The sequence below is a fragment of the Staurois parvus genome, unplaced genomic scaffold (assembly GCF_062004578.1).
Source record: "Staurois parvus isolate SC_StPar_1 unplaced genomic scaffold, SC_StPar_1.0 ptg000610l, whole genome shotgun sequence".
NCBI classification, from domain to species: Eukaryota; Metazoa; Chordata; class Amphibia; order Anura; family Ranidae; genus Staurois; species Staurois parvus.
Genome location: NW_028318406.1, coordinates 468,932 through 610,111, shown reverse-complemented (window position 1 = coordinate 610,111; position 141,180 = coordinate 468,932). Strand labels below are relative to the sequence as shown.

General features: G+C 42.6%; 3 protein-coding genes across 7 annotated transcripts; 1 reads left to right on the top strand and 2 right to left on the bottom strand.

The window, feature by feature from the left end:
- Positions 1-34,205: 34,205 nt before the first annotated feature.
- On the bottom strand, positions 34,206-85,041 carry ZFYVE19 (zinc finger FYVE-type containing 19). Of its 3 annotated transcripts, none has more exons than XM_089693023.1 (12): positions 84,898-85,041; positions 81,224-81,282; positions 78,164-78,285; positions 71,885-71,941; positions 68,491-68,651; positions 59,895-60,040; positions 55,902-56,016; positions 48,250-48,468; positions 47,560-47,636; positions 46,902-47,021; positions 35,168-35,315; positions 34,206-34,516 (listed from the first exon to the last, which is right to left on the bottom strand). In XM_089693023.1, exons 2-12 carry the CDS (start codon positions 81,275-81,277, stop codon positions 34,254-34,256), a joined length of 1,482 nt encoding a protein of 493 aa, XP_089549149.1. In that variant the 5' UTR covers positions 81,278-81,282; positions 84,898-85,041; the 3' UTR covers positions 34,206-34,253. The 3 variants fall into 3 exon arrangements, with proteins under 3 accessions (XP_089549149.1, XP_089549151.1, XP_089549150.1); XM_089693025.1 differs by having other exon boundaries at positions 35,152-35,315; positions 84,898-85,040; XM_089693024.1 differs by lacking the exon at positions 71,885-71,941.
- A 97-nt stretch (positions 85,042-85,138) lies between these two features.
- DNAJC17 (DnaJ heat shock protein family (Hsp40) member C17) lies at positions 85,139-111,473 on the top strand. The gene is made up of 11 exons (XM_089693026.1): positions 85,139-85,295; positions 86,558-86,627; positions 89,491-89,549; positions 93,127-93,214; positions 96,495-96,577; positions 97,183-97,279; positions 97,661-97,710; positions 100,886-100,963; positions 102,601-102,681; positions 107,809-107,943; positions 111,291-111,473. The coding sequence occupies exons 1-11, from the start codon at positions 85,203-85,205 to the stop codon at positions 111,408-111,410; spliced, it is 954 nt and encodes a 317-aa protein (XP_089549152.1). The 5' UTR covers positions 85,139-85,202; the 3' UTR covers positions 111,411-111,473.
- A 15,881-nt stretch (positions 111,474-127,354) lies between these two features.
- GCHFR (GTP cyclohydrolase I feedback regulator) lies at positions 127,355-140,364 on the bottom strand. 3 transcript variants are annotated; one of them, XM_089693020.1, is made up of 3 exons: positions 140,234-140,364; positions 128,630-128,724; positions 127,355-128,457 (listed from the first exon to the last, which is right to left on the bottom strand). In XM_089693020.1, exons 1-3 carry the CDS (start codon positions 140,267-140,269, stop codon positions 128,334-128,336), a joined length of 255 nt encoding a protein of 84 aa, XP_089549146.1. In that variant the 5' UTR covers positions 140,270-140,364; the 3' UTR covers positions 127,355-128,333. The 3 variants fall into 3 exon arrangements, with proteins under 3 accessions (XP_089549146.1, XP_089549147.1, XP_089549148.1); XM_089693021.1 differs by having other exon boundaries at positions 128,630-128,721; positions 140,234-140,359; XM_089693022.1 differs by lacking the exon at positions 140,234-140,364 and adding an exon at positions 136,910-136,930.
- Positions 140,365-141,180: the final 816 nt, after the last annotated feature.

Here is a 141,180-nt window from a genome sequence, read left to right as displayed (position 1 = left end):
GCTGACCATAAGGCATGGTACTAGAATTATTCCCCTCACTTCAACATCCATGGCAACACCTCACAAAAAATACTTACACACAAATACGCGACCTATTCGTGGGTTTGCACATTTCCAGCGGACAATTTCGTCCCCAAATGATGACAGGTTCTTTTTATGGAGACATCACCTGCATGATGTCATTTTGCCCTCCACTGCAACTAGTCAAGCACAGATTGTGCTTGGTTAGCTACTTACCTTGCCATAGTAGCCAGCGATGACACTTCTGAACCTGGTAATGACAAAATGCTGGTTACTTTCGGGGTTATTTATTGTAGATGAGTTCAGAAAATTGATAATCCTGAAGTAGTTTACTGCTACCCAGGGAGAATAGGAGAGCCAAGGAATCAGGGAAAGCAGCGACAGCAGGGAGGGGTAGTACATTTATGTTGAGAGCCGCCCATATCACTTTTTTGAAAAAGCCAAGAGTCAGCTGAAAACAAAAGCTCATAACTGTAGCTACAGCTGTGGGTTTGTTTCAACCACTTGCAGTCTAATGATATGTATATACTGTATATATGTAAGCCACTAGGTGACTCTGTTCCAATACAGTGTAACTGGGTGTTCGGTCTCCTTTAGACAAAGCCTTCCTGTAGTGATGTCATGGGTCTAGTCAGTACCCATATAAAAGCTAGGAGGAGAGGAGCCACACAGTCAGTCAGGGTATGGGGGGCCAGATACCCCACCAGCATGCAGATATAGCCAGCTATGCAGAGGCCCTGGACAGGGCAGAATGTCAGGGTGAGATATTTCTACACCCAGAAGAGCCGGCTGTAGTCTTCCTGTATCTTTACAGTTGGTTGAGGCTAAGAGAGGGTTGCAAAAGGCCTTTTAGGCCACGCCGAGCATTCTCTGTCATGAGTTCTATTCCCCTGGAGATCCTGAAAGAAGTGTATAGAAGCTACAGGAACAGCTGCAGCAGTCCTGTTTCTAGAACAAAATGCAGGGAGTCGAGAGCTGGATGCATAGAGTCTAATGGCTAGTTAGAGCCCTCTGAGTGAATACTAATGACCTTGGGAAGAAGGACTGTGTAAAGGGAAGATGGCTCAATAGTGAGGGTGCTGCTTTCATATAATGACTTCCATGGTATGTACACTATATGTGATTGCCAAAGGGACCCCAGATAGTATGTCCATGTGATGTGATGTGAACTGTCACTGGAATCTTTAACCACTTGCCTGATCACTTTCCTCTGAAAGATGAAACAAACATAATCCCAGCTGCTGTAGCATGTCGGTGGCAGCAAAAGAGTTAATAGTACTTTAACCACTAGCCTACAGGGCACTTATACCCCCCTCATGCCCAGGCCAATTTTTAGCTTTCAGCGCTGTCGCACTTTGAATGACAATTGCACAGTCATGCAACATTGTACACATATGACATTTTTATAATTTTTTTCACACAAATATAGCTTTCTTTTGGTGGTATTTAATCACCACTGGGTCAATACACAATCGGTGTTGTGAATAGTGCCAGTAAGCGTATCCTTTTTATGTGGTGCTCCATGCAAATGATAAAATTATGCGCATAACGGAAGCGCATAGATTATGCGCATTGATTAATCAGAGTAGTAAGGTATGCATCTGGGACATCCGTCTCCAATTGGGCAGCTCTGCAGTAAGTGGGTGATGTCTGCTCCAGAGGTTTCCTTAGGGATCAGCTGGGTCAGCCACCTGATTACAGGAATTCCCCCTCTCTGGATATTGAAGAACATCCCAGGTTTTGCATACTTAAAGGCTCCGTATAGGAGTCATAAGAAAAGTGCTCATAGCGTAATATTGCCAGGAAATTGAATTTATTAATGCAGCAACTTTCACAATAAAAAGTAATAAAAAGGTACACTGACCAGTAATGAGTAGCCACCGGACCAGTGTATGGCTCCAGCGGTTTAAAATCACAGCGTGTTGACTCCTTAGGCCAGGGGTCTGCAACTTTTAAGACATAAAGAGCCACTTGGACCCGTTTTCGAAGGGAAAAAAAAGACTGGGAGCCGCAAAACCATTGCAACATTTAAAACAAATCCGACACTGCATATATTGTTTCTTACCTTAATGCTATATACAGGATCGTGCAGTTAGCTGTCAATCTGAAGAAAAAAAGAACTTTTTCACTTAACAATGTAAAATATATTTTTGCACATTAATAGCTAATTAAAATATTTAATTTATCTGGTTAATGGGATTTTTTCTCCTGAACCTCAGTGCACAGTGTCTGCACATCAGGGCTGTAAGACGTCACCTTCATTTTCACACAGGCTTGCAAGCTGTCATCTGTGAGGCGTGATCGATGTTTGTTTTTAATATAGTTCATGTTGGAGAAGACCTGCTCACATACATATGTGGAGCCGAAGATCGACAGCACTCCAAATGCATACTTTTTATTTTGAGAGCCACATTTTTAAAACTGAAAATACATCCCCCATATAGTAATTCATCCCCCATAGTAATTCATCCCCCATAGTAATTCATCCCCCATATAGTAATTCATCCCCCATAGTAATTCATCCCCCATATAGTAATTCATCCCCCATAGTAATTCATCCCCCATATAGTAATTCATCCCCCATATAGTAATTCATCCCCCATATAGTAATTCATCCTCCATAGTAATTCATCCCCCATATAGTAATTCATCCCCCATAGTAATTCATCCCCCCCATAGTAATTCATCCCCCATATAGTAATTCATCCCCCATAGTAATTCATCCCCCATATAGTAATTCATCCCCCATATAGTAATTCATCCCCCATAGTAATTCATCCCCCATATAGTAATTCATCCCCCATATAGTAATTCATCCCCCATATAGTAATTCATCCCCCATAGTAATTCATCCCCCATATAGTAATTCATCCCCCATAGTAATTAATCCCCCATAGTAATTCATCCCCCATAGTAATTCATCCCCCATATAGTAATTCATCCCCCATAGTAATTCATCCCCCATATAGTAATTCATCCCCCTAGTAATTCATCCCCCATATAGTAATTCATCCCCCCTATAGTAATTCATCCCCCATATAGTAATTCATCCCCCATATAGCAATTCATCCCCCCTATAGTAATTCATCCCCCCTATAGTAATTCATTCCCCATATTGTGTCAATTCACTTACCTTTGCTCCGCGCGTTCCTCTCGCCGTGTTCCCGCGCCGTTCCGGTCTTCAGGGCGGACTGTGAGAGGAGAGGAGTTCGTCACTCTGCCCCGCCTACATTGGCTGTCAGCCAATGTTTGCCACGCTGAAACCCTATTGCCTGTCACCTGGTGGGCAGTGTGCTCCGGAGCCGCAGCAAAGGTGAAAAAGAGCTGCATGCGGCTCTGGAGCCGCGGGTTGCCGACACCCGCCTTAGGCCTTTCCTGCATCTGCACGTCTTCAGAGGAATGTCAACACTGCTCTGTATGCATTGCCTGTGTTTAAATAAGCCAGGGCGCTTGTATTTTCGCGCCGCTGCCATTTTGTCGGAGATTTGGTACTGCGCATGTGCGCGCGCATTGGCGCCATTTTGCCGGTGACCGTGGATCTTGACATACGTAAATGTACCCAGCTGTAAGGAGATTAATGCTACCTGTCCAGGGATCAGCTACCAATGAAAGAATGATTAAATAATAGTACTATATTGACATTTATGCACTGAGTATGGATTTTTTATATAAATAAGTGGTAATTATTCTTGGTGCATGATGGTTCAGGGCTAGTATCTTCAAATTAAGTTGTACTCCGTTGTATGGGTGCTTTTGGTTATAGGTAAATAAATACTATAAAAAAATATATAAAATAATAGAACCTGCTTATTCAAACAGGAGTAAAAGACCCATGTAAAATAGACGCCAATCTCAAAAACACTAAAGGATATTAAATCAACTAAAAATCACAATAATAAAATAATAATATAATAAAGATAATCGTAATAATGGTTCTATCTTATCCAGCTGGACCAGAATAGACATGAATATAGCAGATAAAACATAAAATTATAAACAGTAAGTATAGTCCTTATCAGGAACAAATAAAACACCCATAAATCATAAAATATTTCATATGAACCACATAAAATATAGTAGAATAGCATACATATGAAAATATAAAATCATAGTAAAAAGTCATAAAAATGCATAAAAATACCTATGAATAAGATCAGAATAGGAACTATAAAAGAATGTAAGCATAATAACAGGGTAAAACTTAACTACTGTCAATAAAACAATTGCGATCAACCTCTATATTGTGACCCATGGGATATAAAGTGCCCAGTTCATAAACCCACTTGGTCTCCAGTTGGGAGACTGCTCGTTTCTTGTGGGTCCCTCTCCAATGCGGGGTCACTATATCAATCCCTACAAATCTAAGTAACATGGGGTCCCTATTGTGATGAAGTCTGAAGTGCTTAGATAGAAAATGCTCCTTAAACCCCCGTTTAACATTGTAAACATGTTCGCGGAGACGATCTCTCAGTCTCCTTGTTGTCCTGCCGACATATTGTTTATTACATGGGCACGTAAGCATGTAAACAACGTACCTGCTATTGCAGGAGATAAAGTTTTTGATCTTATAAGATTTACCCGTACTGTTTGAGGTAAAGGATTCTACTTTCCTTTTCCTGCTTGTGTTACATGTACAGATCATACACCTATTGCAAGGTTGGAAGCCACTTAAATTAGAGAATAATGACACCATTTTAGGTGGATCTACGATATTGGGCGCCAGGTGATGTCTTATGGCCGTCGCCTTCCGGAATATGATCTCCGGTTTGTCAGGCAGGATATTAGTGAGTACTGGGTCTGTTTTGAGAATATCCCAATTTTTCTTGATAATACCACTTATAGTTCTGCGTTGTATGGAGTATGTAGTGATAATTGGGCAGACATGGGATGATGTTTTTTCCCATTATCCATTAGCATTAGGTCCCTATCCAGACCCGCCACATCATTCAAAGTGCTATCCAAAGTTACCTCACTGTATCCTTTTTCAATAAATCTTTTTTTCAAAATCTTAGCTGTAGATGGTAATCATTGATATCCATACAGTTTCTACGAAGCCTGGTGAACTGTCCCTTCGGGATATTAGCTAGCCACAGAGGATGGTCGCAGCTATCCGTGGGGATGTAGCTATTTCGATCTGTTAATTTAAAAAATGATTTCGTGGTAATCCTTCCATTGGAGTTCATCAGGGTAAGGTCTAGAAAGTTGATCTCTGTTTTGCTAAAGGTATATGTCAAACTGATATTACGATCATTATTATTCAAGGTACCAAAGAAGTTGCACAAGGACTGCTCATCCCAGTTCCATATTAGGAAAATGTCGTCTATATATATTTTGTATAATGATAATTCTGGCCACTCCCTCGCATAAATCAGGTCTTCTTCCCAATAGGCCATGAATAGGTTAGCCAAGCTGGGTGGAAACTTAGCTCCCATGGCCACCCCCTTAATCTGTAAATAATACTCCTTATTAAACCAAAAGTAGTTTTTTTCCATTGCAAACGCCAGTAAGTTTAGAATAAATTCTTTTTGTATCAAAGGTAAAGTGCTGAAGTGCGTGAGAAAGAAGTCTGTAGCTTCCATCCCGTCTTTATGGCTAATAAGGGATGCTACGTCTGCTGTAACCAAATAGGAATTTTGTGAAATACTGATATCTTTAATTATATTCAAAACTTGTTTTGTATCCCGAAGATAGGAGGGTGTTTGGGTGACCAGTGGCTGGAGGTAATAATCTATATATTCTCCAATTTTACAAGATAGAGACCCTATTCCGCTTACAATCGGTCTCCCTGGTGGGTGCAACGGGTCTTTGTGAATTTTTGGTAAGATATAAAACACGGGTAGTCTTGGTGCCATTGGGCATAAAAAAGCTTTTTCCTTCTTATTTAAAATCTTATTTTCAAAACCCCCTTTGATAATTTGTTTCAGGGAACGTTTAAAAGCTGTAACGGGGTCTTTAGGGAGAATGGAGTAAGTGGTTCTGTCATTTATTTATTTATTTATTTATTTATCGAGTTTATATAGCGCCAAAGGGTAAAATATTATAAACTTCTGAGACATAATCTCTTTTGTTTAGAATTACCAATCCCCCACTTTTGTCGGCAGGCCTGATGACTAGGTCTTTTTTCTCTAGTAGAGATCTCATGGCTATATTAGTACTCGTACTTGTCAGGGCAGGAGCGGTGGAATGGGCAGGCAGGCCTAATGGTAGGGTCACGCAGCGACTGACAACAGCCGCCACTCACAGGCCAGAGTCCCTCAGGGCACGGAGTCTAAGCCCCAGGCTGCCCTTCTCCAGGGCCCCTGATGGTGGGGATGGACTTGACGCAGCCTGAGACCAGGTCGCGGCCCCCGAGTAACCCCAGCTGCGGTAACGACTGCCGCCAATGGCGTACAGCTGGTGGGAGCCAGATGGAAAACGTATAGCGTGGTCGGACAGGACGGGTCGATAACTACAGAGCAAACAGTACAAGACGGTAAACAAGAATACTCAGGTCACGGGCTGGGTTCAGCAACGGGAGGTCAGGTAATGGGATAAAGCAGAGAATAGTCTTGTCCAAGCCGAGTCGGTTACCAGGAGAGCAACGAGAACAGAACAAGAGCTTGCTGCAAAGGAACATACAGGACACGAATGCAAAGAGCAACTGCAGACAGCAGGCTTAAATGTGATCAGCCACACCCTTCTGGAGGAGGAGCCACAGAGGCCTAAAAGCATAAAGGCTCCCACCATGCTTTGCAGGAACTTAAGATGGATGCCAGCACATGGAGCAACACAATCTCTGAGAAAAGGTAGGACCTTGACAGTACTGTCATAGGGTCTTCTGACAGGGATAGTTGCCAGATCTTTCAGAATCTTTTCTTTAAAAAGGTTAATGTAACAGTGTGATTGCGGAGGGGGGTTATAAGTGGACGCATTTCGGAGCCTAGAATGAACAAATTGACTAGCAGTAGTATTTAACGGTATAAGATTATTCATGAAATGTCTTTCAAGTGACAATTGTCTAGTGAATTTATGCACATCTATGTATGCCTGGAATTTGTTGAGTTTGGTAGCTGGGGTGTATTTCAGGCCCTTATCTAACAATTTTAATTCCTCCTTAGTAAATTTGGTGTTACTTAAGTTGAAAATCCCCTTGCCTGCTATGTTCTCCGTTTCTTTGTTATGTCCATTGCATCGTCTCCCGCCTCTCTTTTCTCTATAGTATTGCTTCTCTTCCGGCCTCCTCCTTCCCCTAAAAAAATGCTGTTGTGTATGAACATTATAGTTGTACTGTGTATTGTTTCTTGGGGTAGAGGGAGGTGGTCCCTGGTTTGGGCGTTGAGGTCCATTCAGTGGTCCTCTCCTTTGCTGTCCGTAGTGTGGTTGTGGTACCCTTCGTCTTAAACTGGGGGAAGGTTGATATTGGGTACGAGAAGGTTGGTATGATGGGGATTCGGTGTATGTATTATGATAATAGGGTTTATTATTCTGATAACCTGGTTCCAGATTTCTGTTGTGGTTCATGGTATTTCTACCCGGGTGCCAACGGTAGTCTCTCGAACCAATATTATCATCCGAGAAGTCGCATAGTGGTTCAAATCTATTAGAGACAGGAATTCCAAACTTGTGTTTGTTTCCCATGTTCTTGTTGGGTCTATTGGGTGTCCTGTAATGGCCATTAGGGTTATGGAAATGGTTATAAGAGGGATGGAAATCGCTTTTGCGGTTAGGAGGTACTGGGGTTAGTATCTGAGGAGCCATGGGAGGTTCTGCTGATTTTTGCCATCTAAAAACCTCCTGTTCCTGATAGTCCTTTATGTCTCTATTGTACGTTTTCCTCTTTTTAAACTTTTGTTCCCTCTCAACACTTTCCATATGTTGTTTCAGTTTATCTGACTCTTTATTATAGTCTTCTTTCCCCTTACAAGGTGTTAATTTGTCTCTGACCAGGTTAATTTCCTTATCCAGGTGCATAAGTTTCTTTTTCTTCCTTATAATAGGAACTTAAGAAGCTCCACCCCGGCGTTATAAAAAAATTTGTACCATTCTGTATCGCTATTTATGTCATCAGAATCAGGGGGGACGTCCCATCTCAGAGATCTAGGGATCATCTGTTCTTTAACATATTTTTCTAAGAACGAGATGTCCCATAGTGTTTTTATCTTGGTTGCGGTGAGGTTTTTAAGATTTAAAAATAGACCCTTTAGGTCATTAGTATCATTGTCTATTGTGTAAATGTCACCTGGGATGACTGTTCTGGATGACCTTAGGTCAAAAATGTCCCCCATATTATAGTACAACCGAGATAAAAACACTATGGGACATAGCACTTTATTATTACTTATTTTATACTGAAGGTTTTATGTGGTTACCTGAGTGTATCAGCTGCTATCGGAGAGCGCTCACTATTGCTACATTTTACTCAAGTAATTTTTCTCCTTCACTGATGTGCTTTGATGAGGCTGCACTGATAGGCTGCACTGATGGCCACTGATAGGTGGAACTGATGGGCGGCACTGACAGGTGGTGCTGACTGATGGCACTGACTGACAGCCCTGACTGGCAGCACTTACTGATGGCTCATTGGACACAGCTGATCACTGGGTAAAAAGCCGGGGTGATTGACATATGACGCCCTCCCACAACTGGATAACCATGCTGTAGCCGTCATTCGGCTAAAGCGTGGTTACCAAGTGGTTAAAGAACATAATTAAAAGGAACGTTCTTTTCTTCTGAATATAAACGCTAATGGCCGGGGATGTCATGGGAAGGTCTCTGGCAAGGAGCTGGGCACAATATGGCAAAGGTTAACAACTACCAGCAGGTGGGTCCATGTCTTATCTGGGAATTGGGGCGGGAGCTTGTGTGTTTTGCCCCAACTGTCAGCCAATCACAAGTGTCCTTACATTTATGTAATGTGAACGGCAAGTGGTAATTGGTTATTTTTAAAATGCATGAAAAGGTAAAAGGTTTTCAGGAAATAAAGTGAACCAGTATTACCATTATGTTGTGGCAAAGGTGCATTCAGTAAAAAAATCCATCTAGCTAAGCCAATGGAAAAACAAAAAAGAACAATTAGAAAATTGCTTTAGTGAGCTGGCCAGAGCTAGTTCTTGAGGGAGTCTATTCCACATTTTTACAGCCCTTGCTTTGAAGAAGCCCTTCCATATGTGAAGGTTAAATCTCTTTTCCTCCAGATGTAAAGAGAGCCCCCTTGTCCTCTGTAATAAGCTGAACGTGAAAAAACTCTACACCGAGTTCACTATGTGAACCCCTGATGTATTTATACATGTTGATCATATCCAACCCTAATCTCCTTTTCTCAAGATAGAATAAATTAAGTTCCTCTAATTTTTCCTCATAGCTGAGCTCCTACATGCCTCTTATGAATTTAGTTACTCTTCTGTGCACTTTCTCTAGTTCTTCGATATTGTCTATACCTCTCTTAACCCTTTTGCTTCCAGGCCCTGTGCTCAACTTTTCAACTCAGCTGGCCGGACCATTTCTGCAAATTTTTCATTGCTTATTCATTTTTCCTTTACAGCTTTCAGAGTTTGTAAAAGACCCTCCAAACCATATATTTTCTAAAAGCACAATAAAAAGAAGGTGCTACTGATGTTTAAGGCCCAATGATATTTGCGCAAATATTTATCAAAGCAATATTTTCGCTGAAAATACACTAAAATCATTATTGGCAGAAAAAAATACAGCAAATTTTACAAAATTCCTGCTAAATATAAAGCTTAACCTGTACTGAGTTAATGCCAGTGATGCCAGTCAGTGCCATCTATCAGTGCTGTCTATCAGTGCCACCTATCAGTGCTGCCTATCCGTGACACCTCATTAGTGCTGCCTATCAGTGCCGCTTATCCATGCCACCTCATTAGTGCTGCTTATCAGTGCCGCCTATCACTGCTGCCTATCAATATAATTTCTACCAAAAACAGTGATTGATCAGGTTAGTGATGTCTGACTGCTATTATTTTGAACACAACTGTATACATATATATATATACACACTTTTATATGTGGGCACTTGTCACGTGTTGGTTGCACGTTTATGTGGAAGGATTTTTTATAGTCCTTTAATATTGTCTTTAGTCAGGTAATTTATCCTGACCGTCTTATTGTTCAGTTTAAAAAGACTTGACTAGTGCCATTTGTCAGTCATCGTTTCACTGCACTTTTTGGGCATCCATTTATGCCAAGTGTTTATCACGTGTGGTTCAGTGATATTTGTTATTTCACCCTGTATAGGGACACAAATGTGTTTGTGTATTGTGTGTGTTTTTTTTTTTTTTCACTATTTTATTTCCATTTTTTCACATTTATTGATCATTTATCATTTATGGTGTATTTTTGTATATGATTGCACGGTATTATTAAGCATTTATTTTTCATCATCTTACACAGTAGATTATATAAGGGGATCACTATCAATCCTATTTTGGAGTATGCAGTATATATAAGCATAGTGTGGGAATGCAGCACCACTTTGTTTGTTGTACCAGTACTCTATCCAGGTGTATAGTTAGGTGATAGCAGCAACCCAACCCTAGGCCATTAGCATATTGAGGGTAGCGCAGGTGGTTCTTTATTTGTTTTTGACACTGAGTATATAGATACTAAACATAACACGCTTTAAAATTGCGCATGCCTGTGCAATGGTGCCAAACAACATAAATTTTACTATCCATAGCCGATGCTTTAAAAGCCGTTACAGGTTACCACTTTAGATTTACAGAGGAGGTCTGGTTCTAGAATTACTGCCCATGATCTGACGTTTGCGGTGATACCTCACATGTGTGGGTTGATAACTGTTACCAGATGTACACATTCACCTTTGAGCACGAGCACAAGAGGATGGGGGCGCTTTATTTATTTATTTTTTAATCACTGTTTTTGCTGTCACAAGGAATGTAACAGCCTTGTGACAGCAATACGCATGTGACAGGTAGTCTTTAGGGAGAGATCTGTGATCTATAATACCCCTGATCCCTCCTTACACTTAAAAGCATTCCAAAACAGCAAGATTGGTGTTTTCTATTTTTACAATTTTTGTAATTTTTCTTTTTATATTTTTGTGGGGGGAGGGGGCTTTGGAGAGACATCAGGGGTCTAAACAGTCCCTAATGTAAAAAAAACAAAAGCGCTAGTAAATTTTAAACAATAGTGAATTGCATACGTTGAATAAAAATAGAGTCCCTTATTCTCCAAAAAGTGCCAAGAGCAACAATACACCACGGTGTGAAAAAAGTCCCTAATGTCTCTTTTTAGATACAGAGAAAGGAACTGAATGGGGTAGGAGTCTGTATAGAGTCTCCATCCTATTCATTCACAAGCTGACACATATTAAATACAGATTACAATGTGCCAGGGATGAATGAACATAGTGATCACTACTGATCACTTTGTTCATTCAGCAAAGAAAAGGGACTGGTAAACACGTGATCAGGCTGATGCTGGGGGGGGGGGGAGAATTCTGGGGGGATTGGTGCTAAAGGCAGTAAATGGGTCAGCCAGGGGAGTGCAGGAGGGGAAGAGGCAGAGGGTGACAGGTGGAGTGGCAGCGGCGTTGGTATCAGCAGTGGTGGCGGGGGTCATTTTAGGTGAATAGCTCTGATCAACTGATCGTTAGCTGCAAATCAGAGCTATTGTTTTGTTCAGCAGAGTCATTTCTGAACATTTCTGCTATAAGTTCATGGTTACTGAAGTGACCATGAGCATATAGCAGAGGAGGAATGTAAGTCTGTACGGCATACGGACCTGGCCTGCTGGAAGCAGTGCTGTAGGTTTGTACACCGTACGGACCTAGCAGTGAAACGGTTAATACAAGAAAGTATTTTACTAGCTATAGAAACTGCAGCTTGGCATTGTGTGCTATTATTACATATTTGATCTACCAGAACCCCCAGATCCTTCTCCACCATTGATTCCCCCAGTTGTACCCCCCCTAGTATGTATGATGCATGCATATTCTTAGCCCCCAAGTGCAGAACCTTACATTTTTCAACATTAAACCTCATTTGCCACATAGTTGCCCAATTACACAGAGCATTGAGGTTGGCTTGTAAATTGGAGACATCTTGTAAGGACATTATTCCACTGCACAGCTTGGTGTCATCTGCAGAGACTGAAATGGGATTTTTAATCCCAGACCCTATATTGTTTATAAATATATTAAAAAGTAAGGGTCCCAACACTGAACCTTGGGGTACACCACTGACTACCCTAGACCATTCAGAGTATGAATCATTAACCACTACTCTTTGAATACGATCTTTTAGCCAGTTTTCTATCCATTTACATACAGATTTTTCCAAGCCCGTAGATTTTACCTTACACATTAGCCGTGTGTGGGGAACTGTGTCAAATGCTTTTGCAAAATCCAAGTATACCATGTCCACCACCACCCCTCTGTCCAAGTATACCACGTCCTCCGCCACCTCTCTGTCCAAGGTTTTGCACACCCCCTCATAAAAAGAAATCAGATTTGTTTGACAACTTCTGTCTTTCATGAATCCATGCTGTTTCTTAAAATATTTTTTTCCAGCAAGAACTCATCTATGTGGTCTTTTATTAAACTCTCTGGTATCTTCCCAACTATAGAAGTTAAACTTACAGGTCTGTAGTTACTTTGTAAAGACTTTGATCCTTTTTTAAATATAGGCACCAATCTAGCTGTAAATATCCCTTTGACTACAGGGTCACTTGTTAACCCCTTTATAGCTGGGAGGCAGCTTAGCTTGGCACTCACAGTGTTCACATGATCAGGATCCCATCCTCATGTCTCCTGATCAGAAGTTATATTCCTCTGTCAGTGTGGAGGGAGCATGCAGTGAGCGCACTTTTAGCACACAACCTCGGGCCACTGTGGACACATGTGTAGCAGTTGGGTATTAGGGCCCACTTGATCTGCCCAGCATATATTTGTTTTGCAGTCAGAAAGGTAGGCCTGTAGCAAAAGAAAAGTAAGCGCAGGGTTGACATGACTAGGGGAATAGAGGGACAACAAAGGGTTAAATTATGGTGAGGAAGTTTTGGGGATTAATGCTTACCTTATTGAATGGGGGATGTTGGGGAGGGTCTCCCAGAGAGGAAAAATCTGTCCTCAGGAAGTCCAGTGGGGGAAGTTTGGAAGAAATTCATGCTGGTTTGGATTGTCTTTGGGGGAGGAAAGAATTCTGTATGGAGACAGATTCGGGACCCATCAGTGGTATGGGGATGTCAGTACATTCCGGTTAACAAGGGGTTAACTTGGAATAGGTAAAATGGTGGTCACTGCGGATAAGTAGGGTTATCCCCGAGCCAGTGTGTTGCGGCTGGGGATAAGTAGGATTAGTTGAAGGAATGTTTTCTGCAAAAGTGAAGTTGGGTTTTTGGCCCTCAAATGACCACCACGTTTTCCTCTGTTTATAATTTGGAATGTTATGTTATTTATGTTGAAATTATTTATTGGTTAATAAAAGGCTGCTATGGCCATTTTGACTCCAAAAACTTGGTTTGTGTATTTTGTATAGCTGGGATGGTGGAGGGTTGGCCTAGCAGGCTTGGTTAGGTTGGAAGGCATATATTCTACCCTTGTCAAGAGGATGTGGCCTGCTCCTGGGGCCTGGGATATTCACATCACATACTCCAGGAGGCATCATACAGCACTGAAGGATGGACCTAGCTGCTGCATGAACCCAGGAGGGACAGCAGGCTCCGGATGACATAAGGAAATAAGATAGCAGCACTGGACCAGGCATGTGGCTGCTGAAGATCGTAGGACAACAAAGCTGGAATTGCTGAGTGATTACATATCTTTGTGTGGACATCCCACTGAAACAAGTGAAAGAGAATTAAAATGGAAAACACATGGGTGGGTGAATTTACACTTTAAGCTCCAGACATATTACTTATCAGTCTGCTGTAGGCAGGAGGAAGCATTGCCCCAGTCTCCATTACCTCCGGAATCACTCAAACTGTACATTGTAACTTTAGTAGCAGGTCAGGAGGTGAAAACAGGAAAAATATGCTAACCCTGGATTAAAGAAACAGAGGGTTTTAGCATTCTGGAAAGAAATGCAAATACGTAGTATGTACTGTCAAAAGGATTGCCGTGATTTCTGTTTAAGGTGATACTTATCTTTAAATGTTATTCTCACATATTGCGTATGCATCTAACATGAAAAAAAATATTATGCTAGATCTATTTTAGCATCTAAAACTGTCCCATTGTAATGTTACTATCGGATTGCTACAAAGGAAAAAGACCTCAACCCCTATTTACCAAAGTGCTCTCTGCCAGGTGCACGCCTGCAGCCGACAATGTTGCTATCAAGGGGCCTTTCAGCACTGATCACTGCAAGTGCTTGTAGGTTGTAACAGAGTCAGCGCATAGTCAAATGGAGACAAAAAGACTACAACTTAGTTACACCTAGTAAAAGCAATTACAAGGTCACACTCCTTTACATACATTGAAGTTATTGAAGCAAACCTGAAAGTAACACAAAAAAAGTTTTTTTTTAAAGTCTTAATTACGGATTAACCTTTTTGTAATAATAATTCACTGCTTGCCATATATATATATATATTTCATTTTTTTTTTTGCTTTTAAAGCATCCACATGAAACATATTTTATGGTTTTGTTCACTCATTTTGTGTTAGAAATTAGTCCTCATGCACACTGGACATTTTTACATAGTTGCATAGTTAGTGTGGCTGAAAAAAGACAAAATTCCATCCAGTTCAATCATTAAGAAAAAAAAGTTATAATCCTATACCCACAGTTGATCCAGAGAAAGGCAAAAAACCCAGCAAAACATGGTCCAATTTGCTCCTGCAGGGAAAAAAATTCCTTCCTGATCCTCCGAGAGGCAATCGGATGTTTCCTGGATCAACTTTACCTATAATTGTTAGTATCCAGTTATATTCTCTGTATCCAAGTAAGAATCCAAGCATTTTTTTAAAGCAATCCACTGAGCTGGCCAGAACCAACTCCTGGGGGAGTCTATTCCACATCTTCACAGCTCTCACTGTGAAGAAACCTTTCCGTGTTTGGAGATTAAATTTCTTTTCCTCCAGACGTAAAGAGTGCCCCCTTGTCCTCTGTGATGACCTCAGGGTGAATAACTCTACACCGAGTTCACTATATGAACCACTTAAGTATTTATACATGTTGATCAGGGGTGGACTGACAATTCATGGGGCCCCCGGGCAATAGGGGATCATGGGGCCCCTGTGTCCTTGCCCAAACTCAAAAAAGCCTATGAAAAAGGTACCAGGGGCATCTCATGAGGCCCCATACTGACCCCGGGAGTTTCCAAATGGTCAGTCCACCCCTGCACTGATATATTTATACATGTTGATCATATCCCCCCTTAATCTCCTCTTCTCAAGAGAGAATAAATTCAGTTCCTCTAATCTTTCCTCATAGCTGAGCTCCTTCATGCCTCTTATCAGTTTAGTTGCCCTTCTCTGTATTCTCTCCAGTTCCCCAATGTTCTTTTTGTGAATTGGTGCCCAAAACTGAACTGCATATTCCAGATGAGGTGTTACTAATGATTTGCACAGGACTAATATGATATCTCTCTTTCTGGATTTACAGTGGCTGTTTTTGGCTTTTGAAGTTTTTTTCTACAGCCAGTAAACTCCCCAGCATGTTATCCTATGTGTCCATGCACACACAGACTGTAATTAATGTTTTTTGGCAGGGGCGTTTATTGGCTGGAAAAAAAACAAGAACTAGTGGGTTTCTAGAGGAGTTTTAGCTGTAAAAATCCTCTAATGCTGAAAAATGCAGCAAAACACGGTAAATCGCGGTAAACCAGTGTTTTTGGATTTGTTTGGACCAAAAAATGTATTTTTTGGTAAAAAAAACCTCTAAAAAATGCTAAAAACCGCAAACGCGAAAAAACGCGGCAAAATGGCACTAAACGCTAATACAAAAACACTAAAAAATGCTGAAAAACTCACGTTTGTAATGTGACTTTACACAGATAATGTTACCAGTGTAATTAAAACGCCCAGTGTGCATGGAGCCTAAGAAAAAAGCCCCATTTTCAAAAATGTGTAAATTTAAATATATTTGTACATAACTTTGCTGCAATTCATGTACAAAACCTTGTCTTATAGTGGCACATTGACATGCCCACTGGTCAAATATGCATAATCTGTTTCTTCATTTACTTTAATCTTTATTCTTGGAAGACAGTGCTGTGTTACCAGAAAAAGGCCTTACAGTGGGGGGGGAGTTGATGGACCATGCATGGTTTGGTATCGGGAGGCACTGTCTCTTTGTCCTGAATAGGCAGGTGATGAGGTTTCTTTAGAACTGGTTAACACCAGATGCAGTCCAGTGTGTTTTTTCTGCATCAAAAATGCATGCACAGAGTTTTCCATGTATTTCAATGGCCATAGTTCACACCAGTGCAGTTAGTTCCAGTCAGTTTCCAGTGCTGAAAAAAATAAAGTAGAACTTGTTGCATTTTTTTCTGCACAGAACTGTACTGGAACACAGCAAAATGCATCAAAAATGTACCAGAGTGTGGTGAGAACAGTAAGCAAAACGCATCTGGAACACATCTGAAGTGTGTTTTTGTGGTGTGAACTAGCCCTTAACCGCCTCCCGCCCGCCATATAGTCCAATGACGGATGCAAGGCGGTTCTCTCATTCTGGGAGGACATCATATGACATCCTCCCATTCTCAGCGCACATGCGCGGCTCCAGGAGCGCGCAGCACGGTGATCGGCGGTGCGCTGTGTCCCTCGGACACAGCGGATCACCGATCCACGGAAAGAGCCGAAGATGTCGGCTCAGTCATGTGATCAGCTGTGTCCAATCACAGCTGATCGCATGTAAACAGGGAAATGCCGGTTATCGGCATTTCTCTCCTCTCGAGCTGTCACGCTGACAACTCGAGAGGAGAGGAAAGCTGGTAATCGGCATTCCTTGGAGGGGACATGTGCACTGATCATCAGGGCACTGATGATCATTGTGCCCTGATGATCAGTGTAGCCCCAGAAGTGCCACCTGTCAGTGTCCATCAGTGCCAGCTCTCAGTGCTCATCCATGCCACCTGCCAGTGCCCATCAGTGCCACATCAATGCCACATATCAGTGCCTACCACTGCACATCAGTGCCCATCTAAGCTGTTTTTCAGTGTCACCCATCAGTGCCAGTCAGTGCCACCTATCAATGCCAATCAGTGCCACCTAACAGTGCCAGTCAGTGCCACCTAACAGTGCCAGTCAGTGCCACCCATCAGTGCCATATATCAGTGCTGCCGTTCAGTGCCTATCAGTGATGCCTGTCAATGCCCATCAGTGCCACCTAACAGTGCCTCCTCATCAGTGACCATCAGTACCGCCTATCAGTGTCCATCAGTGCAGCCTATCAGTGCCCAACACTGCAGCCTCATTAGCGCACATCAGTGAAGGAGAAAAATCACTTATTTACAAAATTTTATAACAAAAACTAAGAAATTTTTTTTTTTTCAAAATTTTCAGTGGTTTTTGGTTTGTTTAAGAAAAAATAAAAAACCCAGAGTTGATTAAATATCACCAAATAAAGCTCTATCTGTCACAAAAAAATGCTAAAAATTTCATATGGGTACAGTGTTGCATGACCGCACAATTGTCATTCAAAGTGTGACAACACTGAAAGCTGGAAATTGGCCTGGGCAGGAAAGGGGTATCAGTGCCCTGTAGGCTAGTGGTGACAGTAGTATTAACTCTTTTGCTGCCACAGACATGCTACAACAGCTGGAATTTTGTTTGTTTCATCTTTCAGAGGAAAGTGATGAGGCAGCTCTACAGACCCGATATCTCAATAAAGAGAACCTGTCACAACGTTTTATCACATATGGGATATCTGAGCCTATCCTGCTCCCATGTACACGCACATAAAAATTCACTTTGGCGATGTCTACGTATAAAAACTTTGCTTGTGCTTGGGACAAACATAGATCTATACTCTATATCTAGATCTATATAAAAAATGTATAAATAAAAAAATGGGGCAGATTCGATGGACCACTTAGTCTTTTTTCTGCCATCAGTCTTCTATTTTTCTATGTTGAGCTCTCTCACATTAAGAGATTTTGTGTATCGTATGGTTAGTCAGATTGGATGGTTTGTGAGAAGAAGAGTTGTAATATTACTGTTTAGCTGTGTGTAATGAAAAGCTTTACTGTACCAGCCTTCAATGTAGTACTGGTACGTGAAAAATGTATTGGGATTCTTGGCATTCAAAGAGATACAGTGGGAGAGAGCAGGCAAGCAGGGGGAAGGTGAGATGGAATCAGAAAAGAAGGAGGATAAAAGGGAATATTAACCATATATAAAAAGCAGAACATACCTTGAACAGTACTGATAAATATTGGAGTTGCTTCTCTCAAAAATGTGAAATAGGAGGATTCTATTCGGTGATTAGAGAATATAACTATTGTGTGGAGGGGTGAGTGTCATACAATGTCCTCTGTATATTTAGCCTGCCCGAGGGTGTAATTTGCTGTAACTATCTCGAGGGGGGGCAAGGTAGGGGCACATGTGTGTCATGGTTTGAATCAGGACAAGATTTGTACATTCTTGGTAGTTTATTTATGAAAAGTAGGAGTCATGGACCAGGACTCAAAGAATTAGCCGTAGGTATAGTGTGAGTAGGGTACTCATTTGAGGAAAGCTGTGGTTGTTGAAGAATCACAGAATGCAAATTTGAAATGTCTGAAGTGTATGGAATGGATTGACCATGTTGATGACAAATTAAGGTACCAGTTTGCATCCTGACTTGAGGTCAGTTAGATGTTAGTAATAGATAAGATCTTGGTTACAACTCATCACAATTATTGATAACTAGAGTAAAACTAATTAAAACATTTATCTAATAGACAGGTTGCTGGTAAGGACCTTTTTTTTGTTAGTAGTAGATGTACCCGTTTTTAGACAGAGATGCAAATAGGCAGTAATGAACATTCAGTATACTGTACATTTTATTACATAAACAATTGTTGGTAACTTATTTTTTTACAAAGTAACAGGTCCCCTAAACTAGCATTGTAGACAGACTTCTAAACCAGAAGGGAGGCTGACAGAAGACATGAGGTTTTATTTTCTCAAAAGAAGTAAACATCTTCTGATCTTGAAAGGGAGGGTGGTTCTGAAGAAAGGTTCTATGGCTGAGTGGGATGGGAGACGAGTGAGCATACTTATGGAGAAAGGCAAAGTGTTTTTTATAGTAGAGCGGAGGGATAGTTAGCCATGCCAGGAGTTTAGTTTTTAAGTGTGTAAGTCCATGGAGGTACAAGTGGGTTCCAGACAGGACTTAAAGGATAAGTTCCCCTTTTAAACATAAGTAATACATGCACATTTTTTAGCAGGTAAAAAAAAAATGTGAATTTACTATTTATTTTTTAGGAGCTTGGAAAGCATTGCACCAGTGATCAGCAGATTGTTGGTGCCATGCAGGACTCCTGCAGACTGTCAGTGTAAGCTGTATGCCCCTACATCATACAGGCAGGCAGTTTCACACTGACAGGAAAAATTAATGAAATACCAGAGCACTCAACATTGAGAACTGCAATCCGACTGCCACAAAGGATGTCAGTACTGAAGTTGATTAATTCACTTAAAATAAAAAGTGACAGCTGGTATGGGGATCTTCTTCCCGTACTGCTGTCACAGGGAGAGGGGGGATCAGCGAGTGGCTGCAGTAGTGGGAACATGTTACATGTTTCACCCTAAAAACAGGTGGAACTTGTAACATGTTCTCAAAGATAAACTTATCCTTTAAATGGTGGTCCATCATGAATTCCTTCAAAAGCATCTAGCAAAATTGGATTCTCAGGAACACTTGAGTTTAGGGGTCCTTTTTGGGACAAAAGCTAGACGATGCTCAGAAAAGCCTAGAATTTACAAGTGATACTAAACACACACTGCTTAATGTACACGATCCATTCTCTTTCTGTATGTGAATGATGGCACTGTAATTATTTTAATTGAAAGAAAAAAAAATCTACTTACCTTTTTCCAGCTGTCATATGACCCAGCCTGTCTGCGGGGAAACATAAGCAGGAGGAGCTTCTAGTCCTCTGTTACTGGTCAAAAAAAAAAAAACAGCCTTTGGGATACAGCATAAAAAATAAATAATAATTATTTATAAACTGTTATAAATTGCCATACAAATATATACAGTATTTGAAATCAAATCTTTATTATTTCTTGGTAATACTCAGATGTGATAGGGAGGAAATGCTCACAAGAGAATCTCACTGAAAACTGAGCATGTGCCCTAGCTGCTACCACTGCTCTGCAAAATCCCCAACTGAACTGGGGACATGATCAAAAGGAAGAGATAGAGAACAGAAGGAAGCAAGATCAGTCAGGATTTTTGCAGAATACAGAAAACAATTCCCATAGTGATTATGAACAGGATGTAATACATAATTTATTGATAGTTTTTAATTATGTGAGTTTAGTGACACTTACAGGCCTTTGGGTAAGGAGTAAGGAGATACTGTGGAACTGCCAGGTCTGTGGGCGTCACCATATGGATAGTTGTGTCAGAAAGCAACCCTGTAGATGGCTATGGGTGAAAATGCTAGGATAGGGTTGAAGACCTGTGTTAAAGCAGTGGGCTCACTAGATTTGGCCAATAAAGAGAGCTGCTTGGAAGTTAGGACTGAGGTAAGAGTGTTCGGCCTTTTGTACTGGCAAGGTAGGTGGAACATACTCAGTAACTATCTTTGTGATGGTTGAGAGTATGCAGAAGTCAAGGAAAGGCTGCCAATCTTGGTCTGATCCTCAGGTCTGCTCCATAACTGTGGTGGGATGCTGGATTGGTGGCTTATGATCTGAGCAGGACAAGTTGTGAGCTGATGCCATCTTGGTAGGGCCTTTGCCTGCAGCATCAAAGAAGGTCTTGATGTTTGAGTGAGCTGCTGGCAGTGGGTGAGATTGTGTAGGGGGTTATATGACCTTTGTTTTTCCCCATTTTATGCAGGATAGCTGCTGATGTGCCAGTAAAACTGCAGGCGTACAAAGGTCTGACAAGATGTGTGTGCTTTCTGCTACATCAGGACACCCCTCTTCCCAACCCAGAAATATTCAGGGCTCATTAGATTTTATATAATTTACAAACCAAATAATCCATAATCTGACTTCTACTGGTGATTTTACAATAATGTTTTTTGTTTTGGAACCATGCCGTGTCCTCTTCATCAGGCACACTGCATGATGAAGGGAGCCCAATGTGGCCATGAAACATTGAACATTTCTTCTACTTTACAATAAAATCAGATTAAAATACATTTTGGCATGCTCGTGATATGCAATCTATTGTTTAACATTTATAGCTCCACCCATGTATATCACCCTCACTACTCATTTTAGGTCATTAGTATGGTTTGTTGTTCAATTGGGACAATCGTTATTCACATTCACATTCAGGACCCATTAACACTTTGCATACTGCATAAAATGAATTTCAGTTTCAAATCCCATTGAGTACTAGGTGACTATCTCACATCCTCAATTGAAATCAATTAAAACACATGGCAACGCTAGCTGTAGTGTGCATATTCTGCACATCCCTAAATGTTGTTGGTTTTGCCAATACAAGTAACGTTTTCTGTACTTGTTTATATGGGTTAGTATGGTGGCATCTGTTTTCCTATGGAATTGCATTGTCTCTGTTGTCATTCATCCACCATCTTAACTCAGGCAAGTGAGATGTTGGCAAGATGGACTTTACCTTCATCACACATCAAGGCATGTCATGCAGCACCCCGATGCATGTTGAAACATCAAGGAAATGCATTGCAATGCACATCAATGTGTTTTGGCAAACATTTTTGTTTCTGTTGCTTTCAACAGGATGGGAAACACATCAGGCAAAAACATACGTTTGAATAGGTGCTGCATGTTTCCTCGTCACTCATTGTATATAAACCAATAAATAGTTAATTTAAAACACATTACAGGCAGTTTTAAATATACATTTAAAATAAACCAGCCACAAAGGAGTTTCTACATGAAACTAATTTTTATACAGTACAATGCATGTGTTTTACTGCAGGTAAATGAAAGAACAAGTACAAATAGACCTACAGTATACTGTATATCTGTAAGCTGTCTCATCTGATAAAGCATTAGTGGCTTCAAACTGCTATAGGTACCCATCTTATATTACCATTACAGCTATTGTATTTATTAATGGCATACAAAGCAATATCTACCTCCACAAGTCACTCAACTCTTTAAAGAGACCTTGGCCCGGAACCTGTTATGCTGATCTTACTTGCCGCTCCTTCCACCATTGCAGCTGACACTGAAATCACCAATGACTAGGGGGAGCAGTGGCATCAATCACTCAGGCATGTGACTGACAGGAAAGCAAGTTACATGCTCTTCCATCCCCAAAAGGGCCTGGTAGTGTCATGGGCTGAGACAAAGAAGGAGCAATGGGTGATTGCTGGCAAGGCAAGTCTATATATACAGTATATATATATATATATATATATATATATATATATATATATATATACAGTGGGGCAAAAAGGTATTTAGTCAGCCACCAATTGTGCAAGTTCTCCCACTTAAAAAGATGAGAGAGGCCTGTAATTGGCATCATAGGTAGACCTCAACTATGAAAGACAAAATGAGAAAAAAAATCACATTGGCTGATTTGGAAAGAATTTATTTGCAAATTATGGTGGAAAATAAGTATTTGGTCACCTACAAACAAGCAAGATTTCTGGCTCTCACAGACCTGTACCTTCTTCTTTAAGAGGCTCCTCTGTCCTGCACTCATTACCTGTATCAATGGCACCTGTTTGAACTTGTTATCAGTATAAAAGACACCTGTCCACAACCTCAAACAGTCACACTCCAAACTCCACTATGGTGAAGACTAAAGAGCTGTCGAAGGACACCAGAAACAAAATTGTAGACCTGCACCAGACTGGGAAGACTGAATCTGCAATAGGCAAGCAGCTTGGTGTGAACAAATCAACTGTGGGAGCAATAATTAGAAAATGGAAGACATACAAGACCACTGATAATCTCCTTCGATCTGGGGCTCCACGCAAGATCTCACCCCGTGGGGTCAAAATGATCACAAGAACGGTGAGCAAAAATCCCAGGACCACACGGGGGACCTAGTGAATGACCTGCAGAGAGCTGGGACCAAGGTAACAAAGGCTACCATCAGTAACACACTACGCCACCAGGGACTCAGATCCTGCAGTGCCAGACATGTCCCCCTGCTTAAGCCAGTATATGTCTGGGCCCGTCTGAAGTTTGCTAGAGAGCATTTGGATGATCCAGAAGAGGATTGGGAGAATGTCACATGGTCAGATGAAACCAAAATAGAACTGTTTGGTAGAAACACAACTCGTCGTGTTTGGAGGAGAGAGAATACTGAGTTGCATCCAAAGAACACCATACCTACTGTGAAGCATGGGGGTGGCAACATCATGCTTTGGGGCTGTTTCTCCACAAAGGGACCAGGACGACTGATCCATGTACAGGACAGAATGAATGGGGCCATGTATTGTGAGAGTTTGAGTGCAAACCTCCTTCCATCAGCAAGGGCATTGAAGATGAAATGTGGCTGGGTCTTCCAACATGACAATGATCCCAAACATACCACTCGGGCAACAAAGGAGTGGCTTCGTAAGAAACATTTCAAGGTCCTGGAGTGGCCTAGCCAGTCTCCAGATCTCAACCCCATAGAAAACCTTTGGAGGGAGTTGAAAGTCCATGTTGCCCAGCGACAGCCCCAAAACATCACTGCTCTAGAGGAGATCTGCATGGAGGAATGGGCCAACATACCAGCAACAGTGTGTGCCAACCTTGTGAAGACTTACAGGAAACGTTTGACCTCTGTCATTGCCAACAAAGGATATATAACAAAGTATTGAGATGAACTTTTGATATTGACCAAATACTTATTTTCCACCATAATTTGGAAATAAATTCTTTCCAAATCAGCCAATGTGATTGTCTGGATTTTTTTTCTCATTTTGTCTCTCATAGTTGAGGTCTACATATTATGCCAATTACAGGCCTCTCTCATCTTTTTAAGTGGGAGAACTTGCACAATTGGTGGCTGACTAAATACTTTTCTGCCCCAATGTGTATATATATATATATATATATGGGCCGGTTGGGGCCTTTGCCGAGACACTGTCACTTTGCCCTCCATGGACAAGGTGACTTAATTGTTTCTTTAACCACGTCCCGTCCAGCCCATGTACATAAATGGCTGGATGGGAGCATTGCAGGAGTGGGTGGCCATTTATAAATGTCCTCCCCCCTTTCCTGCCAGAGGACACAGCGGAAAATACCGATCGCTATACAGGACCTCTGTGTGATTGGCCAATCAGTGATCACGTGACTAGTAGTAAACAAGATGTCACTTTCTGACATCATTGCTTACTACTAGTGAAATCTGTGAATGATCACAGAGGTCACATGGTACAAGGCTATTCACAACAGACTTGTACCATGTGACAAGCTGTGACCAATCACAACTCTCACAGTATTTCTCAGTGGTTGCAAGAATGCAGCCAGAGGGAGAAGGAGAAATGATTGCTTTTACAGCCTTTATGGGTGTAAAAGCAATCAGTGTAAAAAAAAAAAAATCTTCATCACCCCCCACAAGTTGCACAGTGTCAATATGGTGACACTGTACTGCTAGAGTGACAGTATGTTAAAAAAAAAAACAAAAAAAAAAAAAAACAAATAATGTAAAAAAAATAAAATACAAATGTAGAAAATTTTTTGGAAAAATTATAATTTTTGGTTATAAACTAATTTGGGTTATTTTTTTTTTTTTACTAAAAAGATAGATGAATACATTTTGGCCAGGATTTATGAAGAAAGAGTATTTATTTGCAACATTTTATAAGAAAAACACTTTTTTTTTCAAAATGTTTGGACTTTTTCATTTATATAGCAAAAAAGATTAAGTTCCAGTGGTGAATAAATACCACCAAAATAAAGTTTTATCTGTCTCAAAAAAATGCTAAAAAAATTCATATGGATACAGTGTTGCATGAACGCGCAATTGTCATTCAAAGTGTGATAGTGATGAAAGCTGGCCTGGACAGGAAGTGGGTGAAAGTGCCCGGCCTGGAAGTGGTTAAGGAGCACATGGCTGTTAGACTGACCCTCATTATTTAAATCTCTGACCTGAAACAAGTATACAATTAAGGACTTCAGTCTTTTCAGAAGGAAGTCAGCTGGGTCAGGCCCTGCATTTGTTTCACAAACGTTTTATACTTTAGTATGCTAATATGAGGTTTGATTCATAGGTTCTCTGTACTTTCCATTTTATATATGTATTCCTTCTTCCCACATTACACTACAATACTTGCAGAGATGGACATGTTCTCGGAGTTTTATGGTGCCTTCCTTATCCACCCTTCTCAGTTAGTTTTATGGCTGATATTAAATAAAACTGGGTGGGGGCAATATACATTCTTTCATTCAAGTCTTTCATGTCATTGTGTGCTTTTTACAATTGTCTGTTGTTCAGAAATAATTGCAGCAATTGTTGTATTCATTAACATTTAATGCATAGTTGAAAATTCAGAGCTCTTAGTGGTTCTGTTAATAATATACGGCTAAAATGCTGAGCGGCTTGTAATGCCGCTATGCATGAAGACCTGTAAATACACACTAGGATCTGAACTGTAAAAAGCGTTACATACTAAAGAAAACAATCAGTATAAGCCATCATTATTTCCCGTCTTGTATATTAATGTTTAAGTTATTATTATTACAGGTACTTATATAGCGCCATCAATTGACGCAGCGCTTTACATGTAAATATATATTGTACATTTACATCAGTAACCCTCAAGAAGCGTACAATCTAAGGTATTAATACAGTTATTATGATTTATAATACGACTAGTGCTTTACAAAATAAGGTGACAGAGTACAGCTACAATTCCATTCACGACAAGTAGTGTAGAGTGTCCTGCTTGTGAGAGCTTGCCATCTAAAGCATTGTAGGATAGAAAATGGGCAATACAAATTTCTTATACCTGTATTCCATTTTAGAGAGATTTCAGAAAAGCTTTCCGAAATGAGGTAAACCCCCTCTTGGCCAGCTGTTCACCAAAACAGGTGTCTTCATTGGAAGAAAACTCCACCTGTTCCTGTTCTGGTGACAACTCAGAAAATTAGATTTCAGTCCTGTTGACAGTGGTCATCAACAGAAGGAGAGTTACCAGCCAGACTGGGGCACAGACAGAATTCAAGGCTTGGCAGAGGTCTTAGGGCTCATGTACACTGCAGCTGATAAACTCACGTTTAGGAGCTGTTCAGCGTTTTTTTTTCAGCAGCCCTTGAACTCACCCTAATGCTTTCCTATGTGTCCATGTACACATCTTAGTTTACAGTTGTTTACAGGCATTTGAGTTTACAATCGTTTTTTTTAATGTAGAAAACTTGCGTTCAGCAGGCGATTTTATCAGCTTTTCAAACGCAAAACGCTTGTAAACACGTCTAAACGCTGCAGATTGTGTTTATAAGCGTTTGCGTCTGAACATTTTTTTTTAACTCTTCCAGTTCCCAATGCTGTCCAGAGCCTTTTTTCATCATGAAAAGTGCATGCAAAGCATTTTCAAGGTACTTGACTGGACAAAACACTGAACACAGGATGTTCCTACCAAGCTTGTCACACATTGTAATGACCGATTCACACCTCAGACCTCTCCCACACTTGGAAACAAAAGATATGTTAATGACCATTCACACATCAACTTCCTCATGAAGACCCCCTGCCAAGTGACCTTAATGACTCACTCCACCAGACACCTATCCCACCCTTGGAAACAAAAGAAATGTTAATGAGCAACTCACACCTAATTATCTCAACACTACTACAATGTCTGCATCTGCTCTCTGTATTTCTCTGAAACGGTCAGAAATAGTTAATAATTTACCACTTTTCAGTGCATTCTAGGCATTTGGGAGGTTCTTCTGTGCTTATCTTTAAAAAATGCTTCTAAACACAAACGCTCATAAACGCGTTATGCAAACGCAGCTAAACAGACTTTTTTAACCTATGTTTTCCAGCAGTTTCCATTGTTCAGAAGTGTTCGTGTACATGGAGCCTTAAACACTCACTGCTCTATCCAGAAAAAAAAGGTTTTTGCTTTAGGTGCCAAGTTCAAAACTAAAAAAAATGTATATATTGGAGCTTACCAATCATTAGATGTGGTGACTGCATCAGTTTTCTTTTCTCTGGCTTTTTCCCCTCTGTTTTCACCTGGTGATCTGGCCAGTAACATAGCTCCAGTATTAGTGAGACACAACTCTGTATGATGGAGCACAGGTCCCGGCTGACAGAAGCATTTGTCAGTGGGGGAAGGGCAGTGTTATCTATACTATCATATTTAAATACACTAACACATTGAAGCTAAACTCCAGCCCACACTTTAAAATCAGTCACAGCAAACAGTTTGTTTTCCCTTTTGGGAAAAAGATTGTACATGAATAAATAAAATGTGATCATTTTATACACCCCTGCAAGTGTTAAATGATTTGCCTAATCCACGTAAACTACATTCTGCTGGAAAGCTTGTGCTTTTGCAGCACAACAGACTTGCTGGCTGGTTAATCAGATGAAAATAGAAGAAAGCCTAAAAAAGAAAACAAATGCAGCCACCACATCGAAGAATTGGTAAGCTGCAAAATACTAAAATGTTTGATTTTAGGTTTAATACCGCTTGAAAGCCTCTGTTCCACATGTTCCTATCCCATATTAATAAGTTCTCCCAAAAAGTTTTAGGATTTCTCTAACGTTCAGATACATGCCTGGGAACAAGTCATTCCTATTGTCATTCCTTGACAATATTTTCACCTTGTGTGATGAGAAAACATGCTTGTCTATCCATTTGCAATTTTCAGTCTCTGTGATGATCAGGCTAAAACAGTACGTATTGCCAAAGCTTTAATTTTTATTTTTGGATAGAGTCAGAAACAGGTAAAATGTAATGTTGAGGAATTTCTTCTCTACTGGGAGATGCTACAGGAAAATCTCTTACAAATAAAGGACCTTCAGCTCTTAGACATTTGTCGCCAGAACAGGTCTTTTATAACTCCAAAATGTATATTTTCCATCACATTCTGTCCCAGTGGTAATGGTCGCCAGCATACAATACAGTAATTAAAAAAACTTGTCAGAGATTCTAATCCTTCCCTCCTCTATCCTAAATGAAAACATTTTTATCTACATTTTATTCACGTGGCACATTCCTGCTTATAGCTCATCATTATCCATAAAACACTGAAAATCCTCCAATTACAACAAAATGTTAATGAAACTTTGCTCTCTCTCTATAGTTGAAAATAATTGAGTCACTTGAATATTCGGAGTGTAATTACAGACTAAGTCAGCTAATTCTGGAGTACGGCTTATCCCTCAGCTGTGGCCCAGGCCAGCTTGGCTAGTTGTTGGTATGCTCCAATTTACTGCTGTCCGTCCTCCAAGATGTCACACAGTACAGCTATGTCAAGAATTCATGCTGATTTTAAGCAGCACATTTACTATGTGGAAGAGTTTTCATCTTTTTCAAGAGGCAATGGAAGGAAGCAAGTGAAAACCTTTTAGGCCTCCTGCACACAGGCCTTATGTGTTTATGCAGGACAAATCGATATGGGAATTATGAACATACTTTACACTTCCCTGATCCATTTCCCTTGTATCTACCAGTGTTTAGCTGCATAAAATCTAGACTAAATAGTCCCAGGACACACAAAATTCTTGTTTGTGTAAAAGCAGGAAGACTGAATACCGTTAGATGTGAATTCAGCCATAGCAAAGCATTAAAGTGATTCTAAAGGCTAATTTTTTAAATAACAAACCTGTCTATACTTACCTGTTGTGTGCAGTGGTTTTGCACAGAGCAGACCGGATCCTCCTCTTTTCAGGTTCTCCATCTCTCCTGGCCCCTCCCTCCTGTTGGGTGCCCCCACAGCAAACAGCTTGCTATGGGGGCACCTGTTGCTCCATGTGTCCATTCACACACGGAGCTGCGGCTTGGCCCCTCCCCCTCTCTGTTCTCACTGGCTGTGATTGACAGCAGTGGGAGCCAATGGCTCCTGCTTCTGTCTCAGCCAATGAGGACAGGGAGTCCTGCGATAGCCAAAACTCCAGTGCACATCGCTGGATCAAGAGGGGGCTTAGGTAAGTATTAGGGGGGCTGCTGCACAGAGGTTTTTTACCTTCCTGCCAGGGGCGGACTGACAACTCATGGGGCCCCCAGGCAATAGGGGATCATGGGGCCCCTGTGTCCTTGCCCAAACTCAAAAAAGCCTATGAAAAAGGTACCAGGGGCATCTCATGGGGCCCCCTACTGACCCCGGGTCTTCAGGCAGTGCCCAAGTTTCCAAATGGTCAGTCCGCCCCTGCTTCCTGCATAGAATGCAGAAAGGTAACAAAACTTGAACCTTTAGAGCCACTGCTTCCAGATGCCTTTAGAAACAAGCTCCCAACACATCTGGACACATGAATTTCGATGCCCATGTGAATGTGGTCTTAGAATCAAGAGTCAGGTTTGTAAACATACTGTACACATACAGTTCCGCTCAAACATTTGCATTCCCTGGCAGAAATTGTTAAATTTTGGCATTGATATTGCAAACATGACTGATCATGCCCAAAAATTGTCTTTTTTAAGGATAGTGATCATTTGCAGCCATTTATTATCACATAGTTCTTTTTAAATCATAATGATAACAGAAATCACCCAAATGACCCTGTTCAAAAGTTTAAACACCCTGGAATGTTTTGCCTTGGTACAGACACAAGGTGACACACACACAAGTTAAAATGGCAATTAAAGGTTCATTTCCCATATCTGTGGCTTTTTAAATTGCAGTTAGTGTCTGTGTGTAGTCAATAGTCAGGCTAGATACTGAGCCATGGGAAGCAGAAAAGAACTGTGAAAAGACCTGCGTAACAAGGTCATGGAATGTTATAAGGATGGAAAAGGATATGAAAAGATATTCAAAGCCTTGACTATGCCAGTTAGTACTGTTCAATCACGTAAGAAGTGGAAAATTTGGGGATCTCTTGATACCAGGCCAAGGTCAGGCAGACCAAGAAAGACTGCAGCCACCACTGCCAGAAGAATTGTTTGCGTGGTTGTTTCAAGGAGTACAAACTGTCAATACTTACACACAAATTGCTGCATGGTTGAGTTGTCAGAAAGAAGCCTTTATTGTTCCAATGCCACATAAAAAGGCAGATTTTATTATGCCCAACAACATTTTGACATGCCTCACAGCTTCTGGCACACTGTAATCTGGAGTGACGAGATCAAAATAGAGCTTTATAGACACAACCATAAGCGCCATGTTTGAAGAAGGTCAACAAGGCTTATAACGACAAGAATACCATCCCCACTGTGAAGCATGGTGGTGGCCCACTGATGTTTTGGGGGGTGTGAGTTCTAAGGGCACAAGGAATCTTGTGAAAATTTATGGCAAGATGCAGCATGTTATCAGAAAATACTGGCAGACAATTTGCATTCTTCTGCAGGAAAGCTGGGCATGGGATGCTCTTGGACTTTCCAGCACAACAATGACCCTAAGCACAAGGTTAAGTTGATCCTCTAGTGGTTGAAGCAAAAAAAGGTGAAGGTTCTGGAGTGGCCATCACAAACTCCTGACATGCATATCATCAAGCCACTCTGGGGAGATCTCAAACGGGCAGTTCATGCAAGACAGCCAAAGACACTGAATGACCTGGAGGAATTTTGCCAACATAATTGGGCAACTATACCATCTGCAAGAATTTGGGGCCTCATAGGCAACTATCACAAAAGACTGCACGCTGTCATTGGTCCTAAAGGGGGTAATACACAGTATTAGGAACTAAGGGTATACAGACTTTTGAACAGAGGTTATTTTATTTGTTGCCATGTTTTGTTTTTTGATTGTGCCATTCTGTATGACCTACAGTTGAATATGAATCCCATAAGAAATAAAAGAAAGGTGTTTTGTCTGCTCACTCATGTTTTCTTTAAAAATGGTACATACTAGTACCAATTCTCCAAAGGTATGCAAACTTTTGAGAACTTTATATGGATACTGGTTTACAGGTTCACAGTTAAATTGCTTGCTGATGGAGGAGATGCAAGTGAGAGAAACGGACACTTGGGACAAATTTACCACTTTGTGGTACATATGGATGCATTATTCTACCTTCCATAAATTAAAAAAACCTGCTTCTTCATTGATTTTCTCAGAGTCTGCTCTTGTTGGGAGCTCCTCCCTCAATGTTCTTGGGACTTAGACACCATCCTTTGGACATCTGTTCTGCTGACCCTGATGGCCTGCAATATTTAGCTCACATCCTTGGCAGGATAGTTTTTCTTTGTCACTTTACATAAGTTTATTCATAGCTCATAATTTGTCAGTCCGGATCCATTTCCCCTCTTTCCACCCCTCTTCTCTTTCTTCCCCTCCCTCATTTTTGTTTGGTCCTAATCCCCCTCTACTTCTCACTTGGTTCCCTGGTGGGCCCATAGCTTGTTTTTAATTGATGTACATGCCTGGCATGATTTTCTATCAAGGCCCCTGGGGACTCAGTTACACCCCAAGATGACTCTTCCAGATATCACCTTTGTTTGCCTACATTTACACACTTATACTGTGATATACTTCTCTATTGTAGAGTTGCTGTTCATTATCTACTCCCCCCCCCTTTTCTTTTTGTACTGTTCAGAAACTCAAATATATATTCAATGTAATTGCTGAGATCTAAAGACCAACTTTAAGATTAATCTGCTTTCTTACTGAATCATTACTATATATTTCCCCATAAAAAACGCTGCATGCATTTTGTGATTGGACACACTACTTTCCAAGATATGTAATCCTTTCCTGTGATATCATCACTATGTGCACATAATTTATCATCCTCTGGCACTGATGGGAGGATTCAACGCTGAAGCGCATGTCACTTGCTAGCTTCTCTTCCTCATACAATGAAAACTTAATTTCCTATGAGTACACAAAATATGACTGACTTAGAGGGTGAATTTATGGGTGTTCCTTGGGCAGTTCCCCATCATGTTATGGAATGCCCACCTGCCTACTGCAGAGAGGTAGTGATGAAGGAGGAAAGAGGGGCACACTGTATCACACACTACTGTGGTTACACAAACAGCTGATGAACTACAGAGGGGTGGTGAGGGGACCAGATGATTACAACACACAACTCTGACAAAGGTTCACTAATTACTGACAAAAATTGACTTTTTGCATGGAACTGGGCTTTAAAAATGTACGTGGTTAGACTATAATCACTAAGAATTTATTCTGAAACAGTAACTAACATTATCTAAGGTAATCAAGTTTACATATTAGTGTGTTGACAGACTATGGAGACTGTTGCTGCTTACCTGCTTCTAAAAATGCTAATAGCCGGGTTGCCATTCTAATTCTCTGCTTGAATACCTTATAAGTTATAGAAAAAAAAATTGTGAGCAGAAAGTTTTGGGTTTTTTTTACTTCAAAAGAGACATACTGGGGTTTATTTACTAAAGCTGGAGAGTCCAAAATCAGACTCCCTTCTGCATAGAAACCAATCAGCTTCCAGGTTTCATTGCCAAAGCTTCATTGAACAAGCTGAGGTTAGAAGCCGATTGGTTTCTATGCAGAAGGGAGTCTGATTTTGGACTCTCCAGCTTTAGTAAATAAACCCCACTATGTCTGTTCTGAAATAAAATCTTCTGGCCTGCAAACTTCTTTAGAATGTACACTAAGATGCCCATTACTGTACATTCTCAGCATGCTGAGATCAATTAACTCCTTTGCGCATGTGCAGAAGTTACATCACCATAGGCCGGCCAATCAAGATTGCGAAAGGTGCTGAGGCTGGAAGAAGACTAGGGAAAGATTTCACATGACAGCTCACAAATGTTGCATCGGCGGGAAGGGGGGTAAGTATGTGTATTAATCTTTGGCATTCTCCTTCTAAGCCAACAGGTGGAGCTTTATGCAACTTTTCCAGACACTCAGATTGCTTGTTGTTTACAGACCCCAATAGCTGATGCTGAATTTGATACACACACACAAATCATCAGAACAATTACTCTTCACAGTGACTTGTCCCTTTCAGAAAGCCTAATTCAAAAGTTTCAGTAAGGCAAAACAAAAGCACGAAGCATCTGCCATGCTTTAGCCGACTAGCAGACTCATAATGCTCTGGGAATCCTTTGTCATGTTTTAAATTTATGAATTGTATTTATAAAATGGATTAAAATATATAAACAACTAAAATACAGCTGACCCAAAACCATTATTGGTCCCTTACAGCTACAAAAAAAAGAGAGATCACTGACTAACAATGGCAATCCTCTAACATAAGGCAAGTTTGAGGCATGACATCCAGATGCTTATTTTCAGAAGGAAAAAAAAAAGCAATGGAAGCCACTGTATTTCTCTCAGCACATATTATTTACTACAATATAAGCATAGAGCTCCTAGTCCTCCCATCTTGAAATCAATCTAGGTTGATCCCAGTTACTAGGCCCCATACTTATACAGTATACCTAGCCTTGGCATAATTCTGAAACAGCAGAGAAGTGTTCAGTAAGTAATCCTGATACACACATTATCAATTTTAACCAAATTGACCCATACTAAAGTGTTCATATCTCCAGATTTTGAATTAATTTTCAAGCCTTTCTTTATGCCACAATACTTTAACTTGAGTGTCTTTTTATAGAGACCATCAATTTCAACAAAACGTTTGACACAAGACTATATGTGCATTTGACATACAGTATCTCATGCATATTACTTACCTGTAAAAGCCCCCTTATGTAAACCTTATAACTGACCGAAGACTAATGCAGAGCTCTACCATCCTGGATGTGATGCGAGCAACCACAACAGATTCCGAGCTGTAACTCAATTGACACTATATAGTATTCCCCTTCACTCCTCGCCCAGCAGCTAAATCAAAAATTATGTAGAGAAGTGAAGAGAGCAACAAAGTAGCTGGGTCAGCATAGAGAGCAATTAGACACTCCCGGAAAAGAAAATGGCTGAGACATGCAAAGAGGGACAAGGCTGTTCTAGAGAATACACCTTCCTAGAGTAGTCAAATTTTCTAGCAAGTTCAAAGGCACTTTGCAAACGAATAAAAAATAATTTATGGAAAGGAAAAATGCTGCAGGTAAGCATTTGAAATATATGATTTTTGTGTGCTTTTACCAACAATTTTTAATTTGACAACAGGATTTGTTTAAAGGATGGGAATTATTCCAAAAAAGAAAGAAAAGTTACAATGAAACAAGAAATAAATACATATGTGAACATTTTGCAGGCTACAGACACGCAGAACAATATAAGGAACAGAAGGCACATGCTGTACATCTGTAGAAAACCTCTCAGAAAGCACAGGTGAAGTCCTGGAAACATAAATAATACTATCTCCCTTTTTTCTTCTGTGGTGGGCGATATATGGATGTCTGATGCTCCTTCTTGTCAAACTTGTCATGTCCCTCCCTAAAACAGCAGTAAAATGAATAATGAAGGTTACTTGCCTGATAAAAATTTAAAACATTATCAACACTAATATGGAATAAAAAAAAAACTATTAAGGGCTCATTCACATGGACACACTGATCAGTACAACCATGCAGAGGGCCATGTTTAATCAGCCAGGAGGCACAGGTGGTCTATGCAGCAAGCCTGTTAAAATCATTGACAGGCTGACAGTTGCTCAGATATTCACTGAACTTCAAGCACATTCCTAAGTGTGCATCCATGGAGGACCAATGTACAACTCTGAACACAGGCAGACTGTGCTGAGAGTCGTGCATTGGTCCAACACTGATGTACACTCAGAAGTGCCTGAAGATCAGTGAAGATCTGAGCGAATGTCAGCCTGTGACAACAGGCTGGTTGCATGCAACTGTATAGACCATCTGTCCCTCCTAGGTCGATAAACATGCCCCTCTACAAGGCTGTACTGATGAAGACACCTGTGTTAATGAGTCCTAATCGTGAAGAAGGGAATAGTGGCTTCAGTAGCCAAGGCCATAAATCAGAATTTGACATTTTCTTTTTAACAATAGCATTACAGAATGTGGCATTTCCAGTAAACAAAACTTGAATGGTGATAGTGGATAGAAGAGTACCTGAAACATCTCTTACAATAGAGATCATCATCACAACCGTGGCAGCGCAGGACGGCATCCTCATTACAGATACAGCACCAGGGCAGCTCTTCCTCATCGCTATCTGCTACTTGTGCTTTTACAACTGTGGGTCTAGCAGGTTGATTCTGTGCAGGTCGTTTAGGCTGAAAAATGATTATGAAAAATGAATAACACAAAACACACATCTAAAATGGTGCAAAGGTCTACAAAATGATGACAAATGAAACAGACTGAACCAATAAGCACAAACGTCTCCCAGGACCACACACCAATGTAGTGAAATCACAAAACATAAAAGGCCTCTATGATTAAGCCCCTATATGGATGAAATGTATTAGAGGGGGTTTCCTGATGGGTGGAGAGCCAGCTGAAGCCATTTTGTGTTCATTTGTTTTGTGATTAATTTTATTTGGTGTGTGGTCTTGTGAAACAATTGTGGCTATATGAAGGGGCTTGATGTGTTCTTATCAGTGACCCAGCACTCAGCTGAATCAGCTGCTGTATCTGATTGGTACATGTGAATAGTCCCGTCATTTATTCTGTTTCTGTGAGGCTGTGCCAATAACTACAAAACAGAAAGGGACCGTCTGCACACCAAAATCTCTAGAGTGATAAAACTTTATTGTTCAGGACATATACAAAGCAATGCCCCTGCCTGGGACCTCCCTCTCTTATGGATTTCACCCAAAATTCACCTTAAAACAAACATTTAATTATATTGCAGCATACCAATTCTTAAATGTGATGACTGTGTTAGTTTTCTTTTTAGGCTTTCTTTCCTTTATCTTCATCTGGTTATCTAGTCAGTAAATCTGTTGTTTTTCAACAGAACAAGCTGTCCTGCAGATTTAGCAGTTTATGATGTTAAGACAAACCCTGTAACACTGACAGGGGTGCTGAGCTATTTATTAATGTAAAACCTTTATTCCCTCCCCCCCCCCCAAAAAAAAAAAAAAACAACTGGTACTGTAACTGCAGTGTTGGCTAGAGTTTGGCTTCAATTTGTAACTGTATCTAAATCTGCTAGTACATCTAACACGCCTCTCCCCAGATTAACAATGCTGCTACTCAAATGTGTCTCTGATCCTTCATCAACCAGAGTGTAGGCACACTAAGTCAGGAAATGTTTAAAGCCGGCCACAGACGGAGCGTTTTTCTTTCCTGCAACGACTGGAAAAACCGCTTGATTCCCCCTTCAACACGAATAGTGTTGATGGGGGAATCCCTCCCGTGGAGCCATTGTGTTCTCCTGGTGGGGGTGGGGTGGGGGCGGAGCCATCCCTGCCGGAAGAACACACTGATTACTGCTAGTGGCTATGATAGCTGCTAGCAATAATTGCATGTAAAATCAGACAGGATGGCTGTACCCAAATTGATTGATCGATCATTCAGCCTGCCCATACATGGATCAAACTGTCTATGACTGGCTTTAGTGACCAGATCACCAGGTGAAAACAGCAGGAAAAAAGGCCTAAAAAAAGAAAAATAATAAATTGCAATATATCACATTTTTGGTTTTGGCTTTAATATCGCTTTCATCATACTAATAGCCAACTCTAGTCTTCTGGAAAGAAAAAAACAACTGCCACTGTATCAGATTATCAGCTTGAATTGTCTGTTGCTCATAATAACTAAGCCAAATCTTAGCTAGATTTTCCAGTGCAGACAGGAAAGTGAAACTAGATAGTCAATAAAAGCAGTATGAAACGCAAAACCAAAAATGTAATATATTACAGTTTACTAATACTTAGAAGTGGTGGCTGCATTGGTTTTCTTTTTTTAGGCTTTTTGTATTTCAATGGTTTTTATTAATTTTAAACAGTATAAAACAGAGGCAACAGAGGCAACAAAACACGCCCACGCAGGGGCTATCAATTGCACCGATAGAAAATGCATAATAGAGCAGACAACGCTCTAATTCCAATAAGGCAAAACGTATGCCCGCGCAGGGGCTATCAATGGCACATAGGTTACAATAACATCAGTGAAACTCAGATTATCGCACCTAAAGACAGCTGTCCACTGTCACATCAAAACAAACAGAAAAGGAAAGAAGAAAAGCAGAGAAGAAAGAAAGAGAAAAAAGAAAAAAAAACAAAAAAAAAAAACAAAACAAAAAAAAACACACACCAAAGAGCAAGGGTCCATGAGCGCCAATACAAAACTCCTTCACCTCCCTACACTGGCAGGGGGGAGCGTGGGAAAGGCATATTGCAACCACGGCTCCCATATTGTCAAAAATTTATGTTGAGAGTCGTTGCATATACTCGACATCTGTTCATTGAGCATCATAGTAGTCATACGATCCCGCACCCCCTGAAAAAGTACAAACGGACTCTTCCAGGCCTGGGCAATTGTCCTAGTGGCCGATAAAAACAAATAGGAAGCCAACCGCTGCTGACGAGCCAAGAGGCCCGGTATGGGGCAATGAAGCAAAGCATACCGAGCATCACGGCGTATGGAGAGATGAAACAAAGTGAAAAGGAGGCCAAACACACGAGACCAAAAACGAACCAACCTCGGGCATGACCACCAGATATGCAGTACATCGCCACGATGGCCACAACCCCGAAAACATCGATCACTACAGGCAGGGTTAGCCTGGGCCAAACGAGCCGGCACCCAATACCAACGAAACAATACCTTATAGGCTGCTTCCAGCGTGGTCGTATTAAACGAACATTTAGCTATGAGTGACCAGGCTTTATGCCAGTCCTCCGGATCCACAGCCACTCCCAGGTCGCGTTCCCACTGAACTACATATGAAAGAGAAGTGTGCGACGAGCATCTGTTCAAGGCTGCGTAAAGAAGGGAGATAAGGCCCGGGGCGCCCGGACGCTGTTGGCAAAGCCGTTCAAAGGCAGATTTCTGATATGGGAAAGCAGAAGTGGCCCTCAGCGAGAGCAGCCAGTGCCGCAATTGAAGGTACCGAAAAAATTCCGCTGGGGGAACATCCCGAGACTCCCGGAGGACATTCCAGGTGGGAAAGGACCGAAAAATCAAAAAGTGTTGCACCTGTGAGAAACCATGAGCCACCCACCAAGAAAATGCCCTCGGGTGATCTAGACCCGGCGGGAAAAGAGGATTATTAACGATTGGAAGCAAGGGCAAGAAAGGCGACATCAGACCACTGGAGTAACGTACCGAGTCCCAGACTCGTAGGCCATGGAGCAACATCGGACTCAGCACCGTAGGGCGCAGGGCAGGGGGAAGCCATAGAAGTGTCGATAGTGCGATAGGGGCACAATTAGGTAGTTCCAGCAGGACCCAGAGAGGAACGTCGGAGGAAGCGTGCAACATAGACAGCGGGGCAATTTGGCTCGCCTGATAATACTTAGTTACATTGGGTACCCCAAGACCACCTTGGAGTCTATGAGCAAAGAGCGTATTTCTAGAAACTCTGGGATGCTTATTGGCCCAGATAAAACGCATAAACTTCGCCTGAAGCAACCGAAGAAAATGAGGGGGAACCCGCACTGGGAGGGTGCGAAAATAATATAACAATTTCGGCAAGATGGTCATTTTCACTGAGTGAACCCGTCCTATCCAAGACAGGTGCGGAAATTGCCAGGAATGCATAAGAGAAGATAAGGAGCTAAGCAAAGGATAATAATTTGCAGCAAAAAGGGAGTCATAGGTGGGGGTCAAGCGAATGCCCAAGTATTCAAGAGAAGAGGAAGCCCACCGGTAAGGGAAATGGGATTGTAGGCGTGAAACCAAATCTGAAGCCAAAGTAATATTGAGAGCAACGGTTTTATCCAAATTAATACGTAGACCCGAGATCAAGGAAAAGCGCTCAAGAACCCGTTGCAAATTAGGAAGCGTCGTCAGAGGATTAGTAAGGGTCAAGAGGGCATCGTCCGCAAAGAGGCTCAGCTTAAACTCCTGTCCCGCGTATGGAACCCCCGATACATTGCAGTCGGTCCGGAGCGCTAAAGCCAGTGGCTCAAGCGCCAGGACAAAGAGTGCCGGGGACAGTGGGCAGCCCTGCCTCGTCCCTCGCCCAACAGGAAAGGGATCCGAGAAATATCCAGCGTATTTAACGGAAGCCGAAGGAAAGGAATACAAGGCTTGAATCCATGAGAGAATAGAATCCCCAAAACCCCAGCGAGACAGCACAAACCGCAGATATTCCCAGGATAGAGAATCAAAAGCTTTATATATGTCCAAGGACAGTAAGAATCCTGGGATTTTCCGTTGTTGCAGAAAATGTATAAGATGGACCACCTTACGGACGTTATCACCCGCCTGCCTCCCGGGGACGAACCCTACTTGGTCCCTGTGGACCAGGCTACACAAATATTTATTGATGCGAAAACTAAGGATCTTGCCCAATATTTTCAAGTCTTCATTAAGAAGAGAGATGGGCCGGAAGGCTTGCGGTTCCTGGACATCATCGGTCGTCTTAGGAATCATAGAGATATGTGCCCTAAGTGCGTCCGGAGAGGGCAAGGAGCCCTGTCGTAACTCATTAAAGTAGGCAGCTAAAAAGGGTGCCAAAAGGGCTGAGAATTTTTTATAATAGAGACCGGAGAAGCCGTCTGGACCTGGGGCCGTGGTGGACCGTAAAGATTTGATTGCTTGTAGCACTTCCGGTACGGTGACACCTGCGTTGAGGGCCGCCTGTGCTGCCTCGGTTAATCCAGGAAGATGGAGGTCCTGAAAGAATGCCTCTGCCTGGGCCACAGGGAAGGGATCTGGGGCAGCATAGAGGCGCGAAAGGAAGTCCGAGAATCGGGAAACAATCTGCTGGGGATTAGAAGTACAGCCACCCGTGGAAAGTCGAAGCCGAATCGGTTTATGGGGTTTCCCCACAGAATTTAGTTTCCTGGCTAGCATGGGACCGGGCTTATTAGCACACGAATAGAATTTATGTTTGGTCCAACGCAAGGCCCGTTCCGCCTCCGAAGAGGCAAGGAGGTCCAATTCTGTCGCCAGAGCGTCCCGAGCGCGTTTATGGGCCACGGATGGAGATGACTTCCAACGCGCATCCGCAGAGGCCAGGAGAGAATGAAGCTCCGAGAGTCGACGTTCCCGCTCCCGCTTCCGGATCGCAGCCAGCTGTATAACATGACCCCGCACCGTGGCCTTATGCGCTTCCCATAGGGGCACTGCTGAAGAGACCGATCCCGAGTTTTCCGTAAAGTATGTCCGTAAGAAGAATTCTATTTCTTGGCAGGTAGCCTGAGTGGTCAGTAAAGAGTCATTGATGCGCCAATGAAAAGGGCGTCGTTCTGACCCAGAAAGAGCAAGGAGGAGTACCAAAGGATCATGGTCTGACCAGGGTGAGGAGGGAATAGTTATCCGCCGGACCGAGGGGAGTTGCTGGACCTGCATGAATATATGATCAATTCTACAAAAACTGTCATGAGGGTTAGAATAGAACGTAAAGTCGCGTTCAGTTGGATGAAGTTCCCTCCAGACGTCCGCTAACCCCGCTGTCCGCAAAAGAGAGCGCATACGTGCCTCCAGCACCAAGTCATGAGAGGGGGTCGCTCCTTGTGCGTAGCGCCTATCCAGTGTGGAATCCAAGGTAACATTCGAATCCCCCATAACAAGAAGAAGACCCTTAGAGTGTCGAGAAATAATGGTGCAAAGATGTGAAAAGAATTTATGCTGGAAACGGTTAGGCGCGTAGTAAGAGACAAAGGTAACCTCCTGGTCCCAGAGGGTGCCTTGCAGAAGCAAATACCTGCCCGTGGGGTCCGCTATATTCCGAGCACAGACAAAGGGGAGATTGCGTTTAAAAGCTATCAGAACACCCCGACGCTTCTCAGGAGCCGAGGCCGTGTAAAAGATGGGATAGTGAGGTGAAAGATAACGCGGAGCGGAGGACTGAGAAAACCTGGTCTCCTGTAGACATACCACATCAATTTGTTGTGACTTGAGATGATGAAAAACTTTAGCCCGCTTCTGAGGCGAATTGAAGCCTTGAACATTATGTGAATATATTTTCAAAAGGGGTGAGGCCATGGCGGTATCAACGCAACACGCTCAGCAGAAAAAAGCCCAAAGCAGCCAGCAATTTCCACTCCCAATGGCGATCGGACCATGGCGTCCCGGAACCCTGCAGAAAACAAAAACAAAAAAAAACAGAGAAAAAGAGAAGAACAAAGAAAGAAAAAAGGAAAAAGACACAAAAAGTATACACAACAGTGCAATCGTGTCACACCAATGGTGACGTGCATCCTACACATGAAGGATACAGTTAGGGGTAACTCTACCACCGGACAAATGGCTGCAAATGGAAACATCAAAACAGAAGCCATCAGGGGGCAAAAAGGCAATGTACATAATAGAATATAGTAAATCTTAATAAACTAAAAGTCCCAGGAGCAGGAACCTCCGCGACAACCTCCCCATAGAAACCCGGAGAACCACAGGGGCCAACCCCCCTCCACCCAACCAGGCCCACCGGGTCAACCTCCCACCCCGGAGCCCAAGGGAACCATCACCCAATGCCACAAACGTAGACCCAAGCACCATCACATGGACCCAAAACAGGCTGCGGCAGCAAAAAGTCCCGATTCCTAAGTCCAGGCAGAGACCCCCCCCAACCCGGGATGAAACCCAAAAGGGCAAGCCGGAGCAGTCTCAACCTAGAATGTTGACAAACCGGGGAGGCCCTAAGGGCCAAACTCACGATCTCGTCAGGGTAGTCCCTCGGTGAGACAATATGTGGGAGTTCCAAGGCGCATCTTCAGCCTGGAGAAGAACAGGAAGGACTTGATCGCGAAGGGGTCTGAGGGAGAGCCCCCCTCCTGGTGGACGACCGCTCCCAGATGCGGCCCAGAGCGGGCGGCCTTGCCGAGGATCCAGATGAATGAGCCGGGCTCCGATCAGCAGCTTCCGGCGAGAGAAGATGTAGAGATTCCAAGAGAGAATGGGCCTCCTCCGGCGTAGCCACAGAATGACTGCGGCCCTGGTAGGTGAAGGTGAGGCGGAACGGAAAGCCCCAAGCATATTTAATTCTGTGTTTCACCAGGACCGAAGTGAAGGGCTTCAACTGGCGTCGCTTCTGGAGAGTGGTCTGAGAGAGGTCTGCGAAAAGCTGGTAGCGGTGCCCCTGGAAGCTAAGATCAGGGTTATTTCTGGCCGCCAAGAGGATAGTTTCCTTAGTGCGGTAATAAGTAAACTTGATGATAATGTCCCTCGGGGGCCCATCCGGTCGTCTGGGGCCCAAAGAACGATGTATGCGGTCAAATTCGAGCCGGTCAATGGGAATAGCGGGTGTCAGCTCCTGAAACAGAGCAGTAGCAGTGGAGGTAAGATCCGTGACCATTTCCGGAATACCCCTTAACCGCAAATTGCCACGGCGGGAACGGTTTTCGAAATCCTCAAGCCGCAGTAGTGCGTCCGCCAATTCCTTCTTAAGGTCGCACAGGTCCTGTTCGTGATTTTCAATGACCGTGGCAGCAGCGTCCATTTTATCTTCGAGATCATTCGTCCGATTGCCCAAATCCCGAATTTCCCGCGAAAGACGGTCGGCCAGCTTGGAGGTAGCGGAGGACAATTCTGATTGCAACATAGTTTTAAAGCGGCGCAGGAGCTCGGCATCCCGCAGGGATGGAATGTGCGACTGCCGGGATGGCTCGGGATCCAGGTCCTCCCCACTGCCAGGATCCATCTCACCTGCAGGTAGTGATGGCAGGGGACCCAAACTTGCAGCCAGGGCTTCAGCTGTTGTCCCGGGCGAAAACCGCAAATCCGCGGCCGGGGTCCTGGAAGCCTCCGGCGGCCGGCCCAAAATCGAGGCCGCGGCTTCACCCGCGATCTCCGGCGGGTAGGCCGCAACCTCCCGAACGGTCCGTCGGACACTGGAGGTGCGGGCAGCCGGGGTTTTTTTCCCCATCAGGGTGCTAGAAGGACAGGGGGACAGGTAGGAAGCGGAGGGACCCCCCCTGAGGGTCAGAAATCGGCCGATTTGTCCGGTGGCCGAGACAGTGAATTAATAGGCAGCCATCCTGGCTGCTGCTCACGAGCGCCCCCCTTTTTAGGCTTTTTTACCTCGGTTTTCAACTTGTGATCTGGCCATTAACACACCTCCTGTGTTAGAGTGCCCCCATTCTGGATGAAGGGGCACAGCAGACAGCAGCATTGTTAATCTGATAAAGAAGGGGGGGTTGTTATATGGACTAGAAGATTTAGATACACTAACAAACTGAAGCCAAACTCACACTGCAGTTACAAAAGCAGTTACAGCAACAGTTTTTTTTTCCTTTTGGGATGAAGGTTTTACATGAATAAATAAAAGCTGATCATTGATTGCACCGCTGTCAGTAGTAAATGGTTTGTCAAAACCAAACACTCTAACTGCTACATTTGCAAGAGAGCTTGTTCTTTTGAAAAACAGACTAAGTGACCAGATCACTAGATGAAAATAAAGGAAAAAAGCCTAAGGAAAAAAGCTGCAATATAATGAATGTTTGTTTTTGAGTTTAATACTGCTTTAATTGTTATGTATAAGGGAAACACAGGCGGTTCTATCTTTAGGCACTAGAATCATTTTTAGTTATAGATCTCTGACATGCCTTCTGGATCCTTGTATAATGGAGGGGAATGCAGGTCGGTGGTGGAGGTGGAGGTTGGGTGTGTGTGCGTAGCTAGAGTGTAAATGAGGAATTTAGGAGTGTGTCTATAAATGTGTCCATCATTCAGGTTATAGCACATCATGTGCCAGTAAACCAAACTCAACTAGATTATTGTTGAAAACATTTCACTGCTTTTGCAAGTGTCTTGGAGGAAATTTTCCCTTATGGGTAGTCTAATCTCCATACTTTATTTAATATTATGTCATGCACATGAGCCTGTTGTTACCCAGAATGACATAACCTGCTCCCATTCACATCCAAACTCCTCGAGCGCCTAGTCTACACCCGCCAAAGCTCTCACCTCAACGACAACAACCTCCTCGATCCCCTACAGTCCAGCTTCCGTCCCCTACACTCCACCGAAACTTCCTTACTCAAACTCTCCAACGACCTGCTAACCGCCAAAGCTAATGGCCACTATTCAGTGCTCCTACTCCTTGACCTCTCCGCGGCCTTCGACACAGTCGACCACCCCCTCCTCCTCAAAAAACTAGACTCCCTCAGCCTCAGAGATTCTGCTCTCTCCTGGCTCTCATCCTACCTGTCACAACGCTCTTTCAGCATTACCTATAATGCTACCACCTCCCCCTCACTCCCCCTCTCTGTTGGGGTCCCTCAAGGCTCCGTCCTCGGGCCCCTTCTCTTCTCCATCTACACCTCCTCCCTTGGCCAATTCATACACTCTCACGGCTTCAACTGCCACCTATATGCCGACGACACACAAATCTATCTCTCAACCCCCCACCTCACCCCCTCAGTCTCCGCCCGAATCACACACCTACTGAGTGACATATCAGACTGGATGTCGCTCCACTTCCTTAAACTGAACCTCTCCAAAACCGAGTTTCTTGTCTTCCCCCCAGCCCGGACCCCACCCCCCATTAACTTCTCTATCATGTCCAATCAACGCCACCATCAAACCCGCCCCGCAGGCTAGAGTACTTGGTGTCATTCTGGACTCCAACCTATCCTTCCAGCCCCAAGTCCAATCTTTAACAAACTCATGCTGACTCCACCTCCGCAACATCGCCAAAATCTGCACGTTCCTAACCCCAGAAAACACTAAACAGCTCATCCACTCCCTCATCATATCACGACTCGACTACTGCAACTCCCTCCTCACTGGCCTGCCTCGCCGCTGGCTATCCCCGCTTCAGTCGATCCTGAATACGGCTGCCAGACTCATTCACCTTTCCAACCGCTCCATCTCCGCCACCCCCCTCTGCCAATCCCTCCACTGGCTTCCGATTGTGTAACGGATCAAATTCAAAATCCTAACACTGACATACAAAGCTGTCCACCATACTGCTCCGAACTACATCACCGACCTAATATCCAAGTACCACCCAGCACGCACACTCCGCTCCTCACAAGACCTTCTTCTCTCTAGTTCTCTGGTCTCCTCCTCCCATGCCCGTCTCCAGGACTTCTCCAGGGTGTCACCCATCCTCTGGAACTCCCTGCCCCAACCCATCAGATTATCACCTACTCTCTTCTCCTTTAGGCGCACCCTGAAAACCCATCTCTTCAGGGAAGCCTACCCCACCCCCTGCTAACTTGCCGATGACCTTCACTCTTCCTACCACTCCATCCCCCACAGCTTTCTCCTCCTGTGCCACCATCCCCTCCCTCCTAGATTGTAAGCTCAAAAGAGGAGGGCCCTCAATCCCCTCATGTTTTGCATATTGTTACTGTTCTGTCCCCCTTTGTAATGTACAGCGCTGAGCGAACTATTGGCGATTTATAAATACTGTATAATAATAATAACCGAGGTGTGAAACAATTTAGGAGATTTTATTTCTGCTAGAGATTACACAAAATGATGAATAGCACTTGTATATGAAGCAAAAATATAATCCACCAATACTATAAATTAAAAATATGAAAACCAGAGGACATTTGTAACATTGTGTGCTATTTATAACAAAGGTGCCTGCATTTAAGGCAATGGGGCTAATTTACTAAAACTGGAGAGTGCATCATCTGGTGCAGCATGGTATCCAATCAGCTTCTAACTCCAGCTTGTTCAATGAAAGCTGACCCAGATTTTGCACTCTCCAGGTTTAGTAAATAAACCCCAATGTCTATTGATAATGAGAAACCACTGCATAGGACACTCCCTGCAGCCACTTCTGTTACAGATCGCCATCCAGTGGCCAAAAGTAATATTGCACCAATGAAAGGAAACCTATACTGAAAGAAACGAAGTCTGCCATCACTGACCTCTTTCTGAATTACCTGACTTTCCCATGTTTCATTACTTTTTCAATCACTGAAGCAAAGGACCTAGCACTTCAGAAAGAGAGCAATGGCAGCCTTTATACTGTATTTCTCTCATGCCAGACTTGATGAAAACAGAACATATTCTAAGCAGAGGGAAGCTAGAAAGACAAAACTACAAAGCTTCAGGGTATTATTGAAGAATAAAGTGTAACTACAGCAAAAAAACAAAAAAAAACAAAAATACATATGCTTTACGTATCAATTCCCTATTGTTTCATTAAACTTCTGTGTAAATTTGGTCCCCATAAATACCTTAGAATTGTTCCAGAGATCCTCATCTGCATTTATTTGCTTTCTGCCTGTGTCTACAAATCATTCTGCTCTCCCACCCATTTAGATGCACTGAGAGCAGAGACTACAAGTGTAAGTTATGATCAAGGATGAGCTCGGGCACATTCGGATAATAGTCCAAACCCATGTGAGACAGCCTGCCAGGAGGCTGTCATTGTACTGGTTGCACTGAGCCAATCATAAGCGGCCAAAGTGTTCCCCACCGCCATATGCATACACTCCCTTTATATGTATCTCAAATCATCAAAACAAAGAAAAGAGGGCCAGACCAAATCAGGGCAAGATAATCTTTTTTGTTCTTCTAAAAGGTCTAAGAAATAGCCCCTGTTGGAGAGCAAGTTTTGAAACTTCGGGCTTTGAGCTCATTTGGTTCTAGGCTGTTAACAGCTTTAAAATGAACCCCTGGGTTGGGGGCAAACACAGCCCATGATGACAGGTATGCACACTATATACATTTTTCTTATCGGCAAAATGCTGATAGGGCTATTTTTGGCTGATATGTTTCAGAGCCCGAAATTTCAGTGCATCCTTAGTAGTCGTGACTTTAGTACATTTAAAACATACCATTTGGGATGAAGGAAGTTTCTTTGCTACTGGAACACTTCTCTTGGTATCTTCCATTCTACCATGTTCAGGGGGAATATTGTAGCCACTTGCCTCATCCAGAGCAGTTTCTTCAGCCAGCTGTAAACATGCAAATAAAAAAAGTATCACGGACAGTACTCAATTGTTTCTGCCACAAGCAATGAAAGACTGTACAGAGAAAGTATGAAGAATGCAGCACATATCTATATAGCATTTGCAACACATCCCACCATTCACAGCCAAATGTCAACTAGAGAAAAAAAAGTTTAAATCTGATTGATTACTGTGATGCAATACAGATGGTTTTATTAAACAAAACGTGAGCAAATAAGGCCCCCTGTGATCAGTTTTTGCTGAGTAGTTCTTCCTTTACAGCCTGTATAGAAGTGTATGTCAGCACTAATGACTTTCAAGGGTGGACACACAGATAGGAAAAGAAGTGATGACATCAAAAAATGAGAAACACCAGAGAACTGCACATTGACATGGTTATCTCATTTAACTGTGAGCATTCAGCGATTTCTCCCTTCGGTTACCATGTACTTTCCAATACAGTGTCAGGATTGTACCCAGTATTATCCAGAGGACAGTATTGCCTAGGATTACTCAGGAGCTGAGAGAGTTCACAGAGTCTCACCTGCTTCAGGATTCTCTGAACACCTTCTTCCTCTGTTTCTTCATCACTGTCAGGAAGTTTGATGTTGTCCACAGTTACTGTAAAGTAAAAAAACCAACTGAAACTGACAAATGAGTGACATTTTGACTGAGATTGTGTAACTAAAAGGAAACTCTCAACAGACTTAAAAACACCATTTGATTCAATTATGTATTCATTTAAAAATAGTACATTTAATTTTGTATAGGAATAATAGAACAAGTAATAGGAACAAATAGGGTCCTTGGCGCTGCCATTTTAGATTTGGGAGCCGGCTGTAGCTTTATAAGAAATCAGCTGCCTCCCCACTTGTGTGAGATCATGTGGTGCAGAGAGGCTGGTCCTGCAGCCTCCTGGTATATGTCCAAGGAGGCTGGTGGTAGAGTGAATGAGGTAATTCTTACCTAAGTGAAAAATAAAAAAATGGGAATAGGTACCTGTCAAAAAAGTTAAAAGTTACCCACTCAAAATAAAAAAAAAAAACATTCAAACGTGTTAGAAGTACAAGTGCTACTTATCTTGCTCCCTAAGTGAAGGTACACTTTAATGGTTATTTACAGCTAGTAAATATTTCTTCAAACACCTTTTATGAATGCTTAAAAAGCAAATAGCCTAAATCAACTATACAAAAAATATTTTGAACAGAACAATTGGCTTTTTAGGATTTGTTACCTTTGTCAGGATCTTTGCCTTGTAGCGCTGCAAGTCTTTTTGCAATTTCCAGCATTTTCTCTTGTCTGGTATTCTCATCTTGCAGTTCTGCTGCAGCTTCTCTTAAAATCCGTTCCTTCTCCCTCTCTAAATATTCTGCATCTAGTTCATGACTAATGCCAGTTTGGCTGTCTACTTGATCATCTTTATTCAGATTGTTAACAGATGGTACACTGAAGTCTGTATTACAAAAATACATTAACAAACATTAGTAAAATATTAAAAAGCACATATCAAGTGTTCTCTACCAAATACATAGTATGCTTTATACAAATGGAATACTTTATTAAAATATGCAAGGTCAGCATAAAGTAAATCTGTAACAATTTTGGGCAATAGAGACTTGACAAATGATGAAAACTGCAAATCTGGGGTCTGGGCTCAGTTCAAATCCTAGCCAGGACACTATCTGCCAATGGTTCCCGCTGCTATCAATCTGTCCAGGGAGGAGATGGCGAGAGCACATCACTGGATTGTATTGGCTCAGGTAAGAATAAGGGGGGGGTGGGGGTCAGGGGGATTATGCTGCACAAAAGGTTTTTCATCTTAATGCAAGGCTTTATTTATTTATTTCAGGTACTTATATAGTGCTGTCAATTTACGCAGCGCTTTACATATATGTATATATATATTGTACATTCACATCAGTCCCCAACCCTCAAGGGGTATACAATCTAGGGTCCCTCACTTATATTCATGCATACACATACTAGGGCCAATTTAGACAGTAGCCAGTTAACCTACCAGCATGTCTTTGGAGTGTGGGAGGAAGGACACCCATGCAAACTCCAGGCAGGTGGTGCCATGGTTGGTATTTGAACCAGTGACCCTAGTACTGCCAGGCGGAAATGCTAACCATGTAGCCACTGTGCTGCCCACTAGAACCACTTTAAAGCCTGGTTCACACTTATGTGATTTGGGATGCATTCCTGAAAGCAAAGATTTGCACAACAAGTGAAATAATGTGTTTCTATGGCGGCCGTTGACATGTGCGGAGCAAATGTGATGCAATTTGAAGAGGTGTCCAGTGCATTTTTGATGCAATGCAGTGCGGTTCTGAACTCCTTGTAGTTGAATGATAACTACATTGAAGAGAGAGAAGAGAGAAGATTGTGTGATGGTACCATCTTGTCTATACTGTATGTCTATATGAGCGGCTGCAGCTCAGTGAACTACAGACAGTAGCTAGAATGGATAATGGGGAGATTTTAAGTACCCTTTTAACTCAAAACACACTGGTTAAAATCTGATCATATCTGAATTGAGCTGTCAGAGCTGTAAAACAAGCGGTGGATATAAAAGTTAAAGCTGCACTCCAGACAGATACAATAGACACAAAGTAATACAGTCCTATAATCATTATTCATCATTAAATGTATTTTGCTAATGTATCAACATCCTGGTACAGCACAGCTCTGAAAGTAGGAGAAAGAAGCAGCACAAGGACCCAACCAGGTGTGCTGCAGTGCAGGAAGCATGCTAACTGGATGAGAGAGCAGAGTGACAGAGAGAGAAGCTCTTCATTATGCTGCTTCTCCTTTCACTTTCCAGTCACAGGGTGGTGTTAAGAAGTACTGTAAGTATTGAAGTGCACAACGTTTTAATGTCAGATATTTCTGAATTGTTACTGTCCAGTTATTGCTTCTTTGAGAACTGTGTATACTATTATAGTTGTTATTATTATTCATAGCATCACTATTATTTTAACAGAACTCTAACAGAATACCAAAGTATAAGAACAGACAGGATATATTTATACATTTTTGGTAGGAAAAAAACATAACCTATATATTTTAGTAAGTGAAAGTAAAAATATAAAAGAGAAAGATCAGGTCCCCTCCCCTGCCAGGCAGGACTGCCTTGTGGGACAGAGCTGTGTAAATCTCTGCATGCATTTTACCTGTGTATTTAGCTTTTGTCTGGAGTTCAGCTTTAATGTCTGGGCCAAATGTAAGTTACAGATTTACTGCTGTCTTAGAAAACAAGTCCCTTATCTAGAAGCTAAAAGAACAATGGCATAAGGATATTCCAGATATTTTGGATTCAAAATTGCCACAAATTCTTCATTTCATATTTTTGATAACACTATATCTGCCAGAGGTAAACTCGTCCAATTACAATATCTCCATAGAATCTATTACACACCACTCTGATTATTTCAAATGTATAAAAAGGTATACACCCATTTGCCACAAATATCAAAAAGATAATGGTGGCTTATTACATATGATCTGGTTCTGTGACAACGTTAGACCTTTCTGGTCCCACATTACTGTTTTTATCCCCATCCACTTTGATATCCCTAACATTTAGAAACCCGAAGTTGTGCCTTTTAGAGTATATTTAGGACTTGGTAATTAATTCTTCAAAAAATAAATTAATTATTTAATTGATACATTTTAAAACTCTTAACTCCAAAGACATGCTGTTAGGTTAATTGGCTCCTGTTTAAATTGGCCCTAATATGTAGATGTATGAATGTGAGTTAGGGACCTTAGATTGTACGCCCCTTGAGAGACTGATGTGAATGTACACTATATATGTAAAGCGCTGTGTAAATTGACGGCACTATATAAGTACCTGAAATAAATAAAAATCAGATATTATTTCTGTTCTATGCAAGAAAAACAGTGCTTTCCCAATGGATATATACTGACCTCTTTAGCCTTAACTTACGGGGGAAAAAAAGTATTCAAAACACTTCATACAGCTTGACATATGAAGCAAGAGTTTGCAACCAAAAATGTGAAACAATTTGGAATGAATTGATAACTGGAATAACTGTGCTTTGTAGCTTCCCGGAGTCACTGAACCACTCGCACCTCTACTCACTATAAATCTGGTGGGACAGGAAAGCATACAATAGAACAGTTTATTTCATTATGACTTCCAGTAACGTGTTGCTACATGACGATTGCTATTTCTTTCTTTTCCCTTTCTTTTTTCTTCCTGCTCCTTGTTTCACAATAGTTGAATGGTAGTTACCTGTTATGAAAGTCACTAATACAACAAAAATATTCTATCTGATGAAGGTATTGACATCTGTACTATATACAGTATACATCTAAAGTAAATTATGATGACTTTGATCTATCGTCATTCCAGTATACTTGCACTGATGTACACAATTCCTTGAAATAAAAGAAGTATGAAAAAAGATTTACTGCTCAGTAGAGGGGACTAGGGATGCTTTATTTCAGAAAGCACCAGCAGCTTTTTTTTAACATTGCACAAAACAGAGTGCCAGAGTTCTCTGAGGATTACTTGAAGTGGCAGCACATGGCAATGATGATTTAAAAGTGGTAATAACTTGGTACCTACTACAGTATACAAATTAACCACTTTAATACTGCGCTATAGTTGGAAGACGGCTACAGCATGGTTCTCATTCTGTGGCTGCTGTGTCCTTTGGAGGTGGCGGGAATAAAAGCAACATCAGACCGATGCTGCATCCACCTAGGCTAACAGAGTTAACAAGAGAGATATTTGGCGCACTAAGAGGAAAAAGACCACATGTATTATGTGATGGCTAGTAAATGAACTACACAAGTAAAGTGCTTAAAGTCCAAATGTGGTTAAGAAATAATCCAACAATGCTTGACTCAATAGCAGCCGATTCAAACAGAGACTCTGTGTGGACCATGAAAAGGAGAGAAGCAGCGCCATCTAAGTGCAGCAATTAAAACAAAAAATTTATTTCCACTAAAATGGCAACTCACAATAGTAGTAGTCAAATGAGCGTTTGTCACAGTGGTGTCAACTGCTGTGCAACTCATGTCCGGTTCTGCTGCAGGCAGGTCTCCAATGCACTGTCCTTGGCTGTGCTGATGGCTCTCAGCACTTCCTGGTCGCTGTGGATGTCACTTTCAGGTACAGCAGCAGCAGGCGTGGCAAGCATTCGAAGCATGCATGCTCCTTCATCAGGCCAAAGAAGGGGCATATATTGGCAAATGATAGTGGCGGACTATAGCGCCACCACATGGGGAGGCCCAAGTGTCATCATAGGTTAGTACAAGAAACATATCAAGCCTTCCTCTCTTAACCTAATGAAACTAAGTGCTCTTAAAGTCCAATAAAATAAATAAAACACAATAAACATGTAAGTACATAGAGCACCAAAGGTATCAAGTGAGCGATCCTCCGATTACACCCACTCACTTGATCCCTCTAGTGCTTTAGCTTATACATACTTCATCCATTTTCTAATATCTCCAGTAGCTGGCCATCCTTCCACAATTCTAATAATTTTTCTATTCTTTATTTTCTCTTGCTCCACATTATTTTCAATTTCCAAAATGGCATAGATAGCATTATTATTATTATCATTATCATCATCATCTAAAATGTTTGTATACGCATTTTTAATAATATGGAATCACCGGTTTATGTATTAGCAATATTATTTTTACATATCTATTTATTTATTCATACAGGACCCTTATGGTCTGTTATAGTGCATAGTATGATACATGCCTAAGTTGCATCATTTTGCCTTAATATCCTCCTTATATGTTTATTGTATTTTATTTATTGTATTTTGCGAACAGGAGTTGCACAGCGGTTGACAGTAGTTTGACAAGCACTCATTTGACTACAACTATTGTGAGTTGCCAATTTTGTGGAAATAAATTATTTGTTTTTATTGCTGCACTTAGATGGTGCTCGCTCTCTCCTTTTTATAGTTCTAACAGAGTTAACAGGGTTCTTTCATTGTATAAACTTACCCACCTTAGCAGGAATTGGCCAAAAAAAGTTTGACAAAATATGGTCTAATCCGATTAATCCACAAGACCTAACTGTCTAATTTAGCCTGAGTCTCCCCCTATATCCTTGCCTCTCCCCCCACCCCTCCCAAGAAACTGTGTTACACAATGCTATTCTACTACTATATCACGACGATTAGTTTCACTATTGTTTAGATAAAGTACTGCATATACTCTTGACTGATTATCTATGCATGGAATGTACCCAGTGTATATATATGCCAACCTATGTACCATACTGTGACGAAACACCTGGAACCCTGCCTGGGTGCTTTAGTCAGAGAACTGTTTCCCCACCGCTGGGACACTGGAACAAGGTATTATACCTGGCATTGCACCCACAAACTGTACAACACTAGCTTAGGTGCAAACTGGAACTCCTTTTATTGAAAATTTGCCCAGAATTTATACCACATAAAATCAAATAAAAGCTTGATCACATGATCATAAACAATGCAACTTTAACCGGTAATATCATCAGTACATCTAATGAACATCTATAAACAGGTGAAAATATGCAGCGCTAGGATAGCAATGATGAGCAAAATAGATATATATATATGAAAGTAGGCAAAAGACAATAGTATTGGAACTGGCATTAAACAATGCTAGAAGATATGAAGACCAGTTAGAGGTATATTCTCACAGGAGTAAATAATGACAATAATACTCTGGTCCTTAAATATGCACATAGAAGCGAGTAAACAAAAATGCAGTAATAATCAGAAAGTGGCGTTTAACAACGCTACGAGGTAAAAAAGACCAGTCTAAGATAAATCTCATAGGTGCAAATGGTGACAATGGTGCTCTAGTCCATATAGAAGTTGAAGCTAATAACCGTGATTACTGTGGCTGTGAGAATAGGTGTATATTGCACTAACCAGATAGCACAAATGATTGTGCATTGGAGTATATAAGACCTACTCCTTGGTACTCTGGGAATGGAACCCTTCACACGGATGAGGTCATCAAGGCAGGAATCAACCACCAGGGGTCATCCATCCAGGGCAGGTTAACATATACCGTATTTTTCGCTCCATAAGACGCACTTTTTTCCCCCCAAAAAAGGGGGGTAAATGTCAGTGCGTCTTATGGAGCGAATATAAAGCGCCGGTCCGGTATTTGTGCGGCCACCATGTCAGAATACCGGGCCGGCCGCTCAGCTGTTGTCTCCTGCAGGGCCTTACCTGTTCCTCGCTCCAGCGCTGCACAGTCTTCCCGCGCTGGCTTCTGTGACAGCCGGGTGCCCACTGCGCATGTGCTGCGCTTTGTGAATGATCCGGTGTCTTCTGGGACACATGAAAGGTCCCAGAAGGCGCCGGGCCATTCACAAAGTGCAGCGCTTCTCGCACATGCGCAGTGGGCACCCGGCTGTCATAGAAGCCGGCCCGGGAAGAAGAGGGAAGGACAACTCCGCGGAAGTGGGAGCGGGTACCTGTCAAATTCAGGTACCCGCTCCCCCTCCCTCCCCAAAGGTCAGCAGTCTCTGGTCATTCCCTTCACTGTCTGCAGTCTCTGGTCATTCCCTTCACTGTCTGCAGTCTCTAGTCATTCCCTGCACTGTCTGCAGTCTCTGGTCATTCCCTGCAATGTCTGCAGTCTCTGGTCATTCCCTGCACTGTCTGCAGTCTCTGGTCATTCCCTGCACTGTCCGCAGTCTATGGTCATTGGTCATTCCCTGTACTGTCCACAGTCTCTGGTCATCTCCTGTACTATGTCCGCAGTCTCTGGTCATCTCCTGTACTATGTCCGCAGTCTCTGGTCATCTCCTGTACTGTGTCCGCAGTCTCTGGTCATCTCCTGTACTGTGTCCGCAGTCTCTGGTCATCTCCTGTACTGTGTCCGCAGTCTCTGGTCATCTCCTGTACTGTGTCCGCAGTCTCTGGTCATCTCCTGTACTGTGTCCGCAGTCTCTGGTCATCCCCTGTACTGTGTCCGCAGTCTCTGGTCATCCCCTGTACTGTGTCTGCAGTCCATTGGTTCAGAATATTTTTTTTTTCTTGTTTTTCACCTCTAAAACCTAGGTGCGTCTTATGGTCAGGTGCGTCTTATAGAGCGAAAAATACGGTATATATATTTTGCTCATCATTACTATCCTAGCGCTGCATATTTTCACCTGTTTATAGATTTTTATTGGAGGAATTTTGAGGTTTCCCTCTTTATGCTGGCAGCTCGTCACTCATACTGCAACCCAGCACTCATATAGCTCGTGTTTTATACATCTAATGAACAGCCAACATCTAACAGTGATGTAATCAAACAGTAATCTATTTAACAGCTAACAGTTATCTAATTAACAGTAAACGTTGTCTATCATTAGAGGATGATCTGCCCTCTCCATGGGATCAGAGGCTGAACTGAGCTCTTTTCCATGCTCTGACTGGGAGAAGCAGACAAAATCCCCAGTCTCCTTCATGGGCCATAATCAGTGAGTAGAAGGCTAGCCGCTAGTCCCCTCCAAAAGCCCCTGCCCAGGTTGGGCATATCATATTTTGTATGGTCATGCCATGCAAACTCAATAAACATTTGTTTTAAAAAAAAAAGTGATAATAACAGATCGGATTTCACTGGATTAGGTCATTCCAAAGAGTACAAGATGAGTGCCGATGAGTTCTTATAATTACTTCACATTGCAGTAACTGCACTGAACTTTATTAAATGAACCTGATACCTTGACTGAACACTGTTTCTGTGTCAATTAATTGATGCACATTTTTAAATTACAAAAAAGGAGAGGAAAAGATTGCTGCTTATTCAGATCCAGTACTGAAAATTCTGATTTATTGCTCATTACATTTTTCCACTACAGACATATGAAAACACTGCTATAAAGGCACATCGTTATTTTACCTTGAGACTGAGCATCTGGATTCCACTGCCGATCAATAGCGGCCTCATCTCTCAGCTGAGTTAGTAGATCATTCACTTTTTCAGTCTGGGTTCTCTTGTCGGGGGGTTGATGAAGCTAGAAAATGGTGTATATGAGATTGTAATGAAATACCTCACAAATTAGGAGAGTTACACCTCGTTCACACTGCCACTCCTGTGATTAGCTTTTCTAAATACAGACATGACAACCTTTTCTGTTTCTCGGGTTACTTTTTCCTACATTTAAATGTTCTTGCTTTAAAGCAGGTGTAGCTGTGTTTCTGCATGAGTTTAGCCAAGGTGTGGTGCAATAAGCTGCGGTAATATGCAAACATGCAGCATTTTACCGCAGTGCATAGGTAGGCACCGCATGACACTGCACAGTAGTGCAACGAATGAAAGAGCCATGAATGAAATGTCATTCATGGAAACAGGAAACTGTAAAATGTGCTGAAACACACATCACAACACCCGCTCACTGCAGCCGAAACAGGCAGATGCCCACAAGCTAAAACAGATTGTTTAGCATGCTGGCATTGTGAACAGGGCCCTAAAATTTCCAATCAGATCCAGGTCCTACATCATTTTATTTTCTTTAAACGCAGCTAAACTGACAGCACCTATATGCAAGTAAATGCTCAGTTTGAATTACATCATTAAAAAGTCATTACATGCATTTATATGCTTTTAGAAATGTCCTATAAATGCATATAAACACCAACAGTTCCAAGTGCTAACATGAATGAAGCCTTAATGTTTCTAATGTTACTGTACAATTACGTATTACATCTATGATTGCAAATGTTGTTATCTTGCAATGTCAAACACAATACTGTTTTCAGGTTTCAGGGGAGGGGGTGTTTCTAATCTGGGCACATATTTATATACACACAGGTTGGACAAAAATAGGGAAACACTACAAGATTTGCTTCCGCTGTGTGACGAGACACCTAGCTAACAGGTGGGAAGCCTCACTTTCGTCATTCACTGTGTGTGGTGCTAGTAATACGGAGTCATGTCCGAGCTTATTGAGCTTTAAAGAGGGCAAATTGTTGGTGGCGGCTTAGCTGGTGCCTCTGTAATTGAAGTTGCCAATTTATTTGCTGTGTTGCGAGGTACAGTATCAAAGGTTATGACAGCGTATACAGTTTCCGGGAAAACGCCGTACGATAACCATAAGTCAACATGATCAACTGACCGAAAGAGACAAAAGGACATTGTGCAGGATGGTGACGCAGAAGACAACTGCTGAAAAAGGGACTGCAGAGCTCAATCTCAGTCTTTCAAAGCCCGTGTCTACAAAAACTTTGCACAGGGAACTCCATAAAAAAAAAACATTCAGGAGAGCAGCAATTGCCAAACCACTGGTGACCGATATTAAAGTGGAGTTCCACTTGATTTTAAAGTTTTTCCCCATCTCTTTCTTCCTGCTGCCCCATCATAGTTTGGCACCTTTTTTTTACGGTTTCATAACTTTATTTGGGCTGAAGTGTTTTACTTCCTATGTACCTCGCTGTTGCTAGGTACGTCATATCTGTCTGCCCATTGGTTCCTGGGATATATGTGTCAATCCCAGGACTCAATGGGCAGCATGGAAGGCTGGCTTGCTTCCATTCCAGGTTGTTGGACTGATTGATCGTTGTCATAGCAATGGGACGGGAACTTTTACCGGCGCTGCCATTGCTATGGCAACCTTCGATACAAGGAAGACACCGCACCTTCTTCACACTGCACGGGCGCAAGATCGGGAGGTGCATGCCGGGTAGCCAGCAGCATCATTTCCCAGAAGAATGTCCGAGTGGGCTTTAGATGCCCACACTGAAGATGGAACCTTGCAGAATCAGAGGGTCCAGTGAGTAACTTTTTTTTTAATAGGAACACAAACGATTACAGGTACAGCTTATGCCAAACTGCAAGGCATAAGCTACCACTATCACAGGGGTGCTTTAAAAAAAGAAACAAAAACAACAACTGCAACTCCGCTTTAATGCTCAGAAGCACCCATACATTGTGGACTATTAATCAGTGGAAGGCTAGAATACGGTCTGATGAATCGAGCTTCATGTTGTTCCCAACCGCCGTACGTGTTTGTGTGGCACACACTGTCCTAAGCTTATGACCAGGACTGTCTTGTGCCACTGGTAAAGCATGGTGTCAGCACAATCATGGTTTGGGCAGCCTTATCTTGGTATTCTGCAGGACCCATCATTACCTTGAAAAGTAAAGTCATGCCCAGGGGCGGACTGACAACTCATGGGGCCCCCGGGCAATAGGGGATCATGGGGCCCCTGTGTCCTTGCCCAAACTCAAAAAAGCCTATGAAAAAAGGTACCAGGGGCATCTCATGGGGCCCCCTACTGACCCCGGGCCCTCGGGCAGTGCCCGAGTTTCCAAATGGTCAGTTCGCCCCTGGTCATGCCAGGGACTATGTACAAATTTTGGCTGACCATGTGCACCCCATGGTGCAGGCATTGCTTCCCGAAGAAAGTACCATTTACCAAGAAGACAATGCTCTGATTCACACAGCTGGTGTTGTCAAATCATGGTTTGATGAGCACGAAGACAAAGTCTCGTACCTTCCCTGGGTGCTGCAGTCACTGGACCTCAATATTATAGAGCCACTATGGTCAATTTTAGAGAACAAGGTTCGGGCTCATTTTTCGCCTCCCGCATCCATGCGAGAAGTGGAACGATTTCTGCATGAAGAGTGGCATCATATTAGGGAAGAATTTGGTTCTTTTACCTGGTGTTTCCATTCTGTCCAACCCCTTGTATATAAACACACACACACACTGTATATGAGAGTTAAAAGTTAATGTGTCAGTGGATATCTAATCTGCCATACTGTATACACACTAGAATCAAGTACTTCAGAATGGATCTAAATGATTTTGTTGCTTTAGCGTCATGAGTCTCACCGAGGCATTTTACACGTAGAGAGAAGGTAGACAGAAGACAGTAGAATTTTACAGATGCCATTTACCATCAAAGGTATAGTATGTTCAGCTACACAATGCAATTTAGTTTTTACCTAGGTTGCAGAATTAAATATAGTTACGCAGTTAAAGTGGTAGTAAACTTGTTAAAAAAAAGGTTTTCCCTGCAAGGTGATATCATAATGTGTTAGTATTTGTAAATTCTGTATAAAATTGGATTCTATTTTGCATGCTTTGCCTACGTATTGTACACACTGCACTAATAATGTTTTGATTACATTTGCATTTCTTCAAGTTCTGATTAGAAATGAGCTTGTCTATGTTACGCCCCTTGTTACCATAAAAGTACAATTGTAATATTAATGTGATACCTATGTAATCAGGTGTATAAAAAAAACTTCAAATGCGCCAAATAAATAGAACAGTGATATGGAAAGATGCCAAGTGTAACTTTTTGTGTCCGTTTCCTACTGCATTAGCTATTATTAATTTGGAACCACTAATCAATATGAGGATAGGAGTTGCCTATCTATAAAACGTTCAGTATTAATGTCCATAATAGTATGCATCGCATAATAGCACATTATGTGAAACTTACCTACAAACGAAGGCCTCCAGCGATGCTGGAGGGCTTCCATCTTCACCTGTTTTTCTTTCCAGGTTCCCGGGCTGTGGCTGTTTGAATGGCTGAGCTGCTGATGACATCCACAGCCACGGCACATAGTTCTGAAGGAATGGCACGGTTATGTCGTTCCTTCAGAGTGCATGCGCCGGTTATGTCACCGGCTACTGCTCTGTAGAATATCTCCTAAGCGGTGCATGATTCGGAGATATTCATTTTACCTACAGATAAGCTATTTTACAAGCGTACCTGTAGATAAAAAAAGAAATAAGAGATTACTACTACTTCAAGAAGTTTAAAAAAAAAAAAAGGATGTCCACCAGATTTAACCTCTCACCGTATTACCTTGAGGGTTTTTAAATTCTGCAAGACTGGTGTTTTAATTGACTGCATTAAAGGAAGCAATACAATTAATACCGGTTTGGTTGTTCTAGATGGAGTAGTCCTCCCTTGCAGTACTGCAAGCCGGTCTTCCATTTCTTGTAGAGATGGAACACGGCCTTGTGTGTCTTTCTGTAGAGCTTGCACTCTGGATTCTATTTCTGCCGTTGAGGCAACAGTTTCTGTGTTATAATACAAGAAAAAAAAAACATACAATAAGCAATTGGGTCACACAAACAAAAATACTTAATGCTCTGATTAGCCTTTCAGTCACTCCGAAAATTGCTTCAAGCTGCTTCTGAGCTGCATCTAGCTGTAGTTGGAGTTCCTTAAAGATATTTTTGAGCTATTTCAGTATTCACATTGGTTCTTAAAATGTAGCAAAGCACAAACAAAATTCCATTTACATGAGCCCATATAGAGGATGTATGCTGTATATGTAGGTATAAAGGTGGTCACAGACGGTTCAATAATAGGAAACTTTCATTGCTATTATTGGGGTGTATATGACTGTAATTAACGAGTGCTACATGCACTTGGGAGTGCTTGTTATAGCATGGGGAGATTTCCTAACTTGCCTTCAAGAAAGGATGGACAGATATCTCCCATACACTTTGTTCCCATGAAGGTATAAGCTCAGCTCTGGTTATTCTAGAGCCAATTATAAATCACCAGATGTCCCAGTAAGCACAATGGGCAATGAGATACTTGCCTATCCTACGCAGATTATGTGTTCTGCCATTTCCTGCCTCTGACTCAGCTGATGGGTGAATGCAAACATACATTATTATTATTATTATTATACAGTATTTATAAAGCGCCAATAGTTCACTCAGCGCTGTACATTACAAAGGGGGACAGAACATGTGACAGAACAATACCAATACAATGCAAAACATGAGGGGATCGAGGGCCCTGCTCTTTCGAGCTTACAATCTAGAAGGGATGGGATAGTGGTACAGGAGGAGATAACTGTGGGGGATGGAGTGGTAGGAAGAGTGGAGGAGGTCAGCAAGTTAGCAGGGGGTGAGGTAGGCTTCCCTGAAGAGATGGGTTTTCAGGGTGCGCCTAAAGGAGAGGAGAGTAGGTGATAATCTGATGGGTTGGGGAAGGGAGTTCCAGAGGATGGGCGACACCCTGGAGAAGTCCTGGAGGCGGGCATGGGAGGAGGAGACAAGGGAACTAGAGAGAAGGAGGTCTTGTGAGGAGCGGAGTATGCGTGCTGGGCGGTACTTGGATATTAGGTCAGTGATGTAGTTCGGGGCAGTATGGTGGACAGCTTTGTACGTCAGCGTTAGGATTTTAAATTTGATCCGTTGCGCAATCGGAAGCCAGTGGAGGGATTGGCAGAGGGGGGTGGCGGAAATGGAGCGGTTGGAAAGGTGAATGAGTCTGGCAGCCGTATTCAGGATCGACTGAAGCGGGGATAGCCAGCGGCGAGGCAGGCCAGTGAGGAGGGAGTTGCAGTAGTCGAGTCGTGATATGATGAGGGAGTGGATGAGCTGTTTAGTGGTTTCTGGGGTTAGGAACGTGCGGATTTTGGCGATGTTGCGGAGGTGGAGTCTGCACGAGTTTGTTAAAGATTGGACTTGGGGCTGGAAGGATAGGTTGGAGTCCAGAATGACACCAAGTACTCTGGCCTGCAGAGCGGGTTTGATATTGGCGTTGTTGGATGTGATGTAGAAGTCAATGGGGGGTGGGGTTCGGGCTGGGGGGAAGACAAGGAGCTCGGTTTTGGAGAGATTCAGTTTAAGGAAGTGGAGCGACATCCAATCTGATATGTCGCTCAGTAGGTGTGTGATTTGGGCAGAGACCGAGGGGGTGAGGTGGGGGGTTGAGAGATAGATTTGTGTGTCGTCGGCATAGAGGTGGTAGTTGAAGCCGTGAGAGTGTATGAGTTGGCCAAGGGAGGAGGTGTAGATGGAGAAGAGAAGGGGCCCAAGGACAGAGCCTTGAGGGACCCCAACAGAGAGGGGGAGTGAGGGGGAGGTGGTAGCATTATAGGTAACGCTGAAAGAGCGTTGTGACAGGTAGGATGAGAGCCAGGAGAGAGCAGAATCTCTGAGGCCGAGGGAGTGTAGTATTTTGAGGAGGAGGGGGTGGTCAACTGTGTCGAAGGCCGCAGAGAGGTCAAGGAGTAGGAGCACTGAATAGTGGCCATTAGCTTTGGCGGTTAGAAGATCGTTGGAGAGTTTGAGTAAGGCGGTTTCGGTGGAGTGTAGGGGGCGGAAGCCAGACTGTAGGGGATCGAGGAGGTTGTTGTCGTTGAGGTGAGAGCATAGGCGGGTGTAGTCGAGGCGCTCGAGGAGTTTAGATGTAAGTGGGAGCAGGGAGATGGGTCTGAGGTTGTTCGGGTCATTGGGGTCCAGGGAGGGCTTTTTAAGTATGGGGGTGATGTGTGCATGCTTCAGTGGGGAGGGGAAAGTGCCGGAGGAGAGGGAGAGATTAAAGATGTGGGTGAGGGAGCGTAGGATGGAGGGGGAGGGAGGTCGTAGGAATTGTGAGGGGATAGGGTCGAAGGGGCAGGTGGTGAGGCGGGCATCAGAGAGGATCTTGGAGACTTCCTCGATGGTAGTAAGGTCAAAGGTGTGGAGTGTTGGGGGAGCTTCAGTATGAGGAATGTAGGGTGGGGTGGGAGTGGAGGTCAGAGCAGTGGTGGGGCCGTGGGAGAGGGGTGATGAGGGGGTAGCTGAGTGAGGGGGAACGGGGTTGGAGGGAGTTTGAGCAGTGACGAAGTCCCTGCGGGTAATGTCGAGGGGGAGGGGGGATGAGGGGGTAGCTGTGTGAGAGGGGACGGGTTGAGAGGGCGTGTGAGTTGCGGCAATGTCCTTGCGAATTGTGTCAATCTTGTTTTTGAAGTGATTGGCAATCTCAAGGGCGGTGAGTGAGGTGCTGGGTGGAGGTGGGGGTGGAGAGAGTAGAGAGTTGAAGGTGGAGAAGAGTCGGCGAGGATTGGAGCAGAGGGTCTTGATGAGGGTCAGGAAGTAGGCTTGTTTGGCTGCGTGGAGGGAGGAGGTGTAGGTGCGGAAGGCAGATTTGTAGCAGGTGAAAGCTTGTTGGGATTTTGTTTTGCGCCATAGTCGCTCCAGGGCACGACTGCGTCGTTTGAGGGTTTTGGTGTGATCAGTCTGCCAGGGCTGGAGCGGTCGGAGTCTGATGTTGCGTGTGGTTAAAGGCGCTAGTGAGTCAAGGGCTGCTGACAGCGCGTTGTTGTAGGCAGTCATAGCCAAGTCGGGGCAGGACAGGGGGAGGATGCGGTCGTGGAGTTGATCAGCTGCAGAGTGGAGGGGGGCAGGGTTAAGGTTGCGGAGGTTACGGCTGGTAGTAGTGTGACATTTGGAGGGGTAGGCGTTGGAGGACGAGGAGATAGAGAAGGTGATCAGGTTGTGGTCAGAGAGAGGGAAGGGGGTGTTAGTGAGGTTGTGGGGAGCGCAGCGGTTGGAGAAGACAAGATCAAGGATATTACCGTCAGAGTGGGTGGTGGATTGTATGCACTGTGCAAGTGCAAAGGAGGAGGTTAAGTGGAGGAGACGGGCTGTGTCTGGGTTGTCAAGGTTGACAGGGATGTTGAAATCCCCAAGAATGATGGTGGGTAGCTCAGAGGAGAGGAAGAAGGGTAGCCAGGAGGAGAAGTCTTCCAGGAAGCGGGGTATGGATCCAGGAGGCCGGTATATCACAGCAATCTTCAGGGGGGTTGGGGAGAATAGTCTGACGCAGTGGGCCTCGAAGGAGGAGAAGGATAGGGAGGGGGGGTTTGGGAGGACTCGGAAGGTGCTCTGCGGTGACAGGAGCAGACCAACCCCACCACCTTTGCGACCGTTAGGTCTGGGTGAGTGGGTCCAGGTGAGACCTCCATAGGAGAGTGCAGCAGGGGAGGTAGAGTCAGTGGGCTGGATCCAGGTTTCCGTGATCGCCAGGAGGTTGAGGGAGCGGGAAACAAAGAGGTCATGGATGGCGGTAAGCTTGTTGCACACCGATCGGGCGTTCAGGAGTGCACATGAAAACGGGGGGGGAGATTTTAGGGAGCAGGGGGACAGATACTAGGTTGCGGGGGTTGCGGTAGGACATGGAGGCGGGAGGGTGTTGTGCGGGTGAGGGAGGTGGTGGAGGGCCAGGATTCGGGGAGATGTCTCCCGCGGCTAGGAGGAGGAGAAGGGTGAGAAAGGTGGCATGGGAGCGGGATGTGCAGGAGCGTGAGAAACTCCTAGTGGAGGTGTTCGGGTCAGTGAGAGAGTGGAGTAATAGGAGGAGGTGGTGGGTGCCATAGAGGGGCGAAGGAAGCAGTGAAGACACAATATACAAATGTTTAGGAGGAGCAGAGGGATATAGTGAATGGATTTTGGGAATGGAGGAGAGGAAAATGAGAAGGAGTAGAAGAGGCATTTTGGGGGGTGATGAGAGCAGTAGTAGGGAGATGATAGCAGTGAGGGGGAGATGTGCAAGTTTTGGGGTGGAGCAGAGGGGTAAAGAAATGAGATTTGGGAACAGAGGATAGTAGTATGAAGAGGAGTGTATTATATAAAGGTACACAGAGTGGGACTCAGGCATGTAGGAGATGTTTCCCAGGGTGTTTGCTTGCAGTCTGTCCAGCAGTAGAGTTTCTTGCTGTTGTTGTGTCTTTCTACTGCTTAGGTTCTCCTGCTTTAGTTCAACTGCTGTGTTTAACTGCTTCGCACTCTTTCGAAGCCGCACTCCGTCAGAAGCAGCACCCCCATCAGAGACTGTGCCCCCCATCAGAGATCTCCCCCCATGAGCTGATCTGAATTTATAGGGAGATGCTCAAATGAGCATTCAACTCCACCCCAATTAGAAGCTGATAAGGCTCACATGAATAGTGGGGGATGTCTCATAGGAACCAGGCTACAGTCGTAAACTGGGTGCAACTGGAGGTGAGGACTGCTCAACATACACACAAATATAAATACACCATTTGTTCTGAATATAACAGGAGTGAAAGCGATTTTGAGTTAGGAGTGGAGGTAGGAGAGATGCATTTACCCAAAAGGAAAACAGCAGGAGTCAATGCGTTTGAGTTAGGAGTTCATTCAATAATACACCAGCTTGCGCAGAAACTTTTTACAACGCTGGATAATCTCTACACGATACAATAAATGCTTAATGGTAACCTGAAGGAGATGAAATATGGGAGCTGCCATTGGTGAATTCCTTTAAAGCTGAACTCTAGTCTTACCTTTAGTTTCACAGTTGTACAGGTTCCTCTCCTTTACTGAAATGGATAATTCCAATTTCACTGCACAAGATGAGCTTCTCACAGGCTCTCACGCTGCACTGCGCCATTCACAGAGCACCTTGTACTTTTTTTTAAATGAATGCACAGTGTTCCCTGATAGGACCAGGTAAAGAAGAGGGGCAGTGACATCATGATGTTCACCTCGTCTAAAAGAAGAAGTCACTTGGCACATGGCTCAATGATCGTGGTGAACACTGTAGCAGCACAGCACTACAAAAGTGATTGGCAGCTTGCCTAGCGGTCAGGTGGATCCCTTTGAGAACGTGCGTGTACACGAAATGCGTGAGAAGCCTACATGCTGACGTCACGCCGCCGCATCCATGTGGTGGTCCAGCAGCCATCTTTGTAAGTGCTTTTTATCCATTGATGATTTTATGCTCCATGTGGCTGCTATCTTTTTAATAAAACATACACTATATGATACTGTCTCTGGGCTCAGTCTATGAGCTTGCCCTCCAAGAGGAATCCCTTTCCTTGGTTCACCGTGGGCTGGAGATGGAGACTTGGCTACTCTACTTTTGATTATTCAATTGGTGTATCACTGGCTTCTGGAGAGATCCCACCTGCAACCGGGTCACCGGCAGGAACACCCCTTAGTATCATTCTGCTCTGGGCTTGCTTGCTACTTACTTCTGGTGAGTGCATTATGGTGGAGGTGCAGTGCAGAAGTCACAGAAGTCACTACATTTGGCCGATTTGATCACATCACTATTTTTGGGACTATTATGATATTTAGAGGACGTATATATTTTCATTTATTTGTTATACCACCCATTTTGTTTCTTCATTGGAGTATTCACTATTCTCTATTTCTTTTTTATGATGTTTCCTTTCTCTTTTACAACCGCACTGGTCATCATTGATTATAAAACACACATTTTTATTAGCGCTACAAATTGATATTATAGTGCTTTGTTTTGGTGGAGACAGAGGGTTTGCCACGTTGTGTTAGCTACTTTACTTTTTCCTGTTTTGTCTTGCGCTCACCATTTATTCTTTGATTTTACTGTGCTCAGTATGGTCATCCTATCTCACATGTGGTACACCCCTACTCATATTTTTCTTCCAGCCAGAGTAAACTTACTTTCTGGGTAAGGCTCTCCTTTTTTGGCCTTGTGTTGTTGAAATATTTAGTGTATAAAGGATCAGCTTAAGCTGAAGCAGTAAACTCCAGGTCTTAGTGAAGTTTAAATAGTTTGTTTGCACCAAGGTGGTCCAAACAAACTATTTACTTCACTAAGAGTTGCAGGGACTGTGTGCACTGTATGCAGCATCAGCTGCATACAGTATACAGTGCTGTATCCTGGAAAACAAAATCGAGCTGAACTAGGTGCTTCTCAGCCATTCACAGACAGCTTTGTATTCTATGAATATAAACAAAGCTTCCTCTGATTGGTTGAGTCGAAGATCATGATGCTAATCGCCTGCCTCTGAGCCTCAGTCAATCAGATGAAGCTTTGTATGCATTGATAGAATATGCTGCGAATGAATCAGCAGTGCTCATCCCAACCTGATTTTATTCCAGGAGTGGGACAGGCGGTTCCTATTCCTCTACTGGAACACAGCACTGTATAAAGGGTATGTAATTAGGGCTACATATAGTTTGTACAGAGCTGACAGCCACTGCATGTGTTAAAACATGGAGATAAGCCTCGGATTCACAGCTCCTAACACTGCATGTATGATCAAAGGGTGATGAATTTGTATTTGGTTCTGTAAACTAACCTCTAAATGGCAAATAAAACTGTAGATTACATACAGCACCTTGAAAAAGTATTCATACCCCTTGAAATGTTCCACATTTTGTCATGTTACAACTAAAAACGTAAATGTATTTTATTGGGATTTTATATGATAGACCAACACAAAGTGGCACATAATTGTGAAGTGAAATGAAAATGATTTTCATAATGTTTTACAAATAAATATCTGAAAAGTGCATTTGTATTTAGCCCCCTTTACTCTGATACCCCTAACTAAAATCTAGTGGAACCAATTGCCTTAAGAGCCTTAAGAAATCACCTAATGAGTAAATAAGAGTCCACCTGTGTGTAAATTAATCTCAGTATAAATACAGTTGTTCTGTGATGACCTCAGAGGTTTGTTAGAGAACATTAGTGAGCAAATAGCATCATGAAGACCACGGAACACACCAGACAGGTCAGGGATAAAGTTGTGGAGAATTTTAAAGAAAAGTTAGGTTATAAAAAAAAATCCCAAGCTTTGAACATCTCACAGAGCATTGTTCAATCTGTCATCTGTAAATGGAAAGAGTACAGCTCAACTGAAAACCTACCAAGACATGGCCGTCCGCCTAAACTGACAGGCTGGGCAAGGAGAGCATTAATCAGAGAAGCAGCCAAGAGGCCCATGGTAACTCTGGAGGAGCTGCAGAGATCCACAGCTCAGGTGGGAGAATCTGTCCACAGGACAACTATTAGACGTGCACTCCACAAATCTGGCCAGTATGGAAGAGTGGCAAGAAAAAAGCCATTGTTGAAAGAATTAAAATAATTCCCGTTTGCTGTTTGCGAGAAGCCATGTGAGGGACACAGCAAACAATTGGAAGAAGGTGCTCTGCTCAGATAAGACCAAAACTGAACTTTTTGACCTAAAAGCAAAACACCATGTGTGGAAAAAAACTAACACTGCACATCACCCTGAACACACCATCCTCACTGTGAAACATGGTGGTGGCAGCATCATGTTGCGGGGATGCTTTTCTACAGCAGAGACAGGGAAACTGGTCAGAGGTGATGAGAAGATGGATGGAGCCAATCTTCGAAGAAAACCTGTTAGAGTCTGCAAATGACTTGAGACGGGGGCGGAGGTTCACCTTACAGCAGGAAAATGACCCTAAACATACAGCCAGAGCTACAATGGAATGGTTTTATCAAAGCATATTGATGTTTTGGAATGGCCCAGTCAAACTCCAGACCTAAATCCAATTGAGAATCTGTGACAAGACTTGAAAATTCCTGTTCACACATTCTCTCCAGCCAATCTGACAGAGCTTGAGCTACTTTGCAAAGAAAAATGGGCAAAATGTTCACTCTCTAGATGTGCAAAGCTGGAAGAGACATCCCCAAAAAGACTTGCAGCTGTAATTGCAGCGAAAGGTGATTCTACAAAGTATTGACTCCGGGGGGCTGAATACAAATGCAGGCCACACTCTTCACATATTTATTTGTAAAAACATTTGAAAACCATTTATCATTTTCCTTCCACTTCACAATTATGCGCCACTTTGTGTTGGTCTATCACATAAAATATATTTGTAAAAAATTTCAAGGGGTACAAATACTTTTTCAAGGCACTGTATAAGTAGCTTTTTTTTAGTTGCATTACTCTGAACAGAAAAATCCAAACATTTCGACTCACTAGGTTTAGTTTCTTGCTTGAGTTTATCAAGACGTTCAGCAATAGCTCTGTCTTCTGCAGACAAACCCTCATATTTTTGGTTCGTTCCTCCATGTGGCAATCCAGGCCCCATCTGCATCACTTTTTGTTGATTCTGTCTGGATTCTAAGGCGGCCACTCTCCTGAAATATAGTTTAATTCGTTTCACTGATTTTTGTTCAATATAATGATTTACTTATTCGGCTTTACATACAGTATATTCAGGAATTTTAAGCAATGTGGCTTAGGAGCTACCTACTCAGTAATTTACTTTAACCCATGTGTTCAAATCTGTAAAGAGCAACTGAAAAGATTTCAATCCAAAAACTATAAAACTTCTGCAGCATCTTAGAATAGTGGGATTGCATTAGCAGCATCATAAAAAAAAAAAAAAATATCCTAATCCAGTAGATGTGGAACAGCTTTTGATATTTATTCATAAGTTATTTCATCTGCACTGTGCTGCTACAAATGTAGTGTAAAAAAAAAAATAAAAAATCCTGATCACTCCCTCATAGTACTATGACACTATGGTCACACTGCACTGCTCTAGTTACAGTATGTAAAAAAAAAAAAAAAGTTAAAAAATATATATTATTTTTTTACAAACCACCACACTAGTTATATGATGACGCTGTACTGCTCTGGTGACAGTATGTAAAAAAAAAAATTATAATTGCAGGACATTGTGACAAAAATTCTAACTTCAAAAAAACTCACCATGCCTCTTACTAAATACTTCAGACGTTCTACTTTCCAAAAAGGGGTCATTTGGGAGGTATTTCTACTGTCCTAGCATTTTAGGGTCTCAACAAGACTGATCAATCATCAAATATATATGCTATAGTTTGTAAACCCTGTAACTTTTGCACAGACTAATTAATATACACAGATTTTTACCAAATAAATGTAGCAGAACACATTTTGGCATAAATTTTTGAAGAAAGATTATTTATTTGCAAAGTTCTATAACAGAAATGAAGAACAATGTGTTTTTTTCTAAATTGTCAGTCTATATTTCTCTTATATAAAAAAAAAAACAAGTGGTGATTAAATACCACCAAAAGAACGCACTGTCTCAAAAAATGTTAAAAGTTTCAATTGGGTACAGTGTTCCATGACTGAGTAATTGTCATTCAAAGTGTGAGAGTGCTGAAAGCTGAAAACTGTCCTGGGCAGGAAGTGGGTAAAAGTGTCTGGTATTTAAGAGGTGAAAAAAACAAACAATCCTTTACAATCACTTTAAAGCGGAGTTCCACTCATCCTGTCAAAAAATAAAAGTCAGCATCTACAAAAACTGTAGTTGCTGACTTTTAAAAAACATCCACTTACCTGTCCCTCGGTCCCGTGGTGTGTCCCCCGCAGCCCGTTTCACCTGCCATCCTGGATTCCTGGAGGTCAGCACCTTCAGTGTGGGCACCCGGCTGTGACAGCTTGTGGCTTCACAGCCGGGTACCCACTGCTCATGCGCGAGTATCGCTGCACTTCATCAATGGTCCTGTAGTCTTCTGGGACCTGTCACGTGTCCCAGAAGACTACAGGGAGGGAAGGAGGGAAGACATCTTCCGTTTTCGATCGCCTAGGCGGTCCGACAGCAATTGGGAGCCGGTACCTGTCAAATTCGGGTACCCGTTCCCCCCGCCCCCCAAAGGTGTCAATCCTTAATGGGGAGCGGGGGTGCAGTGCTTAAAGCGGAACTTCCCCTTTTGGGTGGAGCTCCGCTTTAAGAACTCACCTGTCTTCATGTGTTGCACCCTCACTGGCTGGATGAGCGAGTTGTTGCTTTCTTGCAGGCAGAAACATATCAGTTTGTAAGATGCCATCCAACCAGCAAGGACGCAAAACATGGAGTATTGTCTACCCTGTAAACTGATCCTGTCGCTGGTGAGTTTGACATTGTGACACTTCTTGGTAAGGAAGCTACTTTTCTATACTTCTGACACATTTATTACATTACTAAATAAGTCCACTTGAATGTGACTAACTACTACTAGCAATACCATGATCTGATCTCAAGAAATTTGGCTACTAAAAAGATCTTTATCCCCTTTATCAGTTTCAGATGTAAAGAGGTTTTATGTAGACTAACATACTTGGCTTTCACCATTATTTAGAATATACACCAATCAGACATAACTTTATGACCACTGACAGGTAAAGTGAATAACATTGATTATCTCATTACAATGGCATTTGAGTTAGTGGGATAGATTAGGCAACAAGTAAACATGAGGGGGAGAGTTACTGAAACTGGAGCTCTCAAAATCTGGTGCAGGTGGGCATGGTAGCCAATCAGCTTCTAACTTCAGCTTGTTTAATAAAGATTTGACAACAAAACCTGGAAGGTGATTGGTTTCTCTGCAGATCTGCCCGATATTTGCATGCTCCAGAAAACAGAAATGATGGGCATCGCAGTTTGTTGTGTATGGGGATGTGTAGCCACAGACAGGTCAAGGTGCCCATGCTGACCTGTGTCCACAGCCAAAAGTGCATACAATGGGCAAGTGAACATCAGAAATGGACCATGGAGCAATGGAAGATGGCTTGGTCTGATGAATTACATCATGTGGATGGCTGGGTGCATGTGCATCGCTTACCTGAGGAAGAGATAGCACAAGGATGTAGTATGGGAAGAAGGCAATCTGGCTGAGATAACATGATGTTTTGGGCAATGTTCTGCTGGGAAATGTTGGGTCCTGCCATTCATGTGGATGTTACTTGACATGTACCTACCTAAACAATGTTGCTAAACAAGTACACTCCTTCATAGAAACAGTATTCCCTGATGTTAGTGGTCTCTTTCAGCAAGATAATGCAACCTGCCATACTGCAAAAATGGTTTGAGGAACACAAGAATGAGTTTGAGGTATTGATTTAGCCTCCAAGTCCCTCAGATCTCAATCCAATCAAGCATCTGTGGGATGTGCTAAAAAAACAAGTCCGATTCATGGAGACCGCACCTCACAGCCTACAGGACATAAAGGATCTGCTACTGACTCCTTGGTGCCAAATACCACAGCATACCTTCAGGGGTCTATCAGAATCCATGCTTCAATGGTTCAGGTCTGTTTTGGTGGCAAAAGGGGGACCTACTCAATATGAAGTGGGTCATCATAATGTTATGGCTGATCAGTGTATCTTTCCTGTAATGTTTGCCTATCCTATATAATGGCAGCTCTCACACAGAAAGTGCAACACCTTTTTGAAACTTAATATAGGTACGTACACTGTGCTTCATAAATACGATCTTGTCCATTATAATGTGCACAACAGGTCATACAATCACTCCAAATTTAAGGGGATGACATAAAGCTGTAAATTGAATTATATAACTGTCAACTTTAAAGTCACATGATATGCATAAAATAATACTTACTTCTTATAATTCTCTGGTGGAGACCATTTAGAGCAACTGTTACTTTGATCCTTTCCACTGAAATAAATGAGAAATTCGAGAAACTGAAATACTAATAGGAATATGCCTTAGGCTCCATGTACACCACAGCTGATAAACTCATGTTTAGGAGCTTTTCTGCATTTTTTTTCAGCAGCCCCTGAACTCTCCCTAATGTTTTCCTATGTGTCCATGTACACTATGTCGTTTATGTAGTATATTGTGTGAAGACAACAGTTTACAGGCAATGGAGTTTACAGTCGGTTTTTTGGACGCACCAAACTTGCGTTCAAGAGTAGATTTTATCAGTGTCTCAAATGCCAAACGCTTGTAAACGCGGCTAAACAAGTTTATAAGCGTTTGCAGTTGGAAAATTTTTTTTACTCAAATGGAACTGGTACACCATACTTTGAGGTTTCGCATGAAAGAAAATATGTTAGACACTGCTGCAATAATTTCTGCACAGAAATGGGCTGGAACACATCCAAACACAGCTAATCTCAACAAATACTGCTCTCTCTGCTTCTGCTCTATTTCTCTCAAAATGTCTGAAATAGTTAATTTTTTACTGTTTTTCAGTGCATTCTGGGCATTTTGAAAGGTCTCCTGAGGTTATCTTTAAAAAACGCTTCTAAACACAAACGCTCATAAACGTGGTATGCAAATGTGGCTAAACAGACGTTTTTTAACCTACGTTTCCAGCAGTCAGTTTTCATCCTGCAGAAGTGTCCCGTGTACATGGAGCCTTAAAGTGTAAATCAAGGCAATAAAAAGAAAAAAACCCATATGTAACACTGTATCTCTGTAATACATGTACATGTCCCTGTGTTTTATCCCATTAATAACTGGGCAAGTACACAAAAATAAAGGTTGACGAGCCAGAAATGCACTCAGCTTTTTCATTGTGAGCTGACAACACAGTGGGGGTATTCCAAAAAGGCATTTGCGATGTGTTTCTGGAGTTGTGTTTGTATATCGAAACCCTGAGCCAAAACCCTGTGACATTTTCATTGTTCGTACTGCCCAACCAACGGATTCAAGCAGTTCTTATTTCCAACCCTTTTACTGTATGGAATTATTGTTGTGACAGTTTCATAAAGAAATACCACCATATCAATGATGGGGAGGTAAATAAAGCCTCTTCACACCCTTACAGCAAATTGTTGACTGTATTGCCTGTGTAATTTTTGTGTCGCATCTTTGAGACAATTCTGCAACAAAGTTTGTCTTTACTTTTCTCTGAAATAGGTTACTTCCCAACTGCTTCGATTCTCTTCTCTGTCTGTAAAACTCCAGCTCTTGACAGGAGAGATGCTTGCAACCGTTCTGTCTGTGTTGTGACACATTCACACACACCTCACTGATGCATACATGAATTTGCCACAAGTTCTACCATATACATTATATGGGGCTGGCATTTTACTCATTAACCCCATTTCTACTGCGGTACTCTTTAAATAGCATATCAGTGGCCCTATATTTATCCAGTGCTGTTTATAAACGGCACTGTATAAATAGCTGCTGGGCAGCAGATCCACACAGTAGTCACTGTGTACTGAGCTGTCATTTGATACTGTACAGAGACAATCCAAGAGACCTGGTACCATGTGATCACTGTGGTTGGTCATCACAGCAATCAAATGGTACTGTTCACACTCTTCATCTCTCCCCTTCCCCTTACAGCTGAGGAAGGAGAGAGACCGAGTACTTATCAGTTGGGAAAGAATGAACGGATCCGCATCTGCAGCTTCATTCATTCTGTTTCAATGACACAGGGATCGCCTTTTTAACTAATACTTTCATACCCCCGCCTCCATATATACTATCTTCATGTGACCTGTATATTAACTGTTTCACCTCACTTATCCTCCACAGCAAACATTAAAGTGGTATCATTTCAAAACCAAAACTGTAATATATTGCATCTTACCAATCCTTAGATGTGGTGGCTGCATTCGTTTTCTTTTTTGTAAGTTTTTCCTCTCTGTTTTCACCTGGTGATCTGGCCAGTAACATTCCTCCTGTATTAGTGTTGGTTCACATATGTCTGGTGCACTGAGGATGCGGATTCAGTGTGGTTTGAAACAGAGTCATGTACAATTTCTGAGCAGTGTGGTCTGGTTCAGGTGCAGATTACAGGCTATTGACTTCTATGGGAACTGTTTCTCATCCGCACATGTGTGAACAGGATAAGATCCTGAGAGCTAATCCTGTCCTGAACCTGATATAAACTGGACATTGTCTTGGAAATTCGCTTTTAACGAATTTCTCCTTACCGTGAGTACTCGCAGTTGGATGCGCAGAAATCCCCCATAAAGCTGTGCGAATCTCGCTTACCGCGACTGCAGCTAAACTCCACTATTCCTGCACCTCCAACTGGTTTAGCTCTGTAGAGATGTGGGGAAAATGGAGCTCCCGTTACCCAGGAATGATCACACGACACTCTCAGGTTGCAGTTGGAATTCACTGTGAGACTGGCTCCAACCCCAGCCTTCTGTTTTATTACAAGTACACACACGCGGGGGGGGGGGGGGGGTCAGGTCAATCCCCTCCCACAGAACAATGTGTAGGGGGTGTCTATACACAGAATGTACATCCTGATTGGAGCGTAGCCTTTCCTTTTGTCTATACTGGAAACCAGTTCTCCCCTCCCCCTTTCCCATGGTGAGCTCTCTGTGGAGAGCAAGCTTCCCATCCTTTTACATGCTATCAGCTCCTAGTAGTATGTACATTGTCTGTACAAGCATCCCTTAGATTAAACAGTGTCAGTCTGTATCTGAATGGGCCCGATACGATCTTTATTAAAACACATCCATCCGGATACAGTTCAGGTCGGTAGTGGTTTGTAAGATATACATGAGCCTACACGCAGAGTTCGCACTGCCCGGCACCTGGCTATACGAAGTCCATGTGGTACTATGCTGCTGATATGTGGATACAGGCCCACAGCCTACCACCGGCGGCATTCGCATCGAATGCCGTGGTGGTATACACGCTGGTCTATAAGCGCAGATCTGCCATCTCATCCATTACTGTAATATATACATTGTAAATGCGCATGGCCCAATTGCAGCCTTCAGAGCTTTAATTAAACCACACGAGAGACATATGAATAACACTAATATATGACACATTTAAAGTTCAACCTGTAATACAAAATTTCCATGACAACATGAACCTGTGAACAACTACTGTATCAATACGCTGTGAAATCTGAACTTCAATCCGCACCGACCATCTGTGAATCAGCTGCCTCCACTCTGGATAAATGAGCACAGGAGGCACATTTGGACAGCAGCGTTGTTAATCTGGGGGGGAGGGCAGTGTTAAATATAGTTGATTTAAATATAAGTTGAAGCCAAGCTCCAGACAACACTTTATAAGCCGTTACTGCAAAACAGTTTTTACCTTTTGGTATAAAGGTTTGACATAAATAAATACAAGCTAATCATTGTAAGCACCTCTGCAAGTGTTAGATGGTTTATCTTATCCCTGTAACTTCAAGAGAGCTTGTTCTTTTGAAAAAACAATAGACTTACTGGCTATATCACCAAATGAAAATAGAAGAAAGAAAGACTAAAAAAGAGAACCAATGCAGCCATCATATCAAAGAATTGGGAAGTTGCAATATACAGTATAATAAATGTTTGCTTTTGGGTTTAACGGTGCTTTCATCCCCATCTTGCAACTGTATGTGACCAATACATTAACCCCTTCACTGCATCCATCCTGTGTATGACCTGAACATTAACAGTATCTAGTGTACCATTCTAAAGCTCTTTATTAAACCCCTCAATGCCAGCATGTTTCATCCCTTCCAAAAAAATTGGAGCAAAAATCGAGATCACTTTGGGGTGTCTAATTTCCAGAAGGTGTTTGTACAATTCTGGCATTTGTATTTTAACAGAAAATAAGGGAAACAATTATGTAAATTTTTTTTTCCTTTTTAATTTTTGTTTTCTTTATATATAGTAAAAAAACAGTTGTTATTAAATGCCGCCAAAAGAAAGCTCTATCTGCATCAAATAAATTATATAAAATTAGTTTGGGTACAGTGTTGACTGGTGGAGTAATTACAAACTATCACAGCTCTAAGAAGTGTAAAATCGTCTAATGAAGGGGTGACAGGCTGGTACTCAAGTGGTTAAAGTAGGATTAAATAGCAACAATTTGTTTTTTTCATTTAAGTAATGCCATCATAACCTTTTCCCACCCCCAGTGTAATTTACTGAATATGTGGACACAAGCACTTACTTTTCCAACCCCACACTGCTGCCAGCTCCAAGTGGTGCAGCACTACTTCCCTGTACTTCCAGGAAAGGGGATCACATGTCCTGAGTATCTTACATGCACTGTTCAGCTGGAACAACACACTTACAGGAGGAGGGAGGAGCAGGGGCATGCCTTGCTTCGGGGATGTGTGTGTGTATAAATGGACACACACAGCATCGATTCTAGTTCCAGCTGGGAATGCACACACAAGGATGGCACCATAGATCCCTGCAAGGGATAGGAGCCACCCTGAATCTGGAAAGGAGAGAGACACTGAGGAGACCAAGTATTCATGGGAAATGGACCAGTCTAATAAAAGAAGAAGCTGCATAAGCTGTAAGTATTGATCTACACATTAGAATGTGCACAAAATAAGACTTTCATATCACTAGGTACACTAGCCAAGCTTGCAATTTACACATTCTTCTTTCAGCAACGATGCTCTCCTCATTCCCTGATAAGCAGACAAGCATTAGAGAGAATACACAGTACAAAGCCGTATACCAAGATATGAATGAGCATCATGTAAAATGTGAACATCACATCCAAAATTAAATTAGAATAAAACACAAATACCATGGTTCTCAGGTAAAGGGACAGAGATGTAGGGAAATGCAATTCTCTAAAAATTACCTAATCCCAATAATAAGCAATGCTCACACACAATAGTGACAACAAAATCTTGAAGAAAAAAGTAACTGAATTGCAGCTAATACTGATCTAATGAGGTAATGCAGCCAACCCAAACAAGAGAGCAGAAGGAGCCCTGGGCAGACTCTACTAAGACAAGACAGGAAACAGTGGCGTAAACACCAAAATATTGTCAAATTTAATAACAAAAAAACAAAATATACAATTATGCTAAAAGCAGAAAAAAAAGCCAAAAGCTTTCTGGCAAAATTATTATTATATGGGGATTAACGGGATCTAGCACCAACAGGTTGCACAGGACTTTCCAAAATAAAGGCGAGCCCTGCTCGTGAGAGCTTACAACCTAAAAGGGAAGGGTAAGTGATACAAAAGGTGCACAACTGTGAGGGATCAGCCGATAGAGAAGACAGTAGTACAATTTTAGTTGGAAAAAGGAAAGGTCTCCCTAAAGTAAGGAGTTTTCAGGGATGGCTTAAAGGCAGACAGAGTGGGAACTGGCCAACTAGAAGCCAGTGGAGGGATTGGCATTGAGAGGTAGCAGACAATGATTAGTTGTAAGGTGGATGAGTCTGGCAGCTGCTCTCAAGACTGAAGGGTATGCGTTTCGTGCACATGCACGTCTTCAGGTAAGCTACTAGATAAGCGTGCCCCTGAAGACGTGCATGTGCACGAAATGCGTTTGGTGGAGACGTGCTGACGTCACGCCGCTGTGGCCGGAGCTCGGGGCGGCGGCCATTTTGGTATGCTTTTATGCATTTAACGCTTTGCTGTATCCACGTGGATTGCTTTTAACTATTTACATCGAATACTACACCGTATTGCCATACCTTCGGCTCCTGTGGAGAGCTTCTCCCCCTAAGAGGATCCTTTGCTGGTTTTGATAGCCCTGACCCTGGAGAAGTCTGGTCCCTATTTATGGCTTCCCTTATAACGATCAGCATTAATGCTATTATACAAGTAGCGTTCTGGTGAGTGCGCATCCATATAAGGTGGTGGATTCCTATGTTGGATCATGAGCACTCTACAGCATCCCAGCTGGTATTGCTGGACCTTGTAGTTCCACAAACACCAGGCATTGGTGACCTGTAGTGCCACGAACTATGTATAATCACCATTATTGCTAAATAAGAACACATATATCACTTGGCACTTCTGTGACCTGCAATGCCACGGACTATCCACTATTTATATCCAGAATTTTAGAGCTTTTTATGATTCTATGTGATTTGAGACGTTTTATTTGATTTATTTCACTGGAATATTGTATGAACACTTCTATTCACATAAGCACTTTATGATTGCATTTGTCACTTATGCTTCAGCTATACACATGCTCACCTGGTGATAGATTCATGACATTTCTTGCAGATCTTTTGCTTGGTGTTGCCATATGCAGGGAGAACAGCAGTGAATCCTAGACATCCTGCACAGAAGGAGCGTCCGCAGGATTTACAGCCACACTGGAAAAGGGACATGTAAATATCAACACAAGTCTTGGCAGCAAACCTGCCGGCTTTGCATAATGTCAGTTAAGCAGTTGGAACTCTGGCCTTGCAGAGCTGGGGTCCTGCACTCAAGTTACAAAAGAGATTCTCAGTTCACACCATGAAGGTCTGGGTTGTGGAGTGGTGCTGGGCTGAGGCCACGTCACAAGTTAACCACACAGACTGGATTGGGTTGAATGTCAATTTTTCCAAATATGTTGCACACTACTGGATGCTGAGATTTTCAGCCAGCACCCCAATTCTGAGCACCAGCAGGACTATATACACTCTCCTTCTTTGCTTAGAGCAGCACTATAAGAATTAGCACACCGTGCAGGCTTCCTCCCTCAATTCAAAACAAACACTTTAATTGTAATTTGTTTCCAGAAAACATTTCAGTCTGTGTTAACTAACAGCTATACAGAAGCAAGATCTAGTTATTCCTGTTTATTAATTATTAGTTATTAGGTTTATGAATATAGGCATAGGAATATATTGTACAATTTACACTCACCGCCACTTCATTAGGTACACTAATTCAATTGCTTGGTAACACCAATTGCTAATCAGCCAATCACATGGCAGCAACTCAAAGCATTTAGGCATCTAGATGTGGTGAAGACGACCTGCTGAAGTTCAAACCGATCATCAGAATGGGGAAGAAAGGGGATTTAAGTGACTGAACGTGGCATGGTTGTTGGTGCCAGATGAGCTGATCTGAATATTTAAAAAAAAACTGTTAATCTACTGGGATTTTCAAGCACAACCATCTATAGGGTTTATAGAGAGTGGTCCGAAAAAGATAAAATATCCAGTGAACGGCAGTTGTGTAGACGAAAATGCCTTATTGATGACGAAGGCCAGAGGAGAATGGGCAGATTGGTAGCTGCAACATTTAGATGGTAGGGTCAGAATTTGACGTACATGAAAGTATGGATCCATCCTGCCTTGTATCAGCAGTTCAGGCTGGTGGTGGTGTAATGGTGTGGGAGATATTTTCTTGGCACTAGCAAGGTGTACCTAATAAAGTGGCCAGTGAGTGTATATAATACACTGCTCAACAAAATTAAAGGAACACTTTGAAAACACATGGTGGGATCTCAATGGGGAAAAATATCATGCTGGATATCTACTGTATACCGATATGGAATGGGTAATGTTAGGAACGTAAGGATGCCCCATCGTTTGATGGAAATGAAAATGATCAACCTACAGAGGACTGAATTCATAGACACCCCGAAAATCAAAGTGAAAAAATGATGCAGCAGGCGAGTCCATTTTGTTTAAAAAGTTCATTGCAGAAACTCAAAATGATACTCAGACGTTTGTATGGCCCCACATGCTTGTATGCATGCTTGACAAAGTCCGGGCATGCTCCTAATGGGATGACAGATGGTGTCCTGCGGTATTTCCTCCCAGATCTGGACCAGGACATCACTGAGCTCCTGGACAATCTGAGGTGCAACCTGGTGGCATTGGATGGATGGAAACATGATATCCCAGAGGTGTTCTACTGGATTTAGATCAGGTGAGCGTGGGGGCCATGCTCCAGGAACTGCCTGCAAACTCTCACCACATAAGGCCGGACATTGTTGTGCACCAGGAGGAACCCAGGACCCACTGCACCAACATAGTGTCTGACAACGGGTCCAAGGATTTTATCCTGAAACCTAATTGCAGTCAAGGGTGCCATTTTTTAGACTGTAGAGTTCTGTGCATCCCTCCATGGATATGCTTCCCCGGACCATCACTGACCCTCCACCAAAACGGTCATGCTAAACGTTGTTCTAGGCAGCATAATGTTCTCCACGGCTTCTCCAGACCCTTTCACATCTGTCACATGTGCTCAGGGTGAACCTGCTCTCATCTGTGAAAAACACAGGGCACCAGTTGTGGACCTGCCAATTCTGGTGTTCAATGGCAAATCCTGATCAAGCTCTATGGTGCTGGGCAGCGAGCATAGGGCCTACTAGAGGACGTCGGGCCCTCAGGCCACCCTCATGAAGTCTGTTTCTGATTGTTTGGTCAGAGACATTCACACCAGTGGCCTGCTGGAGGTCATTTTATAGGGCTCTGGCAGTGCTCATCCTGTTCCTCCTCGCACAAAGGAGCAGATACCGGTCCTGCTGATGGGTTAAGGACCTTCTACGGCCCTCTCCAGCTCTCCTAGAGTAACTGCCTGTCTCCTGGAATCTCCTCCATGCTCCTGAGACTGTGCTGGGAGACACAGCAAACCTTCTGGCAATGGCACGTATTGATGTGCCATCCTGGAGCAGTTGGACTGCCTGTTCAACCTCTGTAGGGTAAGTATTGCCTCATGCTACCAGTAGTGACACTGACCCTAGCCAAATGCAAAACTAGCGAAAAACAGTCAGAAACGATGAGTAGGGAAAAAAAATGTCAGTGGCCTCCACCTGTAAAACCATTCCTGTTTTGGGGGTCGTCTCACTGTTGCCCGTCTAGTGCACCTGTTGTTAATTTCATAAGCACCAAAGCAGCTGAAACTGATTAAAAAAACCCTCTGCTACTTAACTGACCAGATCAATATCCCAGGAGTGTAATTGACTTGACGCTATACTCTGATTAAAAAGTGTTCCTTTAATTTATCTGAGCAGTGTATATAGTAGACAACCCTCTTAGGCTGGGACTTTTAAGGCACGTTAGACACAATTGTAAGCATAAGGATCTTTGTATAATAAAGTTTTTTTTTCATTTTTACAAACTGAGTCTAATATGTCCCTTAAAAGAGGGTTGTCTCCTATATTCTATATATTCTGGGGATGACGGCACTGTCCAACGCCACACCAATATTTGTTATATTGTACAGTTTGGTAGCCACTAGTGTAGTGTAAGAAGAACCGTCCCCTCCAAAGGTTTATAACCAATGTGTACATTCCCGTTTCTGGAGACTCACCTCTTTTTTGAAAATAGTGAACTTGGATGCACAACAAAAACATCTCCTGTCCATGTCACCTGTGAGATATAAAATTTGGAGATATATCAGTGATCATAGAAGAAACATAAAAGAGTGATGATAAAATAAAAGGCTATGAGGTTGGACAGGACAGCCCCCCTCCCCCATGTGGTTCTTGGACAACATAGCCAGCAAGGAGACTGCTCTTTGATAATTGCCACTCTCTTGGCTCCAAGACAAGCACCAGCAAGAGAAACGCTGAATGACAAAAGGCTGACCCCTCAATTCATTTTGCTGTGAAAAGCATAGTGCCCAGAGCCAAACTGAGAAAGTGCTGGTTAACAAGCAGCCACTGTCTCCTTCCTTGCTACGTTGTTGGACAGCCGCAGGGGGTAGGGGGGGTGGAGGAGCGCCCTGTCAGACCTCATAGCTAGGTTCACAAAGCACATAGGAACATGAGACAGAGTACTACATGTACAATGTCCCCTGGGGGACAGAACACTGAAAATAAATGAAAGTGAAATGAAATGTATCCTACTCATCTGAAACAAATCCCAGTCCTCTGACTTTATCACAGAGGTCTCAACTTCCTAAATGTAAAACTACCTATACTGGCTGAGCCTGCCGCAATACATTTTATAGATAGAGCTCGACGCTCCTGCAATGGAAGTGATCTGTGTCCCCTGACTCTTCCTAATTCCTCACTCCTCTATGTGTCTTCTTCCTCTTCCCTGTATAGAGGATAAGGAGGGGGAGAGCAGATTTGACTGATGTGAGTGTGTGATCATTGTTCTGTTACTTCGGTTCTGTGTGACCCCCACTGTTTCATGTGATCAGTGACACTGGGCTTGCTGTCCTAACGGTTAATCAAAAACCCAAAAATAAACGACTTCCAATAAAAAAGTGGACTGATCATTATAATTCAAACTTCAAACAGAACAATAGGCTGTGCCAAAATCACAAAAATATGCCAAAAAAAAAACAAAATCTCTCATGCCTACAATTGAAATGAAGGGAGTTATTTACTAAAACTGTACGGTGAAAAACCTGGTGCAGCTCTGCATAGAAACCAATCAGATTCCAGGTTTTATAGTCAAAGCTTAACAGAAAAAAAAACTGATTGGCTACCATGCACAGCTGCACCAGATTCTGAGTGCTCCAATTTTAGTAAATCCCCCCTATGGGTCAGCACATACGTTACAATCTGATTGTACAATCTGCTTTACATCAACAAATATGTAGTTCAAGGGTTTCTCTGACTGGCTACTTTAGGTAGGTCCTAATATTACATAGGTTTTGTAAATCTAATGTTGATTGTACAGAGATTGTATCATTAGATTGTAATGTGCATGGTGAGTCTTAAAGGGCTGATTTATTTTCTGATTGATCTCTGTCAAAAGGAATAATTAACCTTCAGTCGACAACCCATTTGATTGATACACCACACATAAGAAAGTGGATTTTGACCTCATTAATACACTACAATCACTTCAAGCATGATGATTTGTAGTTAAAGAATAACTAAATATTTCAAGAAAGTATAAGCGAGCGCATACACATAGGACGGGGCGGACTGACAACTCATGGGGCCCCTGTGTCCTTGCCCAAACTCAAAAAAGCCTATGAAAAAGGTACCAGGGGCATCTCATGGGGCCCCCTACTGGCCCCGGGCCCTCGGGCAGTGCCCGAGTTTCCAAATGGTCAGTCCGCCCCTGCACATAGGATATTTAGAGAGTAACAGTTATACCAGATAGCCACTAGCACTAAAAGGGTATGGGCAACAATCCCTAGTAACGTAAGCACAAAACTGGAAAGTGCAGCGCTTTCTCAAATGATATACTTATCTATCTATATATATATATATATAGATTGTGCACAATAAGTATAAGGTGCGGTACTTGTCTGTTAATTCACCGGATTTATTTATATATATACAAATATATATATATATAAATAAATATATATATTTTATGTTTTATTTAAATATATATATAAAAAAAAAAAAAATATATATATATATATATATATTTATATATATTTAAATAAAACATATAAAATATATATATTTATATATATATATATTTGTATATATATAAATAAATCCGGTGCATTAACAGACAAGTACCTAAAGTGCTATACGTGCAAAGCTGTGCAATATGCAGATAATAAATAAATAACAATAATCTCCGTATGATGTCAATTAATCAGTATATGGTAATAAATATTGCATGTATAATTCAATATTAAAGTGCTATTGTGCAATTTGTGCAATTTGTGCAATAAGTGAAGATAAAAAGTCTATCATTATCATATGTACTCCAAAAGAGTATAAATAAATGAACGGGCATTTCAACAGGAATTGTCCATTCAAACGATAAATCCTGAGCCAAAGTGCAATGGTGCATGTGCCTTTAAAAATATCTACCACTTCTTATGACCCAGCATAACAGGGGGCTCTGGACTGTGGTTGAGCAACTCTTCACCAGATTTAAAGAGGCACGCACCACTGGTACTGAGAGGATGCTGGATTAACCCCTAAGCTGTCCTACTATCCCTGTACCCAGATGTGATAGAATTGTAACCAATGCCTGTATACATCAGAGTTCTGGTGAGTGCGCACCCATAAGAAGTGGTGGATATTTTTAAAGTGCACCATTGCACTTTGGCACAGGATTTATCATTTGAATGGACAATTCCTGTTGAAATTCCCGTTCAAAATATTGCATTCAAAATATATCATGTTTGGGGGTTCTAAGAAAGCTTCTAGTAAAAAAATACTGATTTTAACATGTAACCAAAAGGTGCCAGAAATGGCCTGGAGCTGAAGTGGTTAATTTGCTGGGATTTCCTCTCACTTCCTGTTTGGCTATGGGACAGGAAATGAAGGGAAATCTCAGCAATGGGACACGGATGGTGAAAACAGATCTGACAGGGGTTATAAACCTCCCTTACTTTATGAAAAAAAAAGCTTTGTCTTTAGTTCTACGTTAAGATACTGATGGTAACAGATGAAGGAAAATCCGGGTAACAGATGAAGGTAAATCCAGGTACACATCGAAATTCGGCTGTTCAGTAGGAAGAATCTTGATCTGTGTGTGTGGTCCTCCATAGTCTACAGAAGACCATCATTAGATCAGCTTCAGTGGAATGGTCCTGCTGGAAAACCTTCCTCCATCCGCAGTCTGCGGCCAATAGCTGCACAGTTGATCAGTGTACTCTGACGGTGGAGGAGTCCTGCTGTCAGCATCCAATAGCCCAGAGGGGAGGATTCCTCCATCCACCTCTCTCCTGTGGATGTTACGTTTTTTCTCCATTCAGGCGCCCGGTTGTATGGCAGGAAGGCAATAGTGTGTACCCAGCTTTAGTTATTGATCGTGTATCTGTCTCCACCATGAAATCTGATTGTATTCATGAACAGTGTATCCCTGCTGCTAAACAATCGATCATTACCGCCCTGCCTAATCAATTGTTTGCAGATTCCATCGTTTTGAATGAACCACACATTGATCAGATAATGACATGGAAGTGTGTATGATCAGCATAACAGCAATCATTAGGCACACTTGTATGTGAAGAAATAGAATGGGGGAGCCAGCTATGAGGGACCCCCCACCACTCAATCATCATACACACATGGGAAGTTATTAAACAGACAGACGTTCTCCTTTAATTACCTTATGACACCCAACTCTGTCCAGTCCCTGTCCTGGTCACCACACAGATCTCCAACTACTTTCAGGAAATGGATTTGTTGTGGCCGAACGGCATGCTGGGAATTGTAGTCCAATGACCTAATATCCTCTGTACTGTCCGCGCTATAGGACTACACTTCCCGGCGTGCCTAGCACCATAGACGGCAGAACTCTGCGACCGTGGAAAAACTACATTTCCCGACATTCCCGGCGGCCGCCCATTGGATGGTCATAAGGTGAGAGCCGAGAGGAGTTCGTGTTCCTGGAGAAGGCAGAACACTTCGAGAATGGCGGCGGGGAAGGTTCCGGGTTCCAAGGAGCTCATGCAGATGGATCTGTACGGACTGCTGGGTATAGAAGCTGATGCCGGCCAGAGAGAGGTGAGAGAGGACACCGGGGGAAGGGAATAATCTCTGCAGCTGGAAGAGGGAGGAAGTCTTTGCAGCTGGAGGAGTGGGAGGGAGGAAGTCTCTGCAGCTGGAGGAGTGGGAGGGAGGAAGTCTCTGCAGGTGGAGGAGTGGGGGGAGGGAGTCTCTGCAGATGGAGGAGGTTGGGGAGGGAGTCTCTGCAGGTGGAGCAGGAGTGGGGCGGGAATCTCTGCAAATGGGGGGAGGGGTGCCTGGAGGTGGAAGAGTGGGGGTAAGGCATCTCTAGAGGTGGGGGGAGTTTCTGTAGGTGGAGAGGTAGGAAGTATCTGGAGGTGCAAGTGATGTGGGGGGAGGGAGGGGGTGTCTGCAGGTAGAGGAGTGGGGGGGAGGGAGTCTATGCAGGTAGTGGAGTGGGGGAAGAGGAAATCTCTGCAGGTGGGGGGGGGGGGGGGGGGGGTGGCGGCTTACTGTACAGTTTAAAGAGTGGAGTGGGGGGCGTGCAGGTGGAGGGAGGGAGTCTCTGCAGGTGGAGAAGGAGGAAGGGGGTGTCTGCAGGTAGAAGAGTGGGGGAGTAGGAATTCCCTGCTGCTGCTGGGGATTGAATCTCTGCAGGTGGAGGAGTGTGTGTTTGTTGCATACTGTACAGTTGGAGGAGTGGGGGGGGGAGGGGCGGTGCACTGTGCAGGGGGAGGGAGGGAATCTCTGCAGGTGGAGGAATGGGGGGTGGGTGCACTGTGCAAGCAGGTTTGCGCATGGGATGATGGATATGTCCAGCCCAATCTTTTTGTACTGGATAGAGTGGGGAAGGATTAGAGCCCTTGCCGAGTTTTTGCTGCTAGCCAAGGTTCTATTCGAGAGATTTCCCCCCCATTCCTGTCCAGCTGACAATGTTCTCAGACAGGAAGTGAGAGCAACTCGCTGAAAGCAACACATGAAATCCAACTAGTAATGCTCGGTTTTATCAGTAGAGGGGAAGGTTAGATCTGAGGGCAGATTGATATTCTGTGTCTCTGTTGCAGATTTGCCCTCACTTCCTGTCTGGTAAAACCTTTGTCAGCAGGATAGAAAGGAAGAGTAAATCTCCCTAATAGAGACCCATTGTTCTAAGCCTTCCCCGCTCCGTCCAAAACAAACATTTTCATACAAAACTGCCAAAACTTGTCACCTTTTTGTGTTGAAAACCTAATAGTGGGCTGTGAGTTGTACTTCATACAAACATTTCTTCTCTGTATGTTCAGCAGACTAAAGACACTTCAAATCTTCTATTTCCTCAGATTAAAAAGGCGTACAGACAGAAAGCCCTCACCTGTCATCCAGACAAAAATCCAGATAATCCTCGAGCTGGTAAGAACTCTGCACTTGTTCTATTACCTGTGATCGCAAATTCAGTGGGACTTCCTTCTTAGTTTTCGCTTTGACAATAAAACTATTGAAACTGGAAATGTAATTAAATATTTTTACATATTTTGCACAAAATCTCCACCTTTAGTGCGTGTGTATGTACACATGGAGGCATAGAGATGGCCATACATAATTAGATTTTCATCCAAATGTTCATGCAGAAAACTGTAGATTTTTTCGTCTAACTCGTATCTAACTCCCCAAAAAAAAAAAAAAAGATGCTTACCAGTCCCGTGATGTATTGCCCGACTTGGCGGTCCAGTGATGTATTGCCCGACTTGGCGGTCCTGTGATGTATTGCCCGGCTTGGCGGTCCTGTGATGTATTGCCCGGCTTGGCGGTCCTGTGATGTATTGCCCGGCTTGGCGGTCCTGTGATGTATTGCCCGGCTTGGCGGTCCTGTGATGTATTGCCCGGCTTGGCGGTCCTGTGATGTATTGCCCAGCTTGGCGGTCCTGTGATGTATTGCCCGGCTTGGCGGTCCTGTGATGTATTGCCCGCCTTGGCGGTCCTGTGATGTATTGCCCGGCTTGGCGGTCCTGTGATGTATTGCCCGGCTTGGCGGTCCTGTGATGTATTGCCCGGCTTGGCGGTCCAGTGATGTATTGCCCGGCTTGGCGGTCCAGTGATGTAATGCCCGGCTTGGCGGTCCAGTGATGTAATGCCCGGCTTGGCGGTCCAGTGATGTAATGCCCGGCTTGGCGGTCCAGTGATGTAATGCCCGGCTTGGCGGTCCAGTGATGTAATGCCCGGCTTGGCGGTCCAGTGATGTAATGCCCGGCTTGGCGGTCCAGTGATGTAATGCCCGGCTTGGCGGTCCAGTGATGTAATGCCCGGCTTGGCGGTCCAGTGATGTAATGCCCGGCTTGGCGGTCCTCCCATGTAATGCCCGGCTTGGCGGTCCTCCCATGTAATGCCCGGCTTGGCGGTCCTCCCATGTAATGCCCGGCTTGACGGTCCTCCCATGTAATGCCCAGCTGATTGGCAAATTGCAAATGACATATTTCCTGTTTAATGTTGGCCTCACATGTTTAAGAATGCCTCCAAGCCTTGGTTAAAGGGCTGGACAAGGACAAGGTCTGATTACCTTAAATAACAAAGGAATGTGACTATTTGGCCAAACCAGACCAGACCACTGCTCTCCTTTCAGGAATGTGCTATCTTCCGTAGAAGGTCATCATGTTGTTTGCATGGGGTTGGATTGCCTTTGCTTACACTACACACAAGTCCAGCATATAACATACAGCTAGACTGGAAATATTTTGTCAGAGCTGCAATATGCATGTGTCTGTGGTCACCTGTGTGCCATGCCATATAATGGAGGGACCAAAGGCAGAAATAGCATCTTTAGTTATGTATTCTTGGTATATTTTCTTTAACTTTATCTGTATCTGTTTTTACATGTAATAAATGTTATACTTAAGTATTTGTGTGATCTCTCTTTGCACATATTGAAAAAAACATAACAAAACACCAGCTGGCCAGTCCTTCCATGTATTGCCCAGCTGGCCAGTCCTCCAATGTGGCGGCTGCATTTTTCTTTCTTTTTTCTTTCTTTCCTTTTCCTTTCTTTCCTTTCATTTTTTTTCTTACCTTTTTCTTTTTCTATTTCTTTTCCTTTCCTTTTTTGTATTTCTTTTCCTTCGTGTCTACTCTCACTTCTCCACTGTAGCTATAGAGACAGCCATGGTTGTTGCACAGCATGGACTTGAAATATGTCTGCCTTTGTTTATGTTCATTACATGATTGATGGGATTAGTAGTTTACAAAGGAAAATAAGATTGTTTTTACTGACTTTTGAGCTCCCCAGAAGTGACAAGGACATAATTTCTGGCAAGATCAACATTTTAGTTTTTTTAGACTAAAAGAAAACTAATGCAGCCACCAACGAAGGACTGGTCACTGCAATATATTAAACCTTTGGGGGTTTACATCCGCTGTGATTGATGTTGCTGGTGGTTTTTTAAAGGTTGGCTAAGCAAACTATTTACCGTTAATCTAAAGCCTCCTTCCCACTGGCACTGGAGCACCTGCATTTTATATGCATTTAGAGTAAATTTCTAGACACCTGCAATGATTTTGCAGTGATGCCATTCACACTGTGCGTCTACCTACATTTATGTGTGGTCAGTTTAGCTGCATTTATAGAAAATAGAGGTCTGTGTCTCCAGAAGCTTATTGCAGACCGGAAATGCTACTAAAAGTGGCTAACATGTTTCAGACCAGGAACATCTAAACACAGGGAGAAGTGATCTGGGAGGCATAAAAGTTCATACTTCTCAGAGGACTTCTGTGTTTAGAAAAGCTAACATAGGAGTGCCAATGTGAATGAGACCATACCCCTTGCACATGGGGTCATCTAGCTGTAGTACATCCTTCCCAGATTGTGTGTGTGCCTGTGAGGGATGGGTGCTGCTTCCAGTCACACTGCCTACAGCCTATGGCAGGTTGTGTCTGGATGGGGCTGAACACTGTACCAAGTGGTATATGTGTTCGGGGGGGGGGGCGAGGCAAATATCTAGAACACCGAAGACCTGGCTTCTGGACATTCAAGAGAGGCCGTGAGATTTTTATTTCTGTTCACTTCTCTGCTGCAAATTTTTCTTGTGTCAATAGTATTCCTGATACTGGTACAAATTCTTGCCTGAATTAAGCACAGGTAGGTCTAAAGGGAACTACCACCAAATAACCGTCCTAAATGCTTTCTGGAATTCATCCCAAGGCGTCACTGTAGGATCTTTTACTGAACTGACCTCAATAGTTTCATAGCTCCCTAATTTGTGTTTCTTCATTTGTGCCATTTCAGCCGAGTTATTTCACCAGCTATCTCAGGCCTTGGAAATACTGACTGATGGAGCAGCAAGGGTAAGTGGATTGTTAACATAGGATCTCAGTTGTTTACAGATTAGGTTCACTACCATCTTTGCCATACAGAGTCAGGGGTATGTATGTCAGGGAGGTAACTTTCTGCCATGTTGTAGGCCCTCTAATCTTGGGGCCTGATGCACACGGAACGTGTTGAAAACCCTTTTCCTTTTGGTAGAAAAAATGCCTGATGTTTTTAAAAGTGTCTGCTTTTCCAAGCATTTAGGTGCATTTACAGGCATCAAGCGCTCGGCATTCATTCATCTCATTGGCCAGAATAAGTGTTTATTCTGGCCATTGAAACGATTGCTAAACACACATTAAGATGCGTCAAGTATTTTGTCTGCCATAATGCTGCTGCTGCTCCTCCGGGACGCGCTGACAGTGTTTGTTTCCTGTCTCTAGACTCTCCTTCCACTAAACGCTGCTAAACGTCTGTGTTCATGGACACATAGCCTAACATGGAGGGGCGTTTGGAAGCAGGAAGAAAATACACCCGACACCCCTAAAAGGGGCTGTAAAAATGTGCAGTGTGCTTAGGATTCATGTGTGGTGCCCATTGCATGTTCCTGATCTTTGCATCATATGATTCCTAGGGCATAATGAGAATATTCAGCCAAATCTTCCAGCACATACCAATGCACAAGGAACACAAAGTGTGAGATTGCCACAGCAGATAGTAAATAGAGGCTGTGTTTCAGCCAGCCCATTCAATTTTACATCAGGAATCTAATGCTTGCATACTCGAATGCTCACTGCAGTCCTGCCCTGCTCTTCTCTCCTACCCTTATCAGGTCATGGCACTCCAGAAAATGACACCTCAAATGCTAATTTTCTGACTCACTGGAGCTGTGCCATCTGCAAGGCTGTAGCACACGCGTGTGATCCAGCATGGGGAGACAGCAGTGCAGCACTGGATGAGTGGACAGGTACTGTATGTAACTACAGTCAGAGGGATCATGACTACTGCTACACCCTGAGACTGACAACCGCTTGACCCAGGAAGTGATCAGGACTAAAGCCAGAAGGTTAGTTGATGACCACCACATAGCTACAGTGGGGATCGAAAGTTTGGGCACCCCAGCTAAACATTTGTATTAATGTGCATAAAGAAGCCAAGGAAAGATGGAAAAATCTCCAAAAGGCATCAAATTACAGTTTAGACATTCTTATAATATGTCAACAAAAGTTAGATTTTATTTCCATCATTTACACTTTCAAAATAACAGAAAACAAAAAAATGGCGTCTGCAAAAGTTTGGGCACCCTGCAGAATTTATAGCATGCACTGCCCCCTTTGCAAAGCTGAGACCTGCCAGTGTCATGGATTGTTCTCAATCATCGTCTGGGAAGACCAGGTGATGTCAATCTCAAAGGTTTTAAATGCCCAGACTCATCTGACCTTGCCCCAACAATCAGCACCATGGGTTCTTCTAAGCAGTTGTCTAGAAAACTGAAACTGAAAATAGTTGACGCTCACAAAGCTGGAGAAGGCTATAAGAAGATAGCAAAGCGTTTTCAGATGTCAATATCCTCTGTTCGGAATGTAATTAAGAAATGGCAGTCATCAGGAACAGTGGAAGGTAAAGCAAGATCTGGAAGACCAAGAAAAATATCAGACAGAACAGCTCGCAGGATTGTGAGAAACAATTCAAAACCCACGTTTGACTGCACGATCCCTCCAGAAAGATCTGGCAGACACTGGAGTTGTGGTACACTATTCCACTATAAAGAGATACTTGTACAAATATGGTCTTCATGGAAGAGTCATCAGAAGAAAACCTCTTCTACGTCCTCACCACAAAAATCATCGTTTGAACTTTGCAAATGAACATATAGACAAGCCTGATGCATTTTGGAAACAGGTTCTGTGGACCGATTAGGTTAAAATTAAACTTTTTGGCCGGAATGAGCAAAGGTACGTTTGGAGAAGAAGGGGCACAGAATTTAATGAAAAGAACCTCTGTCCAACTGTTAAGCATGGGGTTGGATCAATCATGCTTTGGGGTTGTGTTGCAGCCAGTGGCACAGGGAACATCTCACGAGTAGAAGGAAAAATGGATTCAATAAAATTTCAGCAAATTTTGGATGGTAACTTGATGCCATCTGTGAAAAAGCTGAAGTTAAAGAGAGGATGGCTTCTACAAATGGATAATGATCCTAAACACACCTCGAAATCCACGGGGGATTACATCAAGAGGCGTAAACTGAAGGTTTTGCCATGGCCTTCACAATCTCCTGATCTCAACATAACTGAAAATCTATGGATAGACCTTAAAAGAGCAATGTGTGACAGACAGCCCAGAAATCTCAAAGAACTGGAAGACTTTTGTAAGGAAGAATGGGCAAAGATACCTCAAACAAGAATTGAAAGACTCTTGGCTGGCTACAAAAAGCGTTTACAAGCTGTGATACTTGCCAAAGGGGGCAGTACAAGATATTAACTCTGCAGGGTGCCCAAACTTTTGCAGATGCCATTTTTTGTTTTCTGTTATTTTGAAAGTGTAAATGATGGAAATAAAATCTGACTTTTGTTGACATATTATAAGAATGTCTAATCTGTAATTTGATGCCTTTTGGAGATTTTTCCATCTTTCCTTGGCTTCTTTATGCACATTTAATACAAATTTTTAGCTGGGGTGCCCAAACTTTCAATCCCCACTGTATAGTTAGAGACCTTCATGTTAAAAACACTGCAGCTAAAGCATGAACCCTACGTGAACACTATGCAGCCAGGAGAATGACCACCACTATAATTACTACTAGACTCCTACAGTGACCAACATGATATTGCCACTAGAACTAAGAAATGTTTTTTTTTTTGGGGGGGGGTAAGGTGCATATGATGTTCATGGTTTGTAGCTTTTTGGAGCTGGCTCCTAGATTTGGAATATATGTGACCAGTGTGATCATGATGCTTTGCCAAGTTAAATGGGAGGTGGGTTGCAGCATGGGTTACATAACAGATATCTAATCCCTTTGATTACAGTCACGGTATATATTAAAGAACGTAATGTGTTGTAAATGCACCTAAAGTGTCACTAAAGGCAATTTTTTGGAAGAGTGGAGAGGAATCAGTACACCTGTTAGGTTTTATTGCTGTCTGTGCCCTTGCTAGGGGAAGGCTCATTCTCTGTCTGTCCTGCTTGCTGTTGCTAACTTACCATTGAAAAAAAGTAAAAAAAATCCCAGATTTTGGGTTGACACTAGAACAGGTATAGAGGGGAAATCTTCCAATGGGGACACTAATTCTGGTGATCCTGATGACACCCCAGGATTCCCTTACATTGGAGGGATTTCCTCTCACTTCCTGTTTTGGCTATGGGACAAGAAGTGAAGGCAAATTTTCCCAATGGGACACAGAAGACAAAAAACTAACAGGAGTTATAATCCTCTTTGCTGTTAGTGACTAATTATGTGTGTTTTACGTGCTTTACCAGCCTTATTTTCTAGTGTATACTGCATTTGTGATTGGCTTCAAAAGGATTTTTTTTTCTCTACTTGACCATTTTATACTGTCTTTAATTCAACTCTTAAACAAATGGCATTTGCTTTGTTGGTCTAATTTTCCTTTATAGGCTGCATATGATAAACTCCGAAAAGCCAAGGAGGCTGCTGCCAAGAGGACACAGCAGCTTGATGACAAAAGGAAGAAAGTCAAACTTGGTAAGAATTTCTAGCTGGAATATAAAAGTGTTCTCCATAAATCTGCACCAACTTTGCCCCACACCACTGGTTTTTGTAGGGTGTAGTGCTTCCTGGTACTGCAGCCGCTTCCTCCCCCACCACAGCCAAGTGCTCCAGTGAGTACTGGAGTGGCAGAGCAGAGTGGTAACTCTGCTCAGAGCAGGAGGGAAAACCTGAGTGATCATTGGTGTCTGATTGCTCAGTTCTCACCCTCAGAGCCAGTGAGAGACAAATGCAGCATCCACCTAGGTAACTATGGTTAAAAAAAAAAATATAAAACATACTTCTCTTTTAAAGCCTAGATATCCAGACTGAATTTAGCAGTTTCAATAGATAATAAATACCGTTTTGATTTTTTTTTTTATTATTATTATTATTCTGATAAATACACAAGTTTGAAAAATACATTTGTGATTACAATTATTTTACACTTAGTGTTACTAAACCCATAACAGTAAAATCAGTCTGTATATTCAGTAAAGCATGCTTTTTTTTATACTCACTGTGGATCCTAAGGGGTTAATCCACATTGTGTAAAAAGGCTGTTTGATCCTGTCATCTCTGATCTTCCCCTTTTTTTTTCTACTGTCCCCAATTCATCTGTTTGTACAGAGCTCTAGGAGTCACTCTGCACATGCTCAGTTTTGTGTGTATGGCTAGAGCGGGGTTTTTGTTTTCTTTGGGAGAGTGCATGTGATCAGCACAGGGCCAATCAGCATTGTCCAGACAGCGGGTCATGCTGCCTCCTAGGACAGTCAGAGCAGAATGAAAACGCTTACAAGATTAACCAGTGCTCAGCTGGATACTGATAGACGTCACATGACTGCTATATACTGCTGATGAGAAAAGGTATTTTGCAGTTTATATTTACTAAAATGATTGCATTCCCATGTATTGTGTACTGAGGAAGACTGGATATAGTGAATGCAGGGTCCTGGGTTTAGTAACACTTTAATGATGTTTTGTTAACCTCTGATTATTTATAATGTATGTCTTTCCTGTACATAGAAAGCAAGGTAAAGTGCCATCTGCAAGCTAGGAAGATTGTGATAAATCACCATCATGATCAGGAGCCATGTTGATTGGTTCCCATTGATAATCTAAAGGTGGGCACACATGGTTTTGTTTTTTCATTCAGCCGGAAAAAAAATTGTACCAATTTTCCCCCATGCGGGAGTCCTTCCCGCTGTGTAAAATGAGACTCCCTCACTGTCAGAATACACTGATCAGTGCTGTAGCCATTAGCTGCATGTGCTGATCGAGCAAAAATATTCAGCAGGACCGCTTATAAAAAGTAGATCAATAGAACAGGAATGACCACACGTGGATCGAAATTCATCCAGGTCCTGCTGAACCAGCAGAATTTTGATCCATGTATGGCCAGCTTAAAGTGGAACTGCACTGCATCTGAGCACCACAATCCAAAAATATTATAGAATTCACTTTTAACATTAAAAACAAACTCTTGTATCCATCCATGTCTCCATGCTTTATTTTTCTGAGAAATCCATTAAAAAAAAAAGCTTTCTAGCAGTGGCCATCTTGAGTAAGGACAGATGGTTCATGTAGCAGTTACTTCCTGGAATCAATCTGTCCTTGGCTCAGGCATTGGCTGAGCTGAGAACCCTCCCTCCCCTCCTTAAGACCCCTGGTATGTATGATCTCATTTGCCTAGGTATGGAAACAACTAAGTAAATGTAGAAATGCAAAAAAAGTTAAAACAAAATATGATATGCTTTCCTATCTATTCACTAATGCTAGCAGCATGAGGATTAGAAATAGTACATGTTGATTGAGAGAGTGAAGTTCCACTTTAAGACTTGTGGCTGTTAGAGTGCTGCTAGTTCAGACTGGTGTGTGCGCGCTGCTAGTTTAGACTGGTGCAGCAGCGCGCACACACACCAGTCTGAACTAGCAGCGCGCGCACACACCAGTCTGAACTAGCAGCGCGCGCGCACACACCAGTCTGAACTAGCAGCGCGCGCGCACACACCAGTCTGAACTAGCAGCGCGCGCGCACACACCAGTCTGAACTAGCAGCGCGCGCGCACACACCAGTCTGAACTAGCAGCGCGCGCGCACACACCAGTCTGAACTAGCAGCGCGCGCGCACACACCAGTCTGAACTAGCAGCGCGCGCGCACACACCAGTCTGAACTAGCAGCGCGCGCGCACACACCAGTCTGAACTAGCAGCGCGCGCGCACACACCAGTCTGAACTAGCAGCGCGCGCGCGCACACACCAGTCTGAACTAGCAGCGCGCGCGCGCACACACCAGTCTGAACTAGCAGCGCGCGCACACACCAGTCTGAACTAGCAGCGCGCGCGCACACACCAGTCTGAACTAGCAGCGCTCAAACAGCCACAAGTCTTACAGTGGAACTTCACTCTCTCAATCAATATGTACTATTTCTGAACTAGCAGCGCGCGCACACACACAGACTGGTGTGTGCGCGCGCTGCTAGTTCAGACTGGTGTGTGCGCGCGCTGCTAGTTCAGACTGGTGTGTGCGCGCGCTGCTAGTTCAGACTGGTGTGTGTGCGCGCGCTGCTAGTTCAGACTGGTGTGTTTGTGCACGCGCTGCTAGTTCAGATTGGTGTGTGTGCGCGCGCTGCTAGTTCAGATTGGTGTGTGTGCGCGCGATGCTAGTTCAGACTGGCGTGTGTGTGCGCGCGATGCTAGTTCAGACTGGCGTGCGTGCGTGTGTGTATGTGTTTTGCTAGTTCATACTGGTGGAATATAGATTAAATGTACTTTCAACACAGGGAACTTGTGACTGTCAAGTGGGTTTAAGAACTCCAGCATGTTTGAGGATCTTTGGATTAGGTTGACGTTGTCTGCAATCTACAACTAGCCGGCTGCCACAAAAATCTCCTTAGACAGAGCTGGACAAATCTAGGCCAGGACCAGGTCAGCTTGGTTACTAAAATCTCCTGGGAACCAACACATTTAGTCCAGGGAAGCCAGTTTCCAAAAAAAAACAAAACGTAATGTGGGTCACAGCTTAAGTGCCACAAAAAGCAATCTGGCTGTAGCCAGCCTGTGCCCAGTGGGTCCTCCTAATTATTGCAGCCCACTCCACATACAGGTCTGCACTTGTCCTAACAGCTGGAATATTAGCAGAGCAAACTGCATCTCAATCTTTTAGTATCTTTGGTTGTATAAGTAATTTCCTTTTTGTAGTGTTTGTTTAGTATTTACTCTACTATGTGCTTTACATAGCAGACCTGATGGAAAATTCTGTTTTCTTTGTTTAAGATCTGGAGGCACGAGAAAGAGAGGCACAAGCGAGAGTAACAGAGGAGGAAGAAGTACTTGTTGCTCAAACATTGGAACAAGAGGTAAACCTTGTCTGGAATGCAAAGCTCATACATATGGGGATTGTTTGCAGTAGGTACCCTAGCCTTGGGAAGTGACATTGGTTTTTACACTCAAGTACAACAACTTTCTTAAAGCTACTCTTATGCCTCTTCAGTTACCCCACCCCCATCCTGAGCAACATGTTCTCACCTTTCCTCAATCCACGTCCAGGTTATTGTGAGCATGACTTCTCCCCCTCCCAAGTAACAGTGCTGGGGCATTGACATGAGGATGAAGAAGGTGTCCATAGTCTTGTGTAAGGTCCATGAAGCTCACACAGTTTATTCTTTTCTGACATCCTAGTGGTAATTCATGGTGCAATTTCTGGATCATTTTTATTATGTTAAAGACTAACAAAATACATTTCTTAGTAAGTTAAATAATTCATGCCCTCATTTACAGGCAGCAGATGGTGTTGCAAGATCCCCTACACATGTTTACCTATTGAAAGCTGCCTGGAGTTATCTTATATAAAGAAAAAAGGTTTAACCCATGTTTGCTTAACTTCTACATAGCAAGGAAAATGCTGAAATGGCACTGGCAATATGTTTGCAGTATCTGCTCGGTGACCTCTTTCTATCTTCAGATAATACGTCTTCGTGAAGAAGGATCTAGACAGCTGGAGGAGCAGAAGAGGTTGATACTTGAACAGATTACGACGGAAAGGGAACAAAAGATGCAAGGTATTAAACATCAGGCACTGGTACAGTAGAAAGTAAGTAACCCCCCAAAATAAAAGTGCATAAGTCCTTCCTTGCCTTCTCTGATGGCTGTAGCCACCTGCTCTGTCTGTAGTCTGGCTGCCCTTGCCAGTGCACTAATACCCTAGACTTGAGTGGGATGTGTTGGCAGGAGCAATTGTGGGATGTTGGTGCATGGGAAGCCTGGCACTAGATTTTCTCTAGCTTCAGATAGCGTGGGAGTACCTAAGGAAAGACCTGCAAGGAGTTCCACAGTTTCACTGTATTGTATTTCACTGTGGCAGGGAGGTGGGTTTGGTGGAAATTTTTAACAATTTGAACTCACCCTTTTAATTGGAAAAAAAAAAAATTTTTTCCTTTTAGGTAGCAGGGGAGGAAACACAGAGTGGGAAAAAGGACCTGCAAAAATAAAGGTAACTAAATCCTTTTCTTTCCTACTAATGTGTTTGTTTAAAAAAGTATATTTTGGGACCATTTTATACTGGGGGGGGGGGGGGGGGAATTGCAAAGCTAAAACATGTTTCCAAAGCATGTTTTACATAAAGTAAATGGTAATTTAGTTTAGTTACCTATAAGGGCCCTTTCACACAGGTGGACTTATTTGGGTCTGCCTGTCCGTTATTCAGGTGGACCTGATCGGACCATGCATTGTCGTCTATTGGGAGGCAGATGTAAATGGACATATGTCCATTTACACCCACCTGCATCTGATCTGCTGAAAAAATGGACAGATGGGGATCCATGATCTATTTACATCCAACCTCCTAATAGAGAACAGTGGGCTGTGTCCGTGTCCACTCTGCACAAGTGGAGCAGACACAGACCAGTCATCCGCCTGCTCAGCTGGGATCAGAGGACAGATCCCCCACTGAGCGGGCAGACTCTGCCAAGTGTGTGAAATAGCCCCAAGAGGGGGGGCTCAAGGCATACATGCAAAGAGCTGTGGTCCACTCTAATTGTATTTTTAAAAGACTCAAAATATTTAAATATACCACTAGTATAGCTTACTGATTTTATGTATACCCTCCCTGAAATCTCGTAAAACAGCAGAAATCCGTAGTGGGAAGCCAAGCACTGGGAACCAACTAGGGTCAGTCTTTAAGATTACACATTTTAGTGTGGGAGGGAATGGGGGGCATGCAGATTACAGGAGGAGAGCATAGGGAGAACCTTTAGCAATGTGTGATTTTATAGTTCAGAGGCAGGTAAGTGATATACAATAAGTATTGTGGAGCTCCAACAATTGAACAATGGTGTCATCCTGGCTGTGCAGCTTGGTGAAGATTTGTCTGAACAGAGCTGCAAATATTTGAACAGTTCGAACCATTCACATACACAGTCCAATATACTGTATATTTCAACTGGTATATATCACTATTTTACATGGAGTTAAACGTGTCTGACAGTCATAGGCTAGCTAGAGCTTAGCTTTTCCATCCTACCATGATAGCCTAATATACAGAAACACAAAATATATATAATGTGTTAATGTGCATTTCCACCATAGGGGGCATGTGCGCACTGGCGGCGGCTCACTTCTGCTGTGAACACTCACAGGAGAAGCCAATCTGCAAGTCCCAGTGAACGAATTTTTGCCAGCACCCACCAATCGTCAGGCAGGAGAAGAACAGTGCTCTTCCTACGTAAACAAGGCAGAGCTCTGTCCTGACAGGGGGAGGGGGAGTGAAGGATTGTGTATCCCTGCAAAGCTGGAAACACTATCCTTCACTTCCCCTAGTATAAGCACCACCTAGTGTACACCAAGTACATAGCTAGGCCCACATTTAACCCTTTGATTGCCCTAGATGTTAACCCCTTTTCAACCAGTGTCATTAGTACAGTGATCAGTGCATAATTTTAGCTTTGATTACTGTATTGGTGTGACTGGTTCCCATAAAGTTAGGCACAGGTCCCTGTGCCATGAGAACGTTCTGAATATTTCAGCTGATAACTAGCAATCTGAACCTGTGCATGCTCTAGTTCTCAGACGCTGTCAATACCCAACAACTAGAACCAGTCAGCATGGTTCCCAATCATGTGATCACCGTGACAGTAAATCATAATTACTGAAAGTTTGTTTGCGAATATGCTTCTCTTCCAGAAGATGTCACTGTGCTCTCTCCTCTCTGCTAGCGCATGGTTACACAAGATTATGGTGGAATTGTGTTACACATACTTTGGTACACTTTGTCTTCTCTTGAGGGCAGCCAGTCAACTTTTAAGTATTTATTATCTAAGATGTGTGAAAAGATAGATAAAAGATGGCAGATTTGTTGCTCTGGGCACCAGTTGAGTTAGAACTTTTTTAAGACTCTTTTTGTAACTCTTTAATTTCCTCCAATGTGTTATAGGCATCTATTCATAAAATTTGCTGTAAAGATGTCTCAAATATTCGCACACAAAGAAATGAGCCCTTACATTGGCGGCCAGTGTAGAAGAGGGCTCCCCCTTTCATTGGCAGCAGGTGAAGAAGGGCTCCCTTGCTTTTATTAAAGAAGGGGCCTTGGTGGCCCTTGCATGTGGTGGCCAGTGGTGTAGAAAGGTTCCTCTATAGTGTTTTTACAGAAAATAGACAATATTTGTACCATAATATAGTACAATAGCTCCAATAACAGCTGTTTAATTTAGAAAGAAAGGTGAAGAGTACTTTTATTTACAGTCTGTCAATAGCCTTGCATAACAGAATTTTTTTTTTCTTTTTTTAAAGCTTAGATGACGAGACCAAGTGTGGCAATATCATTATGCGTCAAATAACTTGACAATCATGTTATAAGTTCTTCTGTTAGGCAGCAGGTCTGAAAAGGAGGAACACACACAGAAATCTCATGAACATTGAAAACTGTAATGCTGGTCAACAGAGTATAGTAGAAACACCTACTGTGACTTGATCTTCCAAAGAAACGCTAAATGATTGTATAGAAAACCTTTTCTTTCTTTCTCCCATTGCCGCCTGCCAGCTCCTCCACTGCCAGAAGTCTAAATTGTGGGTGTTTCTACTGCTGGACTCGGGCAGAGCTCAAGTATCTAATGCCCCCTGTAGACTGCATTTGTTTTAGGAAACCAGTTGAGTGCTGACCCGTCCTCTTCCTGCATTACTGTTGACAGTGTAACTTGCTTTTGCCCCCCTTGCTGTGGGCTTTCCTGTGGGTGTTTTCCAGGTAGTCTCTCTGACATCCTTTTGCTTGTGTTCTGACAGCACTGGTCTTGGACAAATCACCTAGTGCAGGGACAAGTGCTGTCTATCAGCACTAATTAGTTATTTACCACTTTGTAAGCAGCTTGGTCAGACAACAGTGTGGGGGGGGGGGGTAGGTGCACTGTCAACTCTAGCTATGAATACACCACGCCTATAAAAATTAAACAAAGCATTTATCACCTTGGCAAATAGGATGAGCAAACCATTTTTATGGTGAAGCTTCTTTATGTAAAATTCTCATGCCAAGGAGCATTTTACATTTGGACTTAAAAAGCCATATTTTGGTCACAAAGTGTTTGCACTGCACTTACCACATGGTGTTAAAATAAATTACCACTTTACAAAAGAAATTGGTTACTTAAGCCATGTTTTTTTTCTTTTATCATCAACAGTTAAAGTGGAAATGTAAAAAAGAAGATGAGACAAAAGGGGGATATTCAGAAGATGTTCTGATAAGGCTTCTAGAGAAGGTTTGCTCACTCATGTATACTATTGTATTCTTGGTCTTCCTGCAAAGTGTGTGTGTTTTAATGTATTTTTTTGATACTTCATTTATTATGGTCAGGGCTTCAGATATACAGTAACTTTTGAACCACAATGTCTAGTTTTTTTTGGTCCCTCCATCTTCCCCCATAGGTGTGTGTGTGTGTGTGTGTGTGTATGTATATATATATATATATATGTATGTATATATATATATATATCTCTGCATATCTGCTCCAACAGTTTCAGAACCTACAATGTCTACAGCGCAGCTGTAATGCCATTCTTCTGCCTGCACCTGTGCACTGACATAATATAGATTTGCAATAGCAACCTTTGCATTTCATTACACAGAGGAGGAATGCAGGGTCTTTTAAATCCTGGATGTCCTCTATGCGATGGGGGGGGGGGGAAGTTAAATAGTACATTTTTACACCCAAGCACATAAAATCCCCCCCCCCCATTGCCCCAAAAGATCTTGAGGTCCCCCCACATAAGTTTGTACAAACACAACGCACATGTCGGGGGGGCCTATATATGAAAATGTTGATTGCAACACATGTTACAGATTGCCATGCACGTCAGACTGAGAGCAATAATTTTAGCACCAGACCACCTCCACAGCGCTAAACTCATGACCTATAGAGGAACTTTTAAACTGTTGCCCAAAAAAAAATAGGGTACTGAAAATGTTCGCCATTGCACAGGCACACACGTTTAAGATTTGACATGTTTGGTATCTATTTACTCGGTACATTCTCATCTTTTATATTTCACCAGAAAATTGGGTAAAGGGTAATATTGCATTTGTGTGCCTTAATTTAACTTGTGTGGTTTGTTGTTGTTTTTTTTTTTTTTTTTATTCGCACGATAAGGCCTGCAAGTTTCAGGGGGCACGCAGGACCAATTTTTTGGGTGAGGCATGTGGGGGGGTTCTGCACATCTGTGAAGCAACCTTGAACAGTTTGTGATTTAAAGCAGAACTATAGGAAAGCTAAAATTGTGTACAGGTTCTTTATTGCAGAAAAGACATGTTATGCAATAAAATGAACCTACATTGCCTGTTCGCAGTCTTCTTTAGAATGTACACTGAATTGTGCCTGCGCAGCTAAGGGTACATTCTGGACATGGTGCCTTGGTACCAGGGTGATTGAACTCCTGCACACGTATAGCATATCAAGTTAACTGAAGACCTGCCACCTGGAAGAAGCCGGCAAGGGACCTTGCAGAAATGGCATTCTAGAAGGGGAATTGTTTGTGGACATTAGTTCCACTTTTATACAATAAAAAGTACATTTATTTAACTTTAAAATTTGAGTGAATGTGGCATCAAACACCTTCACTGTGAATGGCAAATGCTGGTTTTATCAAGTATACAATGCACTGTGTGTCTCATCCTACCACAGGTATGCACATATACATGCATGTAAGTGTTTTTTTTTTTTTTTTTTGTGATGTGGAAATGCAAAGTGAATAAAGGATTAGATGTATGCTTCATTATCAATATAGGATCCATCTGTAAAAACGTGAGCCTTCATATAGCATCTCAATGTAGAGTTGCTTAATATAATAGAAATGTATTTTCATCTATTCTTGTTTTAAACTCTTCTATTTTATTTTGTAGTATGGACAAGTATTACATATTGTGGTATCCAGCAAGAGCAAGGGATCTGCAGTAGCTGAATTTGCTACATTTAAAGCAGCTGTAAGTTGGGTTTTTTTTTTTTTTTTTTGTGAAAGTCTTTTCACATTTTTAGAATTTTTCAATGTATTTTGTTGCAGATGATTGGCTATCCTATATTGAAAATTAAAGTGTTACTCCAGCCAAACATTGAGAGTGTCTTGTGCAAGGTTCCCCTAAACTTCATTCTTTAACAATATCTTCTATTTTCATATCCTTAGATCAGGGATTCATTATTCACTTTTGACCTTGCTGTTGCCCCAAGTCCATAACACATGCCCCACCCCAACCCACAACAACCGTTGTTTGTATCCAGAAGCTTTGCCTCCTTTAGTATGAGTATCATCTTTTGACATCAGACCCTTCTCACTGCACATAGACGGTAGGCTGGAGGCTTCTCTTACTGCACATACGCTATATTGTCACTAAGGAGACTGCTCTTAGAGCTTAGGCACAAATACAGCACATGTGCAGTCAGGGGAAGCCTGTCCTCTATCCCATGTAAATAAAAATATACTTTCATTCGCAGTTTTTTTAAAAAATGGAGATGGGAGAATGTTAACGATATACCGGTTTATCAGCAGCACTTGAGCTGTTTGGTAGTAAATGCCTTTCCATTTACTTTAATCTTCAGACCTACTAAAGATACACATTAAAGAGTAGAAATTGCTCTGGCTATATGCAACTATAGTTACATTTATTTGCCAATTCTCTATAGAGTTCTCTAGAATTGTTACATTGTATCTCTTGTTACAAAGAGGTATGTATTAGCTATGCTCCTCAGCTCAATTTAGTGTCCAGGATGCAGTGGAACCTGTGAACAGGCCTATGGATGGGGCAAAGATTAACTGGAATGTCACCAGATCAGGAATGATTCCAGATCAACTGGAATGTCACCTCTGGGCTCTGCATGTGGCACTCCCCACACAAGTACTTCTAAAAAAATTTTTGTACATGCTTAGGTGCATGTTTGTATGTTCTGTGCGAATACCAGCCAAACCGAATGTTACTAGGTGAATTTCATGAAAGTGAACATAAATGTGTTTTCCTGGTCCTACCTTGAGTGTATCCCAGTCTGATACTTTACATGTATATGTACATTGCTCAGCATAAATGAGTACACTCTTTTTTTTTTTTTTTTTTTTTTTTTTTTGAAAAGTAAGATTTTAATCAATATCTAAATGAACACAAGAACAATTTCTACATTTTTGACAAAACTGAGTTTTAGAGAACATTTGTTTAGCTCAGTACATGAAAGTAAGGTTCATAAAATAAGTTGGATTACAAAATCTTCAGTTTTTACTCAAATTAGTTGATGCAAAAATGAATACACACCACAACAAAAACTACTACATCTAGTAAATGAAAAGAGGGGTAAGTGAGCGCAAACCACAGAGCGAGCAGCTAGCATACAAGGCAATCCTCAACACCTAAAGTAAAAAAATATATATATTGGTAGGGTATGCAGTGCTATAGGACGATATGGCAAATAATCTTATGATGCATAGACCAACTACATATCACGAGATCAACATATTATAGTCCCTATGATGAGACTCCAATAACCAGTCAATCACCAAATATAGTGATAAATTCATAAGGTGATGCAACTGATATATATGAGAAAATATATAAATACACAAAGTGATAACAGAAGCAATTGATGCTCGGTGAGTTCCAAATCCAGTTTACGTTTTCGAAAAATCTAGTGTAATTATGCGCTTACCACAGGAACATACAAACTGAGCGTTGTATGTATGTCATTAGGTGCATCATCGGTGGACATCAGGGCTCTGTCAGCAGTTTAGGCAGCATCCGGTCACCATTGTAGATATTCGGGGATGTTGAATCTCACTCGGGGGTCACCTCAGTCTCCCTGGTAGGTCCAGTGAAGTTCGAACTCCTAGTGTTACTCTTCCTGAAAAGCTTCACCTTACAAGGCTCGTAAATAACGAGCCAGGGGGCAAAATAGCATTGATAGTGAAATACGTCTTTATTCCAATAAGATCCAAAGTAAACAGTAAAAAAAACTCACATATGGGCACAAAACCGCCTCCAGGCCTAATTCATAGGTTCCCTGGTGGTTAGTGGCTCCTTATAGGTAAGTGGTGTCGATTGGGTGGATCCCCTAACATGTTTCGAGCAACACGCTTGTTGATAACAGTACACTCCTATGTTTGTGATCTTATGTCCACTCTAGTTGACTGTACCTAGTAAATCTGATTTTGTGTCTTCTACTTTCAAAAATACTTTTCAGTGCCCTAATTTTTATGAAATTTTCTGTGAGGGTTGAGAGAGCCCTATATTTTCATGGCCTCCTTCTGATCATGTGAAGGCTTTTTTTTTTTTTTTTTTTTTTTCTCCCTGGATAGTGATTTCATGTTTACTTTAGGGACTTTACTGATGCCGAGTTAGATTCCCTATCTGGTTCCCAGTTTTAATCTACTTCAGTGACTCTTCGGCCTCTTCTGGTAACGACATTACTTTATGAAACCATGATCCAATGCATCACTGCCTTTTAAAAAGGATTCTTCCACCACTGTAGACTACCCTCAAATTTTACAACTCATTTCTAAGCTGCAGGATGCCATTTAATTCATCTGTGCTGTCCTCTTGGAGGCATCTAACTTCGTGTTTTTATATGGAAGTCTTGTCTGCACATATGTGCAGGGCAATTTGTATTTGCCAAGGACAGGGGGTGATCAACCTTTTGAAGAGTGAAGGCCACTTAAGTGATTTGGTAACTTGTTGCGGGCCACAATGAAATGAAATGGTTCAGAATTAAATTTTTTTTATTTTGAATAGCATAATGAACATTTTCCTCCTGTAGCCACTGAATTCTGGCAGGAGGGAGAGGAGAAGCCAGCGTTCAGCAGTTGCAGGAGGAAAATGGAGAGGCTCGGTTCCTGTATATGCTTCCTCCACCACCCCTCCTGTCCAAGTGTAATACAGAATGTGACTGGGAGGCCGCATGGGCCCCCTGGAACATAGAGCTGAGCTGGGGCACCATTGCAACTCCTGATGATGGTGGTGGTTGTGGGGGGGTTCTAAAAACACGTCTCAACTGTGGGGTTACCACTCCCCCAAACTACAAATGAAAGTGAGCTATCACTGTCCTGAGCCCCCTATAAGGCTGATTTCACACTTATGCCCTGTAGTTTACCAGCACTGAGTGGTTCAGTGCAGTGCACCTGTGGCTTTTCTGCGGGTTATCTGCTGTTTGCCATAGATTTCTGTTATATCTTAGCGGTTTTGGTGCATTTTCTGAAAGCGTACCTTAACTTTTGCATTCTGGAGTTCCCAGAAAGCGCACCAAACCAACCGGATGTATTTGAAGTCTATGGCTCAGCACAGCTAACCCTCAGGAAGGCTGCAGGTATATACCCATTGCAAAAGTGTATGTGTTTGTAGTCTTTCCTCTTCCAGTTTCTCTGGGCATTGCTCTCCAAGATGCTAGAAATGTCCCAGGCAAAGTGCACTTATCACTCTGCATGTGACAGGAGCTGGCATTACAGAGGAAGCATTGGCTTTTGCGGCTCCTGCTCCTTCTACAGCCGCCTGCTTTATCCACTGCCGACTCGATGCACTCTGTTGCTCTGGGGTGGCTGATCAGCAAACCCATATCATGATCAACAGGTTGCCGACTCCAGGTATGCGCTTCCCTGGTTTAAGACGAGGGGTTGAGCATCCCTGGCCTAGAACATAGGAGATCTGCTGTGTTTAAAACAGTGGGTGGCTGTCCTTCAACGAAATTCACTTTGTTCATCTGAAACACTGACTACTCCAGCTGACAATGCCTTCATCTTGCTTTCCCTCCTGAAGGCCGGAACTGATCATGTTCATGCATTATTCAGGATCTGCTTCTGAATCCTGGACTATTTCTGGATCCAGGACAATACTTTGTTAGTAGCCTTTGTCTCATCTGTGTGAATTCATGTTTCAGACAGAATGCACCCCTGTTCCCTTTTAGCTTGTGATGTGCATCCTGAATGAGTGATCATTGGGTGAGGAGAGACTAAAGAAATCATCCTACTGTACTGCTTTTTCTTCTTTTTTTTTGATGATTAGAAGTTTAGGGTTTCATTAAAGTGGTTGTCTTCTCTGTGCAGCAGCCTCCTAATACTCATTTAAGGCCCCCTCTCAATCCAGCGATGTGCACTGGAGTTCTGGCTATCCTGGGACTCCCTCTCCTCAACGGTTGAGACAGCAGTGGGAGCCAATCACAGCCAGTGAGCCAATGAGAAGAGAGGGTGCAGGGTCGAGCCATGGCTCCGTGTGTGAATGGACACATGGAGAAGCAGCTGGGGAGTACGCATGCTCGGGTGCATCATAGCAAGCTTCTTGCTGTGGGGGCACCCGACAGGAGGGAGGGGTCAGGTGTGCCAGTGGGGGACCCAAGAAACGGACAATCTGGGCTTCTCTGTGCACAACCACTGCACACAGCAGGTAGGTATAGGCATATGTGGATTTTTTTTGTTTGTTTAAAGCAATGCCTTCTTTTTGGAAAATAAAAAACATGTTATACGTACCTGCTCTGTGCAGTGGTTTTGCACAGAGCAGCCTGGATCCTCCTCTTCTTGGGTCCCCTGCAGGCCCTCCTGGCCCCTCCTTCCTGTCGGGTGAGCTATAGCAAGCAGCTTGCTATGGGGGCACCGCTGCTCCGTGTGTCCATTCACACACAAAGTTGCTGCTTGGCCCTGCCCCCCCTCCTCTTCAGCTGACTGGCCGTGATTGACAGCAGTGGGAGCCAATGGCTCCCGCTTGCTATCTCAGTCAAGAGACCGGGACAGACGAGGCTCTCATGCGCATCGCTGGATCGCAGTGAGGCTCGGATAAGTATTTAGGGGGCTGGGGGCACTGCAGCACACAAGATGATTTTTTACCTTCATGAATAGAATGCATGAAGGTAAAAAACCTTCAACCTTTACAACCACTTTAAACCTTTAGAATCACTTTAATTATACTGTTGATGTGTAGTATATTATGACATGCTGAGGATTTATTCACGCAGACATTTTACAGATGCATATAAATCTCCTTGTTTGAAAAAGCCTTTGAGAGCTGCTTGCTGAGTGTTGTTGTTTTTGTTATCTACTTCTGTTTTTGTAATGTTGACATCTTATCAGTCAATTCTTGTGTTATGTCTCATAGGACCTTGCAGTGAGGAATGAGATTGGCTTATTGAATAACCCTCTCAAAATTTCTTGGCTCAGCACACCACCTCCTTCTGCAGTGTCCGATAATCAGAGCAAGACCTCCTCAGGTTCTACCACTCATTCATCACAGGTAACCTGGACACGTTTCGTTATCTGAGGATTTTCTTACTAAAGCCTAGACCAGGAGTATTGAATTCAAATTTATGGAGGTCCAAATCACACCGCACTGCCTCCCTTCAGATAAAACCCTCAAGAGTTAACTTTCCATACTGAACAAAAAGCGATTGGTTGCTAGGACACAGGGTGGCCCTAGCAACCAATCACTTGCTGGCTAATATGAAAAGTTAACCGCCAACAGCTCCTGCTCCCGGCCTCCATGCAATGCTGGGCTGTGTTTCCCACACTCAGTTCATTACTATCCTTTCTCCAGTTCTTTGCGCTAAGAATGACAGAGGCTGGGGGATAGAAGCGGCTCCTAAATGGTGCGACTGAACGGGACAGTGACTCAGTCCGGATCCGGACTGTGGTCCACCATTTAGTGATGTCTGGCTTAGACTGAAACATTTCATGTTTTAATCTTTTATGGTGAAAACCAAAGTTTGGCTACTTTCAGCCGTAATTAGTCAAGACTTCATAGTATGAGGTAAGTAAATAATTTTTGATCACAGAAGGAAGAGAAACCATGTGAAGCTAAAGCAGAGCTGCTGTGTTCTGAAGAAAAAGGGACCAGTTTTTGTGCTTTCAACTAAGCTTAGTTTCACACATATATTCGGTGCGGGAATTGCAGCGATCCCTGCATTGCAGTCTCACTATATTTACTGTCTGCTGCGGGTGTCAATGCAAAGTTAAAGGAGAAGTTCACCTTTGGAACATGTTACATGTTCCACCCATTTTTAGAGTGGATCATGTAACATGTTCCCATAGCCACAGCTGTGCCAATCTATGAATGAGTGCCTACAACTCCCAACAGCCTTAACAGCTGTGGGCTTGTAGTTTTCAATGAACTACCACAGTGCTGTGGAGCTCTCTGGTAGTTCATTGACGCTTCCTCTCCATATACCTGCTTGCTCGTACATCCTGTACGGCAAGCAAATATTCTGACAGGTCTGCAGGAGACCTGCATGGCATCAGCGAACTGCTGATCGCTAGTGTAATGCTTTCCAGGCTCCTTTTGGACAAAAATAATTTTACCTGCAAAAAAAATGTGCATTTATTATTTTTGTCCAAAGGGTAAACTTATCCTTTAACACCCAAAAGCATCACAATCGCAGTGCGGTTTGCTTGCACCAGATTGCATGGTGCAAAACGACCATACGATGTGGTTGCAGTGCAGCTCCAAGAAAAGGTGCCTGCACTTCTTTGATGCCATGCAGTGCAATTTTGAATGGGCTCAAAACGCACCAAACAAAATCGAATGTGAACTGCACAGGAATGCTGTGTGGTTCCTATGTGGTTGACATGCAAGATATCCTGTGAACTGGGGCTTAAAGGTTAACCGCGTCTACCTCCTGCTAGACCGATACATTTGCAGTGTCTAGCTTACAGTTACTGGCCATATGGGAGGAGTTTTTTTTTTTTTTTTTTTAATCTTTCAACCCAGTGGGCTGAACAGAAAAAAAAAACGGAAGAGCTCACAAGGAGTTCTCTGTACTATGCAATGTTAGTACAGCGATCTCCCCACTGTGCTATTGTGCTCTGACACCCTTCCCACCGAAACCCCCTGGGCCGTATGTACGAGGCTTTAGGCTGGCCATACACAGGCTATGCAGCACAGCTGATTGAATGTCCTGCTGTGCCTGCCTATTTTGATTTTTGACAGCCATCCCAGTCAGCTGTCAAAATAGCCAAACAGTAGCTGATTGGATAACTGCTATTTGGCCAACAATTTTCTGCCCAGCTCTTTGGTAGTTTTTGTCTTTTTAACAGGGCCACCTAATCAGGAGATAGCTGAAATTTGCATTTGTATGGCCAGTTTAACTGAACTTTTTTTTTTTTTTTTTTTTTTTTTTTCAATCACAAGGTTTAACAAGGTGAATATAAGCAGCACTCATTACCTTTTTACAGAGCAGAGAGTGTTCCACTAAAATGACTTTATTGAGGCCGAAAGAGTACCGTAAATTACAAGTATATAGTAATCGAAGATGAGTCTGTTGAAGTTTTTGGAGGATGATGGCACACATTCAATCTGTACGGGCATACCTCAGAGAGCATGCACCAGTTTCCTGTTATCTGTGCTGCTTGGTTCATTTTCCCTTTTGCGTATGATCTGTTATAAAAATTACTCTGTTCCTATATGATATCTTTTCATGCTACCTTCTCTCCACTGGTTCCCCCCCCCCCCAAGTTTTACTTACCACACTCACCACCCAACCAACAACCCCCCCCCCCACCCCCCCCCCCCTTCCCCCTTGGCTTTCATTTCTGATTTCTCCACAAATTCTGCTGCCTAGCTCTGTAACAAGAGTCCATTGTCCATTTTCTTTGTAAAGTGGACAAGCTTATCTTTTTTTTTTTTTAGTAGATCTACACATTTGGGAACTGGAAGAGAATAATTATGCAGAAAATGTGACATTCTAAAAGAAAGGGGAGAGAGACTGAAAAAGTGGTGGGCCTGAAGAGGATGGTAGGGAAAATGGTTATAGAAAGAGACTCCCCTCCTCCCTGCTTGCAAATCTATAGGGGGACTGTCATTAACCACTGGACCTATGTAAGACATCCAAGTGGATCACAGTTTAATATATGTATCAATTGTATCTTGAATGACTGTCGTTATTTCATTTATCTCGGTACCAGTTCTTACCGCATTAAGATAATTTAATGTCCTAGTTTTCCAAGCATTTACAATAGTCTGCTTTATTGAACAAAACATAAGTGACTCATTTCTTTTCATTCTTGGTAAGAGAGGAATAGCCTTTTAGAGTACGTCCCAGCTTTTTTTTTTTTTTTTTTTTTCGGGTTAAGTTCTATAAATTCCTAATTGGATGACAGATGTGATGCCAAAGTAATTTTTTTTGTCAGTGCAAAAGCACAAAATGTGGTGCATTATGCGGTTAATTTACTAAAACTGGAGTTTGCTAAAACCAGTGCAGCTGTGCATGGTAGCCAATCAGCTTCTAGCTTTACCTTGTTCAATTAAGGTTTGACAAGAAAACCTGGAAGCTGATTGGTTTCTATGCAGTGCTGCACCACATTTTGCACTGTTCAGGTTTAGTAAATCAACCCCTGTGTGTGTCTCTCTATACACTCACAAAACTACATTGAATTATATGTAACACTTTAGAAAGTGGAGGTGCTGCCCAAAGTAACCCGTTGTATTCTAGTTACCATTTTTAGGGTTAACTGAACATGAAAGTAAGCAGCTGGTAGGTTGCCATGGAAACATCCTCCACTTGACTTTTATTTGATGCATTTTTTGCCAGTGATTTAGTTTTTATGAGAACATATGCCATTTTATTGAATAATTTAATTTCTTTTCAGAATTCTGTACGATCAGAGAGAGACTTTGAAAGTTTAGTGTTAATGAAGATGAGACAGGCAGCAGAACGTCAGCGTCTGATAGAGCAACTGCAGCGTGAGGATGAAGAGGCTGACGCCTAAGTTGTTAAAAAAAATATTATCTTCTCTTTTTTGTACAGTTTTAAATTAAAATGTTGTTTTTTATCTGGTTTTCAAATGGTATTTGAGTAAACATTGTGTGACTGCTAAACCTAAAACTGTGCAATTCTAACCTATTGTAAGAAAACTGCTTCCAGTGAGAATCTGCGCTTTTCAGCCACTTGCTGGCTGCGTGATGCATATAGCGGGCCTTCACACTACTACACATGTGTCTATGGCAACCTGAAGATGTGTGCTAAGAGTGCACTTACTGGGTGATCTCTGCACACTGAGCTGTCATCAACAGCACTGTCATGGTTTCTGATCGGGATCCAGAAGGATGGGTTCTTGGCCATGTGACCACTATGAGAGCAAGTTGCAGTGGGCACATGATGGAGAAGCCCACATAACCTACCTGGCCATTAAAGGCCACTTAACCATTTGCCTACCGTGCACTTATACCCCTTTCGTGCCCAGGACAATTTTCAGCTTTCAGTGCTGTTGCACTTTGAATGACAATTGCGCAGTCATGCAACACTGTACCCATATGAAATTTTTATAATTTTTTTTTTCACACAAATAGAACTTTTTTTGGTGCCCTTTAATTGCCACTGGGTTTTTTATTTTTTTGCACTATAAACAAAAAAAAGCAAAAAATTGGAAAACATTTTTCTTTGTGTTTTTTTATTATAAAATTTTGCAGAACTGTAATTTTTCTCCTTCACTGATGTGCGTTGATGAGGCTGCACTGGTGAGCATTGATGAGGAGGCACTGATGTGCAGCAATGATGGGTGGCTGACTGGCAGCACTGACTGAGGGCACTGATCATCAGTGTCATGAATCGGTGCCGATCCGCTCTGTGACAGCTGCTGGTTATCGGCAGTACTTTCCTCATGCTGAAAGTGCTGCCGGTAACCAGCAACTGTATTTACTCCGTGATCTGCTGGGTCATTGGACACAGCTGATCACTTGGTAAAAGGCTGCTGTGATTGGCCTTTTTACCTCATCATGTGATCAGCTGTATCCGTAGGACACAGATTGCTGGGTGCACGCCGCTGGGGCGTGTGGGAGGCCGCATTCTGGGAGGATGTCATATAACGCCCTACCAGAACTGGATAACCGCACTGTAGCCATCATTTGGCTATAGCGTGGTTAGCAAGTAGTTAAAGGGTTGCTGGGAGGGGGCATATTTTTCTGATATACAAGAAAATTATTACGCATATGTAAGACTATTTAAAATTCCAAATCCAGGCATAAATACAGCACTATGCTAGCTGTTATCAGTTAACAATTTCAGCATGTTTGCTGGAGGAGAGCAGAGGGATGGCCTTATGTGTCTTCAACTCATTCATTATCCAGCCACAGGCTAGGGGCAGGTTGGTGGCTGAGCAGTCAGGGAAGGGCAAAAATTATATTAAAAAAAATTGTGTAGCTCTACACTATATGCATATTTCATTATATTTAATCCTTTAACCTCCTCGGCGGTATGATTCTTTCAGATTTTTTTTTTTGTGCTGAAAGTGGTACCATTTTTTGCATGGAAATATGTAGTTTTTTATTGTAGGCTGTAATTTTTAGGAATAACTCACTGAAATCCGTACAAGCAAGAGTCTAGTAAACATTCCGGATATGATAAAACTTGAAACCCGAAATCATAGATTATAATTTAATAAACAATCCTAAAAAATAATATAATAAATTTAATTCAATAATATAATCAAACCAAAAACACTGAAATTTGAAATACAGAGGCAAATTCGCACATTGCTGAGCAAAGTCACAAAATCGTTTTCAGTGTCTGACGAATTTCCCCCACGAATTATTATCACTCAATTCTGCAAGTGGTTCTGATTTACTATCGCTGTTTTCTAGCTGGTCTAAAACCGCTTTTGACCTAAAGGGACACTTTTTGGATGCCATGGACTTTTCTCAGTTTCCAGGCAGAAAGGACAGTAAAAATGCAGGCAGGGCACAGGACAAAGCACTCGGGACAAAATGTATGTGAAATGGTTTGATACAGTAATGGAATACTATGTGATTTTAGTGAATGTCACTTTTACAATTTTCAAATTTCCCGCCAGTTCCGTCCCCATACGTCCCAGGGAACGGAACCCGGAAGACATTGCCGGGGACACTGCAGGAGGGACATTGCGGGAGCACAGGACAAGGTAAGTGAAGAACAGATCCTGGAGCAACGTTGCAAGGTATTCCCGAGTGTAGCTCGGGGTTACCGCTTGTGCTGAAACGTTACCCCGAGCTACACTCGGGAATACCTCCAGGTAGGTTAATGTGTTCGCAGTGAGGAAAGGCTTCCATCTAGCCACTCTACCATAAAGCCCAGATCAGTGGAGGGCTGCAGTTTTAGCTGTCATTCTGGGAACTGTCTCATCTCCACACAGGATCTCGAGTGACTATTGGATTCTTGGCCACTTGCTCAATTTAGCTGGTGTCCACCTATTGGAAGAGTCCTGGCTGTGCCAGATTCCTCTATTTGAGGATTATGGAGGCCACTGTGCTCTTGGGAACCTGCAGTGCAGAATTCTGGGAACTGTCTCATCTCCACACAGGATCTCGAGTGACTATTGGATTCTTGGCCACTTGCTCAATTTGGCTGGTGTCCACCTCTTGGAAGAGTCCTGGCTGTGCCAGATTCCTCTATTTGAGGATTATGGAGGCCACTGTGCTCTTGGGAACCTGCAGTGCAGAGCTCTGAAGGAAATTTACCACAGGTGGACTCTAATCAAGATGTAGAAACCTCTTGGCAATGAACAAGATAAATGGAAGGCTCCGGGGCTACATTTCAAGTGTTGTTGCAAAGGCTCTGAATACTTACGCCAATGTGATATTTCAGTTTTTCCTTTTTTCATACATTTGCAAACATTTTTAAAATTCTGTTTTTTCACTTTGTCATGGGATACTGAGTGTAGATTAATGAGGAAAAAAAAAATAATTTAAACTGTACCATCAGGCTGCAACATAACACAATTGAAAAAAAGCGAAGGGGGTCTGAATACTTTATGAATGCACTGCACCTTACTTTGGAGAAATAATCTCTCACTTTCTTAAGTGTCTCAACACAACAAATAAAATCTTACCAATGGGACACTGACAGCAAACAAAAAAAAAAGTGGTCAGAGGTTTTATCCAATACTTTGGGCTCATTCCCACGAACAGCATATGTATGCAACAGCATAGCGAAACAAGTGTGACGTGAGATTGGTGTGTGTATAGAATACATTTTCTGCAGAATAAACACTTGAACTGAAGCTGTTGGTTTAAGCTGTTGGTTCACACCATAGAAACGCAGTCCGGATTCATTTCTTTATGCACTCTGTATTCTCTTGATACGTTCCGGTTTATGTTTTCTCTTCTTTTTCTTCAACTTAAATAAGGACATGTGTGTTCTAGTACATTTTGTTATGTGTTTTACTGCATTCCAGTACAGTTCAGTGTAGAAAAATACAGCATGTTCTAGTTTTTTTTTTTTTCTGGAACACACTGTAACTGACCACACTAGTGTGAACTATGCCACTGGAAATCCTGTAACCTACTATTAATGCATTTTTGATGCAAAAAAAAACAAAAAACGCACTGAACTGCTTGTGGTGTGAACTGGCCCTAAGCTATTCACAAAATCGGTTGCTTTTAGAGTACATAAACAAAGTGGAATTTAAACCCGAAAGCAAACATTTATTATATTGCAGCTTACCAATTCTTAGACGTGATTGCAGCATAAGTTTTCTTTTTTAGGCTTTCTTCTATTTTGATATGGTGATCCAACAGAACAATCTCTTGCCATTAAAGGGATGAGACAAACCATTTACCACTGACAGGTCCTTACAATGATCAGCTTTTTTTAAATTAATTTACGTAAACCTCTATCCCAAAAGGAAAAAAACTGTTTGCACAGTAAATAAAGTGTTAGCTGGAGTTTGGTTTCAATTTTGTTAATGTATTTAAATCTGTTAGTACATCTAACACTCCCCTCCCCCCAGACAAACAGTGCTACTGTCCAAAGGTGTCTCCTGTGCTCCTTCATCCAGAGTGGGGGCACTCTAATACAGGAGGTGTGTTACTGGCCAGACTGCCAGGTGATAACAGAGGAGAAAAAGCCTAAGAAAAGAAAACCAATACAGCCCCCACATCTAATGATCGGTAAGCTGCAGTATATTATGATAAAAATGGTGAAGTGCTAGCAATATAATACAGATAAAAAGTACATATAAACAGCAAAAGATGTATAAATGATGCAAAAAAAAAGAAGTGAACATACAAAGTGCTGATCCAATCGGATCTAATGAGGTGCTGTAAAAAGTGGAACTGCATGGATCCTCAGATGGAGCCCAGCCTGGCGTCCAACCAGAAGTGCGTCACCGGAACTGACTTCCGGTTGGACGCCAGGCTGGGCTCCATCTGAGGATCCATGCAGTACACCCATACTAAGTGGTGGCAATGCCATTTTTTTTTTCTACTTTTATATGTGAGTGGGCATTTTACTTTTACTATTTGCTGTTTAATAAACGTGTTACACTATGGAGAATGTTCTGTGCTTATGTCTTTGACGGTGTGGCCCTGTGGGGAGTGTGACCTGAAATTACTAGTGAGCAAGTATCCTGTGCAACATCTTGGTCTGGACGTGGCCTCATGGTGGGAGTCATAAGGCGAGCTGTCCTTGTGGTTGCTTCTTGGAGGTGAGGGGGCATTTCTGCCATTAAGGATTCCTATCACCAAGTTTGGAGATCACCTATCACGAGCACCTACGTGTTTGCTTGCAGTCTCTTCTGCGTTTTGGGACTTTATATTCTATATGTGCACCTGTGCGTTGACATATAGTGCTTCTAGACATTTAGGTTTTTGCATGTGCATTTATTATGATCTACGGGAGAGATTACACTATTTAATATTGTATTGGTCACAGTTGTTGTGTCTTTACCCCGAGGGGTCACTTATATATTTACTATCAGTCCCCTATGTGGACAGGGGGAGGTTGGTTTGCTTATGGTTTTCCATTTGGAAAAGGGTCCACGTTTATAGCTACAGGTTCTACCTGTTCCACTTTTTACAGCACCTCATTAGATCCGATTGGATCAGCACTTTGTATGTTCACTTCACTTTTATGCATCATTTATACATCTTTTGCTGTTTATATGTACTTTTTATCTGTATTATATTGCTAGCGCTTCACCATTTTTATCATTGTTTTTTACCTAGTGAAGTCAGGTCAGGTGACAGCAGCTTCCTTGTAGCTCTCTCCATTTAAAGCACAGGAGGTCTTACTCACTTAAGCTGCAGTATATTACGTTTTGGGTTTATTATCACGTGATGGATAAAAATACACAGAAGTGGAGGTCAAAAACACTTTTGTCACAACTACATTTTTTTTAAGCATATAAGTACCAGTGGTTTTAGGTTCAAATTGGTGCACTGAAAAGTTACCATTGTTCACACAGGGTTCACTGATCATTTAGTGCATGCCTGTTACTGGTCACAATCGCCTCCAACTTTGTCCTGTTTCACTTTAAGAACATTGTCAATTGATTTTAACAGATAACTTTGAGGTCTGTGCTTTATAACAATAAAACAAAATAAAGTGCAGCGCTAAAGGTGTGAGGATATAACCTGAATAAATAAGCGACAATAAAACTAATTACAGTTTGTTCAGATATAGAGCGTCCACTCAAGATGTGATAAATATATGGCACAGATGGATGTAAAAATAAATATATATAGAATTTTTAAGATTTCTACCCTTGGGGTTCTTCACTTATCTGTTCCACTGATGCCACATATTGTATCGATGAGGATTTATATCCTGCATCTTCATTTTATCATTTCCATGACTGCAAACACCTGTTACTGCTATGTAACATTTCCCTGGGGACAGTGTCACTGTTTGCATGGTGGCTTACGGCACTTTTTACACTGTTCTATTGAATACATCTGACTACATTATCGATCCACGGCAAAAAAATGGCGTTTCAGAAAGCGTGCATACGTAGTTTGGAGTTCTCTGCAAAAATGGCGGTGCACTTATGCGAACGCGCCATTCTCGCTATTTAATGCACTAGACGTCAGTCACACGGCTGTTAGCTTTCCCCTCTGAGGATGTGCCTTAGCACGAAAAGCCTCAGGAGGAGCTGACGGCGTGTGACATCCCCCGCTGTGACCATGAGAAGGTGCGGCGGCCATTTTACTCTAGGGTCAGTGCTGCAGTACTCTGTATTTCATATTCATTCTGTACTGCACCTTCACCCTAATTTACTTTGTTTACTTATGAGTCAATAAATACCTTAAATACTACACTATTGGCACCCCCTCTTCTTTTGGCTCCTTGTGGAGGAGCTGATTGAATCCACAGAATCACCTTCACATCTACGTCCAGAGGAGGGAGCCCTGCATCCATGCTGTCAACCCAGTCATCCTAAAGGCGACCTCTGGATCTGGCAAACCAGTTCAACATCCTAAACCTGATGACCTGTTGGCTTAAAGCGAAATGCACCATCTGCATGCTGCATATCCCCGTCATGTGGTGTTTTATATGCGCATTTCCTATGCGTAGCTGGTGTGTGCGCTTTTCTGCCATATGTTATCTGTCACAGGCCCTGGAAGGATCTGCTGGTGTGGAAGATATATATATTTATTTTTACATCCATCTGTGCCATATATTTATCACATCTTGATGAGTGGACGATCTATATCTGAACGAACTTTAATTATTTTTATTGTCGATTATTTATTCATGTTACATCATCACACCTTTAGAGCTGCACTTTATTTTGTTTTATTGAATTTTTAAGGTTTGTGTGATTTCCTTTAGTGTACTAGCTGCTATCCACCTATTGAGTGCTCGCTGTATTATTATACGCCTGTGCTTTAGAACATCTTATTAACTCACCAACACTTTCACATCCTAAAGCAGGGGTTCTCAAACTATGGCCCGCGGGCCACGTGCGGCCCACCGAGGACATTTATCTGGCCCACCGGGCAGGGGCGTATCTGCCGCGAGGCAAGGGACTAGGGTTTGGCAGGTCGCAACCTAAAATCATCGGGAGGGCAGCCACCGAGCAGAGGTGTGCAGTGTCCTGTCTCTCCGCCCTCTCCTCTCTGAGCTGCGGAAGTTTCATGTGTGTGTATGGGGAGAGCGCCACTCCTTTGTGTGCGATGATCGGATCAGGTAGGATGGGGATGGCCGGGGATTTACAGCAGGATTTACACCTGGGGTGACACGTTGTCTGCCAGCCTGGGAGGGGGGAGGTGAGGAGGGGACAAGTTAGTCTGGAGAGCGGCACTTCTCACACATCTGGGACCCAGGGCTGTCACCAGGATATGAAGGTGACTCCGGACTACACATCCAGGGAGGGGGCATTCCATAGGAGGACTGACACACTCCTCATATATGGAGTCCATCCTCGTTATCAGTATGTACCCAAAACTCTCTGTGCTCTGCTTCATACATGGGGGGGGTCAGTGTATATAGAATAGATGGGGGAGTCAGTGTATATAGAACAGATGGGGTCATGGGGGGTCAGTGTATATAGAATAGATGGGGGGGGGGGGAGAGGGGTCAGTGTATATACTACATACACTGACCCCCCATGATCCCATCTATTCTATATACACTGACCCCTCCCCCCATCTATTCTATATACACTGACCCCCCATGATCCCATCTATTCTATATACACTGACCCCCCATGAATGAAGCAGAGCACAGAGAGTTTTGGGTAAATACTGATAACAAGGATGGACACCATATATGAGGAGTGTGTCGGTTCTCCTGTGGAATGCCCCCTCCCTGGATGTGTAGTCCAGAGTCACCTTCATAACCTGGTGACAGCCCGGGGTCCCAGATGTGTGTGAAGAGTACACAGATCTGACCCAACAAGGTGTCCTGCATTTACTGTATATTTCGCTCCATAAGACACACTTGGGGGGGAAATGTCTGTACGTCTTATGGAGCGGCCGGCCCAGTATTAATACTTAAATATCACAACACTTAAAACTAAAATAACCCAGAAAAGTGGTATACCTTCACCCTTGAAGGCCAGTGAAACCATATATGTGTAACTTTTCTATAAACAAATAAAACAAATCAAACCAAAATATAAAAAATAATGTCCAAAAGTCCCACCGTGTCCAAAAAACAAAAATACAAATAAAAATACAAATAAAAATAAAACAAAAAAAGTCCCACAAAAAAATAATCCTCACAAGTGTAAACTCAAAACACTTAAACTTTTTCTTCTTCTTGCATCACCACAAACCTTCTTAATACCCGCAGATCCTGATATTCATGCACCTCAAAAAGAAAAAGAACTCGACATAGTGTAATACCTTAAATAATGTAAACACACGTGCCACTATATGTGCCGCATGCAAAATCAATGTGTATACTCCAACCAAGTGTCAGAACACATAAGAGTGAAAACACATTCCCATAGAATATGTCATATAATGTGTGAGAAACCACTTCACAAATAAACTGCCAGTGTATAACACTACACCCTATGTATATATAAAGTGGAAACCAACGCCCAAAACACCACTCTCCAACTCTAATAAAGATGGGTAATTACCCTATAGAAGAATCAGCAGGGCAGATTAACCACTCTCCTCTCATTGATTTTCTCCAACGGTTAGGGTCACCTCCTCCACTTTCCTCCAGAAAACCAGTCAAAATAAAAAGGTATTCTTCTTTATTAATAACTCACATAACATTCTGTGGTAACAGCTCCTCACATAATATTCCGTGGTAACAGCTCCTCCTCACAAGCAGTGTGTACATGGACAGGTTCAGGGGAACATAAACCGCATGTTCCCACTTCCAAGATGGCCGCGATCGCACTTCCGGTCAACGTTGATGCGTATGACGTCACGTGTTCTGACGCGTTTCGTCACTTCCTTTGACTTTTTCAGAAGGGCCCAGTATTCCCACCGCCGCCATTGTATGTTCGCTGTCTCTGGTCATCTCCTGTACTGTGTCTGCTGTCTCTGGTCATCTCCTGTACTGTGTCTGTATTTGTTCATAGTTTTTTTTTTTTTTAAACTATAGTCCGGCCCTCCAACGGTCTGAGGGACAGTGAACTGGCCCCGTTTAAAAAGTTTGAGGACCCCTGTCCTAAAGTAATATCTGAATACTTAATTTTGTGCAACAGCCCAATATAAATGTGTAAGTACTATGAAAAACACAAATATATTTCCAAGCTCCCTGAATCAAAATGTGAAATAAAATCTGAAATAGTGCAAAATCAAGTCTGTGCAGTATGTGAAAAGCCCAAAATATCCAGAACTCTGTAATGCAGGCCGTAGACGGTTTATCGGATGACATTTCGCCAGCATGAAAAATCAGCCGATATTCATGCCGTTAGTGGGGCCAGCTCGTCGGCCGTTTTTCGTGGATCTTCTCATTTATTTTTATCGGTCATGTTAGAAAATCCACAAAAACCGGCTGTGTCACAGCTGCCCCCCTCAGCCCCTTGCTCTGTCCCTGCTCTCTCTGCTGTCTCTCATCCGTGCCCCTCCCTCCTGCAAAGATCAAAGGCATTCTTAAAGGTGAGCTGGAGCCACGCTACCTCCGCCCCGCCCCCCCTGGTTGCCTAGGTGACTAGGGGGGTCCGACCAGTTTTAAGAAGTTGATGTCAGGTTCCCGAGGTATTCATTGCTGTGTAGCTGACGGAAGGAGCCTGGGCTGCGGCCGGGACCTTTTCGTGGCCAGGCTTGGCAGAGACCCAAGGCTGCCTAGGACCCCCCCCTTCTCCCAGAGCTGGGAAAGATTGTCTGCTAGACTCCAGAGATCCGTGAGTACATGCTCTCTGCCTGCTTCACTTGAACTGTTCTTGTGCTGACCTCACACCAACCCCCGTTGGATTACTTGCTACAGAGACTCTCCCTTGGCTCTCGGTATGTTGGTCCTTCCGTGTCACCCTGGACTGGCGTATTCACCCTCCCTGCGATCTCCCCTATTCAATGACTCATCTGTTTGCTTCAATAAAGCTTTATGCGTTTGCTATCTACTCTGTGTGTTCTGTCCTGTCTACGCTCCGTCACAGGCTGTTTTTCATGGACATTGGTGGCAGCATCGGCCGATAAACGGCCCGTCTATGGCCTGCCTTAGTCTAGGTTCACACCTATGTGTTTTGCAGAAATGCACAGCAGTCCATGTATCATGATTTACTATGGGACAGGTTCACAGCTCTGCGTTTTCAGCAGGTGCATTTTTTGGAAAGGGTCAGGGACTTTTTTAAATGCAAAACGTTGCATTTTTGGTTCTATAGACTTCAATGGAGATGCTGCAGAAAAGCATGCAGTGTGTTTTTGATGCGTTTTAATATGCCCACCAACAAGTTGGGAAAAAAATGCAATAAAAATGCATGTGCAAAAACACATAACACCGCAAAAAAGCACTGCAGAAACTAATCTAACGCAAACTGCACAGGTGTGAACCTAGCCTTAGGGTGCACTCCAGGTGATTCCACAAAAAAAAAGAAAAAAAAAAAGGATTGCTGAGAATAAAGCATCAGTGTAACATGGTCCAAACAGTGAAAGACTGTTCACCTGGCATAAGAAGGAATCCAGATTATTGCTTTTATTAGGCTCTGTTCACTGAAGTAATACACTGCTGGCTGTCAAAATAGCAACAGTGGGATATTCATAATCCAAATTAAGGGTTTTCCTTTTTTTTTTTTGTTCCGCCCACAGCCCGAATGAAAATAATATTTCCTGCTCTTCTCCATAGACATCAGTTATTGCCACCTTGAAATTAATGTTATTTAACCACTTGCCTACCAGGCACTTTTACCCCCTTCCTTCCCAGGCCAATTTTCAGCTTTCAGTGCTGTCGCCCTTTGACAATTGCGCAGTAATGCAACACTGTACCCATATGAAATTTTTTTCTTTTTTTCACACAAATAGAGCTTTCTTTTGGTGGTATTTATTCACCACTGTGTGTTTTATTTTTTGCTAAACAAACAAAAAAAGACTGAAAATTTTGAAAAAAAAAGTTTTTTAGTTTCTATATAATTTTACAAACAGGTAATTTTTCTCCTTCACTGAAGTGTGTTGATGAGGCTGCACTGATAGGCTGCACTCATGAGGTGGCACTGGGCATTGGTGAGAAGACACTGATGAGGCTGCACTGACTGGCAGCACTGATGGGCAATTTTGGGGCTGCACCAATAATCAGTGTAGATGTCTACTTTCAGACTGTGTGACAGCGTGAGGAAACTTCTGCCGCTAAACCGCAAGTATGTTTACATGGTGATCAGCTGTGATTGGACACAGCTGATCACGTAGTAAAAGGCCGCTGTGATTGGCCCTTTACAGTATTATGTGATCAGCTGTGTTCAAAGGATGCAGCGATCACAGAGAATACCAGGTGTGCTTTTCTGGAAGGAAGTCAGAACTGGACAACCGCACTGTAGCCATCATTTGACTATAGCACGGTCAACAAGTATTTAAAGGAGTGGTAATTGTTGTGAAATAAGTTTAGTTTGGTTTTTAATCATGAGGACTAATAAAAGAACACTGACAATGTGATAACAGCACCAGTAGAAGTAAAATATTTTGTCAATTAAGCCCATTGTGTGGTATTTGTATATACGTGTAGGAGTTTTATAGGTCATTTGGCAAGTTTTGTGGTAAAAACACAGCTGTGGCATTTAATGTACTTTCACCTCAAACCCTGTATAATTTATATGTAGGAAGACAAGCAGGAAAGCATAAAAGTACAACATGGATCATTTCCAACCAACATTTTTGGATTGTACATAGAAGAAAAAAAAAAAAAATCACTCAATAAAAGTTCATGTTTTAACCCCTTGACACCGACATCACACAAATATGCGGCCTCACAGAACTGTGCTTTTTTCTGTGGGGCCACATATTTGCATACCTGTCTTTGTGCTGGGAGCGCACCGCACAGCGAGCTCCCAGCACAAAGACCGGGGCGCCCCTGAGAGCCCCGGGTCCCATTCTAATGATCGGGACCCAGGACTCCCGATTCTGGGTCGTCACATGATCTCTGATAGCCTCTGATTGGCTATCACGGTGATCAATCTGCCCCCCTTGTTTTTTTTCCTCTCAATGGAGGAGAGAGATACATTGTATCTCTCTCTCTCATTGCAGAGAGAAAAAAAACAACTGTTTGTAAAAAAGAAGATAAAGTAAATAAATATTAAAAAATAAAATAAAGAAAAAACACCTAGGTCAAGGTTTGATCTAGTTCAGTGCCAGGATTAGTGTTTGGGTCAAGGTTGGGGTCAATGGTCAGGTTTTTTTTTTTTTTTTTAATTGGTATCAGTGTCAATTAATGTCAGTGTGTTTTAGGTAAAAAAAAAACAAAATGCACACTATTATTTCTGGGCTGGAGTACAGGTACAAATAACATACACATATATGGTATCACTGTGATCGTCGAGAGCTGGAAAATTTATTTTGGGTTGTTATTTGGTGGTAGGTTATGGTAGTAACAAGAAACACACAGCTAAATAAAAAATAAATTCTTTTACTATTTTGGGCCAGTTTTCCTTTGATAATATAATTCACCTGGATGTCCAAAGTAGTTGTGATGACATGTATGGTTTCACTAACACATGTCAAAGTTGCAAAATTGTACTTGGGCGTTAAGATTTGTTTTACCCTTAGGCGTGAAGGGGTTAAACAATGTTCTGCCTTCAGGTAAATGATGGAATAACCTCTGTACTGACATAAAAACTGTCAGTACATACTGTTCAGTCATTATGGGATAGTTTTCTGTATTCTGCAAAATAGCAGGTTGATCGTTCTGTTTACTGTCCCTCCCTCGGCTGCAGCCTGAGATTGTGTAGACCAGCCATTGCTGAGCATGCTCCAGTCTTAGCTCCCTTCTAAGCTGTCCATTTCCACCTCTTTCTTATCTGTGCAGAACACAGAACAATAGAGTCACACATATGAGTGTATACACTGCAGCCAGCCCACAGTTCTCTATGCGCACTAAACAGTTTGTACACTATAGGGGTGGAATATTACATGTTGATTGATGGAGACATCACCTCCCTGTAAATCTAAGCACATACAAACACAGGCTGGAGGGGCATGGACTGAGCTGCGATTGGCAAAAACTCCCCTTAGATAACCTACACCATGTTTTTTCACAAAAATAATAACGATTTGAGTTCAAATACATATTTGTATGATTATTTAACCACTTGAGCTCTGGAAGGATTTACCCCCTTTATGACCAGGGCATTTTTACTATTCAGCACTGTGCTACTTTGACTGGTATTTGCGCGGTCATGCAACGCTGTACCCAAATTACATTTTTATCCTTTTTTTTTTAACACACATAGCTTTCTTTTTGTGGTATTTCATCACCACCAGGAATATATAAACAAAAAAAGACAGAACATTTTGAAAAAAAATATTTTTTTAATTTTGGTTTAAAAAACTTATTTAAAAAAAAAAATCTAAATTTTTCATAAATTTAGGTTAAAATGTGTTCTGCTACATGTCTTTGGTAGAAAAAAATCCCAAGCAGTGTATATTTATTAGTTTGTGTTAAAGTTATAGTGTCTGCAAACTATGGTATATACAGTGAAGGAAGTATTTGATCCCCTGCTGATTTTGAATGTTTGCCCACTCACAAAGAAATGATCAGTCTAAAAATCGAATGGTAGGTGTATTGTAACACTGAGAGACAGAATAGCAACAAAAATTCAAAAGAAATGCATGTCTAACAAATTATGCACTGATTTGCATGTTCATGAGGGAAATAAGTATTTGATTCCCTTCACAGAACATGACTTAGAACTTGTTGGCAAATCCCTTGTTAGCAATCAGAGGTCAGATGTTTCCTGTAGTTGGCCACCAGGTTTGCACACATCTCAGGAGGGATTTTGGCCCACTCCTCTTGACAGATCCTCTCCAAGTCATTAAGGTTGGGTGGCTGACATTTGACAACTCAAACTTTCAGCTCCCTCCACAGATTTTCAATCGGATTAAGGTCTGGAGACTGGCTCTGCCACTCCAGGACCTTAATGTGCTTCTTCTTGAACCACTCCTTTGTTGCCTTGGCCGTGTGTTTTGGGTCATTGTCATACTGGAACACACATCCACGACCCATTTTCAATGCCCTGGCTGAGGGAAGAAGGTTCTCACCCAAGATTTGACAGTACATTGCCCTGTCCATCGTCCCTTAGATGCGGTGCAGTTGTCATGTCCCCTTAGCAGATAAACACCCCCAAAGCAGAATGTTTCCACCACGTTTGACAGTTGGGATGGTGTTCTTGGGGTCATAGGCAGCATTCCTCCTCCTCCAAACATGGCGAGTTGAGCTGATGCCAAAGAGCTCGATTTTGGTCTCATCTGACCACAACACTTTCAACCAGTCCTCCTCTTCATCATTCAGATGTTCAGTAGCAAACTTCAGACGGGCCTGGACATGTGCTTTCTTGAGCAGAGGGACCTTGCGGGCACTACAGGATTTCAATCATTGTCGGCTTAGTGTGTTACCAATTGCTTTCTTGGTGACTGTGGTCCCAGCTGACTGGAGATCATTGACAAGATCCTCATGTGTAGTTCTAGGATGATTCCTCACTGTTCTCATGATCATTGACACTCCACGAGGTGAGATCTTGCATAGTGCACTAGATCCACCCATGGAGACTGACAGTTGTTTTGTGTTTCTTCCATTTTGGAATGATTGCACCAACTGTTGTCACCTTCTCACCAAGCTGCTTGGCGATAGTTTGGTAGCCCAGTGCAGCCCTGTGTAGGTCTACAATCTTGTCCCTGACATCCTTGGAAGCTCTTTGGTCTTTGCCAGGGTAGAGAGTTTGAAGTCTGATTGTTTGATTGCTCCTGTGGACAGGTGCCTTTTATACAGGTAACAAAATTAGATTAGCAGCACTCCCTTTAAGATTAGACTGCTTCTAATATCAGCATGTTACTTGTATGAAAAGACACCTGGTAGCCAGAAATCCTGCTGAATGATAGGGGATCAAATACTTATTTCCCTCATGAACATGCAAATCAGTGCATAATTTGTTAGACATGCATTTCTTTTGAATTTTTTGTTGTTATTCTGTCTCTTAAGTGTTACAATACACCTAGCATTCGCATTTTAGACTGATCATTTCAGTGGGCAAACATTCAAAATCAGCAGGAGATCAAATACTTATTTCCTTCACTGTATACTGAAATGTCACCGATATGATGCTATATTCGTAATGGCGGTAATCAGCTACTTATAATGGGACTGTGATAGTGCGGCAGGCAACCTGTCGCTGGGTGGGAGGTAGACTAATTGACATGACAAGTGATCATACTATACACTGTCACTGTAGTAACGACACTTGCTAGGAAGGAGTTAACATCTTGGGGTAATCATGGGGTTAAGTGATAAAGTGTGTAATATGTGTTGCTTTTTACAAAAAATCTGTTCCTTCTCCCTGTGTGTCTGTACAGATCCCTGTGTGTTTGTTCACACAGGGCTCCGGGCTGTGATGGGGCACAGCCGATCAGCAGGTCACAGCCATGAATCATTGGCTGTGACCTGCTGAAACTTACTGACAAAATCCTGCTGTGTCTAGTGGGAGTCAGCGGAGGGGAACGGGCGTGTGCACGTGCCCTGAACCTGGAAGCAGGTGCTGATGTACAGGGATCTTCAGGACGGGCACACATACCCCCCCCCCCCCCCAAATCCCCTGTGATTGGACAAGTGGTTAAAGTTTTTCTTGTTAATTCTGTATTTTTCCATTTCATTCTGAAAGCCCTACGGCTGTTGTAGAACTACAAGTCCCATGATGCATTGCAAAACTGACAGTTACAAGCATGACTCCCAAAGGCAGAGGCATGATGGGACTTGTAGTTCACCAACAGCTGAAGGGCCACAGTTGCCCACCCCTGCCTTAGGTATTCCTTGACATGTACAGTTATTTCTAACTGTGTAAACATTCTTTCAGACAACACCTCAAATAACTCACTTTTAGTTTACGTATGCTTAAGATATTTTTTGACAAAACATGATGGATCTACACTGGACTCAAACAAAACCCCCAGGGTACATGTACTGCTTTGTGAAGAGATGTTGAACTGCAGTCTTTTACACACAACAGTCCAAGTCTGGAAAGCCACTGTTGACCTCAAAACGTAATTACTTTGTAAGTTCTTAAACATAAAAGTTGGAAATTCCCTGTTAAAGGAAGCAAATATGGAAGCTGTCATTGATGGGACCTAAATATTAGCTCCCTGGCTGTCATCTTGCACCGATGGCTTCAGTATTTTCCAAGTCGCTGATTAACAACAGGTATTCAAATGAGAAGCTGTCTTGTCTGACCTGAAGGTCAAATTTCTGATATCAGAGACATCTGCATTTCCAAGAGGTCAGCCATGACAGCCTACATATTTCACAAACTACATGGTTCCTATAAATTACATTGTGAAAACAAATATGCATTCCTAAACAGTGAAGCTTATATAAAAATGTACACCCTTTTTTCATACAGCAGCCTTTGATCTTCACATTGATATTCAGCGATGCATAGTGGCTTGGCAGAAATGTGCTTTCATTATCCTGACAACACTAAACTACTCAAAGGTAGGCTGCCATGTTCTATTTTATCTCATTGCTCATTGGACTGACCCTTTAAAGTATTAAAGGGTGATTTCTTATAATTAAAGAAAAAATTTTGATTTAAAAAGAAATACAAAATGTGTTTGCCATGGGACACTAATTAACACTGGCAGTATATTAATATTGTCATGGTAAATCCACCATTGCAACATGGAAGCAAGGTCCAGGCTTGTGTATGTGGATTAAGCTTAATGTTAAACTCGGCAACCCCATCCTGTACTGATGGGTGGGAAGAGTTCATCAGGAACATCACAGGATGCAGTTCACATGGGCATCTGAAGCAGTCTTTGACTGGTCCCAGTGAAGCACAGCATATCTACTCCTTATGTAGGCACCATACGAGAGTCTGTCCAACTCCTGTCATGCTAACGACACGATATCCTAAACTCTCCAGCTTGTTCAGTGTAACACGTGGGGGCTCATTTATAAAATATTCTGCACTAGAACAGAAAAAAAAAATGCATTAAACACATTTTTCTGCACAAAGCTCTGAAATATGTACATTATATTTATTTAAAACATCATCACATGTCTTGCAAACATGGCACTTCTATTTTATTTATAAAACTATGGTCTCAAGTCTGTCCTCCAGACACACCCAGATACACTTACAAATTATTCCCAAGTACAGTTCTTCTGGTGGCTCCAAGCTTCTCCATCAACTCTGGATCAGAACTTTCATCTCCAACTATTGTAGGTCCGATCTCCTGTGTGAAACACATCCTTATTACTCTACTGTGCACTGCATATACCTAAAGCTAGCAATCATCTTTCATTGACATCTTAATAAAAAACCTATTACTATTATACGGGATTTATATGGTTCCAACAGTTTGTGTAGCACTTTACAAAATGGAGAGAGATAGACTTTTAGTTTGGAAGCTCTACTATCACATACTAAGTAATTCAACCTAAGCCTAAGGTGGAAATCTCTTGATGGAACAATGGGAAGTTGTCACAATTTAAAACTGTCCTGTCATTGTTGACACAACTGGAAATAGGGATTCCGTTTTTCAGACATAGCAGCAAGAGCAGACACATGAGATATTTGGGTCTGTACTCTACTCATGCAAATTATTGATTATTATACAGGACTTATATAGAGCCGACAGTTTGTGTAGCACTTTACTATCTAAAAAGGGAGACAGTACAGGTAAAATACAATAAAATAAACTACATAGGATTAAGAGGGCCATGCTCATAAGAGCTTACAATCTAATAGGGTGGGGAAATTGGTACAAAAGGTTATAACTGTGGGTGATGAGCTGATGGAAGAGATACAAGTTCAGTTATTTGGAGGCATGACAGGTTTCCCTGAAGAGAAGAGTTTTAAGGGATCGCCTAAAGGCAGATAGTGGGAGATTGCTGGACAGATGTAGAGACTTCCAGAGGATAGGAGAGGCTCTGGAGACAGCATGAGAGGAGAAGATTAGAGAGCAGGAGTTCTTGAGATAAGCAGAGAGGATGGTTTGGGTGATATTTGGAGACGAGATTGGTGATGTAGCTTGGGCCAGATTTGAGGATCGCTTTGTAGGTTGTTGTAAGTATTTTGAATTTAATTCACTGGGCAAACCTAAAAAAAAGGGGAAGGATCGGCAGAGAGTGGTATCAGACACGAGCTGCTGACACGGTGGATGAGTCTGGCAGCAGCATTCATGATAAACTGAAGGGGGATAGTCTATGGAGATGTCGGCCTATGAGAAGAGTTGCAATAGTCAAGGCGAGAGATAACAAGGGAGTGAATGATAGCTTGGTGGTTTCATTACTTAAAGGGGTACGTTTTAGAGATGTTACTGAGGTGAAGTATACAAACTCTTGACAGCATTTGGATTTGGGGCCTAGAGGACAGGTCAGAGTCTAGGATTACACCTAGTACCCTGTGGGGAAGGACTGATAGTTATATTATTGATCTTGATGGAAGAGTCGTAGAGGGGGGGGGGGCAGGACGGTTAATATTATCAGTTCAGTTTTAGAGAGATTTAGTTAAAGGAAGTGATGCGACATCCATTTTGATATATCAGTAATGTGTGAGGAGACTGAAGGAGTGAGATGAGGAATATAGAGATAGATTTGGGTGTCACTGGCGTAGAGATGGTATTGCAAGCCACGAGAGGTTATCAAGTGGCCAAGACAGAAAATGCAGATAGAGAAGAGAAGGGGTCCAAGAACAGAGCCTTGGGGAACCCATACAGAAAGAGGAAGTAGAGAGGAGGAGACAGTTCTAGGTAACACTGCAGAAGCACTGATGTTTCAAACACACATCCCCACACAGTCATTACATCCTTCTGGAGGACAACCAAGGAACAGATTAGTCATGTGTACTCATAATTAATAAAACTTACTTCAATGTGCACAAAACCATGGCAAAGCAAATGTATAATACATGTGATGTTGTGTCAGGGAACTCCAACAAGGAAATCCAACTAAACGCAAAACCACTATTTAGGTTTTGTGTGGTCAATGGCAACTTCATACAGACAGATTCTATAGGTCTCCATTTGCAAAATATTCTTACCAGAGTTTTATGTTCCCCCTGAAGGATGTGGCCATGGAAAAGCCAAGTGATGGTCTCACCTTCTCCTGATGAATTTCCAACATTGTGTATACACAGCTTGAAATTTCAGTTGTAACATAGTAACATGTTTGTTGTGGTCTTCAAGAGCATGGTGTGGAGATCTAAACTACTGCTAGTAAAACTCAACAAGCAGTCTAATTTGACATATCAAAATAGAATTCGCCTTGCTTTGAAATATCAGGGCGGAGTTGGTCTTCACTGAATGTACAGAAGTGTTATTCTAGTATATTTTTTAAAATTCTAAAGTGAATACTTTCTCACTAAGATGCCATGTGGGAGTACTGGTGTCTGAGCGCCCATATGTCAATTATCAATACAGTCACATGGAAGGATGGGGAGTCACATGATCCACAAGTTTTGGAAATACCTGGTATTTCTCTTTGCTCCTATTCAGGAATAGATTGGAAAAAGAGGGACGCAAGGGAAGTAAGGTGAGTATATGTAGGAGAGGGCTAGGTGCATGCACAGAGGGTGCTGCTGCATGCACAGAGCATAGGTTCACACTTAAATCCAACTTCACCTTTCAGACCATGTTTCATATTACACCTATATCTGGGATGTAACATGAAACATGGTCAGAGTCTACAGCCCTCCATGAAACCACTTACAGAATACAGGGATTCTACTTTCCACCAAAAAAAAAACAAAACAAAACAAAAAAAAAGGCGCAACCCTACAGAGCTTGACGAAGGAGTGCGCTAGGACTGCTATCTCACAGCGCATGCTCAGGAAATGCGTCGCTACGACGCCCGGTGACATCACTGTGCACACGCTGCGCTCCACTGTGCGTTCCAAGCCTTGGTGCCAGACCTCCTCCATCTTGCCGGCGATAATGCCTGATACTGACAGATGACAGATCATCATCCAGGATTGCACACAATGCTGCTCCCCAAGGCGGATTCCCTTTGATGGATATTGAAGTGCCTTTTTTTAATCTACCCTCCTGTAAATTGCTGTCTTTTATGTGCAATAAACCAAGTTTACAGTTTACACTTAGAGGCACCTTTCTCCTCTCTTACAGTTGTGACCAAAATTATTCAACCCCCAATGCTGTAAAGGGGTTTAGGGACTATAGTGTACATTTGGAATTGTATTCAGAATCAAATCCTACAAGGACGTTGTAACTACCCAAATGCAACTAAAATGACATCAATTGTTTATGTAATACAGTAGTAAATGGTTCTTATGTGGTTTCTTCATTGCCACAATTATTCAACCCCTTAAAGACTACCACTCTGAAGAACAGAGGTTCATACAGGTGCTTTCCATCAGGTATTGAAAACACCTGTGGATGTCACCGAGCAGCAATCAAGCATAATAAGCACCAATTAGGCAGCTTTAAAATGACTGTGATACTCAGCTCCTTCTAGACATTTACTGGTGTGGTTACAAACATGGTGAAGGCAAGAGAATGGTCCAGGAAGACAAGAGAAGAGGTGATTTCTCTTCACAGGAAGGGCAATGGCTATAAGAAGATTGCAAAGATGTTAAACATACCAAGAGACACCTTAGGAAGCATCATTCGCAAATTCAAGGCAAAGGGCACTGTTGAAACGCTACCTGGTCGTGGCAGAAAGAAGATGCTGACTTCGACTGCTGTGCGCTACCTGAAGCGTAGAGTGGAGAGAAGTCCCCGTGTGACTGCTGAGGAACTGAGAAAAGATTTGTCAGATGTGGGTACAGAAGTTTCAGCCCAGACAATAAGACGCACACTGCGTAATGAAGGCCTCCGTGCCAGAACTCCCAGGCGTACCCCCTTGCTGTCTCCAAAGAATAAGAAGAGTCGACTGCAGTATGCCAAAAGCCATGTGGACAAACCACAAAAGTTGTGGGATAGTGTTCTGTGGACTGATGAAACAAAATTAGAACTGTTTGGGCCCATGGATCAACGCTATGTTTGGAGGAGGAAGAACAAGGCCTATGATGAAAAGAACACCTTGCCTACTGTGAAGCATGGTGGAGGGTCAATCATGCTTTGGGGCTGTTTTGCTTCTGCAGGTACAGGGAAGCTTCAGCGTGTGCAAGGTACCATGAATTCTCTTCAGTACCAGGAGATATTGGATGGAAACGTGATGCAGTCCGTCACACACCTGAGGCTTGGGAGACGTTGGACCTTTCAACAGGACAATGATCCCAAGCATACCTCCAAGTCCACTAGAGCATGGTTGCAGAGGAAAGGCTGGAACATTTTGGAGTGGCCATCGCAGTCACCAGACTTAAATCCGATTGAGAACCTCTGGTGGGACTTAAAGAAAGCAGTTGCAGTGCGCAAGCCTAAGAATGTGACTGAACTGGAGGCCTTTGCCCATGAAGAATGGGCGAAGATACCCGTAGATCGCTGCAAGACACTTGTGTCAAGCTATGCTTCACGTTTAAAAGCTGTTATAACTGTAAAAGGATGCTGTACTAAGTACTAAGATTGAATGTCACTTGGGGGTTGAATAAAACTGATAATGCTGTGAGCACAGAAAAGACATTTGTGGTTATTTCATTATAACTGTTATGTTATATTTGTCTGACCTACAAGTGCCTCTTTAATGTAAATGTAAGCAAGATGACTGAATGATCAAAAGCAATGTCAAACTGGCCAAAACACTCAATTTCAGTGGGGGTTGAATAATTTTGGTCACAACTGTATTCTACTTTCCACCCACTCCTGTCAAATTTCTGTTGAGAGGTGACAGTGAAAAAATCTACAAGTCCCATCTGTCACCACCACAGAGGGACTCATAGTTCTCAAAGACATCACCAAACTTGTAGTCCATTTATTCTTCTTCCTGCAACGTAGCTGAAGGTCCAGGAAGGAAGAATTTGCAGGAGCCAAAGCACTGCACTCACAAACCACTTAAAGCTGAACTCCAGCCTTATCTTCAGTTTTGCACAGTTGCACGGGATCCTCTCAGTTTTGCACAGCTGCACGGGATCCTCTCAGTTTTGCACAGCTGCACGGGATCCTCTCAGTTTTGCACAGCTGCACAGGCTCCTCTCCTGTACTGAAATTGCTTACTCCGATCTCACTGTACAATGAGAGCTTCTCACGATGTTCATTAGAAGCTGCCGCAAGTCAGATAGAGCTCACCTCATTTCCTGGTTAGTGATTGTCCACCATGATCTAATGCTTTTCTCCCTGGCCTGACTATTACTGGCCTGTCTTTTTTATTCATTGTATTTCAGTTCTTTCACTCATTCAGATGCAGTCCCCCTAGGAGCATTCCACCAGTCTGACATCCATCCATCAAGCATACTTTCAGTACCAATTGTCCCAGAATGGCCAGGACGGTCATGCTTTTTATTTTTATTCAGCTGTCCCTCGAAGGTTATGTTGTGCCCACACTCCACTCAAATGCAATCCCAATCATCAGTCAGTCTGCCCCCAGTGTAATCCTTCCCCCCTCCCCCCAAGTTAGTCTGTCCCCCTGTACAATTCTCCCCAAGTCAATCTGTCCCACAGTTTAATCCCCTCCAAGGTCAGTCTGTCCCCCAGAACATTACCCCCCTTTTCCCAGGTTAGTCTGACCTACAGTGCCTTGAAAAAGTATTCATACCCCTTGAAATTTTCCACATTTTGTCATGTTAGAACCAAAAAGGTAAATGTGGCAACACAACACAAAGTGGCACATAATTGTTAAGTGGAAGGAAAGTGATAAATGGTTTTCAAAATTTTTTTACAAATAAGTATCTGAAAAGTAAGGCGTGCATTTGTATTCAGCCCCCCCGAGTCAATACTTTGTAGAACCACCTTTAGCTGCAATTACACCTGCAAGTCTTTTTGCACATTTAGAGAGTGGAATTTTTGCACATTCTATTTGCAATATAGCTCAAGCTCTGTCAGACTGGGTAGCGTCTGTGAACAGCAATTTTCAAGTGTTGCCACAGATTCTCAATTGGATATACAGTGAGGAACAGAAGTATTTGAACACCCTGCGATTTTGCAAGTTCTCCCACTTAGAAATCATGGAGGGGTCTGAAATTCACATTGTAGGTGCATTCCCACTCTGAGAGACAGAATTTAAAAACAAATTCAGGAAATCACATTATATGATTTTTAAAGAATTTATTTGTCTTGCACTGCTGAACATAAGTATTTGAACACCTAACAAACAGCAAGAATTCTGGCACTCAAAGACCTGTTACTGTGCCTTTAAAGAGTCCACCTCTACTCCACTGATTAATCTAACTTAGTAGCACCTGTCTGACTGACTGTGGGGTGGACAGGTGTCTTTAAAGAGCTCAGACGCCAACTACTACCATGGGCAAGACCAAAGAGCTGTCAAAAGACACCAGAGACAAAATTGTGGTCCTCTACAAGGCTGGAAAGGGCTACGGGGCAATTGCCAAGCAGCTTGGTGAAAATAGATCAACTGTTTTAAGCAATTGTTAGAAAATGGAAGAGGCTAAAGATGACTGTCAGTCTCCGTCGGACTGGGGCTCCAAGCAAGATCTCACCTCGTGGGGTATCACAGATGATAAGAAAGGTGAGGAATCAGCCCAGAACTACAAGGGAGGAGCTGGTCAATGACATGAAGAGAGCTGGGACCACAGTTTCAAGGGTCATTGTCGGTAGAACACTACGCCGTCATGGTTTCAAATCATGCATGGCACGGAAGGTTCCCCTGCTCAAGTCATCACATATCCAGGCCCGTCTGAAGTTTGCCAATGACCATCTGGATGATCCAGAGGAGGCATGGGAGAAAGTCATGTGGTCAGGTGAAACCAAAGTAGAATTTTTTGGTCTAAACTTCACTCGTCGTGTTTGGAGGAAAAAGAAGGATGAGTTGCATCCCAAGAACACCATCCCTACTGTGAAGCATGGGGGTGGTAACATCATGCTTTGGGGGTGCTTTTCTGTGATACAATAGAAATCAAGGGTATGGTAACAACCTTCATGCCCACTGGGTCCTCCCCTGGCTGTCCGGGAAGTGGAACTCACCGCAGTAAGTTTCAAGTAAAAATACAAAGGACCATAGAGTTGCATTGCTAAAAACATTAATTTATTTCATGCAAATATACTCACAAGCATCTCAGGGTAACAAAAGCTCAAAACCACCATCCCGCAGTACACCAGAGGGTGTGATGATGATATTTTGTCCCCTGAGGATGTCCTTGCATAGACAAAATGTGTAGAATGGCGCTAGTGGCCTATGACGTCATCACACATGCAGTGGTGTATTTAGGTTTTGTGCTGCCCTAGGTAACACAAAAATCGGATGTCCCCCCTCCCCGGTGGCGAGAGCCTGACAATGACCAACAACACCCCTGCCCCATCCCCACCCCCACCCGAAAGAGCCTTCCACTAATACCCCCCCCCCACCGGTGACAGAGAGAGAGAAACTCACCTTCACAGCTCTGGACATCCCCAGGAATGACAGTCGGGCTCTGCATCCACCATCAAGCAGCCCAAAGCCTCTCTCAGATCCCACCTGGTCCCCATGCCGCATATGTCCTGTCTTTCGGGGGGCAGTGCTGCCACCCTAAAAAATGCCGCCCTAGGCAAATGCCTTGTGGTAAATGCTCCCCTGCACACACGTTTAATTGTAATGAATATGGTTTCATTAGATTGGTGATCTTATTCATTGATGTTGCTTTTATTTATATCATTTTACCGTTTGATTTCATTGTGGTTTTTACAGTCACAGTTTTTGCGCAATCCCCATAATAGTTGATTTTTTAAACCCCGCAAAAGTTGCAAAAATGTTTATCAAATCACTGCTGTCACTGAAAATAAACTACAATCATTGTTAGCACACAAAAAACACAGAACATAATTCCTATTAAATTCCTAGTAAGGCCTTGTTTAAATGGGGCATACTACAGTGCACACCCATGTGAGGGCCGTGTTTATGCCCATGGGGGATGCACAGGTGTTCCATGCAATCCTGTGCAAGCATTCTATTCCGTTGCTCACCTTCCACTACAGCGTTTGCACGTTGCGCACCATGTGTGCCTTCTGCTAGTTGCTCTGCTCCAGACTTTGCTCACCTTCCTTCTGCTCCATGGTGCACACCAGAGGTGACGTCGGCACCAGACACTTCTGGAATATATACACATGAATCGGAAGTGACTGCTGGTGACGTCTTTCCAGTTCGCTTGTTGGTTTCTCAGTGCATCCTGGGATATCTCACACCTGCAATACTCCCAAAACAAAGCAAAGCTAACTCTGAATAAAAGCCCCAAAAAAGCTACAGGTGCTCTTAGCGAGCTTTGTCATAGACTTCTAAGGAGGCTTTGGAGATGCTTTGAAGCACCAGAAAAGCAATATGGGGTATCACTTTTGAACTAAAGCAAACACAACAGTGTGAACAGGATGGTAAGCTTACCATTTTATTTCATGACAGGTGCTATGACTGGTGTTCAGAGCGCTTTCAAATGTCACATAGTTGCATAGTTAGTCTGGCTGAAAAAAAAGACAAAAGTCCATCCACTTCAACCAAAAAAAAAAAGTTATGATCCTACACCCACCCCATTATAAATAAGTAAGTAAGTCATTTGTTTAATAACAAGGGCTGTAAAAACGCCCAAAGTACATTGTGGGTAGTTGTAAAGAAAAGGAAAAAAAAAACATTTTTTTGAAAAGCACATTTGACCTCTTTTGTATATAACTACTAATAATGACATGATTTGTAAATATAAATTGATGATATGTGCTATATGAAAGTAGCAGTTTTAAAATAAAAAATATTTCCAGAGGAAGGAAAAAAACCCAGCAAAGCATGATCCAATTTGCTCCTGCAGGGAAACAAATTCCTTCCTGATCTCCCGAGAGGCAATCAGATATTCCCTGGATCAACTTTACCTATAAATGTTAATAACCAGTTATATTCTGTGTATCTAAGAAAGAATCCAGGACTTTTTTAAAGCAATCCACTGAGCTGGCCAGAACCAACTCTTAAAGGAAGTCTATTCCACATTTTCACAGCTCTCACTGTGAAGAAACCTTTCCGTGTTTGGAGATTAAATTTCTTTTCCTCCAGACGTAAAGAGTGCCCCCTTGTCCTCTGTGATGACCTCAGGGTGAATAACTCTACACCGAGTTCACTATATGAACCACTGATGTATTTATACATGTTGATCATATCCCCCCTTACTCTCCTCTTCTCAAGAGAGAATAAATTCTGTTCCTCTAATCTTTCCTTATAGCTGAGCTCCTCCATGCCTCGTATCAGTTTGGTTGCCCTTCTCTGTATTCTCTCCAGTTCCCCAATGTTCTTTTTGTGAATTGGTGCCCAAAACTGAGCTGCATATTCCAGATGAGGTATAACTAATGATTTGCACAGGGGTAATATGATATCTCTCTCTCTGGAGTCTATACCTCTTTTAATACAAGAGAGGATTTTGCTCGCTTTAGAAACCGCAGCTTGGCATTGCATGCCATTATTAAGCTTGTGATCTATCAGAACCCCCAGATCCTTCTCCACCATTGATTCCCCCAGTTGTACCCCCCCCCCCGTAGTATGTATGATGCATGCATATTCTTAGCCCCCAAGTGCAGAACCTTACATTTATCAACATTAAATCTCATTTGCCACATAGTTGCCCAATTACACAGTGCATTGAGGTCAGCTTGTAAGTTATTCACATTTTGAATGAAGTGTAAATGAGTCCTTGCACTGCTAAATCTCAATTGCTAGTGATGGGAGGGACATCCTGCTGCCTCAGCTGCATAGAGAGCAATTCCATAGGGACAAAACAGGCAGACTCTTAGTGATCCTGCTGCCATTATTTTTTGACAATTTGTCAGCATCAGGATCGCTAGCAGCAGTTGCCTGGGAGTCATCAACCATACAGTTTGATTTGCAGAGAAAGGTCTGATAATGTTCTTCAAGATGCAGGGATCTGTCAATGATATGTCACATAACTGCTTACTCTGTTCTATATGCCATGTATGCAGCATTTACACACAATCTGCTATGCAGAGCAATACAAAGCAGCGTGCTGGAGCTGACAGGTGAGAGATCTGTATTGTTTACATACAGACCTCTCCTCCGTCAGTGATACTCAGTGATCGCCGGGTGCCAGCGGGGAGTCACGTGCCGGGACCCAATGATCAACAGCTAAATCCGCCAATGGTGGCGTGGGTAGGGCACGCACACGCCCCCTACACGGAAATGCAAAATCATGTGTGTGTGTATGTGTGTATATATATATATATATATATATATATATATATACACATACATACATACATACATACATACACACACGATTTTGAGCAGCCCTGTAGCAGTATTTCTACTATAGGGCAGCAGGCAAACATAATATTAGTCTAGTAGGGACGGACATTTGTAACACACGACTGACTATAAATATGAATTTTTGTGTCACTACTTGAAGTGTAAACCTCTCCTAATTGCTCCCTTTTGATCTGTTTTTTTTTTTAATAAAAATATATTACTAACACGCTCTCCCTGTCCTAGGGTGACAAAGCTGCTCAGTACGGTTGTCATCCTAGGATAGCAAGTGAGATAAAGTGACACTAAACAATATCCTTATTCCCCAAAAACAATCCATACACTTTCACTACTTAAAGTGTTACTAAACCCCCAACAGTAAAATCAGTCTGTATATGCAGGAAAGCATGCTTGTTATACTCACTGTGGAACCTAAGAGGTTAATCCTCTGCATTGTGTAAAAATGCTGTTTGATCCTGACTTTTCTGATCCTCCCCTTCTTCCAGTATCCCCCTCTTATCTCCTGATAAGACATATCGTGTGGAGTCACTCTGCACATGTTCAGTTTGGTGTGTATTGCTAGATAGGTTTTTTTCTTTCCTTGGGAGAGTGCATGTGATCAGCACAGGGCCAATCAGCACTGTCCATACAGAGGTCAGGGGTTCTGCATCCTCCTAGAGCAAAATGAAAACTCCTCCTACAAGCGTTAAAGTGTTACTAAACCCCAGACCCTGCATTCACTATATCTGGTCTCATACAGTACACAGAACATGGAAATGCAATTATTTTAGTAAATATAAACTGCTAAATACCTTTTCTCATCTCAGTAAGAGCGGTCTTGTGACTTCTATCAGTGTCCAGCAGAGCACTCGGTAAAGCTTGTAGGAGTTTTCTTTCTGCTCTAAGAGGATGCAAAGCCCCTGACCTCTGTATGGGCAGTGCTGATTGGCCCTGTGCTGATCACATGCATTTTCCAAAAAAAAAATCTCTCTAGCGATACTCACGAAACTGAGCATGTGGCTAGGGGTTCAGTCTGTCTTATCAGGTGGATATTTGAACAAGAGGAGGGACAGAGAAGACAGGATCAAACAGCCTTTTTACACAATGCAGAGCATTACCCCCTAGGCAGCACATTTTTGTCAGGGTCAGGAAAAAAGTGTGAACAAAGAAAACTAACGCAGTCACCACATCAAAGGCGCTGAAGCTGCAATCCCAGCGATCTCTGTCCCGGGGCTCACATACATTGTATCGGCTGATGATTGTACTGGACGATGGGGAGTCAGGAATAGACAACTTGAAGGTAAGTGATCCAGGAACATCAATGTACCGACACACTGCAACAACCCATCCGCCCAGCCTCACAAATCCAGGACACTAATCAGCCTTACACAGAATTACGAATCGCCCGAATGTCTCCCTTTAGTTGGCTCGGGCAGTATGTAGAAATGCAGACTCCATGTGCTGTGCACTCACCATGCGGATCTGAGTGCTGATCAGTATGTACGGCATAGTGATGGTGATGATGATCGCTCCTCTCCTCTCCGCTGTCACTCCACCAGCTCAGAGCCGTCTGCAGATGTGACCTTCGGCATTCCTGACACGCCTCCACTCGCTAGCCAATCACTATATTCAGAGCTGCATGCCGTCAAGGGGGCGTTTCCGGAAGTATCCAAGCTGTGCTTTTGTAACACGTGTGTGCTCCGAGAGAGAAGCCGGGAGGAGGGCGCTGAGCTGACGGTGAATGTGGAGTGAATGTCGGCTACTGACATTGTACAGCTCAGCCTGTTCTGTATGTTCATTTCTATCACAAGTCCATGATGGAAGGGACAAAGGTCCGATTTCTGCTGCTTCACCTGATTTCACTGAGCCCGTATTATGAAATAGAAACAAAGCAAACCTTCTATAATGTGCACTTTAGGGTTGTCACCTCATCCCTTTAAAACCCGAACTCATATTAATGACACAGCCTGTGGCTGGTAACCCCCTCGCCCTCCAGAGGATTAACCTCCCCTCCTGACCAGCCCATTTTTATGCGATATGGTGCTGCATTACGTTGACAGTTGCGCAGTCATGCAACGCTGCACCCAGATGAAGTGTATGTCCTTTTTTCTGCACAAATAGAGCTTTCTTTCGGTGGTATTTGATTGCCTCTGCATTTTTTTTTATTTTTTGCTCTATAAACAAAACTATTTAAAAAAAAATATTTTTGACTTTTGCTATAAAACATCCAGTAAAAAAAATGTAAAAAATCAAATTTCATTATAAATTTCAGCCAAAATGTATTCTATTACATGTCTTTGTTAAAAAAAAATCCCAATACGTGTAAATTAAGTGGTTTATGTGAAAGTTATAGCGTTTACAAATGGCGGTATACAGAGGATATAAAAAGTCTACACACCCCTGTTAAAATGTCAGGCTTG

What these genes read in the sequence shown, in the direction of transcription:
- ZFYVE19 (XM_089693023.1), bottom strand. Translation starts at nt 81,277, where the DNA reads ATGGACAGGAGATGTTTTTGTTGTGCATCCAAGTTCACTATTTTCAAA. An exon ending in TCACTATTTTCAAAAAAGAG is followed by an intron (nt 78,286 to 81,223) that starts GTGAGTCTCCAG and finishes TCCCTTTTCCAG; the next exon opens with TGTGGCTGTAAATCCTGCGG. An exon ending in TGTCATGAATCTATCACCAG is followed by an intron (nt 71,942 to 78,163) that starts GTGAGCATGTGT and finishes CATTTATTTCAG; the next exon opens with TGGAAAGGATCAAAGTAACA.
- DNAJC17 (XM_089693026.1), top strand. Translation starts at nt 85,203, where the DNA reads ATGGCGGCGGGGAAGGTTCCGGGTTCCAAGGAGCTCATGCAGATGGAT. An exon ending in CTGATGCCGGCCAGAGAGAG is followed by an intron (nt 85,296 to 86,557) that starts GTGAGAGAGGAC and finishes CTATTTCCTCAG; the next exon opens with ATTAAAAAGGCGTACAGACA. An exon ending in AAGGGAACAAAAGATGCAAG is followed by an intron (nt 97,280 to 97,660) that starts GTATTAAACATC and finishes TTTTCCTTTTAG; the next exon opens with GTAGCAGGGGAGGAAACACA.
- GCHFR (XM_089693020.1), bottom strand. Translation starts at nt 140,269, where the DNA reads ATGCCGTACATACTGATCAGCACTCAGATCCGCATG. An exon ending in TCAGCACTCAGATCCGCATG is followed by an intron (nt 128,725 to 140,233) that starts GTGAGTGCACAG and finishes TGTTTCACACAG; the next exon opens with GAGATCGGACCTACAATAGT. An exon ending in ACTGTACTTGGGAATAATTT is followed by an intron (nt 128,458 to 128,629) that starts GTAAGTGTATCT and finishes TTTCTGTTCTAG; the next exon opens with TGCAGAATATTTTATAAATG.